At 33.9% G+C, this 133,729-nt stretch overlaps 8 protein-coding genes and 1 long non-coding RNA gene across 16 annotated transcripts; 4 read left to right on the top strand and 5 right to left on the bottom strand.

Moving 5' to 3' along the window:
• Window positions 1-22,106: 22,106 nt before the first annotated feature.
• Window positions 22,107-41,171, bottom strand: LOC128185203 (uncharacterized). The gene is made up of 20 exons (XM_052854861.1): window positions 41,114-41,171; window positions 40,313-40,615; window positions 37,310-37,432; window positions 36,986-37,087; window positions 35,354-35,467; window positions 34,146-34,348; window positions 33,536-33,794; window positions 32,289-32,390; window positions 31,551-31,810; window positions 30,799-31,029; window positions 30,477-30,692; window positions 30,155-30,254; window positions 29,775-29,956; window positions 29,136-29,594; window positions 28,694-28,941; window positions 27,543-27,774; window positions 27,267-27,398; window positions 23,427-23,568; window positions 22,980-23,221; window positions 22,107-22,385 (listed from the first exon to the last, which is right to left on the bottom strand). The coding sequence occupies exons 1-20, from the start codon at window positions 41,169-41,171 to the stop codon at window positions 22,167-22,169; spliced, it is 3,927 nt and encodes a 1,308-aa protein (XP_052710821.1). The 3' UTR covers window positions 22,107-22,166.
• A 5,957-nt stretch (window positions 41,172-47,128) lies between these two features.
• Window positions 47,129-51,691, top strand: LOC128184704 (uncharacterized). The gene is made up of 8 exons (XM_052854274.1): window positions 47,129-47,301; window positions 47,624-47,768; window positions 47,965-48,080; window positions 48,363-49,005; window positions 49,129-49,342; window positions 49,514-49,587; window positions 50,296-50,415; window positions 51,367-51,691. Exons 1-8 carry the CDS (start codon window positions 47,191-47,193, stop codon window positions 51,582-51,584), a joined length of 1,641 nt encoding a protein of 546 aa, XP_052710234.1. The 5' UTR covers window positions 47,129-47,190; the 3' UTR covers window positions 51,585-51,691.
• Window positions 48,096-54,408, bottom strand: LOC128184728 (uncharacterized). Of its 2 annotated transcripts, none has more exons than XR_008243773.1 (3): window positions 54,277-54,408; window positions 54,025-54,161; window positions 48,096-48,269 (listed from the first exon to the last, which is right to left on the bottom strand). It is a non-coding gene; the product is annotated as an uncharacterized LOC128184728 (long non-coding RNA). The 2 variants fall into 2 exon arrangements; XR_008243774.1 differs by lacking the exon at window positions 48,096-48,269 and adding an exon at window positions 52,335-53,725.
• A 55-nt stretch (window positions 54,409-54,463) lies between these two features.
• LOC128184713 (3-oxoacyl-[acyl-carrier-protein] reductase FabG-like) lies at window positions 54,464-71,743 on the top strand. Of its 3 annotated transcripts, none has more exons than XM_052854287.1 (9): window positions 54,464-54,619; window positions 56,120-56,241; window positions 65,815-65,907; window positions 66,246-66,331; window positions 66,585-66,678; window positions 66,829-66,898; window positions 68,211-68,247; window positions 68,774-68,837; window positions 71,265-71,743. In XM_052854287.1, the coding sequence occupies exons 1-9, from the start codon at window positions 54,571-54,573 to the stop codon at window positions 71,421-71,423; spliced, it is 774 nt and encodes a 257-aa protein (XP_052710247.1). In that variant the 5' UTR covers window positions 54,464-54,570; the 3' UTR covers window positions 71,424-71,743. The 3 variants fall into 3 exon arrangements, with proteins under 3 accessions (XP_052710247.1, XP_052710248.1, XP_052710249.1); XM_052854288.1 differs by lacking the exon at window positions 54,464-54,619 and adding an exon at window positions 54,954-55,037; XM_052854289.1 differs by lacking the exon at window positions 54,464-54,619 and adding an exon at window positions 55,108-55,498.
• A 239-nt stretch (window positions 71,744-71,982) lies between these two features.
• Window positions 71,983-85,387, top strand: LOC128184691 (uncharacterized). Of its 2 annotated transcripts, none has more exons than XM_052854262.1 (4): window positions 71,983-72,265; window positions 81,479-82,564; window positions 82,740-82,849; window positions 82,989-85,387. In XM_052854262.1, the coding sequence occupies exons 2-4, from the start codon at window positions 81,479-81,481 to the stop codon at window positions 84,526-84,528; spliced, it is 2,736 nt and encodes a 911-aa protein (XP_052710222.1). In that variant the 5' UTR covers window positions 71,983-72,265; the 3' UTR covers window positions 84,529-85,387. The 2 variants fall into 2 exon arrangements, with proteins under 2 accessions (XP_052710222.1, XP_052710223.1); XM_052854263.1 differs by lacking the exon at window positions 71,983-72,265 and adding an exon at window positions 81,092-81,192.
• Window positions 85,388-86,582: 1,195 nt separating this feature from the next.
• LOC128184694 (uncharacterized) lies at window positions 86,583-101,726 on the bottom strand. Its single transcript, XM_052854265.1, has 2 exons — window positions 101,588-101,726; window positions 86,583-89,530 (listed from the first exon to the last, which is right to left on the bottom strand). The coding sequence occupies exon 2, from the start codon at window positions 89,478-89,480 to the stop codon at window positions 87,303-87,305; it is 2,178 nt and encodes a 725-aa protein (XP_052710225.1). The 5' UTR covers window positions 89,481-89,530; window positions 101,588-101,726; the 3' UTR covers window positions 86,583-87,302.
• On the bottom strand, window positions 90,892-93,942 carry LOC128184698 (uncharacterized). The gene is made up of 2 exons (XM_052854270.1): window positions 93,872-93,942; window positions 90,892-92,823 (listed from the first exon to the last, which is right to left on the bottom strand). The coding sequence occupies exons 1-2, from the start codon at window positions 93,887-93,889 to the stop codon at window positions 90,925-90,927; spliced, it is 1,917 nt and encodes a 638-aa protein (XP_052710230.1). The 5' UTR covers window positions 93,890-93,942; the 3' UTR covers window positions 90,892-90,924.
• Window positions 101,727-102,297: 571 nt separating the features above from the next.
• LOC128184707 (general transcription factor IIE subunit 1-like) lies at window positions 102,298-109,919 on the bottom strand. 2 transcript variants are annotated; one of them, XM_052854280.1, is made up of 5 exons: window positions 109,836-109,919; window positions 107,635-108,298; window positions 107,036-107,240; window positions 104,642-104,849; window positions 102,298-102,481 (listed from the first exon to the last, which is right to left on the bottom strand). In XM_052854280.1, the coding sequence occupies exons 2-5, from the start codon at window positions 108,282-108,284 to the stop codon at window positions 102,318-102,320; spliced, it is 1,227 nt and encodes a 408-aa protein (XP_052710240.1). In that variant the 5' UTR covers window positions 108,285-108,298; window positions 109,836-109,919; the 3' UTR covers window positions 102,298-102,317. The 2 variants fall into 2 exon arrangements, with proteins under 2 accessions (XP_052710240.1, XP_052710241.1); XM_052854281.1 differs by lacking the exon at window positions 109,836-109,919 and adding an exon at window positions 109,640-109,758.
• Window positions 109,920-118,486: 8,567 nt separating this feature from the next.
• On the top strand, window positions 118,487-130,958 carry LOC128184705 (neuronal acetylcholine receptor subunit alpha-10-like). Of its 3 annotated transcripts, none has more exons than XM_052854275.1 (8): window positions 118,487-118,582; window positions 118,847-118,998; window positions 122,703-122,848; window positions 123,710-123,754; window positions 124,264-124,373; window positions 124,826-125,358; window positions 125,711-125,886; window positions 129,750-130,958. In XM_052854275.1, exons 2-8 carry the CDS (start codon window positions 118,956-118,958, stop codon window positions 130,062-130,064), a joined length of 1,368 nt encoding a protein of 455 aa, XP_052710235.1. In that variant the 5' UTR covers window positions 118,487-118,582; window positions 118,847-118,955; the 3' UTR covers window positions 130,065-130,958. The 3 variants fall into 3 exon arrangements, with proteins under 3 accessions (XP_052710235.1, XP_052710236.1, XP_052710237.1); XM_052854276.1 differs by having other exon boundaries at window positions 118,554-118,582; window positions 118,822-118,998; XM_052854277.1 differs by lacking the exon at window positions 118,487-118,582 and adding an exon at window positions 118,638-118,710.
• The last annotated feature ends 2,771 nt before the right edge of the window (window positions 130,959-133,729 follow it).

Here is a 133,729-nt window from a genome sequence, read left to right as displayed (position 1 = left end):
GCAATTTTTCTTGTAGTTTTTTTAAAAAGGAAAGCTTGTCCCACAACCGTCGTCCACAACAAAATTAATACATTTTATTTGATATCACATGATAAAGTTATAATGTGAGTCTCATCTTGGGCGACAGCTGCGGACATAACTTTCTGATAAAAAAACCCACTGAAGAATTGGTATCTTCTGCTCAGTTTTTTTTTTAAATTACGAGAAAAAACACTGTTTTTGACGTCATAATTACCCTTGTAAAAGTTGAATCAGGTAACTTTTTATAGATTCTTAGTTCATGGGTATTTTTGAGTAAATAAATGTTGCATTTCCATTTTTGTCATATTTTTAAAATTACGCTAAAACAGGGCAAACTATGACTGAAAGTATCACTGATGTTGCGCACTTCTTATTTATAACAGGCTCGCCACCTGTGAACGTTACTAGTTCGACATATTTTAGTTCTATATATTTATATTATCTTGAAAAAAAGAAAGAAAAAAAACTACAAAAATATTGCCGTCTATACTTTGCTACATGCCAACTATAAAAATATAGATTCCAAATCCGGGAAATGCTTTATACAATATTATTATAATTCCGATATTAATTAATGTAGAACAATATGAATTGTTAACTATGTGAATAAAGATAGATGATTTTGGCATCATCGACACGGTAAACGGAGTAAAAACCATCTATCACTGAGGGATCCATGCACTGAAAGTGTCTATTCATCCTTTATTAAAAAATTCCTCTAAACGAACCTAACTAGCTAAACCCCTACAACATCATGATGGAAACGTAAGCTTAATTCGGCTTTAATTCCTATTCCATCAATTTACATCATGATGGGCTCTGATGACGATCTCCTCTTGATCATATTCTTGTCAGGCTGTCTCTTTTTTTCCTTCCCCGCCAAAATTGTCAAACTTAACGATCTTTCCCTCTTTCTCGTCGTCGACATTGATGTTGACAGACCGAGATGTATCACGTGACCCATTTAAGGTGGGGTTATTCAAATCTTTAGTATTTTTTACCGGCACATAAAAAGATTTTTTTTTTATTTCTTGTATATTTGTTATGCGATTGACTTATACAGCGTAATTTATATCAAAGTTATGACGCAAACAATAAGATTTTTTTATTGTTATTCATTAAAAATACACCATTTTATTCTTTTAATGCGATACAGAACATAATACGACATAGACGTTGATTTTGATATAGCGTTTTGAGTATTGCCTTATATAGGTACAGGAAAAAAATGACAATAAAAAACCACGAACCATCTCGAAAATCCATAAAACAAAATACAAATTCAAAGCAGAGCAACACGGACCTCCAAATAGATAGAGGTAGGATTAGTTCATAGGTACATGTAATATCTTTTTGAGGTATTAAATGCTGGATTCTCTAAGGAATGAGCCTTTTCGTTATCATACATCCTTCCTAAATGAATAAATTCATGAAATTTTCACACAGTCAAGATCATGTAACCAATTGATTTGATCAGTGTTATCGAATTTGACCATCTGATTTCACACCAAGGTTGGGTGAAGTTCACTAACCTTTCCCTCATTTTAAAGGATGATAAAAATAAATTTAGTTATTTGCAGTTATGTAGACATCTGTTTTAGATATGAACATTCTATTTTTCAATGAAATGATAAAATATCAAATTTTAATGATATTTCTTAGCCTGCGTTTCTTCTAATATTTTAAATTTTGACGATATTTTGACTAGAGGTGCTTCTAATAATCAAATATTTCTGATTTTTTACATATTATAAAGACTTTACATAAATACACAAATTGACAGAAAAGCAGTTGACCATTTATTAAGAGGAAAAATTTCCATCTTAGTGATTTGGTCTACATTAATCTATTTATAGAATGAGCGTTAAAAAGCTAAGTTAAATTGATTTGTGACCAAATCTTATCTTAACACCTAACCAAGTTCCTTATTATTAGTTCACATCAGTTGAAATAATCTGGCATTAATATTTTTGTTTTAAAGATGCTATATGAAACCAAATATGTAGGTCATGTTAAGTTCTTAACTTTCATTATTTCTATGTCAAGTTGAATAAAGTAAAATGCAAAGAAAATATTATGTTTTAATTTCATTTCATTTCGATTTATTAGACATTTACTCAAATTAACCTTTGGCAAGTTAAAAACCAGATACGACTCTTTCCTTTATTACTTATACTTTTATTCAAAGATATATATTGCTTAACTGATTGAAAAAAAAGATCATTGATCGTAGCTATTCATATATGTAAAAATTGTAATTTTAATCGTCCATGCATGGAATATATTATTGCCGGATCTAATAGCTTGTAATGAATCTTATTACAAACGTGTGTATTTAAGTGACAAAGTGTGTGGTTATTGCAATGTTAAAGATAGGTTGCATGATAATGAAACAAAACATATACTGTAAATTCCTTACATTACGCGAGTACTTAATTCCGCGATCCCGCTGTTTTGTATCAAATCGCGAGAATATAAAATCGCGAACGCGGAACATTTTTCCATATTTCTTATCGTTACAAACTCTCAGAAAATAAATGGCGAGGTTTTAAAATCCGCGAGGGGTGTTTCTCGCGATTTTACGCGGATATTAATTCCCTGCGTTTAATTAGGAATTTACAGTAATTCTATTTCACCCCAAACTAATCTAATTTTTTATGCTTTATGCTTTGAAGCACATTTTTTCAAGAACTTTTACTTATCAGAGAGCTGTTGACATGTATATTCTGAAATGGCTACGATGAAAATCACACCAAAAATGTGCTTTACAAATTAAATGTACCAGAAATCGCAGGTATCAGAAAAAATGTGCGTCTCTAAAGTTACTAGCTGGCAAGATAATACTGTCTCCTTCAAAAAGTAAATCCTTATCAATTATTATAAAAGTTTTATATTACATATATAAAAACATGCATTGAAACTGGTACTTACCCAATAGTTCATGGTCAATAGCTAGAAAGATAAAGAAAAACTTTAAACAATTTTCCATCTCAGCTCGCACTCTCTATATCAAAACACCTTGTATATGTTAAACTCGTTTGAAATTAACCTAACTTTGAAATTGTTAACGTGACATTCATCATGCTAATTAAAAAAGATAATGAAGTCGGAAAGGGTTTCATTTAATAATTTATATATTTTGTTGTTTCCAATATCTTAAATAAGAATAAAGCTTTCAACGTATTATTTGAATAGCAATTTAAGCAAAAAAGCGAAAGTAATTACTAAAGTAATTACATTTTTACCGAGACTAGTAAACAAGGATCTTCAATTATTCAAATCCAGATATTTACGAGGTTTTATAACAAAATGAATTGTTTTGCAAGTAACAATCAATATAAGTATAGAAACTTCTATAAATGTTTAAAATTAAACTCATTGTAATTATGCAATTCGTAATATACTGGTGAACTTTGAACTCCGTTTATAATACGCATTCTTGACATACTGACCCTATGTAAATTTGAAATAATATTAAACTGTCCGAAACTTGCAATTTTCTAAGCGATGTAAACTGCAACTTTTAATTCATAAGGAACTGTAATATTCGGGACGTCCATTCAATTTTTGCACATATCTGCAGCTTCTTTGGAGATTACTAACCTAGTTTACATACATATTAATTTATTTCTGAGAATATTTGCAAACATTTTATTTTAAAATTAGTTTTGATCATATTTAGCACCCTTCTCTCTTATGGCTAAATTATAAGTTCTATGTTTCTGTAATAATTTTTTTTTATCTTTATCAAGACTTATAAAAAGTAAGATAATTAATTACTAGTTGTAAATCTCAAAACGATTTTAAAATAAAGAAAATATATTTTATGATTCTACGTTAAATTTTAGGGATCTAATTATTGATTTCGAATAGATGAGAATAAAAGAGGGAAGGGTGATATTTAAAATAATACTAAGTTTTTAATGAATCAATATACGTAGTTTCATATTAGATTCACGTTGTAAATTTCTAATGAAAGAAATTGAGGCAGTTTTCTTTCTATTTTAAATTAAGTGGTCAGGGATTGAGCAATTTACCTCTCCGAAATGGTGTTCTTGTAATATTGGAAATTTTGGTACCTCGGTTCTTATAAAGTATTGATTTTAAACACCCAACCAGAATTCCAAAGTTTTTTTTTCAAATAAGTCTCAATTTTAAGAGAATGCTGGTTATTATTAAAATTTTTAAAATTTCCTCTTTAATTACTTACAGGTCGAGCTGCTTTTTTGAAGAGAATGTTAATAGACTGGCAGATAAACAAACAGACATATATTCCTGACCATCAGCTTTCAAATTAATTAAATGGTGTTCACAGACGTTTAAAAAAAACTTCGCAACGCATGGTGTCTTTTATTATAACCTCGAACTTAATTATGGCAATTAAAATAAACATTTTAAATGATTTTTTTCTTAGTTTTGTTCCTGTTCACATCTAACAGTAATTAGCTTCGATGTTCAACATTTCACATTTTGGAGTCTGGAATGAGCTATCACGATGAAAAATATAGTCAGAAAGTGGAAGAAATAGTAGTATATCTAGCGGATTTCTGATTAAATAAATAGTATAAATATACCGATTTAATATTAAGGAGATTGGCACCAGAAATACTGGTAATGTCAATCATCCGAAACCTTCTTGGATATATATATATATATATATATATATATATATATATATATATATATATATATATATATATATATATATGAGGACTTCAGATGTTCATTTTTTTTCATGTGTGACCTATGTCACATGCCATATTCTGGAAATATGGGACTCCAAACAGAAATGATAATTTTTCTGAAAATATTGCTAAAATTTGGCATGGAATTGATGATTTGAAGAAATCAACTAAATGTTTATAGTTTGAACTATGCTTTGGTTATGAATTCAATACAGTATGGAGATGAATACATGTAGTGACTATGAAAGTTATATTCATGTCGAAGTTTCAAAAACATAACTTTACTGCTGGCTTCAAATGCCTGTGCATTATGAATACAACAGCAAATGTAAAAATTGTTGCAATCAAATCATTACGCAAATAAAAAAAATAATAGAAATGTCATCTTTTCAAAGCATTGCATACACACAGACAAACATTTAATGTCTCATATAAAAGTAAAAAAAAAAGTAGGGGTCAATCTCAAAAAATTGAGATCTGATATGAACTATGCTAATTTTAGGCTAAAATTGGATTAAATGTGTTCTTGACTTCTATGAAATATAAGCTAAATATGCCAAAAAATATTGATAGAAATAGCAAACTATTGTTCAAATATGCTTTTTCAGGACAACATAAATATATCACAATACATAAACTATCTGTAAGTTTAATCTGCGCTGAAAATTAGGAGGCTAAAGTATAAATACTCTAAAACTGTTGAGTTATGAATATTATTCATTTTCTTCTTGAAAACCTTCCGCTACAATATATAGTCCATTGTAAATTATAAATCTACAAATAAAATTAACATATGATTCAGAATTTTTAGGCAAAAAGTGGCATAAAGTAATTACCCAAAAAGAGATACGAACCTCTTTAACTCGAGAAATTCATTATTCATATTGCTTAGGCATAATTTTTCAGGCGGGGCTCGTAAAACCCAATGTAATTATAGTGTTTTTTGTTAGCTGATGATGAGTCTTTTTTATTCTACCTTTTTTTATTTATTAAACTTTAAACTCCTGTAGTTTTACAGAGCTATATATAATGAACTAAGACACGTTTCATAATCAAAACGTTTCCTGTGCGATAACAAGCTACGGTGTAACAAATCTGCCAAACAAATATATTTTTAAGATTATCATATGATTGTTAGAATGTCTCGCTTAACATGGTACTCTGTGGGATTGTTTAACTATAGACAGTCTATTTGGCATCATTGGCTCGCTGTGAGCGACGTCTTAGCTCACCTGAGCTGAAAGGTCCAGTGAGCTTTTCTGACCGTTTTTTGCCCGACTTCCGTCTGTCTGTCCGTCCGTCCTTCCGGTTATAAACTTTTTACTTTTTCGATTTCTTCTCCAGTACCGCTGGGCCTGTTTCAACCAAACTTGGCTCAAAGCTTAATTGAGTAAAGGATCAATTTCGTTGAAATGAAGGACCAAGCCCTCTTTCAAAATGAGAAAATAAAGAATTTTAAAAATGTGTTGGTATCTTTCAAAATTTATCTTCTCAAAAACAATATGGCCAGAAAAACTGTAATATGTGTGGAAGCATCCTCAAATAGAGTAAATTGAAGTTTGTTTACATCATGATCCCCAAAGATAGGATGTGGCTACAATCGGGTTTCGCAATTTGATATCGAAATATAAAGAGAAATTCCTTTTGAAATTGATTCTCAGACATCATTTGGCGCGAAAAGTTGTAATTTTTATTGAAGCATTCTGTTTTTAAATACAAAGTCTGTTCAAATCATATTCAATTGATTTGACTGTGGTCTCTGGACAATTATTGGGCCCCACAAAGGTTAAGTTTCTGGTGTAGATTAATATAAACCATAACAGTGGGACAGTAGTGAAATTTTACCTCGGGACAGTGAATCTTGTTCACTCGGCTGATTTTCACTACACCACACTCGTAATAATAAATGTTTTTATTATACTTTTGTGTTAAATACTGAAATATGATTGGTTTAGACGTAGTTTATAATCCGTTTCTTTTACTCTCAGCGTTCACAACGCACTTGGTAACGGGCAACACAACGAATTGTAACATGTACATAAATTATACGCGTACTGTTAGCCGTAGAATCCACGTTAGCATTTACGAAAAATAACGTTTTCTTTAAAAATAAGACATTGATGATCAATATAATAAAATGAATGGTGCCTGTTTGAGAGGGCAACATTAAGTTTCTTCGCTGAAAAGGATCAATTGCCTATTACAATTGAATTGACCTATAGGACCGGTAATATTGGTTTCTGTCTTTAAAATAGCACATCGATTTCCGTTCCACTTCTTCATTTTAGGCCATACACAGTAATTTAAACTCTAGGGTTCTAGTTCTCATAATGTTTAATGATTGAACAAAACGTTTTACAATCGTTGTCCGAGCATTATGAGCAATGGACGCTTTTTTTTTATATCTTGAAATCTTTTTTTCAGTTTACTTTCTATAATACAAAGCATTTTTTCTTTATATGCGTTTAGTTACAACCCGGGACGTATTAGCAACTATCGAAATTCTCATAAGAGACCGGGGGGTCATTATTCTACGTCGAAATGTTGTAGAATAATTGGATCTTTATTTAAGAAAATTGACCCAGGTGTCATTCTTCTTCATGTTAAACATGAAGATAAATGACTACCGTAAAAAGTAACCCCTGCTGTAAACAAGAATGGATATGATTGCATTCATGAGTAAAGAGTGATTATGGCATTCTTGCATATTTTGAGGTTTTTACAGAATTGAATAAATCACATTTCAAAGTTGTCAAATCTGAAATGTTATGGCTATTTACCAGTTTAAAGTCGAGTCTTTCTCTGCTTTTAGTTAAGTTTTACAAGAGAAAAAATGTGACGTCATTTTTAATCACATGCAACGTCAAAACAATTTTAATAGAAAAGTGACCGTGACTTCGAACCGCAATAAATGTGAACTACAACACTATGTATTTTTTTTTAAATTATGGACTAATTTGTATGTCGCTAAGTGGTTAAAAGGACCAATATCAAGTGATATTGATTGAGGCGATATAGACTGAGCTTGTGAGGTCGATATCACTTTTACGTGTCTGCGGTGGATACTACTTGACAAGTGTCATTATAGTAACATATTTTTGTACAATGATGTCCTTAATAGTTATATAATCACCCCATTAGACAATTTTATTTAAACTGATAAGTAAATATAGTACAACAGCTAAACTCAGACAACCAGATTTTTCAAGCTCTTTGGGTGATCATCAACGGCAGACGATCAAGGTCAGATGGGGATAAAGATTCGTTGTTCAAAGACAGAATGTCAAGTGATTTTTTACAATCAATAATTAAAAAAATATATGTTTTATATAAGTTAGTTAGGCACTAATGTGTCTTAATAGTTTGAACAGTACAGAGCCGTTGAAACTTGATCAATGCTATAACAATGACTTACTCATACGGTATTGTGTAAAGTACATATTAAATAAATTATAGAATATATATTAATTTAAAAATACATAAATGATAAAATGATAAAATGATAAATGGCCCTCGAGTATTTTTGTATGGTACTAGAAAAAGTATAAAGTCTTCTATTATTAGTGTAATCTAACTTGAAAGAAAGAGGTGATATAAGGAAGCAAATATTTAAATTGCATCTAATTTGGTATACATTTAAACAATAAGATGCTTTCTTTGGTGATTCAATCGGGATATGAAGGTAGCGACATTGCAGAAAAAATACATAACCCGCGTTAGCGGGTTATGTAATTTTTTTCTGCTCTGCTCGCTACCTTCATAACCCGTATGAATCATCAAAGAAAGCATTTTATTGTTTATATTAACAACTTTCTTTTAGCTAATTAATACATTGATTATGAAAAGTTAGTTAAATTCACTAAATTACTGTTAATGTACATGAGTACGTTAGTTAGAAGAAACAGCCAAATCGTCTCTTGTGAGACTTTGAGTCTGACATCAGCATGATTATTTCATGCAGTCCGTGGTCTTTCTTCGGTCGCTGTAGAATTTGACCAATCGATAAACGTGTCAATTTCACTCCTGTCAGTTTTTTGTCAGTTTCAGGCGCTGTAGATTTCGACCAATCGATAAACGAGGCGTGTAGATTTCAGTCTGGCTGTTTCTTTAGAGCTTTGAATAACTATAAGTTTCCGTAAGAAATAGAGGAAATAATACTTAGTAGATGTAAATATAATAAAATATTTTGGAAGAGTACCAGTATCGGTAAGGTCTTCATTACTCGTATATTATTCATTGTTTTCATGACCCATTTTGGGAAGTTTAAAGCGATCATGAGTTATAATTAAATTTTGTGTTATAATATTCAACGCAAAATGTAACACTGCAAAATCTTACGAATATGAATCAGAGAATGTATTTTTAGTCGGGCTCTGCCGAAAGCAGAGTCCTGGCTGTAGGCAGGCAAATCGCCAATGTTACTATAAATAGCACAACTTCAAAAGTAAACAAAAAACCAAACAGCGTCAAAGTAAAAGCTTCCGCTATACCAAATAGTTACACAAAGAGCCACGATTTTTCAAAAGTGTTGGCATTCTGTTTCTTTTTTTTTATTTCGAGAGAATTGCATTTCTTTTTTTTAGTTTTCTTATTAATAACGTGTTCTAAAAACAAGACTATGCATTTTTGACACATACAATGCGCATGAATTTCCATGAACTACTTTGCTGCGCGTTGAAGAAATGGGGATTGAATATATAACGCTTGTTGCAAAATTCAAGGCAGCAACTGCTGAACATTTTTCTACTAGACAGACATATTTTTGGTTTATAGCCACTTCCAAAATTTGAAATTAAAAGCATCAGAGAGAGAGAGAGAGAGAGAGAGAGAGAGAGAGAGAGAGAGAGAGAGAATTTTTTTCAGTCTTTACGACTCAGTATGCATAAAGACACACTAAAAGAGCATGGCTTTCAGTACTTCAGTGCTTTGATTATTTCTTGGAATCTAAAGCGCTTACAATATTGAAATTTAAAAATGAAATAGCCGCCATTCTTTTCCGGTTTACGGTTTGGTATGGTTGATGTAATTATGTTAAATGTCATTAAAGTTCAAGTCATGATGACAGAATGAGCTTGTGTTATCCATCCATCTGAATCATAACTGGAATATCGGGGTAATGTTAGGGGTGACTAATTAGCACAGCTACGTTTGATTGCCTTTAAACATCATATATATAAAATATCAGTTTAAAATTGAACTAGTTCGTGAAAATTAATCATAATGAACCACAATCGATGACGGATGATGATTGCAACGAACGAAGTCCATTCCATGTAAATCAACAAGATGCAGAGAATTGCAATGATTTTTTTTCTAAATTTTTTCCTTTGTACTTTTCCGTGAAATCATCAAAATTGTTGCACGAGGTTTCAATTTATATTTTCTTTGAAGTTTAAGTGAAAGACAATATTTTTTGGCATTAGATATACATGTCATAGTGTACAATTCCAGGTAAATCAATCTAAATTGCTGCAGGGAGTTGCAATAAAAGAGTTCTCTGAATTTTAGATAAAACAAAAATTTGTTTTCTGTATAAAATATTCATTTCATGATGTAAAATTCCTTGTAAATCAATGAAAATTGGTTTAGGGAGTTGCAATAAAAGAGTTCTCTGAATTAAGATGAAAAGACAATATGTTTTTCTGTATAAAATATTCAATTATAATGTGACATTCTATGTTGATCGATCAAAATTGATGCTGGAAATTGCAAGAAAAACATCCTAAATACTAAGTAAAGCGAAAATGCGTTTCTTTATTAAAAAAAATAATTTGATTGTACCAGCCCGTGTAAATCAAACAAAAAGATCACATATGATGCAGACGACTGTAATGAAAAAAGTCTCGGAACTTTAAATAATGAAAAAAAAATCATATGTATAAGAAGACTGTATGCGATTTGGATAAAAAAGATTTCCAGTCATTGACCATTTTACATGTTTTCTTTAGATTTTGTGATTCCCTACATTATTATGAAATCTTGATATTAAAGCAAGTTAAAAGCAGTGTTGCATTTTAACACAGCATAAAACTTAAAATTTGAATAAAGTCAAATTCAATAAGGTCAATTTTACACGTACAAAATACCACTGGCAACTAATGAATAGGTATTTAATTTAGCTAAGAAAATGAAATACAAGTATAAGACTGAACATCTTGAAATTGAACCAATTACGATACATTTTCATATGATATAGTAAGTATTTCAATTACAAACCAGTACATTTTTATATTCAAAACTTCTTCCTCTATCAACTTCGAGCTCATTGCTAGGCCTAGAAGTTTTTAAGACATGTTCTCTGTGAATATGGGCAAAATAATCATAGTTTCCATATCAGGGGTTAGACATAAGCTAAAAAAAGGAATCCACAGTTTGCTCACACAAAACTAAATATAGTACTATGTAGTTACGTAGATTGACACCTTCAAGTCAGTATAGTTAAGGTTTTCCGCTCTCAGCGGAAAACCTTACTATTATTCTGAAAATTTTTCAAATTTCTTATTATTTTTTTTTCTTCTAGACGCCAACTTTGATCCTTAATATCTCGCTCGTTTGTTCACCGATTGTTTTGAAATTTTCAGGACTGATAACATGCCGCGTGATGTTGTCGTTGCATATTTTAGTTGAGAAAAATCTTTATCCGGTTTTGAGTTATTCCCCTTTTAGTAAAATTTAACGACTTCTTTTGTCCAGGGGGTTTAGCTTTAACGATGACTGGCAGAGTCTCAAAGATGGGCTGGTTTGGAAGCTAATACATTGAATTTGTGCGAGATATATTTTATTTATTATTTAAATGCAAATAAAAGGGGTGGTATAGATGTTGAAACAAAGATAAGAAAAAAAATTTAAAAAAATCGCGTATTTTCCTTGTTAGTTTTCTACCTGATAAAAATTTGTTATAACATGTATTTTAAAAGTTCTTGGTCTTACCGAGACCTTTCATTCGGTATACAGAAAAAGGGGCTGGCCCTTATAATTAGGGAGTTAGAGGCGTCCAAAGTTCCTTGTCAATAACTTAAAAAGGAATAAACATTTCTAATGCATTATTGAAGCAAAGTTGTAAAGAAATTAATTTTGAATCCTTCTATAGTATTCAATTTAATGTTTTCGTAATTTATAGTCAGTATTTGCAGAAACAATTGTTGTCAGTTCGGTCCATTTTTGTGGGGGTGCGCACGTTTATGAGGTTATGAAAGGGCTTCTTGTAATGCACTAACTGATACATGTAGCGCGCAAAAATAATTCCACATAAAATTCCCAAATGTTTTATACATATGTACATTTTCATTTCATATAGATAAACCTCTTTGACCTTTTTTTTGTTGTTTGTTTCATAACTGTGCCCCTGTCTATATATAGATGCATTACGAGACTCAGGTAACCGATCGATAGGAGAGTCGCTAGCTGTATTCAGGCCGTCGCCCAGACGACAGTGCATGTGCTTGTAGAGCTGGACGTACACGATTAACGCCCCACTGTGTTATACTGTAACAGAGACATTTTGAATTGTTTCAGTTCTGGGAGATGTGTTAATAAAATGGTTCCAATGCATGGTAATTTAACTAAACTTTTCTACAATACGTATACACGGCCGTCATATAAAGCACAATGTGTATTACTGACATGACAAATGTACGCTGGCAATTTAAACGAACGCGGGATTGCTCCCGATAGAACAATTCTTTTAAAGCAAAAAAAAAAATACTGATTTGCGATGGATATAATATAATTATCATCGTGGAGATGATTTTAAAATGTGAACTTGATATTCGTATACGATAATATTTGAATCCAAAGCCGCTAGTTTTAAGTTACGGTTATTAGGGATATTAATTATGACTTGCCCCGCGTTTCAGGTTTTTTACTTGCAAAACATCTACAAACGAAAATACCAAACAACCTTCAGCAGCAACTTATAAATTATTTATTCCATACACAATTCTAAAGAGGTAATTAAATTAATTTTATAAATGCTTCATACTTGTATTCGCTATCTTCCATGGAAAAAAGTGGCATGGAAAAAATGTTGTTCAATGTTCATCAAATACGCTGTAGCCTTAGCAATCGAAAATAATTAACAAACTGTATATTGATAGATTGACATATCAACAAACATTCTGACCCGCAATGTGTTTTCTTACAAGTTCTATAAAACGTAGACTCAATGACTGAATTCTTTATTGTTTTCCGTCTGGGTTATATTGAATCACGGGTGTACGTTATGTGTAGCCAATTGTGTACATGCAGAGCAATGCATTGCTAGGACAATAAAATTCCAACAATGTATATGGTGAGGCCGGTCAGACTGATACTGGTTCTGCTTGTTCTACAAATAGCGAATGTAAGACGAAATATTTGGGTGTTATATTTTAAACAAATATAAGTATTGCTTTCTTAAAAGCTTGCATTACTCAACAAAGTATTTTATTGTAATTATTCTTAGTTACCTTAGCTGCATATATGTACCGCTCGGTCTGTATCCCGGAAAAATTGACTACCATCCGAAATTTTTCATACAAGGTCTACAGACTTGCAGCTACATGTAACATTACCTTTAAGAATACATTTTAGTATTTGCCGCTGTTTATAAATTCATTTAAAAGACGCGCAGAATCAAGTGGTAATATGTCGTTTGATATGGGATTTATGACGTCTATTTATATTGTTTTCCTTAAAATTATTTCATTATTTCAAGCTTGTGGGTGGAATGAAATCAGTTTCACATGTTATATGACATAAATATGTCCTCTTCCCACTTTTTCTCGAAGCAACTATTTTTATAAAATTTACATAAAAAATTGAATTATCATGGAGTTGCCCCCCCCCCCCATTTTGGTAGCATGTAAAAAAAATGCTATAAAAATCATGAAATTATGAGTGAAATTTTGAAAATTTTGGATCTTGTCAAGATTTGTTGGATGAGTTTGCCCCCCCCCCCCACTTTCAAAAACGATGCTACGCGCTTGGAAATTACTCATTTCTTTATTCCCCTCTTTAATAAACAAAACAAACTAACAAACATAACCGATCCAGATAAATATAATTACATGTATCAAAAATAAACTTAAAAAACAAACTACACATTCATCCTTCACCCACAATATTGCCACAACGATATTTCTCATCGTTGTAGACCCGTGTAACAATCTGTTAAGTAGGTGCTTGCACGAAAAAGAACCCCTTGCTGATCTACATTTTCATTAACGCATACAAAGAAAAAATATATTAGATTTATTTTTGAATTTCTTTTGATGTTAAAAAAAAGAGAAGAAATAGGTTCTCAGTCTCTCTTTATGCCTGTTTGTTAGCGGTTAATCCAAGTTCATTTTGAATATCCTTTTCTAATTTAAAAAATGCGATGTAAATTTTTTTCATGCAATATTTCGGATAAATCAATGAAGAGTTGTTTCTTGAAATTTTATTAGACCATAAAATTGTAAAATGCTAACTTTGAAAATTGTGCCCGATTTCTTTCTTTTTTTTAAGGTAAAACTTTATTGATTTAAAAAATGATTCTTTGAGACAAACAAATTGACATAATCAATAAGAGTTTGACAATCTCTAACTGCAGGTCTGTAGCTTTCAGTCAGAAAAAGAATCGGATGGACGACCTAGGACACAGATCGTCCATCCGAATTTCTTGAAAATTGCCATTATTTTCGTACGCGGACGCAAAACTCACCGAGACTAAATGGTTCGTATCTTAAGTTTTAAGTTTTAACTGCTTTGAAAGGTAATATTGGTTTTCTGATAATTATGAACATGAATAATTAAATAAAAATGGTTAAAATTTCAGTAAAATTACCGGCATCGGTCTTCTCCGTGCGCGGATCTAGAAGAGACAGGGTTCCAGACCCCCCCCCCCCCCTCCCAGCTAAATTTCTTTCAATTACGTGTACATTATAAACTTACCAAATATGCCTCGGACATCCCTTGGCAAACTCAAATAACCGTCTGACTTTTCAACCCCCACCCCGGAAAAATTTTCTGATCCGCGCATGTTCCCCCTCCTCGAAATACAAAATTATTCTTTAAACCCCTTGTAAAATTTCCAGGATCTCCGCATATATACTAAGAGATTCATTGGCGCTTGCGTTCGATAAAAATGCGTGTAAAACGTTTGCCAATGGTGTTTTTACCTTCGTACCGGGCATAACCACAGTCCCACTCTGTGAATAAAATGCGGCGAATCAAACTAGAGACAACGGGTTAAGATCTGTATTTGCTCATAAACATGTAGTATCATAGTGCAAAATGCACTGTTCAATTATAATTTTTTTTTACTTTACTTGTAAAATTCAACACCGGTTTCGTAATTTTTTCTCACAGTTTATTTCTTACATAGATACTTTTTTTTATTTAGTGATTGATACTTTTCAGACTTTATATGTGATTTCAAAGAGACAGAGTGTCATGTCTCAAGGACTGTTTACCTCTTAAAACAACATTGTGCAATTATCAGATTTTCATTTCTTGGACATCAAACTCATTGAGTTTATTTAATTATTTTATATCTGTGAACCTTTCACTCAGCTTACTTATATAATTACCTGTCAATTGCAATTTATACTCATTGTTAAGATTCTTATAAATAGTTATGTACAATTGTCAATACGCAGTCTGGAATACGGCGGCCAGCCCTGGCCACGTCCTACTCTCCCAGAGTCTTGAGTCCGGAGGCCACTTCTGGCCATATCCGACTTGTTTGTTAAATTGTTGCCATCGTTGAGTCTCGTCCAATAATGTGGAATCCTGCATCAATTGCCTGTTTATTTCTCTGGAACTGTATACTGGTGGACCTTCGGGAATAAGGCAAACCTACCCTTTGTTTTAGCTTACGGCCCACAGCGCGCCCCAACCTTTTACCTTATACACTTTACGCCAACATTCCCTCACCCGGTTCGTACTGCACACGACCGATGCAGATCCAGACGAATTCTCTATCACCGTAAAATCTACGCGGTCACAGAAATATAATACTTTGTTTCTCAGTGTTTACAAATCTAATATTGTACTATGGTCAGCTATAAATTTTTTGTAATACGTCACAAGTATGACGCAGCTACGACGGAAAACCTAATCGTTGCTTGCAACGAGCTCGTCTCTAGTTTGATTTAAAACTTAGGAATTTACACCACATGGATTTTCTGCCTACTAAATCTTTTGATTTTATATATATAAGCCTTCAAACAAAGAAAAGCGAAGAAATTTTGAATTTTTGGATAACTGGACATTCAGGATAAAAAAAAAAACTATAGCTACGAATACTGGACCGTGACCGCTCTGTTACAACGCACTGTGATAAATTATGCACTTTGAAAGACTTTTCAAAGTGCATTAATTTTGAGGCCAAGTAAACGCACTTTGACGTTTTTTTTTTGATATCGTCGATATTAACGCATTTCGAAAATAAAATTGTTCAGGGTTTCGTCAAAATAATTGATGCTTTTATATACAATAAATGATTGTTTGAACCTTGTTTAACTTATTGTGATGTATTTAAAAAAGAACACATTGTATTCTCAACTGACTTGATAAACAGTTTCTCAATTAAAATTTGTTTCTTCTCTCATACGACAATATTGACAATTTACACATAAAGAACTATTTAGGAGACTTAAATTATCCAAATATGACATAAACTGCATCGCTTAGCAACTGCATTTTTTTTTTTACATGCAACAAATTTACTTCATATGATTTAATGATTTAAGTAAACTTATTTATTGATAAGGAATATTATGTATAACATTTCAACTAGCTTCAATTGCATGTGCTTATAAACAAACATGATGTGTTAAAAAAGGGTACGGTAGGAATCATTGCGAGAAAGAAAAACCTAACCCTAACACTTATTTTTAAAATTTATCATATAATAATCCATTGTTTGTCAATGTACATTTAATTTTTTTTTATAATTAAGTGATCTTATTAGAATTTTTGTAATGAGGGTCTATGTTGAAAGACATAGATAATACTATCAACAAATTGGGACTTCAATTCCAAAATTTGTGATTATTACATATTTTTTTTCAAAGTGCGTTTAGTGTCTAGATACTAAAAATGTTAATGTACCTTTATAACGCACTTTGAATTTTTTTCAAATTGCGTGGATTTGGTAAAAAATTTAACGCACTTAAAAGAAAATTTTTAAAGCGAGTAACTTTTTCAAAGTGTGTTGCCACACAGGTGGTTACAAATTAACCATCAGATCTGAGTGTCTTAAACTTAAATTTCAGCTTTAAAATTTATCAGTTTCCTATACCTTTATACAGAACTCTTTTTCATAGAATATTTAAATAGTCTAAAAATGGCCACAGCCATTGAGCCCTTTTAATATTTCGAAACATAGATATTTTATTTGATGGATAGACAAAGAAAATATTTTTTTTTTGGAAAAATTATTTTACATAACAGAGACTAATATTGGCTTGTATGTACGGTAATTTCATGCATATCTTTTTTAATTTTATTCTATGCTATGGTATGCTATTTCAATGATTTGCTATGATATTTTTATGCAATGCTATGATATTTGTATTCTTCCAGAAATTGAAATACATCGTAAAGAGCATAATGATATGGTATGCTATGAGATTTGAACAAAAACTAACATGCAATTTGAACAGTCTACTTACTTATTTATTTAACTTAAAAAAGTCAATGAATGTAATTCGAGTTATCAAAAGAAAAAAAACATTATTGTTCGACAAATAGCTAAATAATTTCTTTTTATCACTTTCTTAATTTTTAACCGGGATTTCCAAAGGAAAAATCCGGTTATTAAAATGGCGGGCGGCTGCCAAAAGGGTACCCTCATTGTACGGATAACTCCTCCTACAGTTTTCAAGATAGGAATATGTTCTTTCGCATATCAATTGTACATATATCAGAGATGTGCGTATTGCTAGGATTTTGATTTCCGATAATTTATGAAAAAAATACTAGATTTTGAACTTAATCATTTTTTGGCAAAATGTTGCATATAGGGTACTCCATTTTACTGGATACGGGATGACATGGATTATGGATACAGTTCACATAAAAGAAAACCCAGTTTGCTGTCACATTGACAGCTTTTCACTTGTTTTATATGATTTGAATAAACTTAGACCTCTGACAAATTAAAATATTGGCCAGTATGTAAATAAATACTTGAGTTAAACTAATTTGAACCTCATGGGAAATATTACAAAAGATTTCAAAAGAACTAAATCTACGAAGTGCCAAAATCAGGCCTGTCACAAAAATAAGTCAAACTCTCCCAAATAATGCTTTAAGATTAATGATTAATAAAACACTTTATTTTTTCAAAATATATTTTCTAATCCTTCAAACTTGGTATTGTTCCTATATGCTCACTATGACGCTATGACGTTGACGTCTTTACTATAACATCATAAGGAAAATGATAATATTATGTATATGAAGGTAAAAAGTATGTAAAGACCCTAAGGTCTTACACGAAATGAATATTTTTATGGACTGAGAGAAAATTACATAATAGCATAAAGAAATACAAATAATAATTAATGTAATAATTACTTGTAAATATAACCCCATAAGCATGGGTCAGTGAAATTTTTGCAATTTTTGAAAATGTATTAAATTAAGCTCCTTCGATCTTCAATCATGTTCCTGATAATGTTTAAAAAAAACGTATGAATCGTATGAACTATGTAAAAATTGCATGTTGATAGTCCAAAGCCCCTGCAAACAAGACATTTATCTGATCAAATATATGTGGGGAAGAAACTTACACTAACGCTAGGATAGTATCGGCAGTTGGAATGCATGTCACACACGCTGATTTGACTACTCCACCGTTAATTGTCTGACATTTATTCCAGGATAAAGCAGTCGGCTAGCTATGAGAGCTTTCAGTGTTCCTGTTATAGATTTTTACCATAAAAAAATGAAGACAAACTGAAAACCAAAAAAAAAAAAAAAAAAATATTATTAAATAAATAAATAATGAAAATTAATAGGTTCAAGAATGTGTTCATCAAATCTTTGTGTAACACACTATGTACAAATTAGATGCTTTTCTACTTTTTTTAAGTCCGTGCCCTGTTTTTTTTCTCAACATGCACATTTTACAATCCTTAATACTAGGTTATGAGATTTTTTTGGAATCTATTGTTAGTGTTAAGCGTAAAACATTTTTTTTAAAGAACTGATACACAGAAACTGATACGCAGAAAGCAATCTTATTTTTTGGAAATATGTCGTTGAAATCTTTTACGTAATATGGTCATATATTCCAATCAATCAATGGTCGTTAAGAAGTTTATATGATCAATTATGAGATGTATGACTGTGTTATTGTAGGCATTGGGAATTATTTTCCCCCAATGTTAAGGAAGTTTGATGGTCAAGAAATGGACAATCAAATATTTCCTAATTTTTCAAATTATGATATGGTTGGATATAAAGAATCATGTAGTTAAAAAAAATACCAATTAGCCCTATTGTAAAATTTCGCTACATTTTAAAAAATAGCTCTGTAAATTCCGTCTATCATGCAAAGTGTTTTTAATTTCATGAACGTCTTTGATACTCCTAAGTTCGGTCACATTTTAACTGTGATAACCTGCTGAAACCATTAACATTGCATTCTCACTCATACCTGTCTAATTTTCAAAAAATGAAATCGATTTTTATATCCGTCTTATTTTGTGCGTCTTTCTGGCAGTCTGTGACGTCACACCTATGTCGGGTCACCCCAATGCAACGAGGAGAAATGGACATCACACATGTAAGAACGAAAAAATTGCAAACTAGGAAAAATCTCGAACGTCATTGATTTTTGAAAGATTTTGATTTAAACGAAGACAAGTGTTATTCCATGATTTTTTTAAGAAACCCAAAAAAGGAGATCGAAAAACTAGACCATTTTCAACAAAAAAACCGCCTCGAATGTATTACGTAAGCCTTCATGAGAATTACAAATGTTGATTTAAAAACAGAAATGTATATTAATATTAAAGGCTTATGTGTCGTAAAATTTATATCGAGCGGAAGTACGACCTGTTACATGTACCTGCACGGTGCTTCCTGTGGGGGTCAGAATGCAAGCATGCGCAGTGGTCCATATGAAATATACATCGGGGGTCAGCAGGTATTCATCAAATTGTTACAGAATTTAAACCACTCGAAATCGGGTCTCCAGGTATATTGTAACGTGTCTATTTCTTGCACGTAATATGCCAAACTGCACGAATTAAGAACCTTTTAGAAATGTGGTTAATGTCTACAAGCACGCAGCGGTTTGAAATCTATTTCTTGTTTTAACATGTTTTATTTCTAAAGAAACTTGCATAACTCTCAAGATATGAGATTATCTAGCATAGGCCTAGTTAACAAAATAATCGGAGCCCTTTAACTTTACACCGGTTTCCTTGAAACAGATTGTCTTTTTCAATGGGTTTTAGTTTCAAATACCTGAAAGCTTTATAATTTAACCCATTTATAATATTCATATTCTCTTTCTCTCTCCTCTCTCTCTCTCTCTCTCTCTCTCTCTCTCTCGCTTTGAAATTTTAGTTTTATGTTAAAAGATTTAATGTATTTAATAGCTGTTAAAAATTCAAATGTGAAACATTTTTGCAATAGCAAACAACACAACTCTTTGATTCTTTATGTTGTTTTTCTTTTATGCAATGAATTCATTGCATCTTTTGACACACATTCCAAGCAAGAAAATTACCAGACTGTCACGTGTTTTTTTTGTTTTGTTTGTTTTTTGTTTTTTGCAGTCACTTGCATGTTTCAGTTCACATCTATACTACTATATTAAAATAATAGACTCGAATACCAAGAGATTGGAAGAATACTGTCTTTTGTTTTTTTTATATTCAAAACATCATTGGTACTTGAAGATTGCCAATTTGTTTTTATTTTTTCTCAATTAAGCTTCGCTAATTAATAATCAACGAAAGTTCCTTTGAAAAAATCCGGAAATCATCTTGATTTTTTTTTGGATTTTACTATCTTACGCATGCGCATTACATTCACGTTTAATCACGGGAACTCTTTAGTTTATGTTTCCACAATTTCACACTTGCATGGATAAACTCAGAAGCGATAATACAAATACGTGTAAATTTTCATTGAAAATTTGTCATACATACTGTTTACCAAAGGAAATACGGGAGATAACTCTTAGTGCATTTAATATGAAAAATCCTGAGAGTCCCTAATGTCAACATGGTGTGTAAAGCGAGTTAAAAAAGTTGGTGAAAAAGTGTTGAATTCTTCATTAATTTAGATGAAAGGTATTTACAGCCTCAAAATGGTTTGTTATGAATAATTTGACTGTTATTATCAATGCACTTCATTAATTTTCTCCAAAATCATTTCGGAGCGATTCTGAAATTATTTGCTACATTACGGGTATATGGGAGGCATTTCAGCTGTGGTGAAGGCCTGTCCTGAGCCACATTTAGATCATTCTAACTAAGAAGAATGTAGTGAAATTAATAGCATTATTGTAGGCTTAAAGCTTGTATATGTAAATGTCAACAATACGGTGTGTCGATGTATCGATTTCGTATAAGTCCGATATCATATGCAACGTCGCATCAACCGGTGCACGCACGGGTCAAAGACTAGTTACAATAATAAAATTAAGATACATGCACGAAAATAACTGTTGTGCCATCGTCTTTACATTATATCGAAATACATGTATTTATATATCACATTATATCTGTTACAATGAAGAACCGTCGTTACATAATTTCACATACAATGTATGTATAGCTTATCAAACAAGAAATGCAGTCAGGTGTAGCGATAGGTGACATCATTCAAATTAATTTTATTTCATACAATGCAGTTATGAGTGTATTGTAAGATTCCTCAAAGTTTAGATACCTTGTGAAACAGCAATAACATATCATATGAATGTAAAATAGTTCTAAGGCAAGTAGGTTCTCAGGCAACATGTGAAACATTTGTTTAAAAAGTGAACATTCTAGCGCAAACAGCCTACCCAAATTATCAAAAACACTCAAAAAAGTTAATATATCTAGAAATAAAAGATAAGTTTTTGGTATTGTATTGAAATCTTTTGGATATGTAACTCATTGGTTAATTGACAACTAACCTTACGGTTTCCTAATTTATACAAATAGCACATTGCATGAATATAGACACCTAGAGTTGAATTCAAAACAAAAGATTATTTCATATTTTTTTTTCACAAGCTTTCTAAAATACAATTGGTATTTAAATATATTTGACCACTTCCAATAGAAAGCAATGATGTACAAATGAATTGTGACAAAAATAGACTAAAGACTTATTAACATTTTAATATTTTGTTCGAAAACATTGAATGTTAATGATTGAATAAATTAAATAAAAATTATTTGACTGTAGGAGGGATTGAAAAAAAAACTCCAGCACATTCATACATTTTGACAAATGGAGGATCTCAAGTCAATGAATCTTTGGTCAAACAGTTTGTACAAAAAGTTCACATAGTTTCCAATTTTTTGATACATTGTTGCTGGCAATATACAAAAATGCTTCCAAACATTGGGGCCCTACACAGGGACACTGGAAAGAACAACGAGTGAGAGGCTCCAGAGGGGCCACCGATTTGTCAGAGAGAAAGCAGTACGTTACGTCTCCACCGAAATCTCCATATGAAATTGATGATGGATAAAATACCTGAAATGTACGTATAAAAATTCAGCAAAATTCAAAGTTATTGACAAATGCTAATATTAATCAGCGATTGAGCAAGTGCAATTCTTCACTTGCAACAGTAGCGAATATCAATGTTATATTACATTATTAAGTTATTAAGATAATAAACAAACATAAATGAGAATAAGCAATGGTCACAAGGACCACATTGCTCACCAAAACAACCCAAAAACAAATCCGAGCTGTTACCCACGTTTTGTAAATTGTACTATAATAACTTTAATACAAATCTTAAAGAGGACATTGTTTGCCCTAATATCTAGACCTATCGCTTATGTAAGCTAGCTTTAAAAAATAACTCGTCTGGAAAAAAAATCCTTTCAAAATAATATTAGATATTGAAACACCTTATGTGGCACCTTTCAGCTTTTTTCTTATTTTAAAAAAAAGGAATGTTAAGAAAAACGACAACAGCCGCCAGAAAAAAGTTTAAATTGAAAATATCAATGATATGAAAGGATAAAAGTTACACCTTAAAATTCCGATAGTTGTAATTTAATATCTTTATTATTTATAGAATCACTTTAGTTTTTGTTTTTTTTTAGGTAATATTACCTTAAATACAGAACCATCATTTTGATTATCACAGTTTATATTCTTTCCAAAAATGTGTAAACGGAAACTTGAAGAAAATAGTCCCCATATTCCTGATATATTCATACGCATCCAAAGAATAGGCGGAATCTGTCCGAGCACAGGAAGGTCTAAACACGTATCATTCGAACCGTCAACCACTAAGGGAATTTGAGACCGCAGTGTATCATTGACGTCGTTGAAAATCATAAAGTTGTCTTCAACTTAAAAAATGCAATACTAATAAGATAATAAATTAAAAAAGCATCTCATTTACATAATATATTCCTTTCTTTGTTCTTATAAATATTTCTCCATCTTCCGAAGCAATATTATTTTTCACAATATAAATATATATATAATATGGTCACTATTAAAATATTATCGACTTTATTTAAAATTATTAGGATGACACAGTAAAGTTCGTACCATTTGACGTAATAAACTGATGCAACACACAACACGACGATGTGTTCCCGGGAATGGAATCCTCGAGAACAACAACTGAAGCCATGCATCTACTTTCAAATGCGTAAGCAACGTGGGTGTCGTTTTCTCGTTCATATTCTAACTAAGTGTGCAAAATGAACCAATGTTAGATGAAACAATCATCTAGACATTTCAAAAAAGGTTAAAGGGGCATGGTCACGATTTTGGTCAAATTCTATTTTCTGTTTTTAGCTCACCTGAGCTGAAAGCTCAAGTGAGCTATTCTGATCACATTTTGTCCGTCGTCCGTCTGTCCGTCTGTAAACTTTTTACATTTTGAACTTCTTCTCTAAAACTGCTTATCCAATTTCAACCAAATTTGGCACAAAGCATCCTTATGGGAGGGCGAATATAAATTGCAAAAATTAGAGTCCGATCTGTATTCAAAGCGGAGAAAACCTTGAAACTGTAAAAAAAGGGGGGTGCATTTTTAAAAATCTTCTTCTCAAGAACTAGCGAGGCAAATTCAACGTAGTTTAGCATAAATTATCCTTATGGGAAGGAAAATATAAATTGCAAAAATCAAGGGGTAATTTTGTTTCAAATCGAAGTTATTACGAAAATAATAATAAAGGAAAGGCGTGTTTCAATCGGGCTCGGAATCCGGTAAAATGGGTAGGCAAGACTTGGCCTGGGCAAAACAAAAGATTGGCAGTTATTAATCTGCCAATCTCATTAAAATTTCAGGATATTTGATGGACTAGTATATTTGTGTTCGCTGTATATATTGCTGCAAAATAATGCGTATTTGGAATTGACGATTGCCGATCTGCCCCGGCATTTATTTTGCCACGGCCCGGGTTTGCATACCCATTTTACCAAGACTCGTATTCCATACTTCTAAAACGAGGTTCTTTGTTTAAAGCAGCCATGACATTATACGAAAAAGGGTCGATCTGACTATGATGAATTTGCTTGTTGTGCAACAGTTCGCGTATGAAGGGAAGTTTTGAAACATGAAAAATATATTGGTGCCGATTTTGTGAAGTAAATTGAGGCTAAATATTTCAATGCGTTGACAGTTTTCACACATGACGTTGGTGTTAGCTTGTTCTGATTTTCGTTTCGTTTTCATTATTTATGCTTTGTAACCTGGAAACTATCGTCTGTATTTCGTGATTTTTACGTATTAAATAAATCAGAGACTTCGGTAAATCAAACAGTTACGTTAACTGTTTACCTGCGCAAATTAAGCAAAATCTGATGTAGGGGTACTGAAATACAATTCATTCTATCGGTAATTCGGCATTATCTTTTGCGTAATGGTAGATTAATGCAATAGGTTTTGTTGAGATGCTCGGCATTTCCTCTAGTTTATTCAGTTTAAATAGAGTTTGATATCGCTTACGGAAATATGTAGGTATATCCATGTATATATATATATATGATTCATTTCGAAAAAATAAATTGTGTTCTTTATTTGTTATACATGTAGTGCATGTTGTTTACAATTTCTATTTACAAACCATATTTGAGTGTTAAGCTTCGAATTATAAGCAAGATACAGAGATTTGCTCACAATTCTATGTTTGTACACAGATCTTAAAAGCAAAAGATTAAAAAAGTATAAAAAATTGTCAATATTTATTACGAAAATTTTCAAAATCTGTTCTTCCAGAAACCCACTTATTGAATTGTAAACTTAACCTTTTAAGCTCACCTGAGGATGGGGCCACAATAAGGGGGTCGAAGTTTAACAAATGAATATATAGAGTAACTATTTAGAAATCTTCGTCTCAGAAACTAATCGCCAAGGAAAGGTGAAACTTGTGTGGAAGCATCCTCAGGTAGTGTAGATTCAAAGATGTGAAAATCATGACCCCTGGGGGTAGGGTGGGGCCACAATGGAGGGTCGAAGTTTAACATATGAATATAAAAAGTAATTCTTTAAAAATCTTCTTCTCAGAAACTAATCGGCCAGAAAAGCTGACACTTGTGTGGATGCATCCTTAGGTAGTGAAGATTCAAATTTGTGAAAATCATGACCCCCGAGGGTAAGGTGGGGCCACAATAGGGGATCGACGTTTTACATAGGAATATAAAAAGTAATTCTTTAAAAATCTTCTTCTCAGAAACTAATCAGACAGGAAAGCTGACACTTGTGTGGATGCATCCTCAGGTAGTGTAAATTTTAAAGTTGTGAAAATCATGACTTACGGGGGTAGGGTGGGGCCACAATGGGGGATCGAAGTTTAACATAGGAATATATACAGTAAATCTTTACAAATCTTCTTCTCAGAAACTAATTCGCCGGCAAAGCTGGAACTTGTGTGGAAGCATCCTCAGGTAGTGTAGATTCAAAGGTATGAAAATCTTGACCCCTGGGGGTAGGTTGGGGCCACAATGGGAGGTCGATGTTTTACATATGATTATATACAGTAAATCTTTAAAAATCTTCTTCTCAGAAACTAATTAGCCAGGAAAGCTAAAACTTGTGTGGAAGCATACTCAGGTAGTGTAGATTCAAATTTGTGAAAATCATGACCCCTGGGGGTAGGTTTGGGCCACAATGGGAGGTCGATGTTTTACATAGGAATAAACAGAGTTATTCTTTAAAAATCTTCTTCTCAGAAACTAATCAGCCAGGAAAGCTGAAACTTGTGTGAAAGCATCCTCAGGTAGTGTAGATTCAAAGTTGTGAAAATAATTATCCCCAGGGGTAGGGTGGGGCCACAATGAGGGGGGGGGTCAAAGTTTAACAAAGGAATATATAGGGTAAATCTTTAAAAATCTTCTCAGAAACTAATCAGCCAGATGATTCTTTATAATTGTTAAGACTTTGGCCCCAGGACAATTCTTTGGCCTCACGAGAAGGTTCAGAGTTTGATGTACGTTTATATCCCATATATAAACTATTGTTAGGGATCTTTTTTAGATCTGCAATACTCAACATATGATATGACTATAAAATCATCCTGTTAGAAAAGGGACTAATTATTATAAACATAAGAATATCCAGGGGAAAATGGATTTTATTTATACAGGATTTACATGAATTATTGTACATTGTCCAGATAGTTTGTATTATGACTCCATTGAGCTGATTTTATCATACCGCTTGTTCCTCAGGTGAGCGATGTGGCCCATGGGCCTCTTGTTATTATTACAGTGCTATGGAATGCATTTGTAATGATTAACCAAAATTTTAGAGTCAATCGTAAAGTCATAAACAAGATACAGGGCCCACAATTCGTTGTCATGTAAACAAGGCTCGTGCCCTGTTTTTATTTACATAAGTTCAATATACAAGAACAAAATCTTTTTCATGTTGGTTTATCTATCTACTCATTCATTTTAAGCATACTTAAACAGTTCCTGACGTTTAACACATTCATTTTAGTTCTTAAACTGGAATGTTCACTTCAGTTTTCAAAATGTAAACAAAAGCTTTGTTTACATAACAATAAATTGTAAGCCCTGTAACTTTCTTATAACTCAAAAAATGACACTCAAATTTTGTTTGCTTTTTAAAAATGCCTTACGGAAGCATTATAAACAATAAAATCGAATAAAAAAATTTCTGGACCAAAATCGTGACTCTGCAACTTTAATTTAAGATCAAAACAACCATTGAATGCAATGAATTGCAAGAAAATAAAAAATATAAATTATCTTTAAAAAGTGTGATAATTAACATTCAAATGCACACTTTGTCATATAAATGTAGAAATCTCTAATTTCAAAAGTGAATATAATCCATATCAAAATTGTTGGTATACATGTTTATTGTTGTATGAAATGTTTCGTTCGAAAATCAGGAAAAGGACGGAAAGAACTTACACTTGTTGTAAAGAATGACTGCTCATTATCTGTACGACACTTGATGTGACAAACTAAAGGCATCAATGTTATATTCAGGCTATTCTTCGGTATTTCCACTCCAGTAACGAAATCAATCTTTGACAAAATTGTCTGAAAGAGCAAAGCTTTTTTTAATTTCATTTTCATGAAAACTCACCATAGCATAAAATTGCTCTAAAACGTACGGATTTTATCTGCAAAGTCAACTGATCAAAAATGCATTGTTGGTAAAAATAAGTTTTCTCTAACACTGACCATGCCTTTTACTATTAAACCAAGTGATGACGTCACGTCTGATAAAAGTCCAACGGACCTGACGACAACTGTGAAATTGTTTAAGGAGGAGCCCTCGGTACGTATGTCATTCCGGATACGGGCCACAACTCTGATCGTCATTTGGTCATCGACAGCATCGGTGCTGAGTTCTTGGTTACAAAACAGAGGGAACTCAAGGGTGATGTTTCCTAAACTTCCATCGCTGTATGCTCTACGTCAATACAGAAGGTATGTTCTATTAATTATTCTACTACAGTTATTGCCGAGATCAAAGAGATGCCGCGGACGTTATTCTCCAATATACCACGAACGTCATCAGTAAATTATCAGATCAGAAATACCTATTTGTCTCGCACTGATCATGAAAGTACAAATTCAAGCCGTAATTTTTTTTAAAACCATGTCAATTTCACGTGTTAGTTCCAGTCAAAAGGGTGTGTATTGCCTCAAATGTTTATTTTTAAGAGATCAATGCGGCTGTTCCTAGGACCTCCCTAACACATTTTCACTGCATGTTTTTACATTAAATATATCACGTTTAGTAGTAATAATCGTATAAAATTGCACTTAAAATATTAGGAACATGATTCAAAGATATTTTATAAATAAGTGAAGAGTATTAAAAATCCAAAGAAAACGTTTGTCGTCTGCATGTGATTCCTTTGATCGATACACATGTAAACATTACTAACAAAACCGTTGGGGTTACACGGAACAGCCGTCAAAATGACCTAGATCGTCTCTCTATAGAAGAAACGATCTGTAGAAATACTGGGCTGTTAGTAGAATAGAAATAAAGTTCTTGTTATCGTGAATGTTGCAGGATAACCTCCTCGGTCTCGAAATGTTGTTTGAAATATAAAAGCCTCGGCTAACGCCTCGGCTTTTATATTTCAAAACAACATTTCTCGACCTCGGAGGTTATTCTGCAACATTCACGAAAACTCGTACTTTATTTCTTAAATATCTCTCGTTTGCTTTCATTTAAAAAACACAAATAATTATGAAATTGCAACAAAGATTATTTTAAAAACGTCTGCAAATACGCATACACATATTGTTATGTGTATCTTGTTTTATAACCCAAAGTTTTTTTGTCTTAGAGATCAATGTATGTGATATGCACTTACAAATACTGATCAAGGGACCTGTCCAGTTGCATTGACTGAAAACACGGTCGTAGATTTTCACCAACATGAATTATTTTGTATTCGTATACAGAAAACATGGTGTCACCGAACGGAAAGTAAACGTACAGTGGTCCCGGGGTTTTGCTCCTCTCTGTAGTTAGATTCACAAATAATTCGAATGTCTGGTTTTCAGACAAGCATGATCCAGTGTTAAAATGGTAAATGTCTGCCGTGTACACTAAGTTTTGCTAAAAAAAAAAAGAAACAACCAGTTCATAAAAATTGTATAAAACAAAGGAAAAAAAGATACACGTGACCTTTTTTGAAATAATTGGTTATATTGAAATCGATCTTTTTACTAATTAACAAATTTTAGTTGTCAATGAGTCCATGACTAAGTTATAGACTCATTAACATATTGGTCTTAACTATTTCAACTTACATCAAACGTTGCAGTTCCTGTAACGTTAAAGACGTATACAACACTCAGTGCGCCACTGGTAACCTCAATAATGTGAACATCGCCAATATCAGTATACCCCGGGGCAGCCACCGCAGTAAACCGTAGAATAAGCCAACTACTTATCTCTACTGGTACATTGGTTGATCCAAAGTTTGTAACACTGTGGAAAACGTCTGCTACATTTTGTAACTTTGAACTCTCTGTTCTATTGTAGGTGGCAGTCACAGAAGAACAACCAACACTACTTCCTGTTTCACCAATGACAACCGAAAGTAGAATCAGACCGGCTCTTCCTTGTCCTTCTGCGACCAGTGACGTCAGAGACACGTTGAATTTGAACACGCCCATGTCAGGTAACGTCAAGTTGACGTCAGTAGAAAAAACTTGTCCCAATGTTAATTGACCGACGGATATTTGTTTACCAATACTCGTTGGAACCTTCATGATTGAAAAAACAATGAATATTGAAATTTATCTTTAGGTTAACAGATAAACAATATCTGCATGAAAGTTCCATTGAACTTAAATCAATCATGTAAAGACTTTCATGTTGAGAAGATATATTTGTTTGTAGTTTCTTAAAATTTATGAGAAGATGAATAAAATAAATTACAATACTTGTAATCCTGTTGGTTCAGTCGATGTCAGACTGAACGAAGAATTCCACAAAATAGCCCCGTCAACGTAAATAACGAGATCTAGAGGGTACTTAGTTCCAACTTCGGAATCCAGTCCCATATACAGGAGGGTCTCAAATTGAATGAGGTCCTTTGTGGATGTTGGGCCAGGAACAAAGGCCTCTAAGATATCAAGGCAAAGAATGAAACGATATGTTACGGTAAAAGTTGGCACAATTAATAGTTATTTGGAGGAAAACATATTTCAATATGATTGATATTTCTGGAAAGTGTACAAATTCAACATAAGGAGGGTTACGTCAGTCATATTATTTCTCAAAATTACATACACTATTTTTCTTTGATTGTAAAGGAACAAACCTTTATTTGCAAAATGTGTCGGAAAGACTAAGGACAAAGAGGCGTTTCCTATGATATCGTGACAACCTGCTTTGTCGATCTTAAGACGCTCTACTTCTGCCTATATTCTCAAATATAGAAAAAATTTATATATGATAACTTTTATGCTGTAAAAACTATATACAATGTATACTATCAATGAACAAGATCAGACATATGAAAACAATATATAATAAATTACTGTTTTCTAGAAATAAATGTTAGTAATTATATTTGGGCAAAAATACATTTTCACGCAATTTTTAGAGAAGACTATTGATTAAACTGAAAAAAATCTTCTCACAGGCAGCCGGTAGTTTTCCCCAACTTGTGTTACAGAGAGACGAACAACTCGGAGAGCTGAATCAGAGTCATCTGCTGTATGGCTTCTGGCTTCTATCACGATATCAGGATTGGCCAATGGCATCCAAAGGTCAACGGACATCCGGGTCATAGAACCACGGTCAAGGTCAGAAGCGGCGGGAAATGAAGTGAAAATTTCAGGTGTTTTGATTGGGACCTGCCATGAATTAAACATAACAAAATTAAAGTAACGTTGCGAAATGAAATGAAATTAAAATAAGATTGAGCAAAATCATAGCAATATTTGATGAAAGTTTTCGAACCAAGATGGTCGTGTTGATAGTATACATAATGTCTTTGTTCCAAACAACAATTCCGCCTATTAGAACTTGGATCTTTACGGCGTGTAAACTTCCGTCTGTGACGTTATCAACAGACTGGACGTAAACCTCAGTCTCTATGGCAACCATATTGTCTACATACAAACTGGACTGTCCCGTGTTTACAACATCTCCAAGGGACAACGAAGCGGATGTAACAACATGGAATCCAGTCTACAAAATGTTTTTTTACAATATATAAATAGTGTTCATCAATGAAAGGAAACTAATGGTAAAAATCCCTATTGGTGAGTTAAACATGTTTTTTTTTATCAAAATATTGGGAAGTACATAAGCATTTTTGTCACATATGATTCACATATAGTGTCCTTTTTATGATCTCATATGAAACAATTCATATATGTGGATCATATGTAGCGAAGCTGCCTGTGTACGAGAGTCTTTCTTCTTTAAATGTGTCAAGTAAGTTGTCAAGTCCTTTTTGACAACTAGATTCCTTATCAAAAATACACAGAAGCAAAAGCAGATACTATGTTCAGGCTTAAAGATGATCATCTTCCATGAATTTCAATGATTTACATTTTGTTATTTCTTGTATGTATAAAACTTTACTTTATGGCAACATTTGATATTTATTATTTGCTTCTGGAATCACTCAAACATAACAATACATATTCCCTGCTTATACGTTTGCATTCAGGACACATTTTTTGTTTTCTTTTCTAAACACTTACGAGATTTGTTATCGTCAAAGCTTTGTAACTAAATGAACTTGTCAAAGGTTGGATGTTGTTTCCCGTATCTTTAAGCACCAGACTTCCAATCGCCATGACCTCTCTAGTGTCTGAAGCTTTCACAGATAAGACAATGTCCGGACTGGTTCCCAAAGGAAACACGAGTTTTATGGTCAAGTTTCTTTTACTTCCGAGATGTACGCTAGAATCTTCATTGTCTTGGGCGCCTGCTTGGAGAGAACTAGGAGGAGGGCCATCAGCTTTAACCGATAATGATTATTTACATTTTCCAGCGTCTTTGTTTATGTAACACTACCAATCGATCTTGTAATGTATGGCCCAAAATAATCAATCAATGACTTTTTAAATATTAATTCATTAATGAATTAATGAAAATTATAAATTTCTTCTATACATTATTACATGTATATCCTAGTTTAACTAGAACAGTGATTGTGAGTTATAAAATACTCTTACTGTAAATCGTATTAACCTTGGTTAAAATTACACACACAAGTACAGTGTTTGCAAATATGTTACAATAACAATAAGTTTTCATATTGTATAATTGTCTATCCACAGGAGTTTTAAAATAAATAAATATCAATTGACTTAAAATATCAAAGGTCCATATGCTGCATCTATGTGTGTAAAAAAAACTATGAATAAATTGTTTTCCTGTATTGCTATAGATAGAATAAGAAGCAGTGTGTTTTGTTTGAGTTTTTGTTTGTTTACCTGTTGTGCAGTATTGTCCAGTAAGACCTGTACCAAAACAGTCACACACAACGACAATCTGGCTCCAGTTACCAGCGCATTTTCCTGGTCCACAACTCTCTTCTGTAATATTTACCATAGAATTTGATTATTTTTGAAGAGTAACACATGAAAAAAAAATCCAAGCTTCATTGTATGAATCATATACTGCACCCACATGTTACTATCAGGAATACCTATTATTTAAGGACGTTGTTTACTCAGGGTTTGAGTTCTCAAATTCGGATTGTAAAAAAGATCAAAGTCATGAGTAAAATTTGTTCTAAACACAAAAAGTATTCAAAGAATGAATTATTATTGACATAAGATTCAAAATATTTACTATATTATAGAATTATGTTCAAACAGATTTGGGCTTTAAGCAAAACAGAGGAAATTCGGACTCAGATTTCAGATTTTGTTTTTCACTGAAATATTTTTGGTAGTACTGTATTCTTTAAAGTTAAGATTTTATTTGTTACTCAACGTGATTTTGCATATTTTCAGTTTGTTTTATCTCACTTTAACATTTAGATAATTGTATGGCACACACTACAAAAATATTGAAGAATGCTTAAAAACGATAAAGGACACCATATCTCAAAATTTTGATCATTGACCTTTTATGAATTTTATGCCAGCAGAGTAAGGTAAAAATACATAGTTTAATAGTGCAAATGTTTGAGTATTATCATCATTCAGTTTTTTGTTAAATTGAAACAAAAATGGGTTGGGATTTTAAAACTGATAGAGGAAATTCGGACTGGAATATTTATAGAGATTGTGAATGAAAACGTAATGCTTTGCATCTTTTTCGTGTTTCTGCCATTCATAAACTGTATTTTATTTTGAAAAGAGTTGAGCCATTTGTTTTATTTTCACAAACAAGAAATCTCAATCAAAGTGTAAATTTTTTAAGGATTTTCTTTTAAATTTTCAAAAAATATTCGGTGGCCATTAACTCAAAAAGTAGGTCATTGACCAACATGTACTTTTTTGAAAGTGAAAAAGACCTTGCAACCAAAAATATTTCGTCCCCATGAACCAGGAAAATTATGGCTACCCAGGAACATTGACACCACGAATAAAAATGACTCCACGGTATAGCTTATAACCAAATATATCACTTGTTAAAGTTTTAAACAGATCTTAGGTTAATTTGTTGACCACAGAGCCTCTTAAATGTAAAGGTAACTTGTAATGGGACACATTAGAACAAAGAGAATTACCTGTGGACGTGACGGTCCGTAGAATATCTACTGTCACTTCCGCTGTAGTAGATATCTGAGGGTAGTCCCCACCACCAAGATCCCCGCCTCTGTACCAAATATAACCGTTAGTGTTTGAATCAGCTGGTCGCCATAACAACACCTCTGATTCGTTGTAACCGAATATGACTCCGCCGTAATTTGTCAAAGAACCGTCAGATAAGGAAGTTCCTGCGCCATGATATATAAACCCGTTGTTGTTCCCCTCGGTGGCTTTTACCTGAAAGAAGTCCGTCCTTATGCTTAGATATTCATTTTTTAAAAATCATTAATGATATCGTTTAATTACTCTGGGTTTGAACTGCTTTAAAGTCTAAAAGCATTTTGCTTTAAATTGATATGGTATAACATTTTGTTGGTGTACTGTCAGAATAAAATTTGTAACGACATTCATGTACCTGAAAAAAAATTGTATAAAAGACGTTTCGAATTTCTTATAATTTATTTGAAGCTTTTTTTACCTCGCAGAAATATAATTATTATACAATATTTCTTGAAGCGAGACAAAAGACAGCTGAGATTGATTTTATATAAATTCATCAAACTGGTACTGAACAACTGAGGGACTTACTTTAACAATAAACAAATGACTATCAATGGAAACAGAAGGCGACAGGGGAACTGTGTCGGGATGAGCTGTATTTTTGGCAATGGTTGTAATAAAGCTGACCACTTTGTCCTCTGATGGAAGAATCCAGGCACTGATTATCAAAAGGGCCAAATCGGCTAAATACGGTGTCCCCCATCCCCTGTAGGCACACCCAACTAGGCCAGCTGTGTTAAAAATAGAAATTTGACCTTGTTATATTGAAAATCTTTTAAAAACTGGAAAGAGAAATTTACAATGTAGACTGAGGTGTGTTCTTTAGTTTAAGAGTAATTTGATTTTTTTTTCTTATCAATGATAAAAACTGAATTCGTACTTTTCTCTGCTTTTAACAACAGTTATTCATGACTTGCTTTTCATATAAAGAGAAATCAGCATAGCACGTGTACTTGAATAGAGCATGTGGGTATATCCCTCTAACTATTTTTAGAATCGGTAGGACAACAAAGTAGTGCCTTTAAGCAAAATAGTCCCTATACTTTCAGAGCGTATATACATTTATTGGGACATTTTAAATCAGAATGCTTGACACATGTCAGAAAAGAGGATTTTCAATTTAAAAAACAAGTGTCAAAATTAAATAATCATTTGAAGAAAAGAATTGAAATTGTTTGATGTACACCCTTTCCAAAACTGAGAAATTCCCTACTTTTACTTTCATTTTCAGAGTTTTTAAATACAGACGCATTTTGCCGGAAAACGAATCTGACTTCAAACCACGAAATTTTAACAGGAAAGAGACAATTTGATGAGCTTTCATTCAAGAGGTCCCTCGTTGCTGAACGAAAATTAGGGCCGGAGCTATGAACCCTAACGTTAACATTACCGCCTATGGAAAATGCATTAGTGGACTATACCCATGTATTGCATACTACCAGTAAACGCCTCGTCACTCTCATCAATTTTGAACATTGTTTAACCTGTCTCCAAGACACAAAACTTTAAACTAAGAGCACGATTTATTGTCTCTTAATTTTCCATTTTTAATTTTTACACCGCATGCCCTTGCCGCATGTATTACTAATTCATTAACTTTTCAAAGCAAACTGCATGTGACAATGAATGCCAGTCTTTCCTCATGCAGTTTGTGACCTTGGCTCCGGCTCAGTCAGTAAATACAGACGGTTTCTTTGTTTCTTTCCATGCAATATACATTTGCAATTTGATCGTACCGATTCCTTGTCTCTTGGCCATCCCCCATATCCGTATATTCATGTCGTCAAAGGCCACAACCGTACCACACGCCCGGTCTGATGATGACATTCGTCTGTCTTTGAATACAGCTCCTGCAAGTACACAATATATAAAGTAAGATACGCGTTAAGTAGGTATACGGTGTTCATCCAGTGTGTTTGCTCAGAACTATATTTTGTTTCATTTTATTGAGTACCACAAGATGGAAGCTCGTAACATCGTTTGCAAAGTGGAAGCAAACATCCAAAATCCAAATGATGAAAAAAAGCTCCTTCAAAATTAAATGTTTTCTTATTTATGTAAAATTTAAAAAAAATGTTTGTTATGAGGGGGCCGAGATAATGAAGTACAGTTCTTTGATTTTTATTATGTTTGAACTCCAATACATGTACTGTTAAAACGCAAATTAGGAATGTTCAGCGCCGCCTGTGCAATGATATTTGTTCGTTAGCTTAATTACAGTATCCTTATCCCAAGCGTGACAAATGTTACCGATCAAATGCCCTTGCAATATTACGAAATGCAGCCAAAAAAATGGAATTTCGATCTATATACAGGAAGTCAGAATCATATTATATCATCAATTAATTATTGCTTGATCTCTTAGTCTTACCAGACTACTTCCAGAGACTCCTTTGCTTTTATTATGGGGTCCCAATTTTAAAGGCAGAGGGTAAAACTATTATTAGAAGGTTGTTTCAGCATAGATACATGTATATTTGTTGTTCTCTGTCATGTTCTCCATTTAATTTCAAAAGTTCATGTTTTGCAATTATGGCATTAACTATTAATGTGACACATTGTATTCAAAGATGTTAGCTGTCACGCAATCTTATTGCTACTTCTTATTTAAATTGAAAAATCGCTTTCTCATCAAATATTTACATTTTCAATGTGCTACATGAAAAAAAATACTGGTTTCAAAATGTTGTTTAAAAGTATAGAATACGGAAACAATATCTTAAGCTATAAGGAATCCTTCTTTGAATATTATGAGGTGATAATTTCGGTCGGAGCGTGGTCAAATCTATCACAAAGCCCTTCGACTAAAACTGTCACCTCATAATACTCAAAGAATGATTTCTTATTCCTAATTAATGAGAGGGGGTTCTTAGGGGATGCTATTTTGTGAATTTATACTTGTACCTTAAGTTTTCAGAATAAAGACTGCGTTTCATAATTTACTGGAGATATTACTTGTAATACCTTGGTGAGGGCTACCTTCGGAATCAACAAAAACTGAACTTCCCTGAATTAAAATGATATCATAGTATTATACAAGTATATTTACATTTTCCAGTGTCTTTGCCTGTGATAACACTACGTATCGATTTTGTACTATAAAACCCATAATAGAAATGACGCCAAATTGAGGCGCCAGCGGGTTTGCGTATTTATATTTTTAAAATATTAAATCGTACAATGGCTTAAAATTATATAAATATAAGTAATAACGAATCATTCTTTGAATATAATGAGGTGATAATTTCGGTCGGGGCGTGATCAAATCTATCATAAAGTCCTTCGGGCTTTATTGGATTTGATCACGCCCCGACCAAAATTATCACCTCATAATACTCAAAGAATGATTCCTTATTCCTTATATATACCGTCTGCTTCGTAAACAAATCCGTCCCACATTTTCAGTTGTACAATGACAAGATCGGGTGTTACTCCGAGGTTGTGAGGAATATTGCCTCCCGGGCTGTAGGCTGAAAGCAAAAACAAATACTTTTTTTCAAGGGACTATTTTAGATACTTGGTGTAATGGATTCTAAAGAATATTAAATAATCACAAATTAATCCATATCTCCTCTTATTGATTTTCAAAATTCAAAAAAAAAAAGCCGTCATGATGATCAATATAATCATTGTAAGTAGATTTGATAGCTACGATTTGATGTCAATTCAAGAAGTGGCTGGTTTAGACTTACGCGGTCCGCCAACTCCGTATATATTTGTGCTATAATTAGCTGGCGGAAAATCACAGATCCGCCATGCTCTCACTCTGACGTCGGCAGTTGTGTAGTACGCATCAAATGGACCTACAAATCCAGCTGTAAATGCGAGAATACAATGTAAGGAAAAATTCTAAACTAAAATTATTTATATTTTCTAGATTTTGAAATGTTAGGATTTATTTATTTCGTGCAAGTAGACCTGTTGACTTCAATTTAGAGAACCTTTTGTAAGATAATGCTAGTATATACTATTCACAGAAGTAGCAACACTTACATAATATATAACTTTATCATACAATATCAGCAGGCCGTTACGCTGCGTTAGAATCCTGATTACAACTATATAATTGTGTATTACAGTATTGCCGCGATCGACAGAAAGTATTATTTTAGATACCGCGGTGGGATGCGCGATTTAAAAGTAAATATGTTTTGACTGTAATGTATTGGTTATATAATCATTTTTGTTCTGGGCACTGAAGTCAAGATAATACAAAATAGATATTGCTGTCAACACGATTAAGCACTTGTAATATACGTTCGGTCGCATATGTGTATATATATATATATATATATATATATATATATATATATATATATATATATATATATATATATATATATATAAAGCACAGGGAAATTCACTTTTGTTGGAGCTCCACCTCCGCCCCGACCAAGGCTTGAATTCACGACCTCTGAAACCCAATCTTCTTGCAGTGAGCGGCAACCGCGCTACCCACTCGGCCATCTAGGCAAGACAAAATCTTGCTTTCGATGACGAACGGAACCTAGCGCGCTGGTCGCGCACTACACAGTCGCTTGAGATACAGGTGGAATATAGTTAAACGACAATTTGAGAGGATCGGAACGATACACATTGCATAGATACACACAAATATAATAAGCACAAACATTGCAATGTCACCTAGTATTGAAATGAAAGAGAAACAAAATCATATTGCTGGGATTAACGTTTACAATGATGCGCACTGAAGTGGTAAAAATGTTCGTTTGAATGGAATATTCTAAACTTTTATCGAACGTCAATTGTTACATGAGACACGCCCATTTCTTTTATAACGAGGAAAACAGTATTCGTAACAATGCTTTCGGAACCGCGCTCATCTTATAAACAACACAAGCAGGGCTGCGGACCGAAATTTGTACACAAGCTGAATCCCGATATATTCTCCGTTTATGTTTTTCATGCCCCGCGCATATCCCAGTCCTCTCAACACGCTGCGAACACAGTAACAAATGCAGAAGATCGAAGAAGACGAAGAACCTAGCTTACCCCTCTAAAACGAAAAACTTCAACATGTGCAACATATGTTGTCAAAAAAACCCTTTTCTTTATTTGTAAAAGGAAGTTCAAAACACAAATTTGTTACTAATTTTTTTTATATTTTAAACAATATCACTGTTTCTGAACATAGTTGAAAGAAAGAAAAGAAAGAAAGTTTGTGTTTTTGTTTTTGTGTATAATGTACGTGTGTGAAGTTCCTGCTTGCGTAGTTTAGAAGAGGGCGGTTCCGAAAGCATTGTGACGATTACTATTTTCCTCGTTTCAAAAGAAATGGGTGTGTCTTATGTAACAATTGACGTTCGATACACAGTTTAGAATATTCCATTCAAACGAACATTTTTACTACTTCAATGCGCTTCATTGTAAGTTCGTTTTGTTAGGTTATTTAACTGACTCCTTCGTACTTACCGGTATGTCTATTCAGCATACAAATGGGGACGAACTTTACAGGCTTTTACTTAGTCTGTTTTTAATCTTTTTTCATTAGCATTAGATGGTTTGATGGGACAATTATTGGCAGTTATTTAAAATACATACTTAATTTATCTCACAAAAATACCTGGTTTAATAAGAACAACTTTCGGCAGCTTCAATGAGTTTTTTATTTTTTCATCAGGTTAATATGTTTTACGGTGTTACCATTGTGGCGAGCACATCAGGAACCACAAATATTTAAGGAATTAGGAATCATTCTTTAAGTATTATGAGGTGATAATTTCGGTCGGGGCGTGGTTAAATCCAATAAAGCACGAAAAGCTTTATGATAGATTTGACCATGCTCACCTCATAATATTCAAAGAATAATTCCGTATTACTTACATTTATATTATTTTCAATTTGTACACTTTAAAACATTATTTTAAAACCACTATTTTTAATGTAGCACATGCTATGTATTGCTACACGGCGCAGCCAATATACCTATTTTCGGTTATGCTATAAGACACGCCCATTTTGTGTCACTCATGTTTTACAAAGTTATTGGGTTTTAGGTTCAAAATTGATTTGTAATGTTATCACAGAAAAGGACGGTTGAAATTGTAAATATATCGTGTTACTGTCAAAAATAGACTCGCTCGACTCTAAAACAGCATCGTTTTCTCTCCCAGACCCAGAACCCGAAATTGGTAACTTTAATCTTCATTCCAAATTATATAATTACAAAATGATGTGGCTGTTTTTCTAACAAAATTAATAATCTTTAAATAAACTCTAATCATGTTTTTAAACTTTACGGAGCTGTAAACTGATCAGCCATTTCGGTATTGCACCGCGGGGGCTCGAAGAAATGCTGGGATGCTGCATTCCGGCAGAGCTCGGAAGAACACCTCGAGGTGAAGTGTTGTTCCGAGCTCTTCCGGAAAGGCCCGAGATGTTGCGATTGTATTCTAAGCTCGTTCTTCTTTTTTCCCAAACTGGTTTTTGAGCTCGCTTTGATCGCCCGAGATGCGCGCCGGCGACCTTATTAATAATTATTGTATTCATTAGGATTTCTTTTTGTTTGCATGGAGGTAGAAAATTGATAGCATGATGAAACATTTACATGCACGACCAACCTTCCAATGCATCCTTGTTAAATGAATCCAACGCTTTCCAAAATAGAAAAACTCTACCCATGAACAATATTTCATACAGTGAGAAACAAACTTTGAAGAACAACGGAGTCATACCTGTGCTGACTAGGCCTCCTTTCGTCGTTATGGTGCTGACAGGAACATGGAGGCGCACGTGCGACTCGTTGTAGGAGCACAGTACGGCGCCATATTGGGAGTCGCCATCTTCGTCACTTCTCTGCCCTGCCCCGAAGCCTGGGAAGATGTGTTGACTGCCCTCCCTCACAACCCTGACTTGTACGTCCACTTTGATGGGCATCTCGCCCAGCGAGTGTCGGATGTAGATAGGACTTTGACCCTGGGCCACGATCGTCTGCCATTCACTTATGAAAGGGGGTTTAATTCCAAGGGAGGATCCCACTATTATTGAAATGGAAAAAAATATAAGTTACGTCTGGGAGAATATTTTATAACAAATTAGACATTTAAGAACCCTCTATTTACGAAACCAAGAGCTAAGCTAGTAATAAATCAAATAAATGTTTGAATCTTTATATGGAATTGTCATGTTGTCAATTTAATTTGAATTTACTGGGTGGGTGGAAATACAAAATTTACAACATGCAGCTTGTAAATTTTCTATTTACACCCACCCAGTAAATTCAAAATTTACAACATGACAAAATGTTGAATTTTTTTATCAAATACAGAACTATTTTTTAACCTTTCTCTTTTTTAACCTGAGAAAAAAACTTTTTACGTTATTACCGGAGTGAAATCGATTTTTAATTGTCCAGTGTGAGACAGCAGTGTGAGATTTTTCTGTCTTAAAGTGTGTTTTACAACGCCGCTGTAAAATCTAATCAGACACAGTATAAATATGCTGTAAGGATATAATAAGTAATGGACTAATCTAACCCCATGCCGTGGCATCGTTTTTGAAAGTGTGTCCCAGGGGAGAGGGGGGCAGAATCATCCAGAAATTCTTGACAGGCAAAACAAAAAACCAAAAACAATTTCCCAAATCATGCAAATCGTAATCTGTTGTAAGGGGGGGGGGGGGGGGCGTTGCGTATACCTTTAACTTCATTACCTCAATTTCACTGTCAATTTTCTGTTTTCACTTACGTTTGTTACATGTCCCTAAAACACGAGAAGGGGTGGCAACTCCATGGTTATTCAATATACATAAATGTATGTAGATTTAAGAAAACTGTTTGCTGCGAAAAAAATGCCCGAACCACAATCCCCGCGATGCTACGTGCCTTAATACAATATGGAATTTTTTATTACAATTTATCATATTTTCATTGCTCTATTGACTATTTGAATCACGCGGAGTACTATAACCCGGAAGTAAATCACTTTTAAACGTGTTAACAAAAAGATTTTTTAATGTAAAATAACGCGACAAAAATAATACTCGTGTGGGACAGTATTGAAATTTCACCTCGGGACCGTGAATCTTGTCCACTCGGCGGAATTTCACACTAGTAATAATAAATAATTCTATTAAACCCAAAACATTAAAGAGTACAAAAGAATTCAATACAATGAAATAAGAATAATCTATAAATCCACGAGGAAAAAATGTGAATACAATTTGTTTAGGTTGGATTACTTTTATTTCGAATACCACCCCGGATTTTTGAATAACTAATTGTTCATTTTGTTTGGTTTTTTTTTTTTTTTTTTTTTTTTTTTTTTTTTTTTTTTTTGGTCATGGTAATTTTATTTTGAATGATCATCAATCTGTTGCTTTTCTGATTATAAATGCATATTTATGGGAAATCTATCATCCCTTTCCTGTTAACATAAGTTTCTAATCAGTGCATTTTGACGCCGGATGCTTCAAAAGTTTTAATAGTCATATCAAATATTATACCGACAAGAATTAATTCCGATAAATTGTTGATTATTTTCATCTTTAAAGCAATATGAGCTGCAATTTTCATGCTGAATTTTTTTTTTTACTAAAATGTTCTTTTCTACTAAAATGACAAAAATATCATGGTTTTTAAATATTTGTTAGCAATATTTTTGTGGAAAAGGCCGTTAAGAAGCCTTATTTGGAGCAGATTTGAATTTTTGTCGTCCTGTACAAAAATTGATTTGCTATATATTCCTTCGAAGAGAAATATTTCCTCTGACAAAAATTAATAATTTTTTCAAATCTTATTTATCATAAAAGTTTAAGTTATATGCAGACTTATCATACTAGCAGGTTTTTGCCGCAAAATAAAATTCTAAAAAATACAGCTCATATTGCTTTAACTTACAATAATAAAAGTTTAAGTTTATTCTATTAACGTTAGGTTTTCATTCTCTCATTTCTGAATCGAGGCAATGGCTCCTTTTACAGTTTATTTTTTTTTTTTCGGTACCTGTCCATTGCCCAGGCATACTAGCGCGCGCGAGAATAACGCATTTCACTCGAAACAAAACGTTTAAGAACCACATTGCTTAATTTAGATTTTAGGTATCTCACTCTTCATAGTGGTTGTATCAAGATTCAAATAACACATGATTTTAAACAATTTCTCTAGAAAACCTTCCGCAAGAAAATAAAGTGGCTGAGAAAACTTTTCTAGTAATCAGTTAAGAACGGTCTTAAATTCCGGTCTGGAAAAAAATCGGGTGGACGCCCCACACAATCAATCCAAATTATTTTTCAAACCGGGGGCGATACAAACCTGTAACTATATATCGCACAATTGCAATTGTACTTTTTGTGCTATTTCGTTTTAAAAATTTGTTTTTTAAAGTTTACGTCATTGATATTTTGTGCCGCCTTGCCTTTCATTTTTTTTTCTTTTTTAAGCATTAATATCACTAGGCTCCTAAAAGGTTTCTTTGCTGAAAATTTTATTAATATACGAGGGTCAATCAAAAAATACGAAGACATTGTGGCTGTCTATCATATCTTTTTTATGAAAGTCATACTTAACAAATTAATCTGTGCACCAACACTTATGTTATTGATATGCAAAGTTTTAGTCCATTTTATGAAACGGTATTTTTGTTACCCCTTTTTAAAAACAACATGTTTTGTCACCACGGCACACGGTAACGTTCGAAACATGACGTCAAGATTAAACGAGTACAGTTTATAGATATACCCCATCTTTATATCACGATTAGTCTCTTGTGTCTTTAACCTTACAATTTAAAATGGCACTGAAGCACTAAACATCTTATTTGTACACATTTGTTCGAGAATCATAAGTTAGTTTTTCAAAGTTTTCATTTTCTAACCGTGTGTCTCTTAGTTTACAGTAAGGATAACCCTGAACGTCGGTTGACGTTACTTATTTTTTGACCAAATATTTACAGATATTCGACTCTCTAGCGGACTGTTTTATATTCAAAATACAATTATCACCACCCTCACAAAATTTATTACAGTTAAACACAAACTTGCAAATAATTGTTGACCTATTTTTTGCACCATTGAACATTTTCACAGCTTATATCGGCTTTTTCCTGAGTAAAATCAATTTTGTTTATACTTCTCGTTGCGCCGTGACGTCCGGCGACGTCGATGTTTTTGGTCAATATAAAGAGGACTATCTGTCTTTAGTTACTAATATCTGTTCGACAAAACAATATATCCCGTCATTATTTGGAACATAGAATACCATGACTATACTTAATTTGAGGTTTCAATATTATTTGGTTTTAAGCTCAAATTATAGAGATATTATATTCAACATTATATGGTTTATTGTTGACATAACACAAATTTGGACCGTGCGCCGTGACCTCATTTTTGCAGGATTAGATTATAAATAATTCTTAGAAATAAAAGAATTTATTAACTTTTTTTCTTGTAAATTGTTTGAAACTACCGCTTAATTATGTCTACCAAATTAAGTAATGATATGACGTTAAGTAACATAGCTATGACAAAAGTCTTCGTATTTTTTGATTGACCCTCGTACACCCCTCATGGGATATCCGGTGGAACGCACGTACTAGGGACGTATTTACCTATTACATTATGTACATCCACAAACAATATCTGGCAGCTTGATATAATTCACCAACTGCAAAACGCTGAACCTTCAATTGCTCTTAAGAGGCCATTGTGTTTAGATAACCTTCATGTTTTGCATGAAGACATACACACAGGGGATTAACTTTTTTTTCAAAAAGAAAAGGCTTTTCAATAATTCATTTTCAAGCATTTACTACAGTTCGAGCACACTTGTTCATTTGTTGGAAACGTCTCTCTTCAGTTTGTCATGTCCTTTGATATTTGCCAACACGTCAACCGTTCGTTTAACAATTATCAATTGTATGTTTGATATAACAAGTTGGTGGATTTACTCAGATTGACAGATAAAAAAGTCAAATACGAGGATTTCAAATATGTTTTACATCATCTAATTGAATAATAAGTCATGAAGTGAAAACACGATTGGTGTCATTATTAATAGCTAATTGGTTTTTTTTTCATATCTTTTTTTTTTTACAAAACATTGTGCGTTACTTATTCTACGCGAGTACTTATTTTTTGCGATTCCACAAAATTTGATTAGATTGCGAGACTATAAAATGGCGATCACTTAACTTTTGTTGTAATTCGTATACAGTACTTTGCAACCGTCTGAAAAATTGAAACGTGTTTTTCGCGATTTTACCGGATGTCAGTTTCTTCACGTTTAATTAAAAATATACAGTAATATTATGTAAATTTTAAGATCATTGAATATTGACCCTTACTGTAATGATCGAAAAATAAAATCATATTAGAAAAATTGATAGTAAATTCCATCGGTCTTATGTAAGGACTGAAATGCAATTTGAACAGACTGTTCACTTAATTATTTAACTTTTGAAAATCCAATGAATGTAATTCGATTTATCAGAAAAAAAGAAAGAAAGGTAACATGTATGTAAATACCATAAGGTCATAGACTTGATGATTTTTTTATGGACTGAGAAAAAAATTACATAACAGCATAAAGAAAGTAATAAAGAATAATCATTGTAATACATGTAATTACTTGTAACTATAACCCCATATATAAGCAGGGGTCACTTAAATTTTTGCCAATTTTGAATATATGTTAAAGAATGCTCCTTCGATTTCTAATGCAATCATGTTCTGATAATGTTTAAAAAAAAATCTATGAATCGTACGAACTATGTATGAAATTAGAGATATTTCGAACTGCTGTATAAAGAGGTTGGGTGATCAACAAAAAAATCTTCCTAAGATAAATTTATTTAAAAATTGTAAAAATTAACATGATTTGTTTAGCTATAAATCTGTGTACTAAGGAAAAGAATCCTTATATTTTACTTTTTAAATTTTGGGTATTTTTCTATAATTTTTTTTGATATAGAGCTCTTCTTTTAAAGGAAATCAATATAGTCTAATAATGGGCTACATCATCAAGCCCTCTTAAGGCAACATAATGGTACATTACTCCTGTATGGTTTGATAGAACAAAACGCCTTTATGATCAGAGTTAAACATTTTTTTAAGAAAATGATACAAAAAAATATATGTCTACGAAAAAAAAAGATAAAACTTGCCAAAAAATGGAAGTAAATCTCAAATTCTTACCTAAGATATGAATAACAGTCACTGTAGCAGAAAACATGGCTCCATGCATTTAACGATTAAATTGTCCTAAGCTCGCGCCAACACGACATTTATCTGATCAAATATATGTGGGGGGAAAACTTCCACCAACGCTAAGATAGTATCGACAGTCGGAAAGCATGTCACAGATCTATGAGACGGCGCGCTGATTTGACTACTCTATCATTAGTTATCGGACGTTTATTCCGGGATACAGCAGAGAGCTAGCTATGAGAGCTTTTAACGTTCCACATATAGATTTTAACCACAACAAAAAAGAATGATGACAAATTGAAAACCAAAAAAAAAAAAATTAAAAAAAAATTAATAGGTCCAAGAATGTGTTCATCAAATATTTGTATACCACCCTTTCTATATGTAAATTAGATGTGTTTCTACTTTTTTAAAAGTCCGTACTCTGTTTTTTTCGGGGTTTTTTTTTGCTCTCTCTCTCTCTCTCTCTCTCTCTCTCTCTCTCTTATTCACTGTATAGAAAGTCTGAAACAGAATAATGCAATACATGTTTATTCAAATTTAAACCTTTTTGTCCGACCTTCAGAGTTTCCTATATGCAAAATTTACAATCTTACTTCTAAATAATGAGATTTTTTGGAATAATATTTGAAGGTTAAGCGTAAGCATTGATTCGGCTTCTTCCACGTAAAATGGTCATATTTTCCAATCAATCAATTAATCAATGGTGGTTGAAAAGTTTTATATAATTTCTATATGATCATTTATGAGATGTTTGTGATCGGAGGCATTGGGAATTATTTTCCTTTAATGTTAATGAGGCTGGATGGTCAACAAACTGATAATCAAATATTCCCTAAATTTTCAAGTACTAGTATAATTTGCTTAAATACAAACTATATCATTAAGTAAAAATAAAATACCAAATAGTCCTATTGTAGATGAAAATTTCGCAACATTTTTGAACAGAGCTCTTAAAATTCCGTCTAACATTCAAAGTATTTTCCATGCACGTCTTTGATACTCCTAAGTACGGTAACGTTATAACCGGAATACATCGAAGTTCACCCTGAGTCCTGACGGAAAACAGCCAACATTTTCGTACGTTTTATTTACGAGATTGAAATTTAAATGTACATGTGTAGTCTAGTCCGAAAATGGCCACGGTCAACATATCCTCTTGATATCACTTGATATCACTTGATATCGCTTGATATCACTAACATGACGTCTACATCATTAAAATCTTATACCATTTCTTTGATAACAAACTATCTTCGAATGGGTGGTAAAGATAAAGAACAGATAAAGCGTACAGGTACACAACAAAGTATCACGTGATTGAGGCCATAGGTGTCCCTCGTGATAACCTGATAAAACCATAAACATTGTATCCCCACTCATAACCTGTGTATTGTCCTCCAAAAAAATGAAATCGATTTTCATATTCGTTTTATTTTGTGCGTCTGGCTGGCAGTCTGTGATGTCACACCTATGTCTGGTCACCCCTATGCAACGAGGAGAAATGGACATCACACACGTGAGTACGAAAAAAAAAATGAAAACTAGGAAAATCTTGAACATCGTTACATAGTTCTTTGTAAATGTAGATTTTAACGAAGAAGTGTTATAATTCCATTATTTTTACATACCCCTAAAAATTAAGAAGAAAAAGACCCCATTCACATGATTCATATTCAATTGTAACTTGTATAGGGCATTTCCGACGGAGCACAGAAAAACGCCTCGAATGTATTACATAGGTGTCCATGACAATTTTTAAAAAAAAAACCAGCAACTTGATTTAAATACAGGTTTTTTATATTAATACGTAAAGTTTATGTGTCGTAAAATTTATACAGAGTGGAAGTGCGACCTGTTTCCGGCACGGTGCCCCATGTGGGGGTCAGAATGCAAGCAGTGGTCCATATGAAACATACACCGGGGGTCAGCAGGTCTTCATCAAATGGTTACAGAATTTCAACCACTACGAAATCGGGTTTCCAGGTACATTAATTGTAACGTGTCTAATTACTGCACGATATGCCAAAATGCACCATATGCAAACTTGCACGATATGAAGAACCTTTGAAAAAATTTTCATAAGCACGCGGTTTGAAATAAAAATCAGTTCACCCTTTTCTTGTTTTAACATGTTTTATTACTAAAGGACTTTCTATAGAAGACAACTTTTTATAAACAGGGTTCATGGACATATCCTTGGCCCCTTACAACTCCGATGATTGGCAGGTGTTGGCCTTTGCTCCGGATGAGTATGTATATAATCAAGATCACCAGCAAAACTATACAGCATTTGTGGTGAGTTGACAAAAATACGCTTCAATATCTTTCAAACAAATTCAGAATTTTTGTAAAAGATAAACATTTGGCTCATAACTCAATGAAGTTTTCTTAAACATCTTTCAAACTAGTCTTTGCAGTTGTAAATCCCTCTCAAATTCGACCTCATGATTTGCAGGCATGTAGTCTGATGTCATATCCACTGCACTACGAAGAGAGACAAATGGATGATATATTGTTAGAAACAGTTCATATGTAGTCATTAATGTTAATGACGATTTGACACTTTTTGTTGACCAGGTCTTGCCTAACAAAGAATGTGAGCACTGCGTCCTAAGGGCACGATACGAGTCTCACAAAGCAGGAGAGCAGACATTCTATCAGTGCGCCGACATCACCATAAAGAAATCGGAGGATGACGTCAGCAGATCACGTGACCCAGACACCGCTCTTTTACAGCACGCGGAGTATGAGAAGGCCTACAAAAAGTACAACGTCATCACTCAAGGCACCGGAAATGACGTTAATTATGACGTGTCACTGAGAGGGTTCGCTTACTCTCCGTTTGACCAGGACGTGATGTTCATTGTGAATGTAACTCTAGATGGACGAATCCACCCGTTTGGAAAGTTTAACTTCCGCGTCGACTCGGCCAAAAAATATAGGTCAGGGCACGAAAAAGAAGCTACAAGAAAACCACTGGCGTCAGGCTTTGTTCTTGATTCCTTAGTGACTGTTAATTACTGGAATAACTTAGTTGTTATGTACAACTCTGAGGGGGACTATGATAAGCCTACCCCCATGCTTGCCGAATTTGACACCCACCAGGGAACAATGCAGACATCTGAGGTTGCAGATTTTGACGGAAGTCCGATCAATGCTTTGCTGTCCAATCTTAACGACACTTACTATACCTTCAGCATTGAAAATGCGGGCTCAAAAGGTCATCCTCAAATTAACCCCCTCCCCCCTTAATTGAAAAAAAAAATCACTGAAAAGTGTATTTTAAAAAAAATTCGATGTTCTTACTTGGCATTTTAATGTTTGCGTTTTCATTCGTATTCAGGTTATAATTTTGTTGTTGGGCAGCTTTATTTGATCAAAAACACTCTACCGTATCGGTTCCGGAAGTTGATTTCCAGCGGACCGGAACCACTGTATGTCAACTACCAATGGGCGGAGCTGGATGTGGAGCGACAGCAATTGTTTGTCCTGATGGGCAACGAAAACACCCCAAACAAATTGCTCGCAAAGCTCTACACCTACGACCTTAAAAAGATGTAAACTTATACAAAGATAATATCTTTATATTGATCTAAACGTTCATATTTTTAATGTTTTCTGTTAACTGTTGTTTTTTAATGACACTGTTTTGTTAATGTGGTCATGCAAATAATTGTTAATTTCTTTCTTAATGGATATTTCGATTTTTTTCGCTTTTTTTTCACCAGGGTTCTTTCCAGCGTCGTAGATCTCTCCGTTGAGATGAACGCATACATGAGTTTCCACTATTACAGAAAAACTGGTAAACTTCACGCAATTAGACACACAATTTATAGATGCGAAGACCTTCAGATAATTTTTTGAAAAGACAGTTATAATAAAATGAAAAATTCTCCCTCCGAGTATTATATAAATTGTAATTCATATTTTTAGAAATTCTTGTAAAATAGAAATGATATCCTTTCTAGAACGACATTAATTTTGAAATGTAAAACCTTTTATAACGTATTTTACCAAGCCAAAGAAGGATACAAAAAAACAAGTCACCAGGCATAGTACAAGTAACCTCCCTTGAATTTATGTTAAGGTAGCTCACGTAAACCTTTAAGACAGAACGTCACAAGATGGCGATTCAATTTGGTTGAAGATTTTCAAACATGTAGCTCAGTGGTTAAAGTAATGGGCTTGTGAAACAAAAATCACTAGTTCGAATCAGCCCTATAGATAGCGCGTTTGTTCATATTTATACTGAATTACATTTTTGAAATTTTAGATCAATTTTCAAATTCAAAATTGCATACTTGTTGCCAATTTGACCTAAAATAATTATGTACTTCTTAAACATCATGCTATTTTTCAAAATCAAGTAATGTTCTACTGATTTGAGAAACTATGTCAAGGTGTAGTGAGCCATGCATCTTATTGTTCTATGTATAGTTTTTCGAGGCGGTATGTATGATTGTATAAATGTACATTATTTTGATTTGTAAGAGTGACAATTATATTGTAGGTATGATATACGCGGTGTCCCCTGGGATTTTCTACACACTCCGGTACCCTCGCTATGATCTTATTGAGGTCAATCCAACAACAGGAAAAGTAACTCGATCAACTAGAATCTCCGATTGGGGTAAATGACGTCATACATTTTATAAATTTACATACTATTAGTGCGTTCGGGAATGAATATTTTTTCTTAATTACCAAAAACATGCGTTTGCTTTTTACACCCTTCAACATCAATTTATGTTTGTCATTACTTTCCGAGCAGAAACAATTCCCTTTGAAATTAATGAAAATCAATCGTGTGTAAATTGCCATCCATCATGCGAAGGACATCTTTCTACTTATCGAATGTCAAATCACATTACAAAAAAAAAATTGAAACACTTTTGTCATAGTTCCGAAACAGAAACGTAAATAATTTTTGAACTGAACTATTTGTTCTTTATGTTTAGTTTGACACGATTGAGCAAATTTGTTATCATTATAAAAAAACCCAGTTCAAACATTGTCTAACAAAAAACCAACAACAATGTAATATTTGCAATCAGAGTATAACGAATTGCTGAGGCACGGCACATAATAGCCAGCCCATGGTATATAAGCTCATAATGTTTTAATTAAAAAATTCAATAATTAATACGCAGAAGTAGTTTATTTTTGGAAACAGCGATGGCGCACATTTTATTTAAGCTGTGGTCCAATATCCTATGTCTACAAAGGAAACTGACACACTTTTTAAAGTAACGCATACATTAATTATTAAAATATATATTAATATTGTAATTAATATACATACAAGATTTGAACGTTGACACCAAAATTACTAAATTTTCGGAAACAAAATCCCCGTGTATATTTCTCAAAAGTCTTATAATTATAATACCGTTGACAATTTATTTATTTACGTTTAGTATCGTCAGAATAACATGGTAAAAACGAAATCTTTTTAAAATATTTTAAAACCATATGCAGGTTGTACACAAATGTAAATGACCATCTCGTACAATGTGCATGTATAATGTATTAAATTTGTCCATAAACATCATTTTAAAACATTTACTTTTTATTGACAAAGGTTATTTTCGGGGGTACTTTGGAGGAGCCGTGTTTGATGGTCTGGACCAAGATACGGGCATTCTGTACCACGTGATGAGTATGCAGGACACTAATGCTGATGTCATCGCTAGTATTGACGTCACTAGCGGGAAAGTGACATTTTCACAGATGACGAATCTTAAGCACGTGCATAACCTTGCCCTCACGAACAATAAATTCTTCAAGTCTCGAACTTGAATATGTTCAATAATTTAATTCATAAAAAGGGGCGATTTACTCACAAATCCATATTAATTGCAAATCTACTGAATGAGTATTCTAAAAGTAAAGTGCTATCTGTTTGCTTTGTTTGATTTTTCTGGAAAATGTGTTTACCGTATATGAAACAATTTAAACTCAGTGATCCACTTAATTATTGATGAAAGTATTTTAATACATGTACGACCTAGCTACATGTACCATTTTTAAAATTACAATTTATCATAAATGATTATCAAAGTTTAAACGGAACATCAAACCAATGTATGGATTTCCGTATTATTTCTACGAGAGTTTTTAATCTTTCTATAAATATCTATTTCAAAACAAATCGGACTACTCACACAAATATTAATAAAATCGTGGATATAACTATATAGTTTCGGATGTTATTATCCCTCCCTGGAATATCAGAATTACTGAAAATAGCTTAAGACCCCCACCCGAACCCCGACAAACAAAATTATCCTTAGGACCCCCCCCCCTTTGAAAAATATATATGAAAACTCGTTTATATATTGCAAAGTTCTACATGCGTCACTATAGTGATTTATTTTGATTTATGATAAAGAAATGGTACGTTTTGAATATAATATTTTCATAGAGAAAAACATTGTTTTTCAATATAAATGACGGAGATTTTTTTTCATTGCAATTCTATGTTGTTGTTTTTTTTTTTTGTTTTTTTTTTTAATTTTTTTTTTTTAATTGAGGTTTCTACATCATTTGTGATTTATTTTAGTTCATGTTTACTATAGGTGGAAAATTTGGAAAATAATATTTTATTAATTGGGATTATTTTTATAAAAAAAAAATCCGAGAATTCATTGATTGCAATTATTTGAATCATTAGTGAATAATTTTGATTAATGTACATGCACGGAATGGCCATTTTGTAAATGAATTATTATATGAATCGATTCAAATCATTATCATATATTTCTACTATACTGTTATTGCTGAGATCAAAGAGATGCCGCAGCCATTATTATCCAATATACGTCTAGAATGAACGACCCATAGATTATCAGTCAAAAATACATATTACCCTCGCACTGATATCGATCATGAAATTATAACTTTAAAACTTATAAAAGTTTTAAATCCATGTCAATTTCATGTCTTAGTTCCATTCAAAACGAAGTGTATTGCCTTACATGTTTATTTTGATTAATAAGAGCTCTATGCGACTGTTCGAAGGTCCTCCAATACCACACTTTTTGTAATGCGTGTTTTTACATATTAAACTATTCAAATAAGGTGTAGTTTTAATTAATAATTGTATTAAATTACCCTTAAAATTAAGAAATATGGTCCAAAGATTTTTCATGATGTATTAAACATCCAACGAAAAACATTTTGTCGTCTGCATGTCAGCATGCGATCGATAAACATGTAAACTTTCACCTAGTCTTAACAAAATCATTGAGGTTACATGGAACGCATCGGCCTCTTTATTGCAAAACAACATTTCTCGACCTTGGAAGTTATTCTGCAACATTCACGAAAGCTCGTACTTTATTTCTTTAAAAAATGATTAAATAGACATTTAAAGTATATGTAGATAAATAATCTAAAAATATATAATGGTTTCATAAGTTCAATTCAAGAAAAACAAATGCTGTGTATTTTAGCACAAAAGAGTTAAAAATTATCCCTATTTGAGTTTCCAAAATTGGCCCCATTGACTTTGAGTCTAGCTATGAATACTCGGGAATAACCATCTCATAAAACTTCAACATTGATAATGTATTTACATTCATTAAGTGTTTGTTAATTTTTAAGATAATCGATCGTATTTGCATATACATGACAAGACAGATATAGATCTACATTGTATACAAGCCAGTGAAATAAACTACTCGTCAGCATAAAAATATACACATCCTAATCTGTTTTTAGATTCATTGTTTAGCTTTTTAAATTATAACTTTAATTCTGGTATAGGTATGACAAATGAGTTTTTCAGCGTCCATTGATGTCCCCTTTGTACTTTTGATGTTGACTTTGCGTGGCTTATTTCTTGTTCGATAGAAGCTAAAGCTGCAATGAGAGCACCAACTTCGCGGATTTGCAGGGACTGACCTTGGACGTCCAAGTAGTTGTAGTGACCATGGTAACTTTCAAATATATAGACAATTGGCTGATCCTTATTTGTTGCGTTTTAATCGACGAAAATTGTAATTTTTTACGTATACTTTAACTCACTTTTCATGGATTAAAAGTTTTGAAGATAGATGAAAATATAAACAGGAAAATGCTTTCTTTGAGGGGCTATGAGGGTAGCAATAGCATTTCAGAAAAAAAATTCTGCAATGCAAGCTACCTTAATTCATTCCCGCACAATGCACCAAAGAAAGTATTTTAATGTTCAAATAATTAAAGAAAATCACATACAAAATTATTTAAATCATTTTACCTTCTTTTCACATCTTTATTAGGACACACTTGGAATATACGTCAACCGGTCAGTATAGAATGGAACATGTTCAACCATCAAATATATAGTTTATCCGTATTTGCTTCTGTTTAGAGACATATGATGGAGTACATCAGCTTCAAAAAACGAAAATGTGATAGATTTTTAACAATGTTTAAAGTTAAAAAATACCATGCCATGAAGTTCTTATGTTCAGAACACTTTTCCGTAACGGTATAAACGGTACAGTACCTATAACCACAGGTCACGGCCCAGCCTGTCTGAGGATAGGACCGACCCCCCCCCCCCTTTCAATTCCCTCACCCCCAAGTATCAAATGAGTAAAGTCCATGGGTCAAGATACCTAGGGTGGAAGGGGGGGGGGGGGGGTAGGTCCTGTCCTAAAGCACCTGTGTAACTTGCCAAGAGAATTCACGCTCGCGCATTTCCGTGATCGATTACGGAAATGACCGAGTAGTTTGCCGTTTAATCAATAAACCGAAAGTCCCATATACTGTACTTTCACTTTGTCGATCATTGAACATCATGGCTTCGGGTTTGGGAAATTTGAGTGGCAAAGTTGCCCTTATAACAGGTAAGCATCGATTGATGTTCAATTGTTTTTAATATACTGTTTACAAAGTCCAATATGAACTTTTGAATGTCATTGTCAACCGAAGTTCACGTATACAAATTTCAGCTGACAGCTGGCTGAAAAGCTGCAAACTTTGATCACAGGGGCTTGTTTAAGAAAAAAAAAAGGTGGGTACCTCGGAGGAAAAATAAATTTTTCCGCCGAGGTGCCCACTTTTATAACGATTTTTTTTGCTACACAAGCCTCTGTAATGATCAGCCGTTGATTTTTAGTTGATACACTTTTAAATCGGTATATATAAACATCGAATTCTTTTTTTTTTTCAGGGAAAATTCTTCATTTTGATGCTTTATTGTGACACTAAGTGGGATTTATCAAGTTTGTTAACCACAGTTTGGTAGAACTTCATATGATGCATGTAACCTCATTGAGTGACTTTATTTTAATTATGTTAATTATCATTATCATTACTGGTACTATAGTCTGTCCCAAGATATTTATGCAGCACATTTGGACGATTTTTAATAAAAATACACTTACCTGTGAAAGAAGTGCAATTGAAATAGTTGAAAGGGATATTTTCCAAGATAATTTCATTGACACATTATCATCTTTCACTCGGAAAAATTCAAAGGAACGAAAACAGATTCCTTACGGAGATTTATAATGGAGAATGTTTACATCTTTTCTCCATTCGGAATACACTCGGAATTTGCACAATTTTTCAACGTTATCATCCGGGCTTGCTGCAATACAAAATCTCCGTGACATCACTTTTTTTAGCATTGTACTGAAACCTGATAAGCTAACAGGGGCGTTTTGACTGAGAAATCTTGGAAATTTTTCATACTTTTGAATGAACATCGTTTGAATCCTGAGGTATTTATAAATATCAAGCAATTAAGCCAAATGTGAATCCAAAATATCTTGGGACAGAGTATACATATAAATATGTACTCTGTTTCATTTAAAATTTTAAAGAAATATTCTGAAAACGTGTTAAAATTTTTCTTTAGAATTTTAAAGTGTTTTGGCAGTTGCGATTAAACTTTCAAGTTTGTTATAAGCATTATTTTAATGACGCTATGAATTATCGGCAATAGCTGTAGCTCTGTAATGTCAGAAAAAAAAAACACAGCTAGAGTTTTCGGATAATTGCATCCCGCTAGCCAAATTAGGGTTTTCGGTCCACTCCACTCTATTTATGGGGAGTGGAATGGACCAAACCCTTGGCTAGCAAAGGTGCATTATTGCTGCAAGGCATGAACTACTAACAATAAAAAATGTTTCCAGAATATGGTAAATTTTACACACAGAGTAAACATGTGTTTCAGGCAATCAACTACTAACTTAATATGAAGTTTGGATATTGAATTTTTTCACCTAATACATATATTTAGTTAATACATGTACATGAAGTTAAACCTCACTCGGTCATCCATTTCCATAACATCAAAGAGGCAAGGCTGTTAAATTGACCTATTTAATCTCTTTGGAAAGGTGCCAGTTCCGGAATCGGAGCAGCTACTGCGGTGTTGATGTCCAAGCTAGGAGCGAGTTTGGCGCTGACTGGTAGGAAAGAGGAAAATCTGAAGAAAGTCGGAGAGCAGTGTGGCAATAAGGTAATGTGACTTAGAAGCAGTAACTGCAGGCCTGGGGCCATAAAACTAAGATGTCAGAGCTCACTTTTGATCTCACAAACATTACAAAAGGAATATTTGGTAAAAAAGTGAAATTGAGATCAAAAGTGAGCTTTTCTAAGTTTTATGGCCCTGGGGCCAGATGTTGAAAGCAGAAAAACATAATATAGGGTCATGGTCCTATCACCAGTGAAATGACATCCATTTCACTTTTGATAACTTTTAGCATATATTTTCATAGTCTACTTTATTTTACTTTATTCTTATTTTATATGTTCCCGTACTTAGCAATTGCTTATTGACATCTAAAGCATTCCTTATTATTTATTTCTAAAGGTTGTCCAAGCTGTTGTTTATTTCTTAATCCCCTAGAATATTTAGTGATTTCACAGTAATTGTTAATCCTTATTGTCAGTGACACTGCTCATGGCACTGGGCACTCATAGGTGTTAGTTAGGGTAAACAAAACCACTTTGACTTCTTCACATCAAAGGGATGACACTGATAACTTAATTATTTGATTAGCCCTAAGTGACAACTTTACCTTAGGCAATTCATAGAGAAATTAATTCTTGTACATTAGTTCTTTTAGAAGAGAGTTAACTTTGAGACTTCGGACTGAAAGGATGTAGGGCGAAGCTAGGAAATCATGTAGAGTGTTAGGAGACAAATTTCTAATTCATCTGTTTAGGCCCCTTCCTCTAAATTACAGTCAGGAACAAGACTTGCTCATTAATGTTGTTACCTGCATGTGTAGATTGGATTATTTAACATTCCATCTTTAATAAACATTTCTCATATCCTGCCATTTGGACTTTGTGTATTCTTAATTTACTTATTCCCCTTGAGCTTAATTCCCCAAATGAACGTGCACCATCGCCTAGTTATGTACCAGACATCCGGGCGTGGTCACAGAGTGGTCGAGAATCCGGTTCGAATCTTATGGAATTCCTCTCACTGAATTAAACATTCCGGGACTTTTTGGATTTCTGCAGGATTTCTGTGCTGTCAAAAACTGTGATTTGTGACTCTAACATTCTTATGAAAAGGAAAGAAGACCAATCCATACAGAGACAGTGTGCCAGTTCCTGTTGGTGAGTACAGCCACTTTTATCACATGTGACACAGTTTAGATAACTTTCTATTGTTATTATTTTTGACATTTATAGATTGATTATTGTTTCGCTGTTTTTATCACTGATAATGGCTCCCTCACTTGAAATCCCATCAATGTCCCAACATACTTCAAATCCCAACAACTTTTTGGCTACTATTTCAGCGGCAATTACCAATAAGAACAAAATTCAAATCAAGCTCTCTAACTTTCATATCAATGCCCTTGTTGATACCGGTGCTAATATTTCTGTTGTTTGCAACAAATTTTTGAGGAAACTTTTCAAAAATCCCCATATTTACAAATCAGATCTCTGTGCTGTCACAGGTGTTTGCAACACATCACATGCTATTCTTGGTCAAACAGATCTTGAAATAGATGTAAATGGTTTAAAAATGCCCCATACCTTTCATATTTTGGAAAATTTGCCCCACACTATTATTTTAGGCCAAGACTTTCTCGAGCAAAACAATGCTGTAATAGATCTAACCCATAAATATGTGTCTTTTCACAATGAAACAACCATTGCCTCTATTTCAACACCTGATATCCAACATGACAACCAGAAACATGTTTCTCTTGCTCGAACGCAATCAGATATTCTGTTACCACCTCTTTCAGAATGCACACTTTCACTCTTTGTCTCCAACATACCTCATGGTTCACAAGTCTTCCTTGAACCAGTCAACCTTCTTACAAACAAGAATCTGGTTGGAAGCAAATGCATTGCTACGTGTGTAAACAACACATTTCCTTATAGGATACTAAATCCTCTGAACAAATCAGTCCTGTTGAAAGCAAATTCTGTTGTTTCTAAAGTGTTCAACATAGACAACAATTACATCATTTGCTTTGACACACACTCCTCTGACACACACACCAGTCAGTCTAAGGTTTCTACTACAGATCATATATCTATCGCCAAAACCCTGCAAGTCCATATTGAAGAACAAAATCTTTCTCCTGCTCAAACTCAACAACTCCAAGATCTGATTGGACGAAACAGAGATGTATTTGCCAAAGATGCCACCGAACTTGGTAAAACAAACCTTCACACACACTCTATCATCACCAACACTGACAAGCCAGTCCGCACCCCAAGATATTCCCAGAATCCAAATATGCGTCAGGAGACAGAACGTCAGATTCAAGAAATGTTGAAAAATGATGTCATTGAGGAATCAACTTCTCCTTACCAAAGTCCAGTCGTTATGGTTAAAAAGTCTAATGGACAATACAGATTTGCAGTAGATTACAGGAAACTGAATTCCATCACAGAGCTTGTTTCCTTTCCAATTCCAAAATTAGATGAAGTTTTTGACACAATAGCTGATTCTAAATCCAAAATTTTCAGTGTCTTAGACTTAGCTAGTGGATTCTGGCAAGTGCCCTTGGATGAGAAAACAAAGCACAAAACTGCATTTATCACACATCAAGGTCTTTACCAGTTCAAACGACTTCCTTTTGGCTTAACAAATGCTCCAACAAGTTACCAGATGCTGATGACAAAAGTTTTACAGGAACTAAATTGGAAAATTGCTCTTATCTACATTGATGACATTTTGGTCTTTTCTAAAAGTTTTGCTGAACATTTACAGCATTTAGATCTTATCTTTCAAAAACTTCGTAAAGCCAATCTTACTCTCCAGCCAACAAAATGCCACTTTGCTGCCCAAGAAGTAAAATACCTTGGACACATCATTTCTGAGAAAGGAGTTGAAGTAGACAGAGCTAAGATTGCTGCAGTGGCTGACTTCCCACAACCTCGAAACTCTAAACATGTCCGCAGCTTCCTTGGGATGTGCAACTATTACAGGAAATTCATCAAAGACTACAGCAAAATCTGTGCTCCCTTATTGAATCTTCTTAAGAAAAATATCAAATTCCAGTGGAAACCAGAACACACTGATGCTTTCAATCTTCTGAAGAGAAAATTATCTTCAGCACCCATCCTTGCCTTTCCTGATTTTAGCAAACCATTTGTATTGTCTGTTGATGCTTCTGATGCTGCCATTGGATATGTCTTGGGACAAATAAACTCACAAGGACTTGAGAATGTTATCGCATATGGAGGACGTGCACTCAGGGATCAAGAAAAACGATGGCATATAAACCATAAAGAGGGACTTGCTTTGATTGAAGCCATCAAAACCTTCAAAGCCTACCTTACCAGTGCTGAATTCACAGTCTTCACTGACAACATCACAGTTCGTTGGTTGGATACCAACAAAGATGCATTAGGCAGACTAGGACGCTGGGCTCTATTCCTTCAGCAGTACAAATTTAAAATACAGCATCGCCCAGGAACTAGGAACCAGAATGCCGACTGTCTGTCCCGTCGTGAATATCCACCTTCAGACCAACCATGTTCTCCATCAGATGATGATTTGCCAGCCATTGGATCCATTGAAGCTTCTATGAAAGAGTTCATTGCCACAACCTTTGAATATCCAGAAGACAATCAGCCAAGGAAACCTGAAATTCTTGCCCTACATACAGCCGATCAACATGATGATCATATTTCAGACAATCCAACCCTCCAGCATCTGCAAGAAAATTGTCCAGACTTTCAGGCAATTATTGATTACAAAAGAACAGAAAATTTGCCGCAAAATGTTAAGCAAGCTACCGCAATAGTTGCAAAATCCTTCCACTATGAAATTATTAATGGACTTCTTTTCCACTTTTACAAGGAACGTGCTAGGAACCAATCTCCTGATCAATGTCTTATTAGACAACTTTGCATTCCTGCACCCCTCCGGAATGATATTCTTCTCTCATATCATGACTGTATTGCTGGTGGCGGACACCAAGGACATGAACGCACGTATGCTGCTATCCGCGCCAAATACTACTGGCCAAATATGTATTCAGACATTGAACAATACATTAAAACTTGCGAAACGTGTCAACAGTCCAAAAACTTTAAACATCAGAAGCCAGTCCCTTTGAGACCACTCCCTATTGAGGACATTTTCAGCAGATGGCACATGGATTTCCTGGAATTACCCATAACACCAAACAAAGACAGGTACCTTCTCTTAGTTGTTGACAGCTTTTCAAAATGGTGCGAGGCCTTTCCTTTGAAATCTATGGAAGCCACTGAGGTTGCCAGAGTACTCTTCGCTGAGATATTTGCGAGATATGGAGCACCAAGGACACTTATTTCAGACCGGGGACAAAATTTCATGTCAAAATTAGTCCAAGCCCTCTGTGAACTTTTTGAAGTAACCAGACACTATACAAGTGCTTACCACCCACAAACAAATGCTGCTTGTGAAAGGATGAACTCATTTATCAGCCAAACACTAAGATCATACTGTAACAAGGACCAATCCGACTGGGTGAAGTTTATTCCGGCTGTCCTCATGGCATACAGATCTACACCTGCCACACAATCAACAATGTTTTCACCATTTCACTTGTTGTTTGGACAGAAGATGCGCCTTCCTGTTGATGTTGCTCTGACCCCAAAACCATCCATGGCACATGAACCCAAGTTACATCTGATGCGTGTTCTGGAACAACTTAAAATATGCAGAGAAGTTGCTGCTGAAAACATTCGACAACATCAACAGAAGTACACTCAGCAGCATGATAAACGTGCACAAGAACCAGACTTCATGGTTGGCTCCACAGTATGGCTCTACTGCAGCCATGTTCCTAAAGGAAAATCTCCCAAACTTTTACAGAAATGGGTTGGTCCGTATTCAGTAATTTACCAGGGACCAAACCATACTTTTAAACTCCGAAGAGATTCAGACCACAAAATTCTGAAGAGTCTCGTCCATGCCAAAAGACTAAAAACCTACCATAGTCCTGATGAGAGACCTCACTATTTCTTACCGGAGTATCAAGATGTTGTACTCAATCCTGAAGAATTGGACAACCAAGATACTGAGGAAATTCCTCCTCCAAATGCTGACCAGCATCAAGCAATTGCTGATCAACTTCCGGCTGATGATGAAAATCAGCTTCTTCATGAAGATGATGCTGAAGAGGATAATGATGATAATGATGATGACCAACGCATCAGAAATGCAGCTCATGGTTCCCAACATCAAAAACCTCCACTCAAACCATCATCTTCTAAACCAAACAATCAAGCCAAAACTAAAAACAAACAGAAAAGAAATTCAAAATGTGAAAAACCAAATGAAAAACAATCAAAACCATTTTCTATGGACCAAATAGACAAAATCCTTGAATACAGCCTTTACCAAGGGAAGCCAATTTACAAAATCAAATTCAAAGGTGCAGCTAAAACTTCATGGCAAGACGGAACCCAAATCCCAAAAACATTAAAGGACACCTTCCATTCCCTCTATAATGCCAAGGGAAAGAAAAGGAAGCGACCCAACAAAAAGCATTTTAACAAACAGGAATCTGTACAAGCCCTTTCACTCCCTCCCATGAGTCAACAACAAATCTACCATGCTTCCATTGACCGCAGAGGCACACATATCATGTTTTATCTCGAAAATCATGATGGATCTACTACAAATGCAAAGTACGCTCATGAGGTTCCAAGCCATTTGTTTAAGCCTTTCTTCAAAAAACTTGAACAAGAAATCAGTGACTGTAAATCAGGGAAAGGATGCGAGGTCATAAACAGGAACAGCACCCAATACTTTCCTGTATCCAGAGTCTTCTTCCTCAAACACAGACCAACACTTTTTATGCATCATCTTACTCCCTCAAAAGCCAAGCTCTTGAAAAATTGTCACTCTTCTCCAGAAGGCATTTTAGCATTCAAAACAAAACTCTATGATCATGTCAAACTCTTCCATACAAATGCAGACCTCTAAATTTCTCAGCTTAATACAATTTAATCTTTCAAAAAAAAAAAAAAAAAAAAAAAAAAATTTAAAATCACTCTATTATATTTTCCGAATTAGGTCATCTGATATTTATTCTGTGTCCTGTACATAGTGCTAGGTAGTGTGACTGCGCAGCGCACTATCATCAAATTACAAGGACCCAGGATAAATATACACAACTCAAATTTATTTTATTTTTTTGACAATATTTTAAAATAATTTCCCTTCTGTTTTTCTTTAAAGATTCTGAATTTTGTTTAATTTACTGAATAGCATTAGAACGCCTGTAAGTTATGAACCAGCGGAAACTCTTGTAGTTTCTTAAACTGCTGGGGAACGGCGTAATGCTCTATCTCAGTTTATTAACTTTTCCATCAAAATTATTTTTCTTAACACCTTGAAATCATAATTCATTTTTGCTAAAGTTTTGTATCTCAAATACTATTGCTATTTAATTTTCTTTTCTTTAAGTAATCTATAATAGGTAATTCTGTTGTGTCACATGTTGATTTCTTGTGGTTGTGCTTACTGATTGATCATTTATCATGCCTTGCCCTATGCCCAAATTTACAGATTCCAGTTCAACATAAACCGATGCCATCCTTTTTCCAATGCCATGAACACCTTTGATATAAGCTATAATGGAACTCCTATAGCAAACATGGGATGTTATAGCTCTTTTGATATAATTTTTTTTTTTTGTCATGATGGAACTCCCTACTGGTGGGATGTTATGACTTAATGTTTATCATGATGGAACTCCCTCAGGGGATGTCATGACTTATTGTTTATCATGATGGAACTCCCTCAGGGGATGTCATGATCATGAACCAGGTTGCAGTTTTTCCCAGTTACTGGTAGAAGTTCTTTGTGGAGACGTCCACTTGCTGCAGTTCCTGTCTGAGGTCATCAAAACCAATGAACAGTACAAATTACAAAAGAAAACCAAGTGAAAATCGACAAACCAATACAAAACCAATACAAAGACTTTCGTGATTATGTGAAACATGACTTATTCATTTCGTCTATTCATTCCATGGACTGATGTGACATTTATGATGCTGTTTTCAGAGAGACATTATATTTTCATTATGAACAATATAAAGTAAAATAGCATCTTTTAAATTTTATAGCTCTATTGTTCAATGTATGTCTTTACTATTTTTTTTATGCATTGTACATGCAAGTCTTGATTTTTATTTTTTTTCCCTCCTTTTTTTTTTTTTTTTTTTTTTTTTCCTCCATAATGGGCCCTTGTATAATCATGTATATAGTAGCTATAGTTTAGAATTCATTTAATCAATAAGGAATCAACGCCCTTAGGAATTAATACTTTTAGAGTATATTTTTCCTGGTTTAGACATTTCTTAAATTTAGGATATTATTATCTATACTGACCCTATGCCTTTAGGTTAATGATATTTTTATAAAAATAATTGACCTGCTACATGTATCAGATAATATGTGTTATTAATTTTGCCATTTATGAAAAAAAAAAAAAAAAGGCAGGATTGACTTATGGTATTCTGAGATTTCAGGAGAAATCTTTTTGTGAAGTAGGGGGAGCATATCACCAGTGAAATGACATCCATTTCACTTTTGATAACTTTTAGCATATATTTTCATAGTCTACTTTATTTTACTTTATTCTTATTTTATATGTTCCCGTACTTAGCAATTGCTTATTGACATCTAAAGCATTCCTTATTATTTATTTCTAAAGGTTGTCCAAGCTGTTGTTTATTTCTTAATCCCCTAGAATATTTAGTGATTTCACAGTAATTGTTAATCCTTATTGTCAGTGACACTGCTCATGGCACTGGGCACTCATAGGCGTTAGTTAGGGTAAACAAAACCACTTTGACTTCTTCACATCAAAGGGATGACACTGATAACTTAATTATTTGATTAGCCCTAAGTGACAACTTTACCTTAGGCAATTCATAGAGAAATTAATTCTTGTACATTAGTTCTTTTAGAAGAGAGTTAACTTTGAGACTTCGGACTGAAAGGATGTAGGGCGAAGCTAGGAAATCATGTAGAGTGTTAGGAGACAAATTTCTAATTCATCTGTTTAGGCCCCTTCCTCTAAATTACAGTCAGGAACAAGACTTGCTCATTAATGTTGTTACCTGCATGTGTAGATTGGATTATTTAACATTCCATCTTTAATAAACATTTCTCATATCCTGCCATTTGGACTTTGTGTATTCTTAATTTACTTATTCCCCTTGAGCTTAATTCCCCAAATGAACGTGCACCATCGCCTAGTTATGTACCAGACATCCGGGCGTGGTCACAGTCCTCTGAAGTTTTCAGTCAGTTTTAAATGGCAAAATCTACTGACAGGTTTAATACTTCATAAAAAAAACCATTTTATTGGTTTAAACAGGTAAAATAGAACATGGCCAGAGCAACTGTGCCTCTTAAAGTTGTAATGTTACTTTTATCAGACCTTCAATTTTATTAAAATCACTCTTTTTCATGTCAACATACATGTAATTATCTTGCATACAAAATGAACATACTTTTCTTGCATGTTGACATAGTCTTGCGTGATATATGGAGCAGAAATTCTCCATGTACCATACTATCTTCACATGCAAAAATAAAAAAAGAAGCGAAGCGGATGAAAAAAAATTGATTAAAGATAGAGCTGGAGATAAAAATATTTGATTGTTGTTATACATGTACAGTTCCGATTAGACCCAACTTAACAATTGAGCAGACCCTAACTAAACCTCTTACTTTTAAGGTTTACTCGGGGTCTACTTTTTAAAATATTGCATCCACCTGGGGTTTGATTTGGGTCATCTCAGGGTTTTCTTTGGGTTTACTCAGGGTTTGCAATGGGTTTATTCGGGATGTGCTTTTGCTTTAAACACTGAAGTGTGAAGCAGACCCATTTTTTATCTAACCATCTTACCGCCTGTAATTTCCACTCCTTTTATATTCCAAATACACATGTAGGGTCTGCTTTTAGGGGTCTACACTTCTGATTGGGGTTTACTCTAGATCTCTGTATCCACTCTGGGTTGACTTTGGGTTTACTTCTAGTTTTACTTTGGGTTTACTTGGGGTAAACTCTGGGTCTAGATCTGCTCTAGTTAACCCTGAGTAAACCCCAAAAGTAAACCCAGGGTTTAGTTAGGGTCTGCTTTCTGTTAGGTTGGGTCTGATCCGTACTAATTTTGATACATTTTATGAAGAACTTATACTTTTGAGCATCTTTGCATCTCGGCACCGCTTCTCACAAACTATCTTCGTGCGGATCAGAAACCCTTGGCTAGCGAAGATGACTTTTGAGAGTTGTCTCTCTTTTGATGTGTTGAATCCATTGTTTGTAATTTTGCACTACAGCTTCAATACACTGTGATAGTAAAATCTACAGTATATAATTTGATAATTTTCAAAAGACCAAAGACTTTTAATTGGTAGAATTTGTCAAAAGGCAATTTGATGTAGGCCTGTCCATTTCATTGCCAGTAATTCAAGCAGTCATTAGCTTTAAGAAATCAAGAACATTTCTCTGACTCTAAGCTGCATGCAGCTATGAAATCAGCTTGTGCAGAAATTATTAGTGGGGACAAGTTTTGACAACTTACTATTGGTCTATTTTAGCCGTTATTGATTCCTGGGGACCTCGTCAAGGAAGATGACACCAAACAAATTTTGGAGACGGCCGTACAACATTTTGGAAAACTCAACATTTTGGTAATTTTTATATGTAATATATAGAGTAAACTTAGTAAGTTTTTGCAGAGTACTGTAGGTTCCTAACAAAGTGAGGAATCAGTTTCGGTTTAAAAATCACCTGATCAATAAACTCTTGCCAATTTTAAAATCTAGGCTTAATTATTTTTCACACAGTTGTGATGTAATATTAATTGTAACATTAGTTTTTGTGCCCACAATTTTATATTTCTTACAAAGCAGCGAAATTAAGTACATGTACTCGAGTAAAATAAAGAATCTACCATATTTACCATTTTAGTCGAAACTTAACTTCAAGGTAAAATAAAATTATAAATGAACATTCTATTTTTAATTAGGTGAATTGTGCTGGCATCATAGAGTTGGGTAGTATAGAAAACACCTCCTTAGACCAGTATGATCAACTCTTCAACGTCAATGTCAGGTATGTTATAGCTGTATTCTTATACCGGTAGTACATGTACTTTATTAGAATGGAATTACAACAAAAATTATGATATGAACAGATTTAGTCAATTCTCAAATAAGATACTTAATTCCCCTTTTATAAATCTTCATATTTTCAGTAACATAACTTTTTGTTTGTTTGAAAGACATCACTGTGTGTTTTACCTGGAGAAATTTGAACAAATCCAGATGGGCTAATCCAGATGGTAAACATGTATTTTACTTTTTAGGAGCATTTACTACCTGACAATGCTGGCAGTTCCTCATCTGATCCAGACCAAAGGCAGCATTGTAAATGTATCCAGTGTCAATGGCATCAGATCCGTAAGTCTCTCCGGATCTATCTGGATCTCAATCGGAACAGCTTCATTTGTAGACTCTAAATATAAAAAAAGTCAAGAATTATTTGATATAAATTATGATATAAATGAATTTTTTTAGTTTAACTTGTTGTGTACTCATTTTTTTTTTCAGTTTCCCAATGTCTTGGCGTACAACATGTCCAAAAGCGCCCTTGATCAATTTACTCGCTGCACAGCTCTTGGTTTGTTTAGATTTAAGATTTTTTGTATTAGCTTTATTATCTTCTAACATTAGTCTCTGTAGAGGCTGGTGGAGTGTGTGTGTTGCTTTTTTTTTTAGGGGGGGGGGGGGAGATTAACAATTAATTTGTTCTAAACAATCAATTTCATACTTATAAAACATACTTCACTGATCACAACTTACATTTTTGCAAGTAAAGAACTGTTTAACTACTTAATATTTGATTCCACATCATATGTAGTTTAAGGACGTTCTTTACTCAGGGTTTGAGTTCTCAAATCCGGATTGTTAAAAAGTTCAATTTCATGAGTAAAATTTGTTTTAAATACAAAAAGTGTTTATGAAATGAATTATTATTAATATAACAATCAATATTTTTACTAAATTATGGAATTAGGCTCTGAAAAAGTTTGACTTTTAGCAAAACAGAGGAAATTCGGACTAAATTTTTCATATTTTGTTTTCCACTGAAATATTTTTGGTAGTACTATGATATTTAAAGTTAAGATTTTATTTGTTAGTCAACATAATTTTGCATATTTTCTGTTGGTTTTATCTTGCTTTTACGTTTAGATAATCGTATGGCACACACTACAAAAATATTGAAAAATGCTTTAAAATGATAAAAGACACCATATCTCAAAATTTTGATCATTGACCTCATATCAATTATATACCAGCAGAGAAAGGTCAATATACTTCGTTTAATACTATAAATGTTTTAGCATTATCATCATTCAGTTTTCTGTTATATTGAATCAAAAATGGGTAGTAATTTGAAAACTGATAGAGGAAATTCGGACTAGAATATCTATAAAAATTGTGAATGAAAACTTAATGCTTGTATCTATTTAATGTCACTACCATTCATAAACTATATTTCATTTGTTAAAGAGTTAAGCAATTTGTATTATTTTCACAATTAAAAAAATCTGAATCATAGTGTAAAATTTTTATGGATTTTTCTTGAATTTCCCAAATATATTAACTCAAAAAGTAGGTCATTGACCTACTTTTTTGAAGGTGAAGAATAACACTACCATGTAAGGTCTATAACACACAATAGTTGGTTTTTCATTATCATCAGTGGAATTTTTTTTCATTCTGAGTAAACGTCATCCTTAAATCAATCGTCACTCCTTTGTATGGAGGAAAAAAAAGCTTTGAATTTTTAAATGGTTAAAACAGGCTATGAAGGTTAATACAGAATATTGTTTTGTATCTACCATATAATATCTTGGTATAAAAAAAATTCAGTTTGCTAACAATTTTTTTTTATGTTGCCTGAACTTTATTCTTTTCTTTTGATACAGAGCTTGCACCAAAACAAGTCAGGGTCAACAGTGTGAAGTAAGTTTTTGTAGATACATGTACATGCATATAGTTACAAGTTTTTTTAAAATATTGACTGTACCCAATAAAAATAAATTAAAAGCCAAGGAATTCTCTGTATGTAAGTTTAACATTGGGATTGTAGCATTGATTTTGAAAGTGGGGGAGCCAGACTCATCCAAAACAAAAGGAAAAAAAAAAAGGAACGGCAATTTTGGAATTTGTGAAAATCCTAATCTGTGATAGAAATAATGGGAGAAATCTACTGTTACTTTGATTTCACTGTGAATTTCTTGTTTTTTACTTTAATGTTTATTCTTGCTCTCCCTAAAAAGTGGGAGTCCGGATCCAACTCCATGATAATTCAATTTTTTATATGTAAATTAAAGAAAAATGTTTTCTGCAAGAAAAGGGGGGGGGGACAGTAGGCCCCCTGGCCCCCCTTAATGCTACATGCCTGATCAAACTTGTATAGTGGCGTTTCTTTATACATGTATCAAGTACTTGATATTTGACTCTATACAAAGCACTGTTATAATTTCAGTCCAGGTGTAACGGTCACTGAGCTACAGAAGAGGGGTGGTCTTGATGAGGAGGCTTACGCTAAGGTATGTTACAATAAAAAGACATAGAAAATGATGAGGACTCCGAGGCATATGCTAAAGTACACAACATTGGAAACACATTGTGCTACGTACATGTATCACATGTTCATGTATTGACAACTGTGCTTGACAAGATATGGGTCACTTACATTTTATGATATCTTTTTTTGTTCTTATCTTAACAGTTTAACAATACCCTGCCCCCCCCCTTCTTTATACATTGCGTACATATAAAGTACTCCACTTAATGGGGGTGTAGAATGTATAACTAATTTCAGGCAACCTTATTTTTCTATAGACTTAAAATTGACTATGAATTTTATTTCACATTTCCTATCAATTAAATGATCTTAAAGCCAGTGATTGACATGTTTTCAAAATGATATTTATTTTTAGCTAACCTGAACCATAAAGATAAATACCAATTTGAAACCTATAATGGCATTTATCTGTCTGTCCATCTGTCTGCAAACTTTTCACGTTTTTAAATTCTTCTCTAGAACAATAGGACCAATTTCAACCAAACTTGGCATAAAGCATCCTATGATGACCAGGAATCTAAATTGTTAGATAACAGACCACTTTTTACTCAAAGGGGAGATGATAAATCAAAAATTGAAAGATTTTTTGGAAGTCTTAAATTGCGCTTTTCAAGAACCACTGCTCCAGAATGGCAAACATTTACAACCAATCCTCTGTGTATAGTGTACATTCTAATTGGCTTTTGTTCAAGCTGGGTCCCTTTAAAAACAACAGGATCCTAGCAGGCTGTGGTGCAATATTCAAGACAATATCTTGATAAAAAAGTAATAAATTATCCCCAAAACAAAAAGGAAATATTCCTCTTTAGGACAAATGCTATAATTTGTAATTATGTTACATGTATTATGCAACCATCCTGAAATATAGCTGTCTATCTACCTAAGGCAAAGCTTGTTTCAAAGGCAATGCGACTAAACATAATACTAGTTCTAAAACTCCCAGATAAGACTGTAAAACATACAGTACTATATTTGGCTGTGCATTCTATTTAGCGCTTTTGGCGGAATGTGGCTTCCGCTAAATCAAGTACATCGCTAAATGCCATACATATATGTATTTGAATAGTCACATTCAGAAATACGCTAATTCAAATTCACGCTAACGTGTTCAAAGACTAATTTCCGCTAAAATATCGGACACGCCAAATATAATACGTTTACAGTATTTTAAAGGACTATTTCCAGTGGTGAAGGGCCACAGCTTGCCACTCTCCAACAGTAGAGGCATTCCCTTTTGCAGTTTCCACCAATGTAGCACTTTGCAGTACAGGTGTTGTCTTTGACTTCATGTTAGTCTATACTTTAACAAGAATAAAGAAATATACACACCTGCATGGATTAAGAAATAGGGCCCAAAGAAGGTTACAAAGTTCTTTGTGTATATTACATGTTTTTGATGCCATTGCCAACATGTCAAGAAATTCAATGCTGAAATTTGTGATATCAGAGCATCCTAGTATAGAATACAGTCATGCTTGTACATATATGTACATGTACATGTATATGGCATATCTAAATTTTGCACACCTCAAACCGTCTTGAGTTTAGCGAAGAATCTTATCCCAACCCCATGAATTATGAGGGTTTTATTAGAATGAAATGAAGCGTGCATACAGGAATTGATTTGAAACCTTCAATTAAAAAAAAAATTCATGTGAGCGATGAAGCCCACGGGCCTTCAGAGGGTTGGGTGGTCGATTGCTATTTCTCACCTTTAATCAGTTAATCTGTTAATACATGTATGTGAAGTGCTCTGTATAAAAATATTAATAGAAAAACACTAAAATTTTTAATTTAAAATATTTGAATAGCATCATTTCGAAAATTTTAAGCAAATCTGTTTTAATTAATAATTTAACCTTCTTAATATTGAAATAGCTGTAAAAAATCTTCAACTAAAGACATGTTTACATACATGTAACTTACGCATATTTCTTTGTCAAAATATTTGGTAATTATGATCACATTTTATAGAACATTGGTTAATTTAAATAAGTAATTTTGGGCTCCCTAGACAGATAGGCAACACCACAACACGGAGATATCATAAGATAGACATATTGTGCCTCTGGTGACAGGCAGGTGATTATTTATCTGATAATTAATTAGGAATGTAGGGTAGTCTGTTCCCTCAATTTAGTCAACACATTTATCTACTTCTTTCCCTTTTCTGCGTTTCTCGTTGCACTCCCGAATACGAATACGAACGTATAATACTAAGGAATTATAGAGAATATAAAGCGAACGACCCAGCGGATGTTAACTTGCTGCCATATTATTATTTTTTTTTGTGTGTTATATAGCAGAGACCGTATGTAAATTAAGTGTAAGATATATATATACTGTAAGTTTTGGTTTGCAATCTAAATGTTCTTGTTTTGTTCTTCAGTTCTTGGAGCGGTCTAAAGAAACGCATGCACTTGGTCGGCCCGGGCAACCGGAAGAGGTAGCCAGGGCAGTCGCCTTCCTTGCCTCCGACGATTCGTCGTACATAACTGGAGCGTCACTTCCGGTTGATGGTGGTCGCCATGCAATGTGTCCAAGATAATCTTTTGATCATCTCGAACAAAAAGAGAACTGTAATAGATAAAACATTTTGTTTTCTTAGTATTTCATATCGATTTATGAATGATGATAAAGTATTAGTTATATTGTGATTTGATATTTGATTAATGCATGTACATTAATATGCAAACTTTTTTTGAAACAAATCATTTTGATGATATACATTACTGTCGACTGTATATACATAAATGGCAAGTGCAGAAATTGGTATACAATTATACATGATAATGAAATGGAAATTAACCCATATTAGGGTAAATGGTATAATAAAATGGGGATAAAATAAAATATTATATTCATTAATATGTGTATGTATTTTTGTAACGGAGACCAGAATTTCCAGATAATAGCAGTTAAATCAACAGTAGAAAGTACTTTTTAATCATTTTTTGAGTAATTTTAAAAAGACCATAGACTTTAAATTACAATGCTAATTCGGGTATTAAATTATTATATTTTTCTGCAAATGTTGCTATCTTCATATCTGGCATGAATCTCTCTTAAGCCCGTTACAAATGATACGTTTAGGGTAATCCAAGCTTGAGGTGATTGCTTCATGTTCAGGTAGCTGCTAATTTTGCTTAATTCACGGAAGTACATGTACCCCTATGACGTAACGATGTCGATCTAAAGGCTTGGTATGCCAACTCAACCACGTCGGAGCGAGCGACCCCAATATGACGTATCCAGTGCTGTCTTAACGAAGCGCTGGTCGCTTTGTGGGGGAAAGTTTTTAAATGTTCTTTAATTCATCCATATTTTTTTTCTAATTATTGGATGTAGAAAGCAGAGATTTTGTGACTTCTGAGAGAGCGACCGAAGAGGGTAAGATTAAGTGTATTTACACGCAAACTGTCTGTAGATTTCTGCGGTGAATGTGTTTATTTGTTAGCCGTAGGAGAGAAAGAAAAATATCCAATGTGTCGGGGTTTTTTTTGTCATAAGGAAAATATCTTAAAATACTATTGTAATAATTTAATTTATGTATGGAATTCTAAAAATTCTAGTCTCGAATTGCTTACATGATTGTATGTAAAAAATATAAAATAATTATTAGATAAGGCCAACCACGTTTTTTTTTTAACTTTTAACATAGCGAGTAACATTTTAGCTGGCATGAATCAAGTTCAGTTTAAAGAAAAAAAAATCGGTTCTCAAACATAAAATTGGTTTTAGATTTGCAACAGTAAAAACACAACATACAAGTAATTACCAAATAACGGAGTGCCGCAGGGGTCACTCTTAAAGACAACCTTATTCAGTGTATTGGTTAAGCTGACGTAAGCCCTCAGCACGGGCAGGGAATTTCATAATCGTACACAGTATATCATGATAAAAACCAATTTCAAGGGGTGAACAACATTTTCAGTGTGTTACAAGAGCATCGCATCGGCACCTTAAAGTGTTAAAAAATGACCGGAAGTCATAACTTTCCGCCATTGCGCATCGGAGAGATTAGATTACCTATACACTCGGATACATTAATGTGTGTTCGAAGGCTACAGCTTTAGAAACACTCGATACGAATTGAGTTTTTAAAAAAAAATTAAAAATATCAATTTATGGAATAGGTTGGATTGATTTATTTTTCGAAGATTGTTCAATATTTATTTTTGATATATCATATTATCTAAAAAGAAAAAACAAAAATAAAAACAAAACAGAACAAATCGCTTGTACATAAATGTATTTCAACAAATATTAAAACTTTTCGTACCATGTGTTTCATTATATATGTCCCCATTACAAACTGGTATAAAAATAGATAAGATTAATTTATTCAAAAGGTTCTCTAACATTTTTCTTTTGGCATAATTTTTTGGTCACCTTTTTTTTTTATTTAGCCACTTAAAAAAATGTGTTTTAGTCAATCAATATCATTGCAGCTTAAATAACGGAGAAATTCTTTTCATATTTTGCTCCATTGTTTAATCTAGATTAATCTATTGTATTTTGGAAGCAGATTAGCTCACACGATCCTTACGATAAACTCCGTTTTAAAGACAAAAAATCTTTAGGTCTCAAATTAGAAAATGTTTTTAGCAACAATATATTTTGGCCCATCTTTTATACATTCATGCTGTGAACTGTAGCCAGATTGCAATATCCAACTGTTTTAGATGCTGCGAAATACATATATAAGGCCAAAATAAAATTATTCTTCGTTTGGATTGCCTCCCTCCTTATTAAAATACCCCTATTGATAAAATCTTATTAGCAAAAAATAAAAAAAAACTTTTTTGGGAGTTGATTTTAATCAACTCTCCTATGCAGTTACTCAGACAAACTGAAAGTGAAACAGTGTTTGGACCTCAGCACAAATCATTGCTGCTGACAAGACTTAGTTCTTGAAAATAATTGATGAATTCGATGTAATGTATGCTAAAGCATTGATTTTCAAGGAAACATACTTATAAATACCTTGAAAATAGTCAGATTTTAAATGGTACAAACAATTTTAATATTTTTTGTAGTAGTATGTATTCCTTCGCCAGAGTTCAATATAGTCTCGTTCAACTCGACGCTAGGCTGTCTCCGTAAATCCTTGTCGGAGATTTACAGTGTCAGCTGAGCGTTTGGTTGAACGAGACTAGAGTTCAATATTGCTTGGATCCATACAATTTTCGAGAAATATTTCTATTAATGATACATAGTTTGATTGAATTAATTTTATCTTTAAATATTATTTAACATGATCCATATGGGTGTCTCGACATTTTTGTCGAAAAAGTAAAAAAATTCATTTTATAAAAATGTGCGTAATTCAAATTAGAAACTACATGTACTTGTCATGCAAAATAACATATCATTGATTTTAAAATAAATAAACATCGACAAAATCAACTCCCATCAGTTCTTCAGTACTTTGATTTTATATGAAGAATTTTATTTTTTTATCTATTTTTAATTAGTTTAACTTCGAGTTTGAAAAAAAAATCCCTCCCTCCCTCCTGTGTCTAAAACCCCCAAGCGGCAATTCTTTTAAGGCGACATTTTCCATTCAAAATTAATCACACTTTAAATAGTTGTTTTTGTAGAAAAACAAATCTGTACCCAGAGTCATAGGTCATGTCCCGACTGACAATTGTGGGGTTTTCATCAATCACCCACTTAACTTAAGAGGGATCGATGGTGGTAGCCATTTTTACACTGCACTGATCTCCTTTATATGAAGAGCCTTATATATAAAAGTTATCTTAACGCAATAGAAACAGATTAACAGATACCCCCCCCCCCCTTCCCCTGTTAAATTTAGTTTTCGTTTAATCTTTTCCGTTTTTCTGTTGGAGTTCTGTTGGAGTTCACTCAATCTTTGCGAAGTTTTCCTCATTTGAATACTTTCAAAAAAAAATCAAGGGGGGGGGGGGGGGTGGTCCGAGGAATAATTGTTTGCATGAGGGTCTGAGGCCTATTTTGGGTATAAGGTTACGATGTGAATTTGATTAATTTAAATTTTCCAGGGGAATGGGTCCGGAATCCTCCAACCCCCATTAGATCCGCGCATGCTTTCTTTGTAATTTTTTAAAATAATTATTAGCAAATGATACTTATAATATAGCTTCAAGACTTCAATACTTAGTTCCCTGGACAGATCGAGATTTATTACAATTTCAGCATAATATGCCATCATACATGTAGCAGGAAAATAAGCTTATATTCTCATAAAATGAATTATAGTTTAATGTTTAATTTCTTTTCTAGACCGAGTACCGGTTTATTTTTCAGAATTTGATAAGAATTAAAGATTTTACATGCAGATAATTTGAAGTTTAATGAAACATCCGGTATATACTGCTAAGGAAATTCTGTAGTTGAAAAAGAATAGGCAAAGAGGAAAAGATATACATATCTTAAAAATTGATTTATATTCAATTTAAATCTAAACAAACCCATTTTCCTCATTCCAATCATTATAATTGTAAATGTGTACACAAATATAGCAAAATATTTTATACTTGTATTAAACAAAAGTTGGTTTCTTTAAAAATATATAACAATGTGAACTAATATGATATGTTCAGGGTATAAATAGTTTTACACTGGTGACATTTTCAATAAAATTAGACGAGGGTGTTGCAATATATATTATATATATAGTCAAAAATGATTTGTACATGTCAACGTAAATATCTGTAGTATAAGTAGTATACCTATGCTGTAATTGTACTATTTAAATTTTTGATTTTTTTTTTACCTTTCTCTTTCTTGCAAACCGGTTTTGCCACCCCCCTTTTTTTTTGTCCATCTGAATATATATTTTTATGCTTATATCTTTATGCTTCATCATACAATTCTTTATATGTATTACCTTGCACCTTATGGAGAAGGCTAACATAGGCATTGCCTGCTGCCTAATCCTTTTATGTAAATGTATATTTGCATAATAAAATATGTTCAAATCAAATCAACGTAAAAATCTATATATAATGTGTAAATTATATATTATATAATTTACACATTATATATTATAGATTTATCATGTGTAAATTAGCTAGGGGGTGTATACATCCTGCGGCAATTAGTGTTTATTAACGAGTGACTATTACACGCACATTAATTTAACACATTGTACTTAAAAGCTCATTAACACGCACACACACACACACACACTCTCTCTCTCTCTCTCTCTCTCTCTCTCTCTCTCTCTCTCTCTCTCTCTCTCTCTCTCCCTCTCTCTCTCTCTCTCTCTCTCAGAGACCTCAGGTTGTTTTGTTACAAGTACATGTACATGTATATCTATTATAAATGTAATTTACAAAAAATTAAAAAATTGAATTCGTACATGTCAATTCACAGATTTTTATTTTAACTTTTTTTCAAATTCACATTTGACTATTTTAATTACTTTTTTCCAGTCTTAGATCTTTTACATACTTGTGGCAATTAAATATTCAAAAACCATCAAAGGTACATGTACGAACGGTTGGTAAAAACAAAAAAAGTCTGATAGAAGATGTTAATTCTGGTATTCCACTCTCTATCAATTTTCTGTGTGCAAGGATGCAAATCCAGTGCATTTAATACATGTAATAGTGAATCTAATAAAGTCTTAATCCCCCACCGGTCTAAATCTACTCCTATAGGTCTTTTGATGCCCCATAGTTAACATAAGAAGATTAAAGGAGATGATGGTTTGATAATCGATGTTCCGTATTTTCATTTTTTTTAATATGGCAGGGATTTTTTGGCAGCTGTAGTAATAATGTTCTTTGTCACTCAGATATATCGTACGAAGCATGTATATGAACTGAGAGATGAGTCTTATGGTTCAATACCCCCCCCCCCCTCCCCTCCCCCTTAGATCCGCGCATGTGACTCACGTTGAAATCTGTGTGAAGACGTGACTACGTTCACTTAATCCGCTCCTACAGGCTTTTGTCACGTGTACCACAGTTACGTGGGTGTGAAGTCACACAGGTGGTTTCCGACAGCATGCAAGAGCAATGATGACATCGGGTACAAACAGGGGTCACTCGGTGTTCCTCAAAGGGTGCAGCTCTTTGATAATGTAGTCACACTCAGGTAGATGTAATACGAAGCGGCTGTGTAAGTCAATGTAAGAGCTCTGCCGACTAACTTCTTGTTCCAGATCAAGTATATATAGATATCATAAAACCGGTTTTTTTCCCTGAAGGTTTATATGAGGGAAAATAGAATTCATTTAAGGACACACGAGACGTTCCTCAATTTTATATAATTTTCATTGATCTAATTTTCCTAATTTTTAATATTCAAACCTCTTAATTCCTAAAAATTCAGGGTTCATTACCAAGGTCTCTTCGGAACTAGAATATTTAGAATTTTTCCGTAAGTAAGGGTGGAATAACACACTTCGAAAAAGGTAATTACCTGTAAATTATTTGATTATGAAAGATATAATGATAAATAAACTATACATATGTCAAATAAGCGAAAAATTTGCAAATTTAGGATAAAAAATGAAAATCTAAAAAAATCAATTCAAAAAGTAACAACAAAAAGCCCCTGCGGGATTCGAACTCGGTATGTACATACGGATCACAAGCCCGACACTTGATCCACTTGGCTATGAAGTATTTTATATGTTGCCGTCGATAAAATCTTTTTAATATAAGAAAATGTCGTTTCGATCCGAGGTCAGCCGTTTTATGACGATGTGTTATTCCACCTTAAAAAAGCATGCAACATGCATTTGAATTCTTATCAAAAGTCATATTATATATTTTCAATTGAACACTTTCTATAAAAATAAAAATAGTATCATAAAACATGAAATATAATTATGGAATTACTTAGTGGAAGTTTTCACATTGTGGAGATTGGGAAAAATAGAAGAACAAAATGGAAGACAGGTTAATACGTATGTTGCCGACATGACAAAAAAATGCATAAGTTCTACAAAATTTGTATACTTTACTCAATGCTCTCTCTCTCTCTCTCTCTCTCTCTCTCTCTCTCTCTCTCCAACCGAAAATTTGTATATTTTATATTAAGGGGGCTGGATGGTCGTGGCCATTTTTACGCTATATACACTATATTAATCTCCTTTAAATAAAGAGCTCCTTATAAAGATATATATTTAAAATGATATTCAAATTGTTTGATCTTCTCTTTCCTAATGAGTACTAGTAGTTTATGGCCAAAATTTATCATGTGTGAAATTTTATGAGATGCAGATCTGATTGTTTAATATGTTGACCACAATAGCTATAGCCTACTTAAGGAAGAACTCATGATAATGTCGTTTGCTATCATGAAGACATGAACTGAATTTAAAAAAAAAGTATTTATATAATCACAATATCAAGTGTACACAAACACATCAAACTTAGAATCATTTCAACAAGAGCTTGGACTTTGGGTGGTTGTGTCAAACAGCATTGTGACGTAGGTCTGTCTATTTCATCGCTGGTCATTCAGTTAACATTCAGCCATGACTCTTTGATATCAACAAAATGTTTCTGACTTTTGAGCTAAGACAACGCAATCTGTGCGTATTTCACTCAAATTAGCGTCGTTTTTAACTTGTTTTGATGCAAGAAATAGATGGATACGTCCTACCGAAAGTCCAAGGTCTTGTTCAAACGGTTCTATGATTATCGCCAAAGCTCATGGTACAGTGTATACGAGCTATCATTTACATTAAACCCATGTTATTTCATCTGTATAAATGTTAAGAAGGCCGGATAGCAACTATAGTCTGTCCCATGATATTTATGCAGCACATTTGGACGATTTAAAAAAAAATACACATACCTGTGAAAGAAGTGCAATTGTAAAAGTTGTAAGGGATAATTTCCAAGATAATTTCATTGACACATTATCAACTGCCACTCAGAAAAAGTCACAGGAACGAAAACAGATTCTTTACGAAGATTTATAATGGGGAATGTTTACATCGTTACTCCATTCGGAATACATCGCGCAATTTTTCAACGTTTTCATCCGGGCTTGCTGCAATACAAAATCTCTGTAGACATCACATTTTTTAGCATTGTATTGAAACCTGATAAGCCAACAGGGGCGTTTCGACTGAGAAATCTTGGAATTTTTTTTATACTTTTGAATGAACATCGTTTGAACCCTGAGGTATTTATAAATATCAAGCAATTAAGCAAAATATGAATCCAAGATATCTTGGGACAGACTATAAACTACCCAACAGATCTGAATAAAATTTTGTTGATATGATTTGCTTAGATATGAACTATTATTTAGCGAGGAAAGAAGTCCTATATTTTAAATTTGGGTATTTTGCTATATTTCTAAGCAGAGCTCTTAAAATTCTTATAAAGAAGATCAATACAGTCTACAAATGGCCATCGAGACCTCTTAAAAAAACGAAGTGAACGTTTGTAATTTTGAGGTAGATCGGTGTGCATAAGCAATATTATTTCGCAATTAGTTAAAAATTCTTCAATATCTCAAATCTTTTGTTTGTACATCCGCCATCGCATGTCTGGAAGGTAATTGTTTTTCTCATTACTGTGATTATTATTAAGCGATTCGGTGCGACTTGTTTTGACTGTTATAGAAATGAAAAAAAAAATTATTATTTATTAGTTTCTTACTTGGATAATGGGACTCGAAAACAGGAAATTTAAGCAACAACAGGAAACAGGAAATTAAAATTAAGAAGTATGTAAGTTAATATTAGTACGATGGGGGGGGGGGGGGGGGGGGGGTTACATAAAAATACAATTATGCTCGCCAGTTTAATTATTTCACGAGTTCACTGACGCTAAAGGAAATTTTCACACAAGCTTAGCAATATTCCATCCCCTACCTAAGTTCCTCTATCGAAAAGGCGAAACACAAACACCAAGATAGATGGATGAAATTGCAATTGAACAGAATTGCACATAAAAAAATTATTGTAATTAATAAATGAAATATTCATATACCAGTATTAATAAAAATATAAGCACACTTGATAAGATAAATTTAAAATAGCCATTATGAATCTATAATATATTATTTTCATATATTTAGATTGGCATTCTAAATATAAAAGTCAACGTAAACATATGAGGTATATATGCATTCGCAAATCAACTTTATTCTGTTTTTGATATCATTCAGTTTATTTTATATAAGGAATATTTCTCTCTCTCTCTCTCTCTCTCTCTCTCTCTCTCTCTCTCTCTCTCGCACATACGCTTTGAGGATGGACAAAAAATCCAACGTACTTATATATCTTAAAATGTTATATTTATAATTTCTTATGTACTGACGAAAAAATATCAGTCATTCTCTGATTTCTGTAGATTCATTACGATACCACTTAATGATATTTGTTGAAATTTATAAGTTGATATGAATAGCAATTACCTATCCCATTAACTATGCGATACCCCTTCATAATAGTTTAATAAATTTTGATACTAATATCATACTCTGGTGTACGTGCCGAATAGCAACGATCTATCTCATTCTTAAACATCTACATTAATCGCTCATGTACCTCGATTTCATCAAAAAAATATCTACCTTTGGCAATTTGTACTTAATATTCCTTTTACGTGTATATATAGAACCGATGAATTCAGCTACAATATTGTAGTACCGGCGAGGTTTAGAAGGTATGTGCGACTTCCAACGTCTATACATGAATTAATCAGTTAATTGATTAATCAATGAATCAATTATTCAATGAATCAATTATTCATTGTTTGTAATCCGTAAATATTACCACGTAAGCTTACTATTAACAATTTAAATGCAAGAACTCTTGTAATAACATTCTTTCTTTCACTATCAACACTCTTCCCCTCCTTTATTTTCTTTCTTTCTTTTTTAAAAAAAAAAAAGAAATAGCAGGGGTGGGGGTGGGGGTGGGAGGGGAGGGGAGGTTAATGTTGTTCATATATGTACAATATATTATCTGCGCGTCGAAAAATACTTGTGACACAGAAATGTTACGGACGTACATGTACGTATATGTAAGTATAGAGTACAAATTAAGGTCACCGTGATATCCCGGTAATTACATGTGTAACCAGTTACAGAGTTCGCAACAGTTTCGTGTTCTTTACACGACTAACTGGAGCCACGCTCTGTCAAACACGGAGTTCATGCGATAATATTGTCCCATTCTACGTAAAGGTCACGTGACCAATAGGTACCTATATAAAAGTCCCTTGGCGAACAGAAATGTCGTACACAAAATGTTATGAATTGACTGTCACGGGTCCGCAAATAGAGATTTTTTTTCGATATTTCGGTTGGATTTGTGTGATGACCTTAGATGTTCAATCATTTTGTTGCCATAGGTATTGACAAATCTATTTAGCAAATTGTGGAAAAATTTATCAATTGTAATTCAGATGATGTTTTGGAATTCTAAAAATTTGAAATCTTTTCGAACCAGTTGAATGAAAAAGGAAATTTGCATAATCATCAAAGCCCTTCATGAAAAAGAGTCAGCATTGTATATCTGTTGTCATAAATTGATCCTTCAGGTCATGCTTTGAAATACACTGGTCATTGGATATGTACGATTGTGTATTGGAACATGTACTTTACAAATTATTAAGTTTTTTTCTTTATTCGTTTTAGATGAAGAAGCACTTATGCATCGTCTTCACTTTCATAGTACTAGCGGGGGCTTACATAGAGGAGATCGATTTACCCGAGTCCTTTACGGAATGTCTCGAAAAGCAGCGAATCAAGAACCTGGGCGCTGCCAGTGGCGAGGCCATGAGCAAATGGTGTATGAATAGTCACCGCATGAAGCTCACTGGGGATAAATTCAAATACTCCAATGTGTCGGAGGACACCGTCAGTTGGATCAACGAATTGTTGAGGATGTCAAACGTGGACATGAAGCTGGATCTTTCGTCCACGAACAAACTCAGCCATTCCGTGAAGAAACGCCAAGCGTCATTGGACACCCCTTCCCTGTATCCTAATGTTCAGTTTCCTCCCCAACCAATCATTGATAGCGATAGTTCAGACTCATCGAATATCCAAAACTCACAAGGACCGGAGTATATGTCGGAGACCCTGCAGTCATTCTCTAATCAACATACGGGTTCTGGACAGGCGCAGCGGTTTCAGCCCGGACAAGCACGACCTTTCCCGATCATTGGCGGAGAAAACCAGGCCCCAGCAGCACAACAACCAGGGGTTCAGACACAGCAGCTTGGCGCGGCCATTCCACAGACACAGCAGTTTGGAGCGGCCATTCCACAGACACAGCAGTTTGGAGCGGCCATTCCACAGACACAGCAATTTGGCGCGGCCGTTCCACAACAAACTTTTTCAAGCAGTTCTAACCAGCCAATTCCAGCTCAGGTTCCCCAGACCCAGATTAATCCGGTTCAGACTCAATTTTCTCAACAACAGCAACAGCAGACGGTGTTTCAACAACCATCACAGCAAATCAACAACTTCGTTGCCGCTCAACAGCAGCCGACATTTGCCCAAGGACAACAGCAGAATTTTCAGTCTATGAATGCATTTCAACCTCAACTTCAACCGCAACCGACGGTAATGTCTCCCAACATGAACACTGCACAGCCTGTCTCTGGCATCCCCGTAGTGCAGCGTCCTCAGCTGAGGATCAGGAAGGAATACAGGACAATGACGGAGCAGGAAAGGGCCAACTTCCACAGGGCTATCCTTCTACTGAAACAAGATACAGTAAGTACCTTAAAGAGTTTCGACCCCCTCCCCTACGAAAAACAAAATCACTTTTTGAATGAAATAAATGTTTTGTAGTAGATGGCTGATTTAGTTGATTTTCAAACCATTCCTTTTCATCGATTAGAAGTTTCGATCTCATTTATTGTAATTTAAAATGGTTTTTTCTTTCCAGACAATTCGACCTAATCGTTATGATGCTCTTGGGCTGGTTCACTTCCGGATGGTAGACAACATACATCATGGAGGGGCTTTCTTAGCTTGGCATAGACTATTCATTACCATGTAAGATTCGTTTACAAATTGATTCTTTAAAAAGAAATTTCCTTACCAGTTCATTTTTTTTTATCTTAATGCATTTCAAAATAGTTGCTTTAGCAACAATGAAAGACGATGTCATATAAGTTTGCTTTGAATTCAATAGATTTGAGAACGCCTTACGACAAAAGGTACCCGATGTCACATTGCCGTATTGGGACTCCACCATGGATGAGGCCATGATCGACCCCACCCAATCCGTGACCTGGTCCCCTCAATTCCTTGGTAATGGAGATGGTCTCGTGACAACAGGGCCTTTCGCTTTCTGGCAGACCCCTAACGGGCCTCTCATCAGAAATGTAGGTCAGGATGGTCAACTACTCTCCAGGCAGGCCATCATGAGGGTATTATCTAGAACCAGAATGGCGGAAATCACTGAGCCAGGTGCCCCGGATCAGTACAACATTGAAAATTACCATGGCGACGCGCACACGTGGATCGGTGGTCAAATGGAGCCCATGGAAACCTCGGCCTTTGATCCTGTTTTCTACCTACACCATGCCTTTGTTGATTACGTCTGGGAAATATTTCGTCAACAGCAGCGAGCCATGGGAATAGACCCCACCCAGGACTACCCTCAGAACTTCGGCCCCCAGTCTCACGCTCCCTTCACCCCTACAGGGTTTGGAAACCTGCCCAATGTGTTTGGAATAAGTGATATGTTTACGACGCAAGTTTACACATACCAACCCCACCCAACTTGTTCCTTTCAGAATTCCAACTGTGGCTCTCCTTTCTTGACCTGCGATATTTCCGCCGGGGTCCCGCAGTGTATTCCCATTGGCGCGGGCCCCCCGGCACCTCCACGTGCAGCAGCAATGAGAGGCGTCCCCGGGGTCATGGGCGCTGGCGGCCCCGGACCACTTTTAGGTGGAATGCCGCGACTTCCTTTCGGTCGTAAGAAGAGAGCTACGACTGCGAACAAAGCAAGCGACAAGTCTACGACAGCCGATTCCTACCACCAGGTTATGGTAAAGCAGCTTCAATGCTCCAACGCGTGGGTCTCTTTCTCCAGTCAAAACACGTTTGAAATCAACAATGAAGGGGACACTCGTAATTGGGTGTTTATTCCAGTTCGTGTCGTCAACAAAAGGTCGCCTGAGCATCGTAAGTTCAAAGCGTACGCAATCATCAATGGTAAGCCTTCCGTAAAAGCCGATATCTACGACCCAGAACAGTACGAAGAAATTAAACCATATTTCTCTGAAGAGTTGATGCCATCCTCAGCAAAATGTGACGCAGTTTCCGGAGATCGAACGATAGGACGTATCCACATCCGGTCCGACGGGCTTAATTACCAAGGCAACTACGACGAGTACGTCATCGTTGATTTGAGACAAGCGTTCACCGAGTCTACCACGTATATAGGACTGAGAAGACCCGGCAAAAACGACACGGAAGTCCTGCTGACAGCCTACGATTCCTGTGGAAGGAAGTGCAAAGCCTTCTGTAGGAGCAGGAATGCCAAATCCCACGACTACCATCCATGTTCGGGCGCGCTTCGGGTCAACAGCAATTCCCCGTGGGAGTATGGGAAAAATTACGGCGATGCAGTGCGAATGTCCTGGGATCTTAATGACTTGTATACAATTCCGAAACTACAAGACCAGTCTGTTTTTATCCAGTTTTTCTGTGACCATCGGTGATCATCGAGAATAAAATTGGTGTGGGAGATATTTTTTTCACTTCATTTTTTGGTGTATAAAAATACTAAACAAATAACGACCAATATCTATAGATATTTTTTTCAAATATGATTTCATACAAATTCATCGTTAAGGTATCGTTTTTTAGAAATTTATACTTGATTTCTAAAACACAAACAACTTTATTCTATGGTATATTTTGTATGCACAAATGTTTAATTTGTTCTTCTGTAATGGCAAATAATGCTGAAATTTTATATTCTTTGCACCGTTTCGTTTGACAGTTGAATGTATAAGTTGAAATTCTTAATCTTGAATAAATATCTGTCAAAAACTGTATGCTGTTTTTCGACTGAATTTATTTCAGGTTGGCAAATTTTTCAAAATGACACTTTTACACAATAAAGCTTTTCATGCATTCAACAGGCAGTAGGTTGTCTCTCCGATTTTTTGTATTGCCTGCTAAACCTTTGCCCTTTTTTAGAAACAGTATACTAGTAATACACAAACGAAATTCGCGTTGCGTTATTCTCATTAAAGTGTAAAAGGAAAGGCTCTTACGGATTGTTTATTTGTCTGCTACCTCCTTTTTTTTAAACAGAAAAATATAAAAATGCGTGTGAAGGAACGCACGTGTTATAAATGAAGTCACGTTTCTTTCATGCCTATTTTACACATTTCTCTTTAAGTCAACAACACGGTTTTTACACTGATTATAACATCCTGCACGGTGATCTCGGTAACTATGGTAATGTAAGAAAAACAGTTAATAATCTAACGCACATTGACAGATTTTTTTTTCCAGAAATGTTGACATTGTTTTGTTATTTTGTTTACATAAAATATATTTTCCATCATACTATTTGTCTTTTATTTGCATTTAATTTTAGTCAACAATATATGACGTGAAAAGATGGCGTTAATTTTGCAATCACATCAAGAAAACTATCACATTCCATCCCTGAGTCGACATTGATTGAGTCTTTGGACAAGCAAACCTTTTTTTTTTTTTTTTGCTTGTTGTTTCTTTGTTAGATTCATCTTTTTAATTGCTTAAATGGCAATAAAATGGTGTTTCTATGATGAAAAACACGGCATACTTCTTACTTTTATAATTATTCAACTTAATTTATCTGATTTTTTTGTATATATTTTGAGAAATCATCCATATCCCTTGTGAAAAAAATTCTCAGAGGGATTAGCCGCAATTTCAGCTCAATTTTTTTTCTTTAAAACTTATGTTTTCATTTCAAATGTCTAGAATTGTCTCTATGGATATTTTTGATTAATGCCTTGTCAAACATTGAAAGTCAAATATCGAGTAACAAGTTTTGTAAACAAAGTTCGAGTCCTGTTATTGTCTACCTATGTGTTGTATTGCCAATGGTTTAAGTTTCAAATACGCTACAATCTACCAGTTATGTTGCTTTTTTTTTGCTCATAACAATTATTTATGAACACATTGAATCAGCATGATCAGTTTATCTTGTTTACAACAAGATACTTTGTCAAAAGGAAGGTATTTTCTTTACTTTACATTATATGTCAACAAATAAAAACTCGATATTTGTTTACATAACAACTTCTGGCTTGTAACTTGACCTTAAATATTCAAGGTGTGCTTAATCATTCACAATACACAAACAATTTTATACATATAAATTGAAAATAAACTTTTTATCTCAAATCGTGTCTAAGTCCCGTTATCATCTTAAATAAGGATTTTTTTAAGGCCCAACGAGATTATCTAATATTAAAAATTCATTTTTGATTTCAATAAAAAAGTGTAAGCCAGAGTATACATTCCTACACGCTTCCAAAAATAATTTCCTTGGGAAAGGGGATGGGGGTTGAATCCGAGGGACAATTCTGTCTGTGCTGGGACGGGGAGAGGGGTCCGAAGTCTTTTTTCACTTTTATAATGAATTTCTTGGGTGTGAATTTCCCAGGGGGAGTTTGGACCCCCCCCCCTTCCCTAGATCTGCACATGGCACGTATCAAAGTTTTTACAGAATATTGAATAGAAATAAAAAAAATAACTGCTCATACATGTATCAAATTAGATTTTTTAATTCAACACCAAATATAACAAAAATACATATGTATACCAACTTCAAAAATAATCACTGAAGAACAATGTTTTCTGGGTTTTTTTGTTCAATGCAGAAAACAACAATAATTGTCATTCAGTAGATGCAGCACTGTATGCTTGCTAAATATATATACAGTTTCATCCCAATAATGAGCCAAGAGCTTTCACCTTTGTTTGAAAAAAAAACTCGCTTATACAGTCTTCTATTTTAATTTTTTCTTCAAAAAACCATTAAAAAATTTGCACTACTTCCGAATTTTTAGGGTTCACAACTTTCAATTTAATCATATGGATATTGTATTTAATAATTTGGGTTTTTTTTCCACCAGAGAGACTTTTGTGAATTTGTATGTCATTGACATAAAGGCTACTATTTGTAATTGTTCATATAATTAACTTAATTATAACCACCCATTATACTTTATCATAAAAAAGAATACTATGATCATAGTGAAGCAATATTACTTTCTTAGACAAAATTCAACAGCACAATTTCATTACATCCTCTAAACTGCAAAATTTGAAACATATATGAAACTTACATATCTATCTTGTACAAGATTATCAAACTGCAACCTGGACAGTTAATGGGGATATTACAGTATTTGTCTAACATGTAATCTATCTTGCTTAATGTAAAAACTTGTGCAAGCATATTAATCACTTTGTTACACAACACACCTTATTGAACTTCAAGGAGATACTTTTTCATTAAATTGGGAATAGGCAAAAGAGGCACTTTCAAAGCAAGTTGTCGGTCAATAGATTTGTAAATCGCAACGCGGGAAATGTCAGACAAGCTTCTCGGACTCTCCGTCATGGAACTTAAAATCTGCAACAGTTTCTTTCCGACTGCTCCCATTGGATGAAATCTTGTCATGGAGCGCGTGGAATTCAGACAATCGTACAGTTCCTTGTGACTCATGGTTCGATAAAACAACATCAGTAGTTCCTCAGCGTAACCGTCCTTATAGAGTGTCTCTTCGTCCTTCATTTCGTGAATGTAATGTCCCACTGGCTGAGTGCCCTGATGACGGAGGAATATGGAACTCTGGGAATGGCATATAATGGGCTCTGATTGGTAAGGTTCGACATCAGGATCCCCGCCCCATTGTAGGATCACCGTTAACCAGCGACGTATCGTGACAAAGTCCGCCGGATTTTTGGCAAGCTTTGACAGATGAACAAATTCAATCATGGCATTTCCAGTTCCCCCTTTCAAATAATGACTCTTAGCACTAGTTAACACATTGGGATTCAGCCCATGTATAAAGTGGGCCTTCAGAACTTCACAAACGAGATCAGAGAACTGGTCTCGTAGAATTTGAGAGTCTTCGGATGATGGTATCGTAAAGTACCTGGCTGCAAACTTGGCCAGAATAGAGGAACATGTGGATCCATTATTCATCTGAAAATTGACTTTGGAACCATGTTTTAACAGTGTGAGTAATGAGGAGATGACCCCTTGGGCCTGGTTGCACAGCTCCACAATATTGTTTTCCAATAAACACTGGAGATACATGAGATATGAGGAATGACCCTCAGAGCAAAGACTGTTGGGGTCCGATCCATGCTTCAGGAGAACTTCAAGAGCACTATTTAGATGTCGGTAGTCATTTTTGTAGAGATATTTGGAGTCGATAGAAAACTTAACACAGTCAGGCACTAAGTCGCCAAGCGATCCACAGGATTTCAAAGTCACATGCATTAGTTTGTTCATGGGCTGGAGACCAAATCGGTTTTCCCTCAGCGGGTCGGCATTGAACTTCAGCAGGAGTTCCAGTGACTGTATAACCTGGTCTTGGTAGTCCGGCTGTAACTGTAATCGAGTGACGTGGTTCTGAGCTTGGTTAGGATGGAGAAGATTTCCTCCAATGAACGACACATGCGTCACCAGGTAATGCAGGGGTGTTTCCATTGAAGTGTTCACTTCGTTGACCAACTGTTCAATACCAGTTGTCAGTAAGTACTTGGTAGTGTCGTAGATGGTGAACAAGCCATCAATGTCGTTACAGTAGAGTCGGTGAAGGGCCGTTTCACCTGTCTTAGAGACGCTTTTCACGTCAGCACCATTATCAATGAGACATTTAGCACACTCTCTTCCCCACACCACAGCCTGAAGAAGAGGAGTCTCCTTCTTGGAATTCAGAGAGTTCACTTCGTTTGGGTATTTCTCGACGAAGTAGCGAAGACAGTCGATAGTTCCTTTACAGCACGCGAAGTGAAGAAGGCGAGAGGGAGAGGGCAAGTTGACTCCTTCAGTCTGCATGTGGGTAAGAAGAAGCTTCACACAGCTCACATTGTCCCGGGAGATTGCGTAGAAAACCGGCAAGTCCACATTAAGCTGACACTTGTAATAGGAGTAATCCAGAAGGCCAAGAATCTTGTGCACTTCCACGGGGGAGTGGGGCCCTGGGTAACACATCCCTGCGATCTGTTCACTCCCTCCCCCTCCCTTCTCCAGCAGCACTTCCAGAATACCGTAATGCCCCAGGTAAGCGGCCAGGTGTTCCGGGGTGTTGCACTTCAGATTAAGATGTCCGTAGCTGTGTTGCACTAACTTGTTTACCAACTCCTTGGTGTTGTTGATCACCGCCAACTGCAGGAGGTTGTATTTGGTGTGCTGGTCAAACACACTGTGGATGTCCTCGTCCTTGGGGAGAGAACTCGCTATCTCCATTACCGCCTCCAAATTGTCCTGGTGTCTTAGGAGATAGATGGCTCGCACGATTCTGAGCTCCGTCTCGGTAGATGGAGGTCGCAAAGTCGGGCCAAACAAAATCTTGATTGGCCAAAATGCCCGGAAGTATTGGTTCAAGTAGAAAAAGCAACTGGAGGTGAACTCAATGATGTTAGCCATGGTGGATGGTCGACCTTTGTTTTACTGAGCAACTCTCACTGTTCCTTTATCTGAAACGAAACAATGAGATGCAAAAGATTATCATCAACCAGCTGTGCTTCAAGGTTTAAAATTCTTGTACATTGTTCATATAAAAAGATAAGATCATAACTGTATATAAAATTGATGTTTTAACATGCATGTACGATAAAAACAATTTTTTGGGGGGCTGGCTTTTACCATAGTACAGTACTTCTAATAAATGTGGTTTAATTCAGTTTTTACACATTTTACAAAATTAATTATCTTTTCCCGGTAAAATGCATTTCATATTAAATTTAAAAAAAAGAAGAGATAGTGCAATAGCCTAAACTGACTCTTGCCAATGGATGTATTTGAACCTTGTAAAATATCAATAATTTTCAAAATATCAGATTTTTCAGATAAACATTTCTGCTCTTAGTGCAGTTGTGTGAATGTGCATACAGCTGCCCACCTGTATTTCAGTATAAACACATAATTCATCTTGCTAGTATACTTAGTTTACACTATAAATTTATAGTAGTATATTTGAGACTCTCTCAAAACTTTCGAATATGAAATTTGTTTTAAAGTCAATCCACGCATTCTCAGGATTTTGGGCTCCAAAGTCCTGAAGCGAGAGTCCACGTAGCTCAGTCGTTAGAGTGGTAGAATTGTGCCCAGGCAACCCGGGTTCAGTCCCCAAGTGCTGAATATTTTTTCGTCCTTAATTCCGTTAAGGTTTATGATTTTATATTTGAAATGATAGATTTTACTTATTTCCAATTTAGTTTTATTAAAAAATCACAATAATAGTGACTTTTTAAATTATAATTTGGACCGCTCTCTGGAAAAAGGGGTCTTAATGACATTTTTATCAAAAATTGGTTTTTTATTGGAAAATGAGGGAATGGGTCAACAGAATAATATTTCCAAATTTGGAACTTGTATTCCATCTAGTTTTCTTGTTACAAGCTTTTGAAAAACGTTGTTTTGATATCCTTCATAACTGGGACGTCATGACGTCACTTAAATTACCTTGACGTTGCGCACATTTTTTTTTTTTCATTCAGATATGTGCTAAGTTAATTTTTTTAAAGTTGTATAATTTATAGAACTACATTATTTCTTTTTTTTTTAAAGCTTTAGTAAATTATCCGGTAGTTAATCATATTTGATCATTTTTTTCTCCAAGTAGGAATTAAAAAAAATAAACACAAACAATCATAGCATAAAATAGGAATTTGATTTTAATTATCCTTCACTTTAAATCATTCTTCAAATTCATATTTGTTAACTTATATATTCAAATCATATTCAATGTGTAATTAATATATGAATTCTATTATAAAAATCAGATTTATACAATAAAAAGTCCACCATCTCATGAAAAAAGTGCTTACATCAAAATGTGTAAAAGTAAAGTTTCAGTTCAGTAAGTTTACTACTGGACTGTAGAGGGGCACGTCTCCTCCTGGAAAGCAGGTCTCACAAATGGTCTCACATGCGAGTAGAGATAACGCACCCTAGATTCAGACAGTCCACCAGCGGGAAGTACATCCGGTCTTCTTATTTCTCTGAATTGAAATCCCTGATCTTTCAAAATCTCAATCTTCTCCTCGGTTCCGTCACAAGTCTTCTTCGCCGTTACAATGCCTGGCTCATTAGAATCGAACGAAAAGTGTTGGTACTGGCGGATACCCTTCACTGGTTTGAAAAACTGGCCCAGATACTCTTTCCAGGATCTCCATTGCCACGCTGGATATCGCACAGCAGTGTTAGTAGTAGATGATCTGTTAACAACATCTTCAAGTTGGCCAATGCTATCACAATCACACCGCCTATACAACTTCTTGAGAAGAGCAAATCCTCCATCGATGAGGCACCGTGCGTGTCCGGGGATCTGCATCTTGAACTCTATTCTGTTGTGTTGCTTTGTCATTACTCGCCACATAAAATATCCAATGACATACTGGTTCTTATTCTGGCCACAGCAGTTATCAGCGTGTATTGTGCATGACGTTTCGCCCGAATTGTGGTTTTGTAAGGCCCAGTCCAACATAGAAATCACAGAATCTGGTCCATGCACTTTGGTTCCATCTGGTCCGATAGTTTCATTTTCGTTTATAAGAAAGTTCAGTTGTTTTGGTTCTCCATCGGAGCGGACACCAAATATATGGACTTTTCGAAGTGTCTGAAAGTACAGGGGGCCCATTTGCCGCGAATGATGAGGAATGCATACATTCTGACTGAAGTCAAACGTGTAATGGACGAATCTGTCTTGTGAATGGTATGTGTCCCGGGACCTTTTCACACAATCGTTGTACACTTTCCTTTCAGCCTGTGCATGTGTGATGTGTTCCTGCATCTTTCTTGCTGCCTCCAACTTTTCCTCCTCTGAAACTGCATCTAAAACACTTTTCCTAAGTTTTTCACAAGTGGCACATACATCGTCCCTTGGTTTGGCTATTCTAATATGCGGAAGACACTGATTCCAGATGTTGCAAAATGTGGAATATCGCACATGTCGGTCGTTCGGACAGCTTTCAACATATTTCTCGTGGACGTCCTTCTTCGTTGTATCGGATGGAATGTATATGGGAGGAGTGTCATCTCTTCCTCTTGGGGCAGCTGGTTGTGGTAACCCAAAGTCATCTGCATAACTAGAGATGAACTGTACAACTAACTTAATGTCATCATATTGTAGCGAATGGCTAGGTTTCTTTCCTAGGTTCCCATGCTTGCGTGGTGTTACTCCATGTGTATTCTTATGGGTGATGATATTATGAAGAAAATGCTTCCCTATATCATAGACAAGCAGGAACGTATTTCTGCAAACCTTTTCCCCGGAAAACATGAAAGTCTGCCTGGAACGTATTCTTTTCTTTCCCCGTTTTGTCGTTTCTTTGCAGCTGTCCACAAGCGATCCCATGATGTACATGTCTTTTTCTTCCTTTGACATTTCTCTCATGTTTAGGATGTGCGAGTACAAAGTATCATCGCTGAAGATAGAAACGCACTTGTTCTTACAGCCGCAGCCACGAATCTTTACCTCTCTGATTCTGAACAGATCAGGATCATCATGGGGTAGAGGTACATTCTCAATGGACGCTGAGCTTCTCTGGTATTCATTTTCGTCATTGTCTCCATCATCTGAATTTGGATCCGACAAGACAGCATCATCAAGAAACTGCATAACCCGTCGATCTAAATCAATAGTGTCATCAGCCGGTCCATCGTCGTCCACGTCATCTGATGAATCTTCATGATCAGTGACCTGGGAAGCTGCAGGAGTGCTGTTTGGAGTCCATCCAAAGTGCTGAGAAAAGAAATTCTCTAGCTCCTGAAAATAAAATAAAAATAAATATTTTACACGAATATGAAAACAATAATTACACTGTAACATTTAATGAAAAACGCAAACCCTAGAATGTTTTTTTTTTCAATTTTTTCTATTAAATTGGTGTATGTCAATACTTAATAATTGTGGGTTGTCGTGATAAAATTGACTAAATAAACAATTATAATTAATACTCAGAGAGAAGAAAACTACGAACATTAAGTACATATAATAAACTGGTTTTTGTCCTTATTACATTAAGAATATATACATATTAAATCCGCTATTTATGATTTCTTTTCCCAGAGCTTGTTTAATTGTTGGTTTTTTTTTTTTTAATTTTGACAGAAAAATTAATGTGCAATAAGATTCACATGTTATTTTCCTGAGTAAGAAAAATGTTGGTAAATAAATTTTATAATTGTTAAATTTATTGTTTAACCAAATATATTATAGGAAGAAATAAATTCAAAATGCTACTGAAGAAAAAAAAATGCGATGTCACGGGGATTTGAACACCCGATAGCAAAACGTAACGATCATCAGCAGAACGACCTAACATACTGCGCCACGGACACTACAATCTCCTGATGAAACTAATAGTGTCATATTTTTGCAAACTATCTACAACTAATAAAGAAGTTTGCCTTCTTACTTTAAAACACATTTTTTATCTACTCATTTTACCCTAAAATACTCTAAAAGTACTATTCTTAAGGATACTAATGCTTGTACAATATTTAAATACACAGACAATGTATAATTGCATCGATGAACAAAACTTTGCAATTTTCATGCAGAAAGTTCGTTTAGTTCAAACATTATCAAAATACCGGCTTCGGCTGATTTTGTGAATTTTGTATTACTGATACACATTACTTTACTTATATAGCATATATGAGCGAACGAACAGCTAAAAGAACATTCTGTCAACATAACAGAGACGGCAATCTTAAAAATGGCTCTCCGTAAGTCAATGACCTTTAACATAATAATTAACGCCTATTGTCAATAAAACATACATCTTGTTTAGTAAAAAATATTTGCTTACCTCAATTTCGAAATCCATCCCTGAACAAAATGTTCCACAACGACACTGCACTCTTTAAACCCGTACTAAATATTGATTATACTGACATGTGCTGAAAGCATGAAACAGCAAAATGACGTCAACTTTTCAAGTGCGATTTTCTACGTCATAATAGCGATGTCAATAAGCCCGGTTTTGTCAGAGAGCGGTCCATTTATTAATAAGTATAATCATATGTCTATTGAAATTTTTATAGAGGGTTAAATGGAATTTGATGACGTGTTTAGAAATGATAGAAAAGAACAACTATCCCTAAAGTCTACTTTATGGTGCACTTAAACGGAAGACCTTTCGTTGCTCGCAACGAGCGTCTAGTTGTTTTGATTAATATTCATAGTGTGGTAACAGAAAACATGTATTTCCTCACTTAACACACTTAAGATGTAAGTTAAAACAATTAACAACTCTAAATGTCGAACATAACGGAGGATGGGAGGGATATCTGGGGTGTGAATTTTTAAGAGTCAAAAGTTTACTACCTACAAAATATTATTAGTGCTTATTCACAAATAAGTTTTATTTTTATATTTTTATTTTTATAGAGGGTTAAATGGAATTTGATGACGTGTTTAGAAATGATAGAAAAGAACAACTATCCCTAAAGTCTACTTTATGGTGCACTTAAACGGAAAACTTTTCGTTGCTCGCAACGAGCGTCTAGTTGTTTTGATTAATATTCATAGTGTGGTAACAGAAAACATGTATTTCCTCAATTAACACATTTTAGATGTAAGTTAAAACAATTAACAACTCTAAATGTCGAACATAACGGAGGATGGGAGGGATATCTGGGGTGTGAATTTCTGAAAGTCAAAAGTTTAACTACCTACAAAATATAATTAGTGCTTATTCACAAATAAGTTTTATGTGTAAATATCAAAGCAACTTGATAATTTGATGATCTCATGGTGACAGTTTTGAAGTAAATAATGATAAAAGTAAACTAGAGGTACTGTGAGCAAGCTCACAATTGATACCCCCCGCTAAGAAAAAAATCATAACGCGTGTATTTTTGCTATTACAGAAAATATTGGATGAATCTATTTCACTGTCCATTTTCTATAAATAACAACTGCTTTATTTTTGAAAACTGTTAATTTTTAGCTTCTTATATTTCCATTAATACAAGACATGACACAGACAGAATTTAGCTTTTTTGAAACAATGACCTTGAACTTTCTCAATTGACCTTGGGTCAAGGTCATGACACACCCTTTAATCATAAGCAATCTTTGTGTGAAGTAAGAACTTCCAATGTTTCCCCATAAGAAAGATATGGACCGGACACGAATTTTGCATTTTTTTTTGCCAGTGACCTTGACCTTGCCCGAATGACCTTGGGTCAAGATCATGACACACCTTTAGATCATAAGCAATCTTTGTGTGTAGTAAGAACTTCCAATGTTTCCCCATAAGAAAGATATGGACCAGACACGAATTTTGCATTTTTTCTGCCAGTGACCTTGACCTTGCCCAAATGACCTTGGGTCAAGGTCATGACACACCCTTAGGTCATAAGCATTCTTCATGTGAAGTAGAAACTTCCATGTTTCCCCATAAGAAAGATATGGACTGGACACGAATTTTGCATTTTTTCTGCCAGTGACCTTGACCTTGCCCGAATGGGTCAAGGTCATGAAACACCCTTAGGACATAAGCAATCTTTGTGTGAAGTAAGAACTTCCAATGTTTCTCCATAAGAAAGATATGGACCGGACACGATTGCAGACAGACGGACGGACAGACACAGACAGACGGACGGACGGACAGGGTGATTCCTATATACCCCCCCAAACTTTGTTTGCGGGGGGTATAAAAAGAAGCAACTCGATCAAGGTAAATTTAGATCATATTGAACAGATGTAACAAATTGGTAGATTTATTTAAAACAATTTTTAGCACTGACTCTTGCTGTTCCTCAACATTTGAATCAGAAATGAATTAAGCTATGACAAGATGCAAATTATGATCATCATACAATTAAGCATGCAGATCTATAGTTAACAAACTGATCATTCAAAATGATAGTCATGATAATGATATACTGTAAACCAATTTATTTGCGACAACATTATTTCGCGATTTACCGGTACTGAAGATAAACTGGTTTGCGACAACTAATTTTCATGAAAAAGTTGTACCCAGACATGTGTTGTTAGCACAACCATTTGACAAGGACTGGTTTGCAGCGAGAAATATAAACAACAATGCGGCTTTTGCGAACCTCGTGAAATTTTTTCACTTGTGGATACAAGTTGGTTCACAGAACATCGGGTGAAAAAGGGTATACCCCTTAGAACATATCTGTTGTAAAGTAAATAGAAAAGTAGGAATGAGTATAATGGTATAAAAATGTAATTTACATATGGCTGGATTGGGAATCAAACCCGAGACCCTGCAATTCCAGTCAGTAGCTCTTCCACTGAGCTACCATCGAGGCCAAATCAACAGTTTATATAACCCCAACCATTACAATTTTATACTATAACAGTGTATTTACATCCATCAAGTATGATTCCACTATTTTTTTACAGAAATTGATCGTACCAAAGAGACATGATTACACTAAAAATGGTAACAACTGGCTTAGTTTGTAGTTTTCAAGACATTAAAAATGGAAAAATTGTTAAACCCACGACCATGCAATGAGGACAGACAAAGACCAGTTACAATAGGGTCCAGGCCCCGCCGTCACCAAAATTTTCAAGTCACTCAACTTGGTCTTCAACTCTATTCCTTGTAAGAATAGTGCTTAAGTTTGAGGTGCAAACTCAGACAAGAGGCTGAATACTGACTTGAGGAGAGTTGATGGTGGGGCCAGGGTGTCATGTATTTCATGATTCAGGTTAAGGGTATATCATAAATCGGGCATTCAATTTTCTCCCTTTGCTGTGGCTGATGAGGAGTGGATTTTCTAATTCTAAATAATATATTTTACTTTATGGTCATATAAGCCCCATCCTTGGGCCTGAGGCCCCAGACAATGGCCTTGAGATAAGCAATTCTGGTGGATGGCTTCATGCATGAACATTAGGTTATAGTGCATTAAGTTTACCTGAATGACTCAGGCGACCTCAGGATCTTTAAAAACAGCAATTATACTTTATATATGAATCATGACTTCATTCCACGATGTTATTTAATAATGAATTATCACTCAGGATTTTCAAAATTTCAGATTTTAAATGAATGTTTACTTTATACCCAACAGTCACATACATACATACAGATTATATCCACATCATTAACAACAGCTGTCAGTAGTTATCACCTTTTAAATGGTATAATCATAAGGTATTATTATCAAATTTTTTTTGCCTACCTTACCTAATATATATACATGTAAATAATGCATTATAAGTGTGATAACTTATAAAAATCTTATCAATTAATGTTCACTCCTTATACATGCTGAAGATGTACGAAATGAACAGAAAAAAATCTAGTTTTAAAAGGTTTTCCGATTCTCAGCCTCAAAGAATTTTTTTTATCATAAAAATGTTATTTATCCATCATACCTTATAAATGAAATAACATAAAAGGACATTTTTTGATGGTATCTATGCATTTTACGAAGATATTGCAATTTTGGCCACGATGAATATGATGGAATAAATACTGTGTACAAGTTGAGATCAATTTAGAAAAAACCTTACTAATCATAACAGCTACATGTAGTATTATGTGCAAATTAATATAAAACAGGGTATAAATCCAATATATATAGGATCCCTCATGCATTGATTTCCGATGGTATATGATTTTATCCAACAAGTTGTGTGTTTTCCATCCCCAAGCCTTGTAATTGGTAAATAATTCAGATATAGAAAGACACACAACAAGTTGGATAAAAAATCCTATACCATCGCAAATCATGAGAGATTCTTTTTATGATATGTTGTTACATGTCTCGTGTAAACCTCAGTTTTTTTCTGTAAAAATGATAATTATGAGCCGCACAACGCATTTACTGCAAAACATCAACAACTCCACGAATGGAAAAAACAGTTCCTTGAACATGCTGAAGATTACAATAATGTTCAATCTTTATTAAAGTCAAGCGTTTTAGTGACTTGTGTATCTAATATAACTATTTTAACAAGAGCTTGGACTTTGGGTAGTTGTGTCAAACAGCAATGTGATGTAGGCCTGTCTATTTCAATGCTAGCCACTCAGCCATGGCTCTTTGAAATTAACAAGATTTGTCTGGTTTTTGAGCTAAGACTACGCAATCGGTGCATATTTCACTTGAATTCCCTTCATTTGTAACTTGTTTTGACACAAGGAATAGATAGCTAAGCCCTTCCGAAAGTCCAAGGTCTTCTTAAAATGGTTCTATGTGGTCCTAAATCCAATGTTTTTCCAGAATTCGCAAGCGCTTTACAGAAATTTTATGTTATTCATTGTTAAGTAATGAAAATGGGCAATGTCCAAAGTTTAATCAGATGCGTCTGGGCCTGAGAACCAAGGAATTAATATTTGATGGCCTAATTTTGCTAAAATACATACAGCTAAAGTGACTGTCAGTTAATATACATAACTGCATGAGCTAGCTGGTCCCATCAATTCATTTTCTTCAAACTGCAGAAACACATAGGATACAATATGGGATTTATATATATCACATCTACTTGAACTTTGCAATGTAGACATCCTGATAGCATTTATCTATTAATATATAGTGTGGTGGGTAATAACTAGGTGTTTATACAGATTCATATGATGCAACAGTACCAGTAAATCAAGATGATAGAAAGTCCAAGATCGAGTTTTATATATAATTATATATATAGGTCACAGATTACTCTGCCTGAAGTTGCATATAACAAGGGAGCTATCATTAAAAATTATACTGTTAATTAAAGTGAATCCTTTGCATGTACCGGTATATAAATATTATAATCATATTACTACAAGTATATAATTTATGATTTATATATTAATTAAAATTTAATTCTGGTTGTAACTTTTCCTGATATTGGCTAGAAAAATCATTTTTTATTGTACACAGAATGTTACTTATGTCACAGAAAGACAATATATATAACATCAATAACGTATCATTACGTCATTACGACTGAGCTACTTAGAAAAAACATTTTTGTCTTCTTTCTCTACACAATCATGTAATTAAAATCAGTTGGCTTTGGTTTATAGACATGTATGTAGCCGCACCCACCTCAATTCCAAGGACAGCATTCAGAAACCGCCACCAACTTGCAATAAATATGTAATTCAAGACGAAATGGGGGACCAGAAAAAAGAGACCTGAAGGAAATCAGTGGAGAAAGAAATGAACAATAACAAGTACTGCATGGATGTAGGGACAGATTCAAAATCAACAAAAGACAGTTAGACCAACTTGGATTTAAGGATCCTCAATGTCCCGTGACTTCTACTTTTTATGACAGTATGTCACAACATGGCAAATTGAACACATTGTGAAACAGCTTTTATAGCCAAATTTTGTTGTTTACCTCCGTGGTGCAATGGGTGTAGCTTCAATCTACTGATCTGCAGGTCCCAAGTTCAAATACACCAGGGACTTTTATTTTCATGAATAATAGTACATATGTATACCATTTAAAAAATTGATTTTTCCCCCAAAAATTGAAATATTTTTTCTGTCATTTTCAAGTCAAACACATGCTAGATTCCATATCTTTAAGTAATTGGGAAGTTTGGGTTTTATAAGCAGAACTTTTCCCAGGTGTGTCAGTATGTGTGGAGGACCCTTCAGTCTTTAACTAGCAATACATGCATCATCAATCTCTTTTTATGACAACATTGTGTGACAGTGTTCTAATCACCTTCGTACCATTCAACTAACTCTAAGCATGCATGTCGAGTTATAAACAGAAAATCAGAAAATCATTCTAAAGCCATACAGGTTGTTGTGGTTCCCCATTAGCATAAATCAATTACTGAAACTCTCTAGGGAAAAGAATATGCATGGGTTCTTAATTTTTTCATATATACATATAATAAATACATGTATGTACAAGCGAGAGAGAGAGGAGAAAGTGTATGTGTGCTATTTTCCAAAATTTAATACATTTATTGAGAAAAATAATACAATGTATGCCCATCACACATTTATACAGTCAGGTTCAGTACAATCACTAGATTTAGCTATGTAGCTTAGTTTATCTACATATGTAGTAGTTGGGGGCTATATGGATCGTGAATATTGGCCTGGGTAGTTCAGTGGTAGAGCTCCTGACTAGAGTTACAGGGGTCCCCGGGTTCTATTCCTGGTCCACGCAGCCATATGTTTTCATTGTATATATATGCTCATTCCTCCTTTCTTACTACACTTAGCTTTATTTACCTAATAAGGTGCCTCACTACACCTGGAATTAGTTTCTCAATTCAGCAGAGAATTACTTGATTATGATAGAAAGCATGATTGATAAGAAGTATCTATGTCAAATAGGCGAAAAAATGTGCAATTTTAGATAAAAAATGATCTTTTAAAAAATTTCATTGGGATTTGAACAAAAGCCCCAGGCCGATTCGAACTCATGCGGTTAACTAGCCCGATACTTTAACTACTGAGCTATGCATCTTCGCTAGCCAAGGGTTTCCGATACACTACGCTTCTCGAGAAGCGTAGTGTATCGGAAACCCTTGGCTAGCGAAGATGGAGCTATGATGATATGCATCTGAATCGATTGATACAAACAGCTTAACAAAACACTTAAATCGCCATCTTGTGACGTAGTGTCTTAAAAAGTATAAGTCTCGTGTACAGGTGTAGTGAAGTACCCTAGAGTACAAAAAGTTGCACTTAGTTGCAGCGATAATTTTCAACTTTGAACTGATTTGAAAAGTTTACAATACATGTAATATAATCACTCTTGAAAATGTTGCTCTTTCAACACAATTGCAGCAAGGTTCTAAACATTTTCAGGCTAATTAGTGTAACTGTTAATGTGTTACCACAAACAGGTAAATGTACTTCTTAAATAGAATAACAAAGAAGTACAGTTCTCATTAACATGATGATTGATTGGTAATAATTCAGCACAATGTGAAGTAATCACACTTACCCATGCCTCATCATACACACGTGACTCAAACAATAGAAATGCATGTTTTGCTTAAAACTGCTCAAAAGCAATGATGTTTTAACTATTTTTGCTCTGGGTTGCTTTTTTAAAACTACACAGTACACAATTTAATAAAGGTTGGCAGTTCAATCATGTCCATGGGACATTTTGTATTTTACAAAAAATGCAAAATTTCATAAAGGTAGCCAAACAAACCTACTTCAGGTAGATAAATAATCTATGTAGGTAAATCAAACTATATAGCTAAATCTAGTGATTGTACTGCACCTGTACTACAGTACCGCTAATTGGATCTACACACATGTATTATTGTATACGATTTAAATTTTCCCAGTTACGTAAAAAGTGGAAAACACTATTATGACTATGTTCTCGACGGCAACAGAGGAAATATGACAGACAAATCAATATAAATAATCCATCTGCAACCTATGATTAGACCTACAAAAACTTGCTGGCAAACCATTTGCAGCTCACCTGTTCATATTCGATGCAAATGCCAATATTATCATAATCATCATGCCAACAGTCAATCCCTCTGTTTCGCCTAAACTTTGGTCAGCAATTTACACATTCAAATCTTGAAAATTCATTTCGTAACTACCTTAATCGATGTGCATTCATAGTTTGTCGTGCCAGTGACCCTGCGTGATATCTAACACGTCCTCGTATTTTGATCATCCCGTGCGTTTGTGTTTTGATGACCTTCACCTTCTGAACGCTTACACCGTTTCTTGTTTTCTTTACTGAAGAGTTTATTTGGAAATTGGGGAAACTAATGTGTCGAGCTCTCGACATTTCATTATTCTCGGTTGTCAATAATGTTTTTATTTGGAACATTTGATTTTGATTGTGAATCCTAAAGGGACTAAGATAAAATATATGAGCTCATTTTTTAAACAATTTTATTCTTCCATTTTAAACTGCATTTGATGAAAATGGCAGGAAAAATCTTCATACATGCAGTTTTCAAAATAGGAAGTTGTTGTCTTGCAGATCAACTGACATGGCATGTACAGCTTTCATCTGCATAACCTTCAGACTTCAACTATACAGCCATTATAACCTGTAAACTATACAACTGTCAACTGCATAACTGTCCAGTCTGCACAGCTGTCAACTTAACAGCTGCCAGACTTTCAACTACAATACTCAGCTGTCAGACTGTTAACTTTATAGCTGTCATGATGTCAACTGCACTGTCTACTGCAAGACTGTCATTTCATAGTGCTGTCAGACTGTAAACTGCATTGCTGTCATACTTTCAACATCACAGGCTGCAAATCATTCAGGAGATAAAATAACACACCCTAATACAAAAATTATGGATACATTTATTCATACATATTTTGATACAACTCTTGTCCCAGTCTGATGTAGTCCTCTTTCTCCTCGGGAGACATTTTGGACACCATCTCGTCCGTGACTTCGTTGAGTGGAACCATCTTTCCGGCAACTGATACCATGGTCTCCTCTTCCTCACTCTCCATTTCTTCAACTACAACATTGTTCATACATTTAAAATAATGCTACCAGTACCTTCACATTTGCAGGAATAGATTTTTTACTACATTTACTGTTCAATTAATCAAGAATTTCTATTTCACATTCACACTTGACCAATATATTAAGAAAAGATTTTGAAGAAAAAAAACTGGCATGGAGGGCTTTTGCTCCTTTAAAAACACACTAACAAATTAAATCTAAATTTTCTGGTCTTAGATCATTGAGCCATGATTTATTTTAGGCCCTGATTACCTCCCTCTTCACTCGCCAAGGGTGACAATCCACGATGTTATTGAGTAGAGAAACACTATGGATTGTCACCCTTCGCTTTTGAAGATGGTACATTGTATTATATATGTAGAGGGTCTGATTTTAAAAAAAATGTTTGTTTTAGGTAATTTTGGGCATTGAATGTATAAATTAGATTAGAAATTTGTCATAAAAGGATAATTTAATAAAAAAAGAAAAATAAAGTCCCGGGGGTCTATATACTGGGGGGGGGGGGGGGGATCCTGTCCTCAAGCACCTGTGAAAAATACATTCTTTTGCTTTTGATACCTGTAATAATCTGGCTGTCAATTGAAGAATTTCTGTGAAAATAAATTCATTCAAGCTATAATGTAAAATGGTAGCGCAAACTTTTTAAACTGTAAAGAAATTTGTTATAAGAACGTTAAGGTAAATTTCGTCATTATTCACCTCTACGGGACTGGAAATCAGATCGCTATCTCCTTCAATTCGCTTTATCCAAATTTGTTGTCATCGTAAAATTTTGCAATGATTTGTTAAGAATCTTACTGGGGACTCAAAAAAGACTTAACTACATGTATAAGATTTCACTATATCAGTGTATATGAGTTTTACTGTACATATTTCAAATTGCAAATGTAACAGCTAAAGCAAGATTCTTCAGTCCTTTGTAATAATAGCTATATAGAGTACAAGTACAAGAATACATTGAAACTTTCTTGATATGTTAAATTTTATACCCAGTTAAACACCTCTACTTTGTTTGAGGATAACATTCTAAAACTATTAATAACAAAAAATATTTTGATCTCGGAATGATTTTGCCTGAAATTTGCAAAATCACCCAAGAACACAAGTTTAACAAAAAAACTGATATTTTGACAAATTAATAGTAGTATATATTACTTGAATATATTTATTCTATTTCTAAAGTGATATCAACAAGATATTTCAGGCAATCATATATGATAAACAATCAAGTTTGTCATACATTTACATGTAATTATTTAGTTTTTTTCAACTATTGTAACCATGAGTTTAATGAGGCCGAGTACAGAGCGAGTACGCATGCTTTCGCGCACCGTTTCATTTGTATTGTAACGTCATCTATTTAATTGGTTGTCGCAATGGCGTGATAGTTTCAACTGCAGATATTCAGCGAAATTTGTTGAAAATAGCTCATTTGATGCGTAAAATTGGTACTATATTGTGGAATAAACATAAATGTCTCGAAGTATAAGCTATATTTGGGCTCGGGTTGAAAACGTGAAGAGGGTTCAGCAAGCCTAGCCCTCTGTCACGTTTTCTTAACCCGCCTAAATATAGCTTAATTTATTTATTTCAAGACAGTAACCATGTATTTTATATTATGACCCTTTTAAAATATGTGATGTTATATATTTATTTATTACTTAAATATGTCTGAATGTTTTAATAATACTATAAAGATCACTATTTCCGTCTTTGTCAAATAAAAAAAATGGCCCTTATCTGACAAACTGGGAAATTGTGCATACAAAAAATAACTTTGATAAGACCCCTGGAACAGACCAGGAGGTAAAGGGTTTATTTTATTTGACCATTTGATGCCTTTTAGCAATAACTTTAATATGTAGAACAGAAATAGAAATCCCTAGGGCAGAAATTTAAAAAATGTGCAAAATTGATACATTTCAAGCAAAATCCCATAGGGTCCTATGTTAAAAATTAACAAACTTTGAGATGACCCCTAAAACAAACGGTGTGGTAAATGTCTTTTTTTTTTATCTTAAAATAATAATTATATCAAATGATCATTAGAAAGTCCTGTAAAAAATTTCATTCAAAAATCTAGGGCAGAACAAATTAGACCCGGCCTCGTTAATACATAAAATGAAACATGCATGCATGTATCTCAGCTTACCAGTATTTTGTGAAGGAGCGGAATATTTTGGCGTTTCGTCCTCTGAATCACTGCTGGAACTCTCATTCCTCTGTCCTGGGATTGGCCCAGTGGGCGCACCTCCTTTCTTCTCATGTATAATCAGGAGAGTTTCTATTTCATTACTGACTGCTGTACGATTAGCTGCCTCCATATGAGTGGGCCGTGAGTCTTCATTGACATAGGAGCTCTGTTCGAATAAAAGAAATATCTCTTAATCCACTCTCTAAAAAAAAAATAATTGAAAAATCTAGCTGGTTGTGTATCAACCTTCTGGACTTTATCACAATGAAATATCTTTTGTTTAAAATTGGCTGTCAGATATCATAAGGGAGATAACCTATGTTTGATACCATTTTATCCCTATTTCTTCAAATCAACCTATCTTACTGTTCCCCTTCTTTTACAACTCATTCAGCTGACTTATCTAACTCTTCCTCTCTTCTCTCTTCCTTTTTCTCATTATCTTTATCCCATTTCTTTCTCATTTCTCTCTCTCTCTCTCTCTCTCTCTCTCTCTCTCTCTCTCTCTCTCTCTCTCTCTCTCTCTCTCTCTCTCTCTCTCTGAGACACCCACTGTTTATATTTTTTTAACCACCTTACATCAACACTTAACTAGAACTGTCCTAATGGGACTAATACCCCCGCTAGGCTAATTTCAAATGGGACAAATAATTGAATTAAATAATAAAGGTTTGGAACACATACAAAATTTTTTTTCTAGAATTGTAAAAAAAAAAAAAAAAAATTAGTTAACAAAGAAAAATTAAAATCAAAATTGTCAGAATTTCACTGTAAATACATATCTATAACAGTAATACATTTACAAATGTATGTATTTGATGATATATTTTTTTAATTTAATTAATGTAAAGAAAAACCAACAAAATGACAATAACCCCTCCCTTTGCAGTGAATAGAAATACCGGTAGCCAAGCAATGCTCTTCTGTTGATAAAACTTTCAATATCTTTCTAATAAGAGTCTTGACAGATGCAATTAGTTGTTTCAAATTTTCCTCACTTTCTCCTATGGCACAATGGAACTCCATATCAGAAAATTGATCCCATAGGACTATGATTTTCTTTGATGAACTTGTTAAATTTAATAAACTCCCAAAACATTACCATAATTACCATACTATGTAAAAATATGTAAAAAAAGAAAATTTAATATTACAAACAATTTTAAAATTGCCAAAACACTACAATCATATCAGTAATTTTGAATTTTATTTAAATTAATGCCCAATAGGGTCACTTCATCAATTTACTTGACAAATAAATTTAAACAACCTCTAAAAATAGTTTAACTTCTTTATTAATAATTATATTATTCATTTCCTTATAATGATAGACCTTTTGGTTTACATGAAACAGTTTTAAAATAGCCCCAAAACCATCACCCACTTTACAGATTATCAATTTCCCCTAAACACATGCTCCATCTGAACCATGGCTCAGATAATGTCTCCCTTGGGACAAATGAATTCAGCCACACTTGTCTTTGATGTTCTTATTAGCTCCTAAGAATTTATCATTGACAAACAAAAACTTTGCATTGTCAGTTGATAGAGAACTTATAAAAAATAATTTTTTTTCATTAATTAAGACATAAAGACCAAAAACTCCATCTGGATGTATTTATATAAATATATTTTAGAGTGTTTTCTATTAATTAATTAATAAAATCTGTAAGGATTACCTCCCTTACTTTTCAACATTAGTGTACAATATATAGAATAAGGAAAATGAACACTGTCATAAAATCATTAAATCTTGTCTGATCTTAAAAAAAATTGCAGGTGCACATCTTCAGATGGTGTTCAACATATGTACAAATTTTCAAACTGTTCCATGCAGTAAAAAAAAATTCTATAGGGGGGACAAAGTTGCGTCTACAGACAGACGGACAGACGGACAGACAGACAGACGGACAGACGGACAGGGTGAAACCAATATACCCCCCTAAACTTCGTTTGCGGGGGTATAATAAACTTCGTTTGCGGGGGTATAATTATCTTCCTTCATCCTTTTTCTACCCTCAGGATGACTCTTGATATCTTTCTGCTATCCTGGCTCTTCTCAGATTCAACATCCCCTATCTACTCAATTTATCTTTCTTTTCTCTTTTTCTCTAGCTCTCTCCCTATTTAACCTCCTGGTTCTCTCTCTCTCTCTCTCTCTCTCTCTCTCTCTCTCTCTCTCTCTCTCTCTCTCTCTCTCTCTCCAACCCAATCCCATCTATATCTACTAACCATATCATCCACTAACCCTATCATCTTCCTTACCCCTTTTCTCCCTATCCTAACCCCCTCCCCCCGGTTTACTCTCTCTGCTGCCACCTTCTCCTCCCCTTCCCCCTTATGTCTACTTACCCTGCTATCCTCCTGACCCCCTTCCACCGTACTCTGTGACATCCAGACAGGCACTTCTTTGGCAGCCTCCTGTTTCTTTCCATCATTCTCCGCACCCATACTAATGGTGACCGTGGAGTCTGACCCTAAGTTGTAGTTGGTGGTTCTGTTCTTGTCACCACTCCAAACATCCCTCTCCATATTGGATGACTTAGAGGTATGTGATCTGTAAACCCCAACATATACATTATCATTACTATAGTTAAACATTGTGTAACAAGTTGCATAATTATCTATTTCCAGACCAATGGAAGAGTTCTTGAACTGCAAGATTTGTCAAAGTTGGATATCGACAAAATCAACAGGTACAAAATGAAAACATTATGAAGTTTTTTTCTGGAAATATTTCGAAATGTTTGAGGAAAGTTTCATTGTACGGTAGACTATGAACACAGCTGAAAAGATTTGTGCCTGTAGACCAGTGTAGTGTTTTTTGTTTCAACAAGTTTACAAGGAAGTTTGTTTATCAAAAATTAAACAAAAACAACAAAAAACTGATAGACACTATTCCAAAAGCATAATATACATGTAGTTCTAATGCCATAAATACATGTACAAACCTGTTGTGAATTTTGCTGAGGTCAGTTGGTTCTGGCTCTAAAAGTTCTGGTGCCAGTTTGATGTCATCACACTTCTGTAGCAAGTCGTAGACCGGTTGTATCTGCTCGTTGAATTTGGCTAGCAAAGTTCGCGAGTCCTGGACCGACGAAGCATCTGCATCTTCCTCCACTTCGTTATTACAAAACGTACATCGAAACGTCCCACTCATCATATCAAACAACTCATTAACCTCCAGGTCTGTGAAAGTTTTCTCGCATGTCGGACACCTGAAAGATGCTCTGCTAGTGTTGTGCATTTCCTCCATTTCAATCTTTCTGCGTATGTGGTCCAGCTTGTACTTGACAATGTTGACGAACACTTGATAATTGATGAAATAATAAGTCTGTCGGGTGGATTTGTTCTCTGCGTCAGTTTCCATTTTTAAACGAGTCTTCACAAATTTTTCTGTTTTGAGCGTGTTTATGAGAGCTCGAAGCTGCTTCCTTTCGAATCGAAGTATTTCAACGATGTCATCTTCTTTCATGCAAGGATTGCGTACTAGGAGATCGATAATCATTGCGTGTTCTAGACTATAAAATCCACGAACCACCAATCGGATCAATCGTTTAAGATTCGATGGAACCTCTGTCAGAATTTCTGGCTCAATCATATTGTAAAATTATTCTACAAAAAATGGATAAATGAATATTATACAATTATAGCCTTTTGATGAGGTCAATACATGGTTTTATCAGTCTAGTCAGGACTTCGAAAAGGAGTTAACTCCCAAAACAGAGTCTTTGGCTCCATCATGCATTGCGGTAAAATGGCGTTTCTAATGTAATCAATGTGTGAGTTATGCCCCTTAGTTCTAAATAAATTTCTAAAATTGCCCCAAAACACACCAATAATTAATTAAAACTTTCAAAACATTTCTGAACGTGTACGTTCATATCATACGTTCATGTCACATTTATGTCATATGTTCATAACCGTTTACTTTTATTGTGCAAAATTAATTTTTAAAATGAAAAGTTCACCCATAACAAAGCATTACTTCAATCGCGCACGACTATAACTGTTTTGAAATAAATTAAATGCTTGGATATGTTTATTTATCATTGTTTGTAAAAGTTTAGTCTCATTTCAATCATTTTCAGGCAAAATTATTCAATTATCTTGATAAATAACACGAGTTCCTAACATCGGAAATGTCCTAAGCAATCATAATTGTTTTGATAATAATTATCTGTTAAATTTAAAGAGTTTTTGTATCTAGAGTGACAATTTATTTAATTTTTTAGGCTTTGAAACAATCAGTCCTATTTTTCAATACAAATAAGACGTTTTTAATCAACGCTAGAGCAGCCAGTTTTTGTTAGTAATCATAGCTCTTTTCGTTTACCAAATTGTATAATTGGTGATTTTAAATTGTAACACAATACAAAAAAAGTAAAATTGAATGTAATTTTCCTTTTAATAACGATAAAATTCCATTAAAAACACAAAAATATCACTTTTTTACATCATCCAAACATCCAACTTAGAAGATAATAACTTTTTAAAATGCAAATAAAACTCTATTTCATGCTAATACGATTGATAGTAAATTATATCCTGCATCTTTTTAAACATGTTAGAAGTCTGCTAAAACATGCAGCACTTTGCAAGATGATTCTTGTGAACCACACATTTTCATCGAAAAATCGCCACACTTTGTACAAGTGCGCATGCGTAGACTCCCAAAACGGAGTCCAAAATGCTTACAGAAATTCACTTCCGTTGACTCCGGTTCGGGAGTCCGTCTAGACTGTTTATAGACCTGATGAGAGTCTATAATTATTTGAATACAAAAGTTTAACAAAAATCTCATTCGGTTTGATTAAAGCTATCCATTCTTCGTACGGTTGCATAAAAGATGAGTCATTAAGTGGGTTGATTTGTACTTGACTTACAATTTTTGTAATTTGTGTATGTTTAAAAAAAAAAATAAAATAAATAAAATTCAGTTGAGCCAAGACATACATGTACATGTACAGGTAATTCCATGTACGTCCCTACTCCCTAGGTTGAGCAGTGATCACAGTTGAACGCATCCATAATGTTTAAATATTAACATGCAGAACTTTGATTCCAGACGACGATTCTTGTGTGAAATAAACGAGTACATGTATGAATATATGTTTAATACACCTTTAGAAAATCATAAAAACATTCTTACCGAAAGAGACTTTGTGCAGAAACCAATAGTCGATACCGGATAGATGTACAAGCACTGTAAAATCAAAATTGAAACGCAACTTCCCGGACCTTAAATTTCCGGCAGAAGTCTACATGAAGGAAACATGTATGGTCTAATCGTCCTCGGATCAGCTCTCCCGATAATTCCAGATCAAATCAGTCACTAATTAAAATTAAGTGAAATTATATATTTTGTTAATAATTTTCCAGAGAAATAGGCCTATACATACCTTCTGGATTTTTTAAAAAGTATATTCGCAAAATTGTCACCCATAGGTTTCAGTGCACAAAAATACATGTACCATAACATCATCCTATTCTATAAAAAAATCTTGATGATTTTATATTATATGGATAACTTTTTTTTCATTCGTCGCTTTAAATGGGGAGCGCCCATTGTTTCATTCACCAGGGGCCTATATAGAATAGTATCTATTGTTGCAATGAGGCAACTGTCTCACTCGACTTTTCACCGTCACCCCATTGAGCACTTAGGCTTCCCATAATTAATTATATATTGCAGAAAATATTCAATTTAATTAATTTTAGCGTACAAAAAAACATGTTAATTATACTTTTATCATTTTAATGTCAGTTGGTAAATAATAAATGGTATTGTTATATTCAGTAGTATATTCTCACTATATAACTCTATATAGACAAATAAACAATAACTGTAATATTAGCTCGTCCGAAAAATATTGACCGGTTAATATTTTTTTGATATTGACCGGCTAGGAATAATATCCAGAGAACGTTCCCTCTATTTCAAATAATCGCCTCTGATTTGTTGATTCGTAAACGATGACATAAATAGCTCTTCGCGACTCCAAAACAAGGTGACGTCATAATAGACAGTCAGTCAATGCAAGTAAACAACGGACGCGCAATGCGACGGTTTGCTATCATAATGGATATTATAGCATTGAATCATGATTTTTTGACGTATACACTCTCATAACTGCAGCGGTGTGTGCATACAAATTGAGTAACGCGCGTTAGCGCGTTATGAAAATTTGTATGCACACACCGCTGCAGTTATGAGAGTGTATACTTAAAAAAATAATGATTTAATGCTTATATTTACATTTTTATAACTTCTTGTCTTGTCTGCAAATGTGATTCATACCTTAAAATTCCTATCTTATCCTAAGGGTAAGTTAATATTAATGGAAGAGCCTCAGTAACAGCCACAAGCGTGAACTTTGATTTTCGCTTGTGACGTTGCAGTTTACAGCGTTCAACGTTTGTGACGTCATAATAAAACTCGTCATTTTTACCTTTGACTACTTGTTGCATTTAGAGGCATTTAAACATCACGGAATTTAATGGAAAAACACAGTAGAATGTAAATATAAGGATTTGCGAATTACTGTGAAATGAAATCAGGTAGAACGTCTGTTTGTTAATTCTCACGGTCGGCGGAATATCACCAGTGACTGTTTGATGCTGAGGATATTTTGAAAATGAACTTTGCACAAAATTGAATTCGTGAATTCTTTGTTGAGCTGAGAAAATTACGGCGATCTGTTTTCAATTACTTTCTTAAATTTTGCTTTGTTTCTTCATATAACAAAACAAATGTTGACTGTGTTTTCGGGCAACATTGATTATATTAGCCCTCTTGGGACGAAAATATTGCCCTCCGCTTCGCGTCGGGCAATATTACGTCCCTCGGGGGCTAATATAATCAATGTTGCCCTCAACCCCAGTGAATATTTGTATAATATGATAACGTAATGTTACATTACATATATTAGATACATGTAGCATGGATGATCCACATCTTTACATTTATGTACATGTATGCCCCATACTCAGTATGATGAACATTTTAAAAATGTAAATAAATAATGAAGAAAATAAAATAAAAATGTAAATATATTAAATACTTTCAATAAGAAATCATTCTTTGGCCTTAATGAGAATATCGACCCTGTAGCTAGGTTTGTGATAAAATCTATCATAAATCCATTTTGAATTTGTTGGATTTAATCACGCCCCAATCTAATGATCTTCTCTAAAATTTTATAACGGATGAGTTTTTGTTTCTTAATTATATCAATGAAAGACCAAAACAAATACTTGATGATGTAAAATGCATGCGTACTGTTTGTTGATGTATCCTCATATATTATCGAATTCAATATTAATCTGATTATATTCTATATTATATCTACACATTGTATCTAAATTAGCATTGAATGCAAAAATCTTTCATCTGGTTCCCATAAAATTGTTCATATTTCAGTTATACTTGGTTATATAAAAAAAAAACCCATGTACAAATGAAATGTAAACCCAGTTACTCGTCCATTGTGGACACCAATATAATAAATGGTACATAAACGCAGTCTCTTAGAGGTAATATTGGATTTTCTTTACAGAACCTCTTATTAGCTCAGCCACACAGAGGTTGTCGCTGGTGTCCACACATAAACCGTATGGTGCATGTAGATTACTGTTGTCAATGTAGCGGAGAAACTGCCCGTCCTGATCCAGGATGAGTATTACCTGGTTGTAACCGTCTGATGTTAGGATCCGACTCTGGCTGTTTGTAGGAATGCCGACTGGATAAAATGAATCCTTTGTAGAAGAGGAAGGACCGTTGTTGTCCTGCCTGATTGACCACCGCTACTGCATGGGCTGTACAATCAGAAACACATATATCATTGTCCATGTTCTCGCTATTGAATTTAAGGTGACGGCCTGGTCTTTGTCATCGAATTGAAGAGTTTGTTTCTCTGAGGAACTAAAGTAACGCACAACTTTTGCATGTTTCTCATCGTCACTGACCATCATGATCAGGTGGCCACCAGAGGAGGTGCTACAGACATAGCGAGGTCTCCACTTACGTAGTCTGACCAGTTTTTGAATCTGTGTATTCTTCACTATGTTTACAGCTCGGTCTATCATTTGGGCCAGTATAAACAAGATAACCACTCTGTGTCTTAACTGACTTGGTTTGAATCGACTTAACAAGTTTACCATGGAGGTTGTATAGTCTCATAATATTGTCCTGACCATAAGTCCAGACTTGTTCATTCAAACAGGATACACTGAATAACGTATATTGTACTTTCCATATCCTGTTTCCACAGCTGTGATTATCTTCGATTCATCAATGAACAGGCTACTGAAAGGTGCATGCAAAGCACCGGACGAGTCAATATATAGAATATACAAGTTGCTGTCCTTTAAAAAAGGACTGCAATACGTGGACCATATGCATGTGTTTCCAACGAAAACGTGAAAGTCTTCAGATTATCTGAGATTCCTCCGACTCTAGCCGCCTACTTTTAACCACTAAATTTGTACGTTGTGTTATGTATGTATAGCCCTGACTTTTCACCTCAGAGTTTAGGTTCATACCTCTAAAATAATTATGATCTATATTAATCAAGATTGCATGTATAGTATCAGGCATTCGGCGAATTCTACTATTTGCGCAAAAATTACGCTTTGCACTACTTTGTTAACTATGCAGTGACAGCTTTGTGTAAATTAATTTCATATTTTGATGTAATTTTCTTGAGATTTTAACTTTTATACAGTGACAGAATTATTCAGTCATCTATTATATACAGTCACGTAATTATTCAATCATACTTTTAAAAATGCTTAAAAATTCTTAATCGGGAAGTTTTCGGAAAACAACAAAACATTGCAAATTATGCTATTTTATGCCTGTTGTAGTTTCGGCATAACATTAACTTATTTCATAATACTGACAGTTCATACATGTATCATATGTCGATCCTTTCTTTAAAAGGAATTCTTTGTTTCTGTACTGTTTACCTACAACTTTACAATTACAGCGCCTTTGAACTTATGGTGTATGCATATAGCATAGAATCCTGATCCCGATTCATGTGCTAGCCTGGTTCCCTAAGCGACCCATAATGCACAGGAACCAGACTAGCTCATGCGCAGGCTGAATTTTCCCCATAGCATCCGCTTTAACCTCGCTTATATATTTTCTGCGTGGACCTCAGGGTCCACGCAATAACCATCATGTTGTCCTATTTTGATTGATTGATAGGGTTGACAGAGAACCAACCAGATGATAAATTTGTTCCTGGTCAATTTTCTGAGGGGTAAATGTTGGTAAGGAAACTGTGAGTTTAGGAGGCAGTCTTTTAAATCCAGCATTCTTCAAGGGTTTGTAGGCAGTGACGAGGCTGACATCATTGGAGTTCAGTAATTTTTTCAGATCAGCAACGCTCTGGTTAATATCAGATATTTTGCGTTTGATTTCATCTTCCTACTTATCTAAGAGTAATATTAATGTTTGGATTCAATTTCACTGACATCATTTTTCATTTTTTTGATGATAGTGTCTATTTCCGTGTGCAACTCTTCCCCATGTTTGTCTAGGGCTGTTGTCGATTTCTAGGAGTTTGTAATCAGATCAGCTTTTAGCACAGGGATGCAAAATGCTATGTCTTGGTATTTGGGCTGCAGTTTTTGTTCCAATTCTTGTAAATCTATCTGTATGCCATCTTTCTTTATTTGCAGTGCTTTCACCAAGTCAGCAAATGCATGACCCATGTGCTCATTAGAAGTAACCGAGTGTAAACAAACAGGACTATTGCATTGTTCACAGCAAAGTTCACATTTTTAATTGAATGTTTTGGACATTTGGGATCAATCTCCCGAGATGAAATTGGCACTACTTTGTGTTCTTTGGAGATATTAGAGAGATGTTCCTCCACACAGGCTTTACACAGATGTGTTTGACATAAATCACGGTGCATAGAGGGAACAGGAGTCTCACAGTGATGACACTTTAACACACCCTGGGCCCAACAGCAGTCCATGTTCAAACACTTTGATGGATTTTTAAATTGGTTTCTAAAATAAACCCAATATGCCTTTCAATTTATTACATGATACAAACTGTACGAGTTTACTAGTACTTTAAATGATATACTGACTTGAAATGTCTGGATCTGCAGACATAATTCGACATTTTTTTACTGAGTTCTCAAACGTAATTTTTATGTTACTCAGTGTTAAGGACGATGTGCGGCCATTTGAGAAGAAAAATGTAAACATTTATCGATTTGGCTTGTTTCTGTCCAAAACTGACTAAAACTGTTGTCAGAAGACATAAAAGCAATAAATATGACGTTCAACATGTTGTTTTGTAGTATGCAAATTACGCATACAAGAGCAGAACAATGAATTTTTAAATCACTTAGAACTGCACAGCTACAGACTTAAATTTAAGATTTTAAAATCCGAAAAAATATGAAAAAAGGTCATTAGTGTCAATTCTACAACCATTTGTTGATAAAAAGGTCTAAACTTGCTTATTTAAGTTGTAACTTTGTCTCAAAAGAGGGTACCCTATTCTTAAAATGAGTCAAAAAACTATCAATTTGCATGAGATATTTTTGTCTGTGTCTATGTCTGATTAAAACAGGGTACCCTATTTTGAGGCAAAGATTTACATTAATGTGCAAAATTCAACATTTTTCTCAGCAAATTGTTGTAGAGTGGACACAATTAAACCCTCCTTTACATTTTCAGATTTTTAAATCTTCAAAATAAGTCTGCACCTGCGCAGTTCTACAGCGGTTCTAAGTGATTTAAAAAGCATTGTTCTGTTCTTAAGTGCATACTTTTCATACAAAACAACATGTAGAATCTCATATTTACTAGTATTGCCTTTTCATCTTTAGACAACAGTTTTGGACAGCTTTGTGCCGAAACAAGCCATTTCAAGAAATGTTTACATTTTTATTCTCAAAAGTACATGGGAAAGTTGTAAAGTTCATTTTAGGAATAAAATGTCAGTTGAGTTATCTTGCTTTATTTCGCGGGGGGGGGGTAAGGTTGTTACATTTGTTCACTCGTATAGAAGTGCTACATTTGGCTTAAAAAATATTTTAATTTTATTGAGTGGCTTACCTGATTTTTTGAAAATATGTTTTTTGGCTGCTTCAAAGTAGCATTTCATTCTATAAACTTTAAGTTTATGGGAGTTATGTCTATTTCCTCTTTATGAATTGTGTTGAGGAATGATCTCCTATTGGACAGTACTGTCTAGATATGCTGTTGAGCATTTTGTTTTAAATTCGCCCTGTTTATAGATAAAGGAATATGATAAATATATAGAGAAAACATTCTTTGAAAATTAATATTTTTGTCTCAAAAACTGAAACGACGAAATGGTTTGCCGTTTTACATATGAATATTTAAAACAAAAATTGAAATTGAAAATCTTTTTTCATAAGATCTTTTCTGCTAAATTTTCAACATGTTTGTATTTGATTCCATAAAGCTTTATTTGTTCAGAGTTATGGTTCTTGTTGATTAAAGGTCTATCGAGCTAATTTTTTTCTGTAGAACTAGCAATGATATTTATTTTACTTTAAACCTTAAAAATTTACTTTCATCATTTATCTATTATTAATCAACAATGGATTTTCAAATTCAATGAATCTATTAAGTGTACTCTTTTTGAGGACGTGTCACGCATCGATTAATGACAAATCAACCTTTTGTCTGTTGTCATTAAAAAGGGCGTATACTTTTTATTTTAGTAACATTTCATGCAAAACTGTGTATCTTGTGTGTTTTCATTAATACATGAGCTATATCTTAACCACCAGAAACCACCAGATCTATCTCAATTAGATAAAACTTGAGCATACAGTTAACCAGAATTGTACATGATGTTATTAGATTACTATAGCTAGTGACTTTCTGAAACGACAAGACTCAGCATTTTGATATTTCAATAATAGAGTTTAAGGAGATGTTCTTTGTAACAGTTGGATGAGATCTGTGCAAAATATGGTTTAAAAGTTTCTTTTTTGTCTGTTAAGGATAAATGAACTAATTTACCAATAATTTACTTTTGTTTATATTCTACTTGACAAATGTGGTATTTAATTATTTCCTTGTTTCATTTTTTCATAAATGAATGAACGAATATACACAATCAGACTCTGTCTGCTTAGTTATAGACAATTGCGTACAAATGCCACATGGTCTCTTTAAAGGGACTTGGACACGATTTGACTTAAAATTTTCAAATTTTATTTTTCCGTTTTCAATGTTTATACTGATAAATATGGAAGTTCATAATGCCATGTCAAAATTTGAAGTCAAATATCAATTATAAGCAAGATACAGCGTTCATAATTCTTTGTTTTGTAAACAAACTCGAATATTGTCATTTTGTACATATGTGTTGTATTTGTGTAAGTTTCAATCAAATGTATCTTTCTTTTGTTGATAATATAGTATTTATGAAAAAACTGAATTAGTTTAAATTGTCTTTACATGTCATTTTGTCAAAGAAATAGTAATTCTCAACATTACATTTTATGTAAACAGCTTTGTTTACATAGCAACCAATTCTTACCTCTGTATTTCGCTTGTAATTTGACTTTAACATTCAATATTTTGGTCAATCATTTAAAATGCACCAGTAAACCATTTTATTCATAAAAAATAAAAATAAAATTTTTGGTCTTAAATCGTGTCCAAGTCCCTTTAAGTTTTGCCTTGCCATTGTACATTTTACTTGGAGCATCTTATCCATTTTAGACACATTGCAATTCGATGATTGATAATGATATATCCAAAATGTGGTAATTTTATTTGTGTACAATTTTGTGCCATTGTTTTTAAGAAGTTCATTCACTTTATAAAACATGTAACGACGTTTACATGCACTATGTACAATAAAAAAAGAACATGCAACCAAGTCATCATCATTTGTCAAAGATGAAAACGGGCTGTTTTATCCAGTAGATTTAATTAAAAGCTTTTAACGACAAATTTATCAAACGTTCTTATTAGACAGTTAGAGGAGCGGTTCAGAAAAGCAAAATATTTTCGAAGAGAACAGTTACCGTATAAAACCAACATAATATTTATGTTAGAAACAAATTATTTTGAGATCAATTGGTATTTGAAAAACCTACAACCGGGCATGCAAAAAATAAATCATATGAGAAAAGTAATTTGGGAAACCATTGCATGATTTGTATTGAACACAACCATGTGCTATAAAAGCCATTGCAGTTTTCTACTCAATATGATTTGCAAAATAGTTATTTCTCCCGTCTTGCTCTGTAAATAAAAGATGTAATGACTATTACTTTAAAATTTAATGATCTTTAGTTCATAACTTGTATGTTATGATCTCGAGGTATTATTTAATGATTTTTTTTCTTCAGTGAAATACGTAATTTTAAGTGATACACATTTTCCGCGTTCATGATGTATTTGTTTACAGGAATCACATAAGTAAATAAGTAAATAAGAAATGAAAATTTGTTTGCATAGGACAAAGACTCTGTATTCATACTCACGTAACAGTGTTTTAGAGTTGTTCATTATATCGATGTAGAATTGTAACTTGATAGTTTTAATTGCATAACTAGGTATATTTTGCACTACGAGGCTATGTGCACTTTGTCGATATGTTGTCTTATACTAGAAGTTTGAAGCAACGCATGGAACGATTATCTATACTACTAGAGATAAAGAGCGTTTGAGTATCTTTTGTCATTATGTCGACATGAAGAGCATCATTGATCAGGGAGCAAGAGAGAGAAAGAAAGATAAAAAAAAAACGATCCTTCAAATCGATGTTTAATCGGAAATGTAAATAGTAGGGATATTGATTTTTTTCCCTGGAAGATCAATTAATAACATGGCTTTCTATGTAAAACGGGGCGAAATGCAAAGTAGATCGAGGACTGGGTAAGTTGTTATATTGTAAAACTAATGACTACACTTCTATCTAATTAGAAGTGACAATTGCATCGGAGTGCATGTCGAAATTTCATGACAAATTGACCAGCAATTAATGACTGAGAGACCTCCATAAGGTGTTTCGTGTTCGATCATTAATTAACATCACTGCAAACTTTTCAAATGCGATCCGCGCGATCCATCATTTATATTAATTTACTCACGAGTTATGTATAATTTATTAACAGACCGATATCAAATTTTCTGGTTTAGAGGCTGCAGCTTTCTGTGGAGAAGTGTTTTCTGAATCTTCTGTCAATGCTGAAGGAGCACACCGCAAAGCGACCCTGGAACCTGAAAACAGTTACAAGATTTTGACATCATGGCATCCTGTGATATATTTATAATACTGATAAGTCTCAGTGGTAAGACGATTTCGTCATAATTTTATCACTGTTTACTCTCTGTCTGTCTGTCTGTCTCTGTCTCTCTCTGTCTCTCTCTCTCTATTTCTCTCCTCCTCCCAAAAGTATTTGTACATAAATGTCAACATGTCGTTTAGCTTGTATTTCTTATAATAATTTTAAAATTTGCCATTGGATGCAATGCGTAGAATTATTTTGTTTGCTTTTCTTAGGAACCAATAATTCATTTCTTCGGATTACATCAAATTTACTCAACATCTGAACATCCGCGTGGCTTTTCAATGTCTTATTCATTACCTTGTGTGTCTGGTTCTTAAACAAAATTGGTACAACTGTACATTTAAATAATATTAATGATAAAGTTAATTCATGTACTTGTAATTTACAGGGAGTGGGGATCTACTGATCTTAAGGGGGGTGGGGGCTCCTTTTAATTGAAGTGGGATAATCAAGGGTTTACTTTTGGTAACTTTACAATTGAATCTAACAGAATCTGATATGAAATTCACGCGATACCCCCAGGCCCAATCTTATACCAAACTTTCGTAGATTCATAAAATCAACTTATTCTAATGATTAAAATAGTATAATTTATGCAACCAAGACTTCGATTTTCTTATTTCTAGAGCAATATAAGTTTCTCTGAGGGCCTCTAGAGGGATACACGTATCCGGCCATTTTGTTTTATGTAGATCAAAAATGTATGCATTTCATAAAAGGACTTGGGTATGCCAAAAACTATACAAAAGTGTTATGATAAGATTACAAATCAGTAGATATGGTATTTTACATGCTGTTTTGTATAACGCAGCACGCGGGTGCATAACAATGCTCTTTTTAATCAATTTTTAAAGTCAATAATCGTGCAGCTACAGACTTCGACTGGATCTCAAATGAAAATCTTTAATCAAAAAACGAAAGATGTCAATGATGTCCACTCTTAAACCAACTGTTGAGGACAAAGTTGAAATTCTTAAAATAGATGTAAAAAAAACACTATCAGACGCCAAATACTTGTACATATTCATGTATGTACAAGGTGACCGGACATCCCCACAATCTAGATACTAACTATATGAACTATAAATCATTAATATATGCTTGTATCTTTCACTTTTTTATCTTAAAAATAAATTGAGTATCTTGAATTGAACTCAAAATGTGTGGGTGTAAAAATAATATATGAATATTTCTGTTTATCAAATTGATCATTCAGTAGTTGCAGTTATCAAACCAACCAGATTATTGGAGTGGAAATACTTTTTACCACGCTTGATTTTGCTGTGTTTATCTTTACATCTAGATCTTTTCTATGGCTGTTGTTCGTAAAACATTCTTAGGATCTGAAAGCCAATTATTAAAAAAAACAACATTTTTTTATGATTCGAAACTAGAAGTTCGATATTTATTATATTATGGACATGCATAACGCTATACAGCAAAACACGCAGGCAAAGATAATTTTGCTTTGTTATAAACATAATTCATCGTTATATACCCTTGTTTTATATTCTTCTATCTAATTTTTACTAATAAAAAGCACAATAAAACGAATGTTATTTTAACTGTTATAACAATTTCAATGTCCGGTCTACCAACCAGATATCAAAATTGTTTGACCGCTTCGTCGTGCAGCTACATATAGTTAATTTTCGCCCAAACTCGGTGGAACGGAAAAAGCTGAAGTTAAATGAGAAAGAGTTGTCGAAATGAAAGATGGCGTCACAGGTTTTTAAGGTTGCTCACCACACCTTGAAATATTTTCTCAATCAGCAGAAAATTACTTGATTATGATAGATAAAATCATAGATAAGAAGTATTTAAGTCAAATAGGCAATAAAATGTGCAATTTTGGATGAAAAATTACATTTTAGAAAATTTATTTCTGTAAACATGAACAAAAGCTCCAGACGGATTCGAACTCATGATCTACGCTTTAGAAGCCCAATACTTTAGCCACTGAGCTACGACGATATACAAGAGTAACGAACGGCATAAACAGTTTTACAAAATATTTGAATCGCAATCTTGTGACGTAGTGTCTTAAAAAGTACAAGTCTGGGTGTAGTGAGGTACCTTAAGGCATGTAACTGAAATGAAGGGTATAACAAAACAGTTATTGGCTGTAATTCGGGTAATGAATTGTTGGACCTTCAGGTTGCTGACTTCATATTCAGCAGTCCTTAACCGTATCTTATATCTATTAGCTTCAAAATAAGTTTAAAATCCGTGGGAATAAAACACATCCCTGTAAGCGCCAATTCATGATAATCGTGAATGTCACTGCATAGAAAAGATGTGCTGATTCATTCAGCTATATCTTCATCTTTCTAAACGTCAAAACACAGAAAAGGTTAATGAGATAGGTGGGGGGTTAAAATTTCATCATTGGAGAGCAACTTTAATGATGGCAACTTCTCACGTGAGCAGTGTAAATGCATTCTGTCATATTGTAATCGTCATTCTGAACGTCATATAACAAAAAACGTTACTGACATTTCGAATCATTGAAGGATGGGTGGGTTATTCGTGATGGGAATGTTAGCAAAATTTCAATATACTAGTATAACCCAACTGAATACCTAATTTTATTATTAAAAAAAAATATAACACTCAGCTTGGCTTGAAATACAAACGGTCTTCCCATCTGTTCTCTCTCTACCTTTCTCTCCTTTTTGTCTTTTTCTCCTCTCTCTTTCTCTTTCTTCTCTATCTACCTTCTTATATCTCTCCTCCTCTCCGTTCACTCCTCCCATCTTCACCTCTCTCTCTCTCTCTCTCTCTCTCTCTCTGAATTTCGTAACTGGAAAAAACAGTACACAGCACATAACACAACAATTGTAAATTGCTAATTAACTGCATTGCAAGAGGTATATTTGTTTCAAAACTCTTTTAAAGATTCGTAGGCGATGACATTTTAACGTGTTAAAAAAGGCTATCACTGCATGTCTGACGCATGTAAGAATTAATGAAGAAATTGAGACATATTAATTTGGATTTAATTGTTCGCGTTCGCTCTGCCGCTCAGTTTTCGTGGTATTTGTGGGTAGCCAAATCCCACGATGTTACATCCTCCACGAAAACAAATTTCAAAGAGTTAGTTTTCTTATTAAAACTGAAAACCCACGCATTTAAGAAATTACATCATCATCAAAAAGCAAAAAAAAAAACAAAACAACATACACTCCACGAAAATTGGCTCTCACGAATTTAAATGATTCCACATTATGTTTGAAGTAGCTCTGGAGTTCATTTGGACAACAAAGAAACAACTATAAGAAATAATTCTACTCTACGAAGATTTTACACGTACGAGAGTAAATTGTTTGGAAATTATTAAGACAAATAATTTCCTTTCTAAGTGACCAATATTGTTAAAAATATACTAGTACAACAAACAAAACAAAATAATAATAAAAAAAATATTAAATATTTTGTTTACGACCATTCGTAAACAAGTCGGCGGTCACGGTACACGGCGCAGGCATAAACTTAATAATTAGACTAAAAAACTTAAACAATTAATTAGTAACTCAATAAGTGTCGGTGGAACAACAATTCATATCAAAGGAAATCAAATTATATGTTCATTTTGCCTTTTATTGTCACAAATGTGTGTGCAAGTTTCGCTAGTGTTTGAGTTGAAATACGGAGAAAGCTCAAATCAGAAACTGGAGTTATTCATTTATATTATATACTTACAGTTATACAAGCTCGAGCGCACGTACTTGATGACGTCATATCGTCGGTGTTCCGAGGGTACAAGAGTGAAGTGCGGCCATATTGTAACAAAGCAAACAACACGGTGGTGGTAACCATTGATATCGGCGTCAGGCAGGTTGTGGATCTGGTAATGACTTGGTTAAGAAGAGTTAGCAATACTTTAATTATGCAATAGGGAATGCATGTACAAGCTAGTCCACATGGGCCCGAAAGGTTCATTTTCAAACTGCAACTTTGTTAGAGATGTATGATATCTTGTCTTTATTTGCATTTACCTTTCACCAAAATAAAGTTACATGACAGGGGAAAATTACGATGATCCTGACAACAAATCGGCGTCGTTGTCATTAAAATCGATTTATTTGTTATTTAAAGAAAGATGTATTTTAACCAGAAAACACTTAAAAGCTCTGCATGACCACAGGAAAAGTACTCGAGGGGAACAGCGTGGGGGAAGGGGAATGACAGCGAATCTGTTTACAAAATTAAATAGTTAAGAATACTTTTTCGACGTTGAAAAAAAAAATATTCCTTCAAATTTTCGTAATGAAAGAATATCTATCATTTATAACCTATAGACCACCATTTTAATTAATACCTGATCAGAGAGTAAAAAAAGCCCCCAGAACTTCAGTTTAATCTCTTTTGGGAGCCCCTTGACTCAAAGCACGAGTACATCTATTTTTCTGTCTGTTGTCTACCAAATTGTTAGCCAGGTACCAGCATGCTAAGCACGTTTTCTAATTTTTGTTTACAAATACTGAATAGACTTGCGCAATCACGTAATCAGGTAATAATGAATATTGGAAGCTGGGGCATTTACGGATCGGGTCAGTCAGTAAGTAATTAGTAAGTAAGTAAATAAGTAAGTAAGTAAGTAATTGTTTATATAAGTCATACATCATGCCTGTATTTCAAGTAAATTAAAATTTTATATAGATACAAGATATAAAAATATCTATCTTTCCTAATTTTTTTTCTTTTTCAGAATGAACCTAAACAAACTATCAACATCGGAGCCTGGATGAGAATGGTAAATAATAAAAACAGTCAAAAGAGAGAGAGAGAGAGAGAGAGAGAGAGAGAGAGAGAGAGAGAGAGAGAGAGAGAGAGAAGAAAATATTTTTTTAAGGATATTTCCTTAATATCATTTAGAAGGCCTGATTTCATTTTTTAAAAAGGATTTTACATGTCTATTGAACTATAACCAAATACATGTAACGATTTACATAATCATGCATTCCGTTGCCTAGGATAATGTAAAGTCCCAATTTTTATCATTCACAAAACCAAAAGAATAAAGAATTGGCAAAGGAAATATTTAGATGACAAAACTACTACATTTGTATAGGCACACTTCTTATCTTGATTTTGATTCTTGTTGACAACTACGTTCAAAGATTTGCAAGCTTGACGAGATAACAAAACCAGACCGTAAATTACGTCATCAGTGACATCATTGGCGATCTCTTATAAAACAAATTCAGAACAATAAATAACAACATCAGTGACCTCATCAGTGATCTATTTTTAATTTTGTAGAACTGGTTAGACTGTAGACTGAGATGGAACAAAACTCTGTTTAACGACATTGAGACTTTTGCTGTACCGCAAAATAAAATTTGGATTCCTGACGTCACTCTGTACGATACGTAAGTGTATCTTGTAATTAGATTCTTTGAAAGTAATTATCTGTCATGTCTTTTCAAATCAAAATAAAAGTGTTTCGAACTGCGAAAACCTGCGCTTTTTGCACATATGTTAATTTTATAAATTTAAGCACAAAAAGAAACTTAACTTTCTGATGAATTAATTGTACCTACGTACATAGTCCTTGTTGCACTCTAGACACATAGGACAATGACTAGGTATTCCCATTCTTCTCTGTTCTTATGCTATCCTCTCCTCTTCTCTGGTAAGTTTCAAATCCTTAAGCCTTTTTCGACGGTTCCTTCTGGGGTTAATCTTAGTGCCTCTCTTGTGATGTCGTTTGTTTGCTTTCTTAAAACATTACCTATCCATCTCCATCTGTATCAATATCCTCATTTGTAATCGTTGTGAAATGATTTTACTTGTTCTACAACTCTGTTGTTGCGTGTTGTAGCGATGCAGTGGCTGGACTCCCCGGTATGAGAGACTACCGGGCTGTTGTTCATAGCAGTGGCGCAGTGAAATACCAGTTTCCTTCCAATATTAAAGCTTCCTGTAAAATCGACGTCTTTCACTTCCCCTTTGACACCCAGACCTGTCGTCTGGTGTTCGGTTCCTGGATTTACACTGGGTCTGAGGTGAACCTTGTCAACAAAAGCGACACAATGGATATGTCTAGCTTCATAGAAAACACAGAGTGGGAGGTCGTCAGAGCAGACGCTATGAATGTCGTCAACTATTACGGAGACCAGATTTACCCAACTTTCGAATGCGTGTTAAGGTTGAGGAGAAAACCTCTGTTCTACGTTATGAACCTGCTATTTCCTTGCTTTGTGGTGTCTTTCATGGCTGCCCTGGGTTTTGTGCTTCCACCAGAAGCTGGGGAGAAGGTGAATCTAGAGATAACAATCTTGCTGTCCCTGGCTGTTTTTCAGTTAGTTATTGTGAACATGATTCCAGCTTCCGGAGAAAAGGCACCATTGCTAGGTTTGTTATACTCTCTTTGAAATCAGTATCCTTAAAAAAAAAATTAAAAAATGACCCAAACAAGAAACAAAAGCAAAGCAACGGATAGGTTTATTTTTTTAATAGTTGAAAACGAATGTATTTGTTATCTTTTTTGCGGACAATTTTGATTCAGGCAGAAGAAGATTTGCCACTTTTAATTATATCTTCAAAGTAAATGTTTATGGAAAAACAATCAGTTCTTACTATTTGGAAAAAAATTCATGGTTAAAAATAAAACCCTACTTTTCGACTAGTAAATGCAAAATCACTATTATTTGAAGTTGTTATGATAATAATGACATAATATCTTAAAATACCAAGCATATTGCAGCAATATATTTCTTGGCGTCCATGGTGTTGGTTGGATTTTCCTGTCTCATGACCGTTGTTGTCCTAAACATACATTACAAAAACAACGGGCGAGTCTCACCGCGAATCAGGAAATACGTCATTCGACCGCTCAAGAAGATCACATGTTTACACACAGAACAAAAGCATGACAAAAATGTAAGTAAACTAAGACATAGTTAATGTTATTCTTTGCTTCAGGGTTGGGGTCAATTACTCGGAAATGTAATTTATTACTTTCAAATACATTAATAAAGAAGAAAGGGCAGTAAACTATAAACTAGTCAGTATGTGTTACTTGCAGTTACAATTACACTGATTTTTTCAAATGCAATTAATTACTTTCAATTACTTTGAAAAATGTAATTAAATACATTTCAATTACTTTTTTATATCTTGAGAATATATACATGTAGAAACAGCATTGAAACACAAAACTTTTTTATGGTAATGTATTTAAAGGTTTGCATTCATTTTAATCATTATTCATAGATTTTGCTTTAAAATTTATATTTTAAAATAATATATGGATATTATAATGAGTACCAAATCCAGTGTCATTGGGTTCATGTTTGGTTCTAAACAAGATATTGTATACTAAACTTTTAGTCAATTACTACACTTGTTCTTGGGTATGAGAGGGCTTCAGGCCTAAACAAATTAAACCTTTTCTGGAGTGTTATATTGTATAAACATATCAAACATAATGAGACAATTAATTAATGTATAAACACAAGCCCATTTAAAACAGGTATGCAACTTAAACATTATTATTAAATTTTCGTCTGTCATTCGCCTGTTAACCTTATATACCTGTACATGCATTAATTTTAACAGAGTATTTAATTTATTTGAATTTGGAATTATTTTGATTTTTGGAATTTAGGGTTTTTAAGAAAATTGCCCTTAGTTAGACTAACTTAGACAAGTAACATGAATTTTTATTGTTTTATGTGTTAGTTTTACCTAACTTAGTCAACTAACATGAATTTTCCTTATACAGTAAAACACGCTTATAACGAAGTGCAAGGGATGGGTAATTTTACTTCGTTATAAGCGGAATTCGTTATATCCGTCAAGTGTACAACATATTTTATAGTCATGGGGAATAAAAATCACTTCGCTGTAAGAGTCAATTCATTGTAAGCGTGTTCGCTATAACCGTGTTTTACTGTAAATAGTCTAGCTAATTTGTTAAAAGCCCAAAATTCTAAGAATCAAAATAATTCCAAATGCAAATAATTGTCTGATTTGTTTACATTTACTTGTACTGATAAAATGTACGGCTTAAAGCTTAAAGTTAATGAAGAACTGAACTGCATATGACATCTTTTTAACTTTAACTTTTAAATTTAAAGGGTACCTGCAGTGCCGGTCAATTTTTGATATAATGAAGATCTATGTGTAAAAACATCATCCTGAAAATTTTACAGCGATCGCATAAGTAGTTTTCGAGATATTTGGGGAAAACCCGATTTCACACCTGAACGAGTTTTGAATCAAGCCGATTTGGCGCGAGATGAGCTGTGACATCACGGGGTCAACGCCGCTGTATGAGAAACAGGAATATCGTAGGAAAACTGTTCGTTTTCTTGCGTTGTTTTATCGATTTCTGAACATTTTTTTCTGTTGTTTTATTTCCTTATCAACCCTGGATGACTAAATATACTGTTGTTTGAGTTTAAACCCGTATTTTATCAAACAAAAATGCCGAATTCGGAAAATTGTTTGCTTCATGAATTTAGTCAAATGTGTAATTCATTTTCCATATAAATGCACATCATATGTAACATAATGACAATTAATCAAATCACTATTGTTATAAGAAACATATTTCGTTAATATTGTCATTCTTTCGAATGGTTTTTCCGTGACATTATTAACTGATTTATAATATTGATAATACATATTTCGTAAAAGGTAACACGGGGTCTATTCCTCGTATAAGGCATAAAATTACAAATGATGTCGGCCGATTATTAATAATATTGATATCGGACCTATAACAATCAAAATAGTATGCATTCTTTAACGAACAAACACGGGGTTATAAACGGATCAAGGCGAAAGTCCAAGATGGCTGCATGATTAAGTCTGTCTCGTATTCTTTCAGTAAAAATACGATAATGGAATTTTATTTTACATTTATTTACATCCTTTGTCAAAATGTTCAAGTTTATTCAGATTTCATAATAAATCGTTGTCAGTATAACAATTTAAGCTATATGGCGTTAAAGCACTAACTAAACTGCTGACCACAGCGCTTCCGAAATAAATACTTGATCACATAAAAAAGGGTTTAAATTGCTGAATTGTAAATTTGGTCATTATTTAAGTGATTAGATAAGTAACAATAAAAGCATTTACTTCGAACATTAGTTTTACTATTTGATTGTCTCATGCATGATTCTTTAATCACTGATTGACGGACTATACACATGTATTAGGCCTAGCTTACGAATGATTGATTTTACAGAGTCTAATTTATTTCTCTGTTTTTTTTTTGTTAAACAATTGAGAAGCTAATTATACACAAATCAATTTACCAGTCTAGAGGTGTGAAACCCTCTCTTCGTTTACTAGTCTCGTGTACCTTGTGTATACATACCCCAGATACACGTGTGTCTGGAGCAGTGGCTTCGTTAGTTTACCTGTTTACCTGAGTCATTGTCTCAGATCACTCGTGTGTGAAAGGATATTATGTAATCAAAAAATGAATAATGAACATAAATATGCCAATGCAAGCGTTTTAAGTTATTGTATTAATCGGTAAAAAGGCGACGAGAATAGCAAATTTTAAAATCCTTTAAAAAGAAATCTGACTGTAATAAAATAATTACGGATATAAATTTCTAAATCTACAATACTTAAAAAAACTAGATACGTCAAAACATCTGACCTATGTCAGTCATTTTGGCTGAAAAATCGAATTTAATTTGTATAGCTTTGTAAAGGAATTTCCCTCCTGTTGACCTCGTGACGTCACTTCCGCTGAAGCCTCTATATCGCCTAATTCTGTTTTCTCTTGATTAGATTTCCCAAAGCAGGTAAAAATAGCCACTTTGAAGCGGCGTAACTCCGTTATTTTTGCATCGATTTCGATGCGGTTTTTTGCATTAAATTTTGGTGATTAAACTCTTTGACATATGTTTCACATCGGCTTGGCTGCAGGTACCCTTTAACTTTTAACTTGAAAAAAAGTACTTGAAATGTAATTAAAAAGTAATTGAAAATACATGACATTGTTGGGAATGTATTTAAATACATTCAATTACTTGTAATTGAAGGGAGACTCAAGTACAAATTACTTCCAGTTACTTTGAAAAATGTAATTAAGAACACTTAATTACAAATACTTCTTTCAATTACCAAATCCCTGCTTTGCTTTATTTCAGCATATTATTGAATAGACACATTTACATACATGTAGATTAACAATTGTGTACTGTACTATTATTTACAAGTTAATTTCAAGTTCATATTTTTCAAATTAGTGTAGATATTTTGTTAAAAAATTTGATCAGTGCTTGTTTGTTTCATTAATATAAATAAATGTGCATTTACGTTGCATTTGTTAAAAATGAATTATTTAGGCTTGCTGGACTGAATCTCAAAAACTGTTTTTTGGCCAGTTAGTTAAAGGCCACGTTGTCGTTTGTTTTTAATTTTAGAACGCTCGCTCTTAAATTGATAATTCTAATTATATATTTCAAAGTTTTCTAAACAGTTATACAATTAAAGTATTTCGAAATTTAAAACGAATTGCAGACGTTGTCCTGACATTCTGATGTTAACTCAGTAACTCTCGAACCCGACGTAATTTTTATGCAAAATAATTGCACGAGAGGTCAATGAAGCCATTTTCTGTGAAATATGTTTCTTTCCAGGGGGCTCTACAACTGTTTCCGATGTGATTGAATAGTTTTAAGGGCATAATGATAAAATCACTTCGTTTGTAAAGAAACGAGAAAACATATTAGAAATGTAATTTAAATTATAATAACTCATCATATATCTTTTAGGATAATTTGTACACCACGCAGTATGATAACGAAGAAACCGTATTCAAGAATTGTCAACGCCAACCTGTTGATATTAACTCAGATGAGAACAATGAGCACCCCAAAGGGACGAGATTTCAAAAACAATTACTAGATATTCTGATTGAGATCAGAGATTGCATTTCATCAATTGTGGCCAATCAAAAGAGGGACTCGGAGCCTTCTGATTGGTCAATTTTAGCCATTGCCTTGGATCGAATTTTTCTGATTGGATACTTAGTGTTCACGTTTGTGGTGTCACTTTCCATAATGCTTACTGCTTCATCTGGAGACTGATTGCATAAAAAAGCTTGCATTTTTTCCGTTGAGATGAGTTAAGGTGGAATTACACACCTGTCAAAAGTCACTCAAATTAGCAATAAATTATTTGATTATGAAAGATATAATGATAAATGAACAGTTCATATGTCAAATAAGCGAAAAATTTGTAGTTTGGGGACAAAAAATGAATATCTAAAAAATATCAAATCAGTAAGTAACAACAAAAGCCCTTGTGGGATTCGAACTCCAGATGTACAGATCACAAGCCCGACACTTTATCCACTCGACTATAGTGTAACAAGTCACTTGTTACCGTCGTCATTTTAATAAATCGAAATGTCGTTTTGATCAGAGGTCAGCCATTTTGTGATGATGTGTTATTCCACTTTAAAGGTAAATGGCGACATCGTGTACTTTTTTGCTTATAAGAAAATCATTAACAAAATAGATTTATTCATTTACAAACATACAATGTCATCAGTGCAAATAATTATATTTTACACATGTAAATGTTCCATCATAGACCATAAAAAGATATTCAAAACTATAGCTATATTCTTTGATTTTGAACAATATATTTTAGCTGCTCTGTGAGAGAGAAATATTATCTTTGAGACAATGATGTCTTTGAAATCTTGAAATGCGAAATATATATACACGTGGCGACAAATTTGCCTAAAGAGATAAGTAGATAAAAGAAATTCTACCAATATTTTGTTTTTTCATTTTACATAACCATATAATTCAAACCAATGTGTAGACAATAGGATTGATTTTATTTTTTTTAAGGTTGTCAAAGTCTTAACTGTTATTGTGTTTGTTCCAGTTTTGCGAGCGCCTAGTTGAATAAATATAGTATGTAGATTATAGTATGCTTTTCAATTGATAAAAAACACTGTGTATGCAAATGCAGGTTTTTTTTGTTTTGTTTTTTTTCATCATTACACACATGTGGTTGTCGTTAGATTGTGTTATAGAGTACAGGGTATTTGAAACACGTACAATACAAAATAGTTCTTGTTATGGTGTTATTTGTTATCGATTATATTGACTTTAAATCGCGCTCGTTAGATTTGATAGACAAGGCAATTTACTTTTTATTTCTTTTGAGATTTATTTTAATTTAAGAACAAACGTCAAATCCTGTGTTTAACCCTTTCTTCCATGTTTTTTTTTCTACTTTAAAAATCATATATTGAAGGTTAAAAGGGCTTAATGTTTGTGGCCCTTTTTAGGCTACAGTGTAATTGGAAACATTTTCCCTCGTTTTATATTTGCCCCTTTCGTCCTCCTTGTCAGCGTACGAATTTCAAACTGGGCGAATCCCAATGTCTAAAATTTTTCCGTGTCTGGGCGAATTTTAAGACGAGGCGAAACTGGTTGCAAGTGTATACGTAGTAGGGCAAAAATTACTCAAAATAATAGTTCAATGCCTGAAAAAGTTTAAAGTAGATCTGATGCTAAAATTGTCGGTTACCTAGCCTCCTTAATGCCAAAAAAAAGATATAGGTAAAGTTTAATACATAACGGTTGGTGATACATGTTATGAGATAATTAATTCAAGTTTGGTTCATCAAAACTAAATTAGACTGTCTTTATGAGTTAGCTAGTGTGATGCTAGCTTTAAACAAATTTAGGAGTCTGTATTTATTGCCTAAAATGAATGTTTTCTCTTTAGTCTTTGTGAAGGGGTTAAACCTGTAATTTTAATTATAATAAAAATTGATTAAAATGTATACATCTTATTTTTCATTTTTGGGGGCAATGTTTTTTGTTAGAAAAAAGGAATGTTTATGTAACTTTTCATAGAGACACTTCTACTAAAAATATATATCTTAAAAAAATAATGAACATGTGCTTTTCCCATGGATTTTATTGTGAACCAGAGGTAATGATTTTTTTTTATTCCAAAGGTGATTTTTTTTTGCTAGATAGGCCCTTTAAAGTCTTACATGTACTTAGATTATATTGATCAAAATTTACAATGTATAAGATAAGAAACAATGACATATGGTGATAACGAACAATGTTCAAAATCAAAATTTCAAAAAAAAGGAAAAATACAAAACAGGAGCACACCAAACACGGACCTCTGAAAAATTGAAGGTAGGATCAGGTGTTATGTAGTAGGAGGAGTGATTTTCCTTTGATGACTGGTCACACCCACCGTGTGCTCTTTGTCGTAATCAGGAAAAACGGAAAACGTTTAAAGTCAATAGCACATTTTCGGGTTGCTGCCGGAACACCGTTTTTCTTCGAATTTTAGACATTAGATTACGTATAGACAAACAATTAGTATGAAAAAACGCCAGTCAGCATGCCACATAAGAAATGTAATAGTTATGAATAAACTGCCTATAACAAAGTATTAAGATTTTGCTATTCAAAGTGAAATCCATATTTGTCAAATCAAAAATGAAAGTCTTAAATTGTTTTGTCTTTAATCAATTATAAAGAGATAATTTGATACAGTCTCACATTTTTTTCATGCAGTCTCTCTTAAATTAAATTCTTTAAATATCACTAGGTCAGGTATCCACAAGTATTATGCAATTGAGCGTTATAAATGATTATCATTAACGGTAAAAATAAAACAAATATTGGTTGTTGATTTATAAAATTGAAAATGTTTTTGACGATCAAAAGACTATGTGCTGTACTATGCATTTCTCACCCCAAGATTGAACTTCAATACAAAATTAAAAAAAAAAATAATGTTTAAAATAGTTGAAATCATATTACAAATAAATATGTAAAAAGTTATTACCCCAGTAACGTCATAATGAATAAATGACGCCATGAAAAATGTCTTATTATGATAGATTAACTTTCTTATCGCAAAAATGGGTGTTTTTAAACGGTTTTTGACTGGGTAACACCGAGCGCATGCTTGCTCAAGTACCATTTTAAACTATAATGTACATAATTATAGGAACAAAAACATATGTAAAAATCCTACTTGAGCAGACCTCCGTTCTATACTAATAAAGGCAATTTTAATTGGGGGAATTTGGCCATTTTGGGGACGTCAAAGATGAACACCAATGATGAACAGCAATTGGACAATGATGACTCACATCAAGATTAATGTGAAAGACATCTTCTGTATAGTGTTTTATGGAGCATTGATTTTGATACGATACTTTAAATTTAAAGATATGTTAAAATTGGGGGCAGATATTTGACAATACCATTTTTCGTCCTTTGTGGACAAAACTTTAAAAAGGTAAAGGTGCTTATATTTGATTTCTATTAAAAAATGTTTTGTGGATCGACTTAACAAAATTCGGATATACAAATTAAGATAGATTTAACTTCGATGAAAATGAAAATGAGTTGTTGTGGATCGACAAAACAACAACAACAACAACAACCAAAACAACAACAACAACCAAAACAAAACAACAAAAACAGCTTTAACTTCTGTCGAAAAAAATAATTTATGAAAAATCCAAAATTGGCATTTTTACAGGCTGGAGTTCAGCCAAGTTCTGCTACTCATTTAACAGAGAGTTGACGGAAAGATAACTAAATAATGAATGAATAGCATGACTCTTCCATTTACCACGGTGACCGTTTCCAGACCAATCAGTTAACGTTGAGTTGACTAAGTCTTGGGTTTGATACAGGATTTTTATCGAAGAATAAAATGATAGTCCCCGTTTAATGTTTATACCATA

Source organism: Crassostrea angulata, chromosome 5 (assembly GCF_025612915.1).
Source record: "Crassostrea angulata isolate pt1a10 chromosome 5, ASM2561291v2, whole genome shotgun sequence".
NCBI lineage: Eukaryota > Metazoa > Mollusca > Bivalvia > Ostreida > Ostreidae > Magallana > Magallana angulata.
This window is presented reverse-complemented; position numbering and strand designations above follow the sequence as displayed.

Coding starts and splice junctions, on each gene's coding strand:
- LOC128185203 (XM_052854861.1), bottom strand. CDS start 41,171: ATGATTCTGCCCCCCTCTCCCCTGGGACACACTTTCAAAAACGATGCC. Junction 37,433..40,312: donor AGGAGGCCTAGTCAGCACAG/GTATGACTCCGT, acceptor TCGCATTTACAG/CTGGATTTGTAGGTCCATTT. Junction 31,811..32,288: donor TGGACAATACTGCACAACAG/GTAAACAAACAA, acceptor TATCGGTTAAAG/CTGATGGCCCTCCTCCTAGT.
- LOC128184704 (XM_052854274.1), top strand. CDS start 47,191: ATGAAATCGATTTTCATATTCGTTTTATTTTGTGCGTCTGGCTGGCAG. Junction 49,006..49,128: donor TGAAAATGCGGGCTCAAAAG/GTCATCCTCAAA, acceptor ATTCGTATTCAG/GTTATAATTTTGTTGTTGGG. Junction 50,416..51,366: donor AACTAGAATCTCCGATTGGG/GTAAATGACGTC, acceptor TTATTGACAAAG/GTTATTTTCGGGGGTACTTT.
- LOC128184713 (XM_052854287.1), top strand. CDS start 54,571: ATGGCTTCGGGTTTGGGAAATTTGAGTGGCAAAGTTGCCCTTATAACA. Junction 54,620..56,119: donor CAAAGTTGCCCTTATAACAG/GTAAGCATCGAT, acceptor CTCTTTGGAAAG/GTGCCAGTTCCGGAATCGGA. Junction 66,679..66,828: donor GTGTCAATGGCATCAGATCC/GTAAGTCTCTCC, acceptor TTTTTTTTTCAG/TTTCCCAATGTCTTGGCGTA.
- LOC128184691 (XM_052854262.1), top strand. CDS start 81,479: ATGAAGAAGCACTTATGCATCGTCTTCACTTTCATAGTACTAGCGGGG. Junction 82,565..82,739: donor TTCTACTGAAACAAGATACA/GTAAGTACCTTA, acceptor TTTTCTTTCCAG/ACAATTCGACCTAATCGTTA. Junction 82,850..82,988: donor CATAGACTATTCATTACCAT/GTAAGATTCGTT, acceptor TGAATTCAATAG/ATTTGAGAACGCCTTACGAC.
- LOC128184694 (XM_052854265.1), bottom strand. CDS start 89,480: ATGGCTAACATCATTGAGTTCACCTCCAGTTGCTTTTTCTACTTGAAC.
- LOC128184707 (XM_052854280.1), bottom strand. CDS start 108,284: ATGATTGAGCCAGAAATTCTGACAGAGGTTCCATCGAATCTTAAACGA. Junction 107,241..107,634: donor CTCAGCAAAATTCACAACAG/GTTTGTACATGT, acceptor TGGGGTTTACAG/ATCACATACCTCTAAGTCAT. Junction 104,850..107,035: donor GGGGTCAGGAGGATAGCAGG/GTAAGTAGACAT, acceptor TTATTCGAACAG/AGCTCCTATGTCAATGAAGA.
- LOC128184705 (XM_052854275.1), top strand. CDS start 118,956: ATGGCATCCTGTGATATATTTATAATACTGATAAGTCTCAGTG. Junction 124,374..124,825: donor GACGTCACTCTGTACGATAC/GTAAGTGTATCT, acceptor TGCGTGTTGTAG/CGATGCAGTGGCTGGACTCC. Junction 125,359..125,710: donor AGAAAAGGCACCATTGCTAG/GTTTGTTATACT, acceptor AGCATATTGCAG/CAATATATTTCTTGGCGTCC.